This window comes from Mercurialis annua, linkage group LG5 (assembly GCF_937616625.2).
Source record: "Mercurialis annua linkage group LG5, ddMerAnnu1.2, whole genome shotgun sequence".
Taxonomy (NCBI): domain Eukaryota; kingdom Viridiplantae; phylum Streptophyta; class Magnoliopsida; order Malpighiales; family Euphorbiaceae; genus Mercurialis; species Mercurialis annua.
In genome coordinates, this window is record NC_065574.1 from 51,083,770 (window position 1) to 51,227,948 (window position 144,179).

At 30.9% G+C, this 144,179-nt stretch overlaps 16 protein-coding genes across 17 annotated transcripts in view; 5 read left to right on the top strand and 11 right to left on the bottom strand.

The window, feature by feature from the left end:
* LOC126682458 (protein TIFY 6B-like) overlaps positions 1-2,620 on the top strand; it is a 2,667-nt gene extending 47 nt beyond the window's left edge. Inside the window, exons 1-7 of the mRNA XM_050378162.2 lie at positions 1-215; positions 670-872; positions 1,020-1,192; positions 1,275-1,359; positions 1,463-1,799; positions 1,929-1,983; positions 2,204-2,620. The exon at positions 1-215 is cut by the window's left edge and continues 47 nt beyond it. Coding sequence (XP_050234119.1) covers positions 128-215; positions 670-872; positions 1,020-1,192; positions 1,275-1,359; positions 1,463-1,799; positions 1,929-1,983; positions 2,204-2,243 — 981 coding nt within the window. The 5' untranslated portion in view covers positions 1-127 and the 3' untranslated portion in view covers positions 2,244-2,620. The remainder of the gene's footprint in view (positions 216-669; positions 873-1,019; positions 1,193-1,274; positions 1,360-1,462; positions 1,800-1,928; positions 1,984-2,203) is intronic.
* Positions 2,621-12,465: 9,845 nt separating this feature from the next.
* LOC126680081 (mediator of RNA polymerase II transcription subunit 23) lies at positions 12,466-29,321 on the bottom strand. Its single transcript, XM_050375131.1, has 21 exons — positions 29,119-29,321; positions 29,001-29,044; positions 28,388-28,487; positions 27,302-28,285; positions 26,222-26,456; positions 25,684-25,901; positions 25,248-25,455; positions 24,229-24,506; positions 23,502-23,585; positions 22,003-22,097; positions 21,463-21,625; positions 21,120-21,365; positions 20,206-20,376; positions 19,824-19,937; positions 19,579-19,704; positions 17,633-17,781; positions 15,487-15,727; positions 14,605-15,370; positions 14,018-14,199; positions 13,210-13,313; positions 12,466-13,098 (listed from the first exon to the last, which is right to left on the bottom strand). Exons 1-21 carry the CDS (start codon positions 29,224-29,226, stop codon positions 12,897-12,899), a joined length of 4,818 nt encoding a protein of 1,605 aa, XP_050231088.1. The 5' UTR covers positions 29,227-29,321; the 3' UTR covers positions 12,466-12,896.
* Positions 29,322-31,779: 2,458 nt separating this feature from the next.
* On the top strand, positions 31,780-35,412 carry LOC126680730 (glucan endo-1,3-beta-glucosidase 3). The gene is made up of 4 exons (XM_050375911.2): positions 31,780-32,073; positions 33,182-34,435; positions 34,773-34,800; positions 34,941-35,412. The coding sequence occupies exons 1-4, from the start codon at positions 32,016-32,018 to the stop codon at positions 35,089-35,091; spliced, it is 1,491 nt and encodes a 496-aa protein (XP_050231868.1). The 5' UTR covers positions 31,780-32,015; the 3' UTR covers positions 35,092-35,412.
* An 82-nt stretch (positions 35,413-35,494) lies between these two features.
* LOC126680731 (F-box protein SKIP28) lies at positions 35,495-37,483 on the bottom strand. The gene is made up of 2 exons (XM_050375912.2): positions 36,929-37,483; positions 35,495-36,246 (listed from the first exon to the last, which is right to left on the bottom strand). The coding sequence occupies exons 1-2, from the start codon at positions 37,394-37,396 to the stop codon at positions 35,635-35,637; spliced, it is 1,080 nt and encodes a 359-aa protein (XP_050231869.1). The 5' UTR covers positions 37,397-37,483; the 3' UTR covers positions 35,495-35,634.
* A 974-nt stretch (positions 37,484-38,457) lies between these two features.
* LOC126680733 (dynein light chain 1, cytoplasmic) lies at positions 38,458-41,152 on the bottom strand. Its single transcript, XM_050375914.2, has 2 exons — positions 40,624-41,152; positions 38,458-38,783 (listed from the first exon to the last, which is right to left on the bottom strand). The coding sequence occupies exons 1-2, from the start codon at positions 40,855-40,857 to the stop codon at positions 38,628-38,630; spliced, it is 390 nt and encodes a 129-aa protein (XP_050231871.1). The 5' UTR covers positions 40,858-41,152; the 3' UTR covers positions 38,458-38,627.
* Positions 41,153-43,798: 2,646 nt separating this feature from the next.
* On the top strand, positions 43,799-45,925 carry LOC126680732 (uncharacterized). Its single transcript, XM_050375913.2, has 6 exons — positions 43,799-44,207; positions 44,307-44,366; positions 44,650-44,762; positions 44,922-44,990; positions 45,378-45,429; positions 45,547-45,925. The coding sequence occupies exons 1-6, from the start codon at positions 43,905-43,907 to the stop codon at positions 45,670-45,672; spliced, it is 723 nt and encodes a 240-aa protein (XP_050231870.1). The 5' UTR covers positions 43,799-43,904; the 3' UTR covers positions 45,673-45,925.
* Positions 45,926-46,274: 349 nt separating this feature from the next.
* LOC126679791 (protein PLANT CADMIUM RESISTANCE 2-like) lies at positions 46,275-48,042 on the bottom strand. Its single transcript, XM_050374772.2, has 4 exons — positions 47,605-48,042; positions 47,428-47,499; positions 46,678-46,890; positions 46,275-46,586 (listed from the first exon to the last, which is right to left on the bottom strand). Exons 1-4 carry the CDS (start codon positions 47,834-47,836, stop codon positions 46,501-46,503), a joined length of 603 nt encoding a protein of 200 aa, XP_050230729.1. The 5' UTR covers positions 47,837-48,042; the 3' UTR covers positions 46,275-46,500.
* A 6,221-nt stretch (positions 48,043-54,263) lies between these two features.
* LOC126680271 (protein PLANT CADMIUM RESISTANCE 2-like) lies at positions 54,264-55,749 on the bottom strand. The gene is made up of 4 exons (XM_050375369.2): positions 55,483-55,749; positions 55,313-55,384; positions 54,978-55,190; positions 54,264-54,614 (listed from the first exon to the last, which is right to left on the bottom strand). Exons 1-4 carry the CDS (start codon positions 55,616-55,618, stop codon positions 54,526-54,528), a joined length of 510 nt encoding a protein of 169 aa, XP_050231326.1. The 5' UTR covers positions 55,619-55,749; the 3' UTR covers positions 54,264-54,525.
* A 7,443-nt stretch (positions 55,750-63,192) lies between these two features.
* On the bottom strand, positions 63,193-64,925 carry LOC126680305 (protein PLANT CADMIUM RESISTANCE 3-like). Its single transcript, XM_050375408.2, has 4 exons — positions 64,743-64,925; positions 64,491-64,562; positions 63,770-63,979; positions 63,193-63,450 (listed from the first exon to the last, which is right to left on the bottom strand). The coding sequence occupies exons 1-4, from the start codon at positions 64,828-64,830 to the stop codon at positions 63,374-63,376; spliced, it is 447 nt and encodes a 148-aa protein (XP_050231365.1). The 5' UTR covers positions 64,831-64,925; the 3' UTR covers positions 63,193-63,373.
* A 2,991-nt stretch (positions 64,926-67,916) lies between these two features.
* On the bottom strand, positions 67,917-72,776 carry LOC126682124 (endoglucanase 8-like). Its single transcript, XM_050377701.2, has 7 exons — positions 72,515-72,776; positions 72,030-72,437; positions 71,218-71,310; positions 70,931-71,092; positions 69,745-69,856; positions 69,257-69,420; positions 67,917-68,406 (listed from the first exon to the last, which is right to left on the bottom strand). Exons 1-7 carry the CDS (start codon positions 72,728-72,730, stop codon positions 68,083-68,085), a joined length of 1,479 nt encoding a protein of 492 aa, XP_050233658.1. The 5' UTR covers positions 72,731-72,776; the 3' UTR covers positions 67,917-68,082.
* Positions 72,777-100,334: 27,558 nt separating this feature from the next.
* On the top strand, positions 100,335-101,294 carry LOC126682127 (21 kDa protein-like). The gene has a single exon (XM_050377705.2). It carries the CDS (start codon positions 100,356-100,358, stop codon positions 101,043-101,045), a length of 690 nt encoding a protein of 229 aa, XP_050233662.1. The 5' UTR covers positions 100,335-100,355; the 3' UTR covers positions 101,046-101,294.
* A 14,922-nt stretch (positions 101,295-116,216) lies between these two features.
* On the top strand, positions 116,217-119,054 carry LOC126682123 (pectinesterase). Its single transcript, XM_050377700.1, has 2 exons — positions 116,217-117,152; positions 118,118-119,054. The coding sequence occupies exons 1-2, from the start codon at positions 116,267-116,269 to the stop codon at positions 118,807-118,809; spliced, it is 1,578 nt and encodes a 525-aa protein (XP_050233657.1). The 5' UTR covers positions 116,217-116,266; the 3' UTR covers positions 118,810-119,054.
* Positions 119,055-120,336: 1,282 nt separating this feature from the next.
* On the bottom strand, positions 120,337-127,174 carry LOC126682120 (phosphoglucomutase, cytoplasmic). Of its 2 annotated transcripts, none has more exons than XM_050377696.2 (19): positions 127,049-127,174; positions 126,827-126,912; positions 126,036-126,117; positions 125,618-125,673; positions 124,958-125,071; positions 124,794-124,856; positions 124,486-124,602; positions 124,289-124,389; positions 123,346-123,405; positions 123,154-123,253; positions 122,883-123,040; positions 122,714-122,809; positions 122,281-122,344; positions 122,115-122,196; positions 121,845-122,020; positions 121,627-121,703; positions 121,153-121,285; positions 120,773-120,889; positions 120,337-120,688 (listed from the first exon to the last, which is right to left on the bottom strand). In XM_050377696.2, the coding sequence occupies exons 2-19, from the start codon at positions 126,902-126,904 to the stop codon at positions 120,617-120,619; spliced, it is 1,746 nt and encodes a 581-aa protein (XP_050233653.1). In that variant the 5' UTR covers positions 126,905-126,912; positions 127,049-127,174; the 3' UTR covers positions 120,337-120,616. The 2 variants fall into 2 exon arrangements, with proteins under 2 accessions (XP_050233653.1, XP_055961936.1); XM_056105961.1 differs by lacking the exon at positions 127,049-127,174 and adding an exon at positions 127,001-127,019.
* A 5,111-nt stretch (positions 127,175-132,285) lies between these two features.
* Positions 132,286-133,442, bottom strand: LOC126682128 (HMG-Y-related protein A-like). Its single transcript, XM_050377706.2, has 2 exons — positions 133,245-133,442; positions 132,286-133,116 (listed from the first exon to the last, which is right to left on the bottom strand). Exons 1-2 carry the CDS (start codon positions 133,356-133,358, stop codon positions 132,571-132,573), a joined length of 660 nt encoding a protein of 219 aa, XP_050233663.1. The 5' UTR covers positions 133,359-133,442; the 3' UTR covers positions 132,286-132,570.
* A 1,309-nt stretch (positions 133,443-134,751) lies between these two features.
* Positions 134,752-138,569, bottom strand: LOC126682126 (cysteine-rich receptor-like protein kinase 43). Its single transcript, XM_050377704.2, has 6 exons — positions 138,234-138,569; positions 137,973-138,112; positions 137,361-137,571; positions 136,305-136,539; positions 136,038-136,188; positions 134,752-135,397 (listed from the first exon to the last, which is right to left on the bottom strand). Exons 1-6 carry the CDS (start codon positions 138,325-138,327, stop codon positions 134,948-134,950), a joined length of 1,281 nt encoding a protein of 426 aa, XP_050233661.1. The 5' UTR covers positions 138,328-138,569; the 3' UTR covers positions 134,752-134,947.
* Positions 138,570-139,163: 594 nt separating this feature from the next.
* On the bottom strand, positions 139,164-141,749 carry LOC126682122 (protein FAR1-RELATED SEQUENCE 5-like). Its single transcript, XM_050377699.2, has 4 exons — positions 139,696-141,749; positions 139,493-139,570; positions 139,278-139,406; positions 139,164-139,202 (listed from the first exon to the last, which is right to left on the bottom strand). The coding sequence occupies exons 1-4, from the start codon at positions 141,733-141,735 to the stop codon at positions 139,164-139,166; spliced, it is 2,286 nt and encodes a 761-aa protein (XP_050233656.2). The 5' UTR covers positions 141,736-141,749.
* Between the last annotated feature and the right edge of the window lie 2,430 nt (positions 141,750-144,179).

Consider the following 144,179-nt stretch of genomic DNA (forward strand, 5'->3'; position numbering starts at 1 on the left):
AAGTTGGAAGCTTTCTTTAAGTTTAAGGTTTGGTAGAGAATTTGAGGAACTGGGTTTTGATTTAATTTGATTTTTATTTAAATTTAAGCTTTATTTTGATTAATTAAAAGCTTAGAGAAGTGAAGAAATGGAGAGAGATTTTTTGGGTTTGAATTTAAAAGAACCGTTGGCTGTTGTTAAGGAAGAGGTCAACTCTGATGGGTTTAAAGATATAGGTATTTTTTTAACTATAATTATAAGTTTTTTTTGTTTTTATATGTTTTGTTATGTTAAAGTGATTGCTTTTTGTTGGGTTTAATTTGGGTTTTTGGATATGTGATATATATGGAAATTATGTAATTATGGTTTGTTTCTAATTGTAGTAAGAATTGTGTTGTTGATTGATACTAATCAGATTGTTTAAGTTCATAATTTGCTGCTAATCAGATTGTTTTTTTATTTATTTTTTTAGTTATGTGTAATTAGTTGGTTTAATCTTCTTTAATTTTCTGTTATGATATGCTTAGCAATTTTTGATCAGAACCAGACAGAAATTTGTGTTAGCTTATGTTTTTGATATGTTGAGTTCAAACATGACTGTGGTAAGATTAAGTTTATGTTCTGTAGAAATCGGGTTTATGTACCTTATTTTCTTGAATTATATTGAAATTTTAGCTAGCAATTTCGCAGGATTTAGTAAAGGTACAGGGATGCACTGGCCTTTTTCGAATAAGGTCTCCGCTCTTCGTCATTTGATGTCGTTCAAGGTTGCTCAAGACGATAAGACGACGAAGAGGATTGTATCTGATTCTCCGGTGTCTCCTGGATTTTTGTCGATCTCAACTTCGGATGCTTTTGACTCTAGCCATAATAAGCAGTTGCCTGAACTTCAGGTATTATTTTGTGACTTTTTTTCTTAATTTGTTTTGATTTGTTTGCTATAGTTGTTTTCTGCTAGTAGGATGTTTTATCATTTCTCTTATTGGTTCTTATCATGTAGAAATCATTGATTATGCAATTATGCAAATTTTTATTTGAAGGCGTATCCGGTCTCTAATTATCCAAATTCGATAACCATGAGCCACCCGTTCTTCAAGAATCATTGTGCAACCACTGCCAATCCACAATTAACCGGAGGATTTCCTGTCGCGGCTCCACAAACGATTCTTCCGTCAGTCAGTCTTGGTTCTGCTAACAGGATAATGGATCCGAGGTAATGCATACCTTTTGCTTCCTTTGTATTTTGAGTTGTATGGCTGAACATAGGGAGAGTTTAAAATAAGATTTTCTTTTAGTGTGAAAGCCTCGAGACCTCCGGCTCAATTGACCATCTTTTACGGTGGGACAGTCAATGTATTTGACGATATATCACCTGAGAAGGTATTTTCCTCGTTCTCTTTGTGAGAATTGCTTGCAGTTATATATTTTTAACCGATGCAGCTCTTATGAACTTACAAAATTACTTTTGGGAATTTTAATCCAGGCTCAAGCTATCATGTTCTTGGCCGGAAACAGCTCGCCCATGTCTAGTAACATGGCACAGCCGAAAAATCAACTTCAGGCGCCAAGCTCAAAGCCGGTAGCAACTGACATTAGCCCTGTTAACCAACAATTAACGACACCACCTTGCTCCCGTCTCTCGAGCCCTTTATCTGTTTCTTCACATACCGGTGTTCAGTCAAGAAGTGGTTCTACTAGTACTGAAGAAACCGTGACAGTTAAATCTACTCCCGCTGCAACCACTCCTGTTAGCAAACGGGATACTCCGAATCTTACAAGCTCGATGAATTCTGTCGCTACAGCAACCATGTTGCCGTCCGGTATGACATTGCATTCTTGAAAGACAGTTTTTTGTTATAAAATCTCCAGTTGCTCGATCAGCACACAGTATGTTGTTGTGTACGATTAGGTTTTGGTTGTTATTAATTACCGTCTTTTTTGTGTGGCAGTACCCCAGGCTCGAAAGGCATCCTTGGCTCGGTTCTTGGAGAAGCGCAAAGAGAGGTAGCGTAACTTATTAAAATTAACGTAAAATAACGATTTGTGGAAATATCTTCAAACCCATTGATGCAATTATTCTTCTAAATAATGCGAATATACATCTCGATGATCGTCCTACTTCCGATTAAACCATTTAGATTTTTCTGAAAGGCTCATTATTTAATATGGTTATCATTTTAATGAAAACACACATTTGATATGAGGAATTTGTTTGTGTATATAGGGGGATGAGTGTGGCACCTTATAACCTTGGAAAGATTTAAATTTTCGGAATGGTTCATTGAAGACCCGGTGGATCGAGTACTCTTGACCGGAGACTGATTATCTCTCGGCAAAGCAAGGAGAGCAACCGAAACCATAAATTTATGTGGTAAACTAAAGATGTAAGCAAATATGTTTTAAATTTTTCCACTTAAAATAATTGTTTTCATTTCATAAAACTTAATGTGTATTTATATATATAGATGATAAATATAGAGCTGGTGTAGGATTTTCTCCGATTCTTATTCCTAATTTCCAATCAACTTTTCCGTTGATGCTTTCGGATCCTTTGCGTCCGAGATGACATTAACTGCAGTTTGTAGCTATATAAATTTGTGTTACATTATGAATATAATTGTAAGATTAAAGATTATGTTTAGCATTTACTTCATATTTTTTAAGCATTGTTGAAGCCATTAATGTTTTCTTGTCATGAAAAAGACCTAGCAATATTTTGGATAAACGAGGGGCATGTATTGGCAATTTTGTGATTTTTCTTGTTGATATTTCATTTCGAGAAATTCTAATTTTTATATGAATGAAGGGTCATCACAATTTTTAAATTTTGTGCGTCATTGGTCAATTAATTCACATTTAGCTATTTTAATCAACTAAAGATAATACTCTTTATTTTTAGGCCTAATGTCTTAAAAAAACTCCGACCTTTTAACCCCTTTTCAATCATACCCTGACGTTGAAAATTTGTCAATTTTACCCTATTTTACATTTTTTTATTTCAATTGTACCCTGAAAAATTAAATTAACGTCTTTTGCGATTGAAAATTTGTTTAAAACATTCTCCATGTCTCGCATATATTGATTGTATATTTTTAAAATTTATTTAAATTTAGTTAAATTAATTAAGAATTTAAATTAGTGTTAATTTGATTATGGTTTTTAGTTAGTTTTTAAAAATAAAGGACTTATTTTTACTTTTTTGAATAAAAAAAATTTTAATATCATGTTTAGACTTAATTAATTGAATGATTTCATCATTTAAGTAAAAAAATTAACAAAAATTAAAATATTGGGGTACAATTGAAAACGGAAAATTCAAAAGTGGGTAAAATTGACAAATTTTCAACGTCGGGATAGAATTGAAAAAAAGATTAAAACTGGGGGGTTTTTGAGTAATTAGGCCTTATTTTTAGGTCAATTAACCCCAAATTGGATCATCATTGTTCCTAAATGCGTTATTTTGTACAATTTGAGGATTAATTAATTTAAAAATAGAAATTATTGTCTTTAATTAATTAAAATGTCTAAGTGTTAGTAATCGATCATGACGAACAAGTTCAAAACCTCAATGATCCATGTTCACATTGTCAAAATATATTATGAAATCATCCTAATCAAATAGATGGGATTTGAAGATTTTCATTTTAAGAAATTTAATGGAAAAAAAAAAGAGTTATACAATGTATTTGTATATTGTTTGACTTGTTTTTTACTCTAAAATGCATTTAAATGTAGTTGTTGATATATTATTGCAAAATTGAGGTACTAATACGTCAGCAATGAAGTGTGGCGGCATTAAGAATCTTAATTTTAAGTGTCGCAGGTCATATGTTAATTTCCACAAAATTCACGTGCTTACGGTTACACAGAACGGGGATCTTCTTGGTGGATAAAGGATCATTTTCCCCCATGAACTCAGCAAAAAAATTAAAACAAATCTAAATAAGGTTTTTTGACCAAAATAATTTAGACTTTGGCATTTTTTAATCATTTAACCTTCTTGCACCTTTTGAATAGGCAATCTTTAAAATTTATGGAGTCATTAAAATTCCTGGAATGTGATATTATTGGTATCAATCACCATTTGGGTAGAATTTAAAATTAAAAAAATTTGCAGGCATAATTTTAAAATATTAAAATATTATGACAATCTATCATGTGCTGAAAATGATAGATTTTAAATTTTTCACTCCTATATGTTAAAATGAGATTTTATTTATGTGAAAACAAAAATATGACTTTATCAAAAAATTACATAAAAATAAATTTAAAAAGTGTAAAATAAAAATCTTAATTAAATAATAAATATTTATATTTATATTCTTTAATCGCGTTAACAAAGCTCTTTAATTATGCAACTCGGCAATCTGTCTTCTCTATTTTTCTAGAACGGAAACATACTTTGATATTCTACGATCGAACTTTGCCGCACATGAGCTACTCTTCTCTTAGCCTTCATCTAACAGATTCAATGACATCGCTTATTCTTTTTGTTTCAAGTATGAGTGACTAGTCGACGAGTGACTAATCAATAATAAAATTAACGAGTCACGTTACAAACCATACATCTAACATACGTAATGCAAAATTAAGCATGTATATCAAACAATTATTTTAAATCGCCACATGAACCTAAAACAAAAACATTTGAAAGGCAGTTGGCGTGAAACACTTTGCAAAGTTGTTATAAACGTGTTTGATGCTCATTGCCTCCTACTTTTAAAATGATCATATTAAGATAAACAAAATACTTTAATTGCAGTCATGGAAGATTTTTATAAAATAATTGCATACTTTCTTATAAAATGTCAGAATCACATTCTAATCACACTAATCAAGTTTCTCATTAAAATCCTGAAAGTAATTCGATTATTAAATGATAGCATTCTCTTTTTCTTTTAAAATAAAAATAATATTAGTGATATTTGAATTTTTTTAGCATGTTGTTTTAATAATTTAATTTTTGAAAAAGTATATCAAATAATTATATTTAGTCAAATCAACCATTATTAAGTAAATTTGAATTTTTTTAGCATGTTGTTTTAATAATTTAATTTTTGAAAAAGTATATCAAATAATTATATTTAGTCAAATCAACCATTATTAAGTAAATCCATATCTGCTTAAGTTTTTATCGTAATTTTAAAAATAGATAATTTCATAAAAATTCACAAACTTTACCCGTTTTATCATTTTAATCACATCGTTTAAAAAACGTTATTTTCATAGACTAACTAACAATTCTTCTCAAACTCATACACTGTTTAAAAATTCGGTGAAAATGGCTGACGTGTCACTATCTGGCATTATCATATGGCATTATCCGGTTGCTAACTCAGTAATTTTCAGCGATTGGAATTTAAAGGTTTAAGTTGTACACCAATTCATATTTTACTGCTAAATTAATACATTTAAGACTAAAGTAAAAAAAATCTCTTAAATCATCCATATTTTACTAAATTAATTTCATTGTTACCCCTAATAAAAAAACCCTAAACTGTTTATATAAAAACTAGTTCAAATTACATAGTAAACAAAAACCTATATGATCAAATTGCATAAACAAAACTATAAATCAGGATCTAAAATCAAAATTCATAACCAATCAAACTTCTATGAGTCTTTACTTGATCATCAAGCAAATGACTAAATTACGCCTTCTCAATGTGTGGTTGAAATTAATTGGCTTCAAATGTACCAACTAAAACAAGTTAATTGACTGGTGACATAAATGGGTGTAAGGTATTCAGTTGACATATTGAACTCTTCATAAGATAGAATTTATTAAACCAATTAAAAAAATTCTTTCTAGAAAAATTCTACCCGCCTTTTTTTCCAGTTTTCATCAAAATATTTATTAGCCACCATCAATGATTTTATTGATCAACAATTAACTATTTTATTCGTTTAATTTACTATTCAGTTGTTTATTTAATAAATATAAATCGCACTTTATATCTATTTGATTTTCTTTGTGAATCATTTAAATATTGCTTTTTTCTTTTTAAAGTTTATTATTATTTTTTTATGAATATATTGATCTAAAATTATCATTGATACAAAATTTATTTTATTGTAGTTTGAAACAACTAATGAATAGAGAAAAAAATATATTAATAAGCTATAGCTCAAATAGTATTAGCTTTAGGCAGCTGCTAGGTCGTGGATTCGATTTCTTTCACAAACGCTTCCTCTCCTCCAACTAGTGAAATGATTAAATAAGAAAAAAATATTTTTTCTCTCGTCGACTAGTGAAATGATTAATTAAATTTTTTTATATTTATACCAATATATTTTATGTGTAATCAATATTAAATTAGATGGATTTTTGTTAGAATAAGAAATATTTTTTCAGTTGGATTAGATTTATTATGAATAAAAATGTATTTTAGTTATAATTAATTATCTTGTTCCATTTTCATTAGTCTAGTTCGACCAGCTTATAAATTAGTTAGAGATTTTAATTTGATTATGAAATATTTAATGAGTCGGATTAAAACTATTAATTAAGTTCATTACATAAATTAGTTATTAAAGTAATAGTAAGTGTATTATTATATTAATTAACTTTTTTTTATAATTATACTAATATATTTAAAAATTATAATTTATATTAAATTAGTAAGTCTTTTTTATATGAATTTTGTTATGAGGTGGATTAAATTTATGAATTAATTATATTTTTTATTATTATATTATTGTGTTATATTTATAATCAATATTAATATATTTAAAGATTAAATCTAGGGCTGTGAAAAATAGAATCGAACTAGACCAAAATTGTAACTATAGTTCGGTCTAATGTAAATGATTTTGTTCGATTTAAAATTATATTAAAGTCTAGTGTTTGATTTTTAGTGTGGTTTGACCATTTTAAAAACTGAAAAATCACATAAAATTTAAAAAATATGTTTTTAAAAATGTAACATAGACACATATGTTTATACTTTTTTAGTCTGCATTCCTTAACTACAGTTGCTTTTTAACCTAATGTTTTGAACTATTTCGTTCGATTTAAAAAATTAACAAATTTCAATCGGTTAATTTTGGCTAAATTCAAATCAAACCAAATCGTGCTAACCGATGCACATCACCAACTATCTCACTATTTTAAGAATTCTAGTGCGGAATTAGATTTTAGTGCGATTCTAATATTTTATAAGAAAGAATACAATTATTTTATAAGATCGCCCATTTAAAGTACTAATTTTAATCATAATTTGATAATTTAAAAAGTAGGCAAGATGGGAACATCAAAACACACGTTTTTAACATATCTACAAAGCATTTCATGCCAATGGCCTTTAAAATATTAATAGTTTTTGGTTAATATGTATTAGGCTTGTTGTCTTATCTTCTTCTGCTATAGGGTCATTTTCTAAGATTTTTATTTTTAAGATAGCAACATGGCTATAAATAGTAATTATTATCAAAAATAGAAAAAGAAATTAGCAACATGGCCAATTAAATGGTACCACATCTTTTTTTCCTTTCAATAGGGTCCATTAGCATGTTTTTGATTTTGATGGTGGATAAGAAGATTGTTCCTTTTAGCCACTGTAGCTAAGCAACTTGGTCTGCCCCACTCACATGTTATATTAGCTAGCTTCCCTATGCTATCACATTCACAATTTTTCTTTTTCTTAAGAAAGTAGACCATATCCTTATTTGTATAAAAGAAAAAAAAAGTGGGTTGAATTTCTCAAAATTATTTCTTTAGGTGAGATCAATTTTAATTAAATTTTTTTAAAAAATATCAACTTTAAACGATTTTCAACATATATGTTTTAATTTTAGCTGATCATTCATTTTTTTAAATACTATTTTTTTATGATATTTGTAATTCTAATCAAATCCGTTTTTTTATTTGAAAATACTTACCTAAATTATAATATAAATTGCAAAATTGCAACATAGCAGGTTTTTTTGTTATTTTAAAGAATAAGTGATTGGCTAAAAATGATATATACTTGTCGAAAATTGGCAAAAATTGATGTTTTAGAAAGTTTTATTGCAACTGACCTCCCTTGAAGATATTTTTATAATATCAAGCCAAAAAAACTACACATATATTATATAAATCAAAGTTTTATATAAAACATTTATTTGTAATTTGTGGTGGCAGGGAACTAGATCGAAAAGAATGTATATTTAGTTGTAAGATACTAATAAATCTTTCATTGGAATTGAAATCTCATCCAAAGAAAAAGATTTGAAGTTTTTTTTTCTATCTATAAGGGCCTAATTGAGAGTTATTTAATCGTCTTTCTCCGAAAAAGGGACAGAATAGAATCAATTTGAATTGGGATAACTATTCATTGGGACCTTTTATAAAAATACTCGAGTCTTTATTAATATAACATGTTTCCAATCTTATTTTTTCATCTTTTTTCTGCTGATCATGGAAGTTATTAATTCCACAAGATGAAGAGCCACCATTGTTGCCACCATCATCAGGTGATTCAGTGGCGGTAGTGGAAGCCTTGAGTCTTGACGAACCTCGTGAAGGAAAAAAAAAAGGATAATTTCAAATTTAATCATAAGTTTTTGAAATATATGTTAATGGTCATTTCAAGAGAAAATCCAGCAATAAATATAGATTTTGAAGACGATAGAGAAAAGGCGATTTAGTAGATTTATAAAAAAATTAAAAAAATTAAAAAAATTAAAATTATGATTAGCGCATTCTGACACATATTTTATTAAAAATTATAGCACAAAAACTAAACTTTTAAATTTCAAAATAAAAAATTGATATTTTTGATTTATTAAAACTTTTATAAATGAAAGTGAAAGTAAAATACAATTATACAGCCCGCACGGGTTTGGTCTAGTGGTCTAAGTCTCAGCCATCTGGGTGCCAAAGGTCGCGGGTTCAAACCCCGGCTACGTCTTTTCTTAATATGGAGTGGTTGAGGTTGGATTGTTGGCCATTATAGCCCGGAATTACCAGGTATGTGGACTTGCGGACGTCCACATTCTGGGGTTTGACAATAATATTGAATTTTGGCTCTGTAGAGTGAGTCCTTGTTATAAATTAAAAATTATAATAAATAGTGGTAAATATCATTTCTGATATATAATAAATGTACCTGAGTGTGGAATTTATTAATAAATTTTTATGATTGTAAAGTGATTGTAAAGTAAATTTAGTTGTTTAACCAAATTAGTAAAAAAAGAATATCAAAAATAAACTTAAAAGTAGACTTAGTTTAGACGACTTTGTAACATGTTAAATGGCTACCACTAGTCCAACATGTTACATTAGCTAGCTTATCTATGCTATGACATTGACAATATTTTTTAGGATAGGGCCATCTCCAGTTCATCAATTCAACAGCTGATTTGATTGATTTGTTAAAAACATTAATTTTCTGAAAATTTTAATTAAAAATCATTTTTTTATTAATTTGACGGATCTAAATTCTGATTAGACAAGTCAAAGTCAATCAAACTCCAATTAAATCAATGTGGTCCAATTTTCAAACACAAGTTAATGTCTTCTAGAGTGCCCAATTTCGGATTAGTTGATGCAAAATTTCCCTAAAAAGTCCAAGAATTTATATGTTAAAGAAACACAAACCAAGGATTTCTGCTCTCAATAATAGAAGGGCTTTTTACATAAACATCTAATATTTGTAAAAATATTATTTTTATACGGATAAGAATTTTCAATATGAAAACTACCATCCACGCTGGATATTATTACTTTTATACGGAACAAATACATATACTACTACAAGTCAAATCTTCATAAACCAAATAATTTTCTCTCTCCTCAATTTTCTCTCTCCTTTCTCTCTCTCAACTCACTTTTTGTTCTTTACACCAATCCGCCTCCGCCGTTCTATTTCCATCGTTTCTCTTCCATTGTTCCATCTCCGTCGTTCCACCTCCATCGTTCCGTCTTCGTCTCGCTGTCATCTTTCTTTTATCGTTTTGATTTCAGATCTGAATTTTTTTGTTCTTTTTTTTTTCATTTTCAGATCTGTAATTTGTTAATTTTTCTACTGTTTTTTCACCATTAAACATGTATAAAAGAGTATCTTTAGAAAATCTAATACTCATTTCATGTTATGTAGAATAATTTTGTGATTTTATGGAATAAAATTCTGTTATTTCTGCATTTTTCTTGTGTTTCTGCATTTTTTTAATTCTGCAGAACGATTTGTTGATGATGATTGATTGCTGGATTATTGTAAAATCACAGTGTTGTTGATTTTATGTTGACTTTATGCAGATATTATGTTGATATCAACTGATTTTTTTATTTTAACATTGGCTAATAAAATAATATTGTCAGTGAAATAAACTAAAAAATTAAATTAAATTAAATTGAGACTAGATAATAATATGGTAACATCATGGAAGAAGACAAATAATGAATTTGAATTATTGTAATGATATAGTGTTGACATTGTGTTAATTTTCGGTTGATATTTTGTTGATTTTAGCATTGGTGAAAAAGAAAATAATGATGTTAAATTATTATAGTGTTACAATGTTGATCTTATGTTGATATTGCGTTAATATTTAGTTGATTTTATCATTAACGAAAAAGAACACATTATATGTGAAAATAAAATAAAAAAATTGAAATTAAATTGAAAAAATGTTAAAAAAAATAAAAAATAGTATAAAAAAAGATTGAAAAATTTAAATCAGTTAGTTTATTACATATGTTGATATCAACATAACATCAACACATTATCAACACAAGATCAACATTGTAACATTATAACAATTCAATATCATTATTGTCTTTTTAACCAATGTTAAAATCAACAAAATATTAACCGAAAATCAACACAATTTCAACATTGTAACATTACAATAATTCAATATCTTTATTTGTCTTATTTCTCAATGCTGACATATTATTATCTAGTCTCAGTTAATTTTTTTATTTTTTTAGTTTATTTCACGGACATCATTATCTTATTTGTCAATGTTAAAATCAATAAATATCAACTGATTATCAACATAAAATTAACATAAAATCAACAACACTGAAACATTATAATAATTTTATCAATCTACCATCATCAACAAATTATACTGCAGAATTAAAGAAACGCAGAAATATAACCAAACATAGTAAAACTGCAGAAATAACATATTTTCATTCCATAAAATCATAAAATTATTTTATATACATGAAAATTAGTATTACATTCTTTAAAGATAATCTTTACACATGTTTAATGGTAAAAAAATTATTGTGACTTAAAAACAGTTAATAAAACAATTTTTAGATCTGAAAATGAAAAAGAAGAAGAAAAACGGTGAATCTTTTTGTCTCAAAATCTGATCATATGCCTTTAAAAAACCTTTTAAAATCGTTAAAAACTTATGATATCTATTCTTCCTTCCGACAATAAACTCCGATTCAGATCTGAAAAAAAAAACACAAAAATAAGAGAACGGCGGCAGCACAACGAAGGCGGCAGTGGAGCGGCACTGAGACTTGATGAAGGGCGACGACTATCAGAAGAAGAAATCGTGGGGAGAAGAAGAAAAGAAACCGCTACTTTCAGAGAAACACGAAAAAAAACCCGCCAATATCAGAACTAAGAAAGAAGTTCGTAAAAAAGAGAAGAATTTAAAAATTTAGGTCAAGAAAGTAATAAAAGGCTGTATGAAAAGTAAAGAAAAATTTTGGCTCGTATAAAAGTTATTGGGCTAAAAAATCCCGTAAAACATATAAAAAGCCCATAATAGAATGCCTTCATATTAATTCATAAAGGGACTTGAATAAATATTTTAAGGGTGACATATTATGGGTACAACGATAGATATTTTATAAACTAACTTTGACACTCGCAGTTAAATTGCAACATTCGATAGTTACATTCCAACATTTTCACACATCTTACTGATCTGTTACACAACAATTGCTGTATAATTACAAGTAAAGTATCAATAAAACCCCTAAACTTGTGATTCTAATTTTATCACTAATTGATCTAAAAATAATTTCAAAGACCAGACTCCTTCAATTTTATCATTAATGAAATGGTAATAGAATTGTTATTTTTGATTGATTGAAATAGTTGAAAGTGAAAATGACACTGAACGCAAATATTTCTTTGCTCAAATAATAACTTAGAAAACTAAGTATTGTTTGGTGCAATTTTAGTGTAGAATTCGTCTCATTTTACTTCATTTCAAAATGAATTTTATCTAAAAATCATCTAAAGATAAATTTTTATTTTTGGTAAACCGAATATTAAATATAAAATTAATTTTTTTTAAAATGAAACAAATTAAATATCGTATTAGAAATATAAATACAAATTTAAGTGAAAATTTATTTGAACCAAACACATTTGTAAAGATTCAATTGAGTTCCATACAAATTGTCAAATTTCATTGGACCAAACAGACCAGCATAAGACAACTGAAACTTTTGATATTTGCCTCAGATCATTTTCACAGAATTTACTAATCCCAAAAAAACAAAAGCCATTAGAGAGCAATGAAAAGGATTCAAATTGTGTAATGTATTCATTCACTAGAATCTGTCCTGATGAAAACCACCAATAGCTTCCAAGTCCAACACAATAATTATAAAAATAAAAATTCAAATTTCTACCAGAAGAAAAAACTAATACTACTTTATATAGCTCAGGAAAAGTGGCAACCACGACCCACATCACCACTTCATATGTACAACTTTATTTACATGATACAGTTTTGAGACATATCTTATAATTTAATGCCCCAAGGCTGGCACAGTAAAATGACTTTAATTTGTTAATTGGTTAGGAGTAGTTTAATCAAGTTCTACTCTTTCTTTCACTTCTCTAATCCAGCAACGCCTAAAATTTCGAGGGTCTAGTGTACTACGGTGGAGCAAAATCTATAGTAGGAAGCTAGTTAAATAATGTAATATCTATCCTAGTTAAATTTAATGATCATGAAGGATTCTGTACCAGCTTTGGATGAGTGGCGGCGTAGATAGAAGAATTAGTATCGGGTTTCAGGTGGGAAAGAAGATGTTGTATATCAGGACGTAGACTTTCCGCTGCTCTACCGAAAAGGGCCAGGACCTCGGCTCTAGGCTTGCTATTACCCTGGACAGGCCCTCCTTGGCCTTCATAATGGACAACGTGATGGCTGAAATACGACGATTATAACATAAATAGTTGGAAGAAATTATTGCAAAGCAAGCAAAGCAAGAGTATACATGTTTTCTGATGAAAGGAATAGGAGGAAACTGAAACTTACAGGAAGTCGATAAGATCTGCTATTTCTGATGCTTCAACAGGAGTTGATGGCTGTGAATTCTTCCCAAATACGTCAACCATAGCGTTTAAAAGTAACAAGAGTGTCTGTAATGTGGTTGAGTCATAAGATAGGAAAATGAATATGCACAAATAAAATATAAAATGTAAAGGAAAAAAAACATCAGGTGAATGTTTCAAGGAATTGCATTTAACACGGATTCCATATTATTTTGTGAAATTCATTTCTAAATAAGTATAGTTGGGTATGGTTTATGTAGTAATTGGTTTAGTAACTCTATTTTTAAATTTCATAGAATTGATTATGCTTAAGTTATAGTATGAATTATTAAATGAATTCATTTGCAAATCAAATGAATTCTAGACTAGAATTGAACCAAACAGAGGGTAACTAAAAATCAGAATGATTCAGGACACACAGGACACAAATAAGCAATATGCTGTCCACGTGCTGAAATGGGATTCTACAAATTTCTTCACCTTTTACATTTCTATACCTTTTCTTCATAGTTAACCTCCAATCTTAAATTTTCGCGAAACTCGATAAGAAATAAAACAAAAAATCACATATAAGACACTTGTTTTCTAGTTAGAATAAAAATTGTCATACATTTTCAAAAAATGCATATTTTTCTTCAGTATACGAAATAATAAAAAGGACTTCTAAAATTTGTTTACCAGGACCATATCAAAATTGCCGAAGAAATTAAAACTAACAGTGTTATACATTCAAATAATACCCTATAAGCGTTTGAATAAAGTGTAGAAACTTGCGAGTAGTACTGTCATACCTTATTGAAGAGAGAGTGAGCATTGGCAAGTTTTGGTAGCAGGGGACCCATTATACGAAATGCTATCCTCAACATTGCAACTGATGTTATTGGCCTAAGATGTTTAACAATTACATGTGTCCCTTCTAGCCATTCCTGCGGAAGGTTACTGAAGAAAGAATGTAGCAGGGCAACTACATTACCTGGCAATCCAACATGTGCACAATGAATCCAATCTCCATTTCAGGAACAAATAATGTACAAATGTAAGTATGAAGTACATAAATACAAGGCACCATAAAGTGATAAAATAACACATCATAACAAAAGCTCTCTCAAAATGCTGGGATTGCATAGCAAAAAGGAACAGCTTAATTGATAGAAATGCAGGTCATTGCATGTTGGGGTTATGGTTGAACACCCCCACCCTTTCCATAAAAGACCAAAAAAGAATGTGTAATTTTTTTGAGGATGTGATGGTTTAATGGCTCCAGCATATGTAAAAATAATACAAATAACATAATCATCCGAGAAACATGATAAAATTGAATACAACAGCAGCAGTAGCAAATAAGACGACAAAAAAAGAAATGAGCATAGAACCATACCGATGGCTGTAGAGGTATTGTCCTGAGCAGCCCATGTTGGATCCAACAAAGCATAGCCAACAGCAGAGTCCAGTTCCCCAACTGATCTTTTGCCATCAGTGAGCCACCAACTCTCCTTAATAATACCTGCTGCCTCCATATAGAGTTGCAAGTGGAAATCAGAAGGAAGCTGAGCCAGCAGAAGACCACATGCTTGGATTAATAAGCAAGATAGTTGCTGGCAGGTATAACCACTTCGGGAAACAAAATTAGCAGTATTGATTCCTGAAACCGAAGGACTTGACCTACTTGCACCCAAGGAATCTGTGCTTCCTCCTGAAGGGGATGTTGGTAGAACTGATCCTTGACCAACACCACTAGAAGCTCCATGCAAACCATTGCTGGACTGTATTAGAGTTGGTTGTATGTTAACTACAATTTGAACAAGAGATGATACAATCTGAGATGCAGTTACTGGAAGTGATAGTAATTCAATTACTGCAGTTTCAAGAACCAGTTGAGTATACGTTCCAGGATCTTGAATTTGATAGAATGCTTTTTGGCCGTCGGAGATATTTGTTGGTCCAGACTGAGATGTTGCTGGAGTCTTGGTATTCGGATTGCGCAGTAAACCATCTCCAAGTGATCCATACTTGGAGTTGGTATTTAATGGTGGTAATACATTGTTCACGATGCCCAACAACAGAGTTGCAAAATACTCGGCAGGAGGGCATAAAGCAGGGTTTGATGAACTAATATGCTGTGGGAATGACTCGGAAAATGGTATCTGAAACAAAATTATAACTAAAATAAATAGAAGCAGGAATGGGAAGTAGCATTCAAAAGCAGCAGCATAAAGAAACAGAACAGAAATGGGAAGCAGCAAAGAGGGTAAACAAATACCTTGCTGAGATCTAGAACATTTAGTATCCGTACAATGAGCTTTCCAGGAAGATGGCCATAGAAATATGCAAGTATATCACGAACGAATGTGAATCTCAAGGGGTAATATGCTAGAAAAGGAGAATACATGGCCAGAATTCTATCAGCAGGATCTATGGCATCATTTTCGATGAGTCGATAAACAATGAAGGGGATGACAGGAAGCAAACGGGCTGCAATGTCATCAAAGAATACGGGATACCTGCAGAGAATAAAACAGAAAGTGTTAATTAGACCAAATATAAGACCACTGAAGAATTAAAGACCATATTTTCCTCGTTACAATGTACTCCCTCCGTCCCAATAGAATTGTCCACTTTTACAATATTTTTGTCCCAAAACTCTTGTCCATTTCTAATAAATAGCAATTTATAAATTGAATCTTCCTATATTATCCCTATTTAAAACACAATCACCAACTATTTGTTCTTAGTATTTATTTTTGTTGTTCATTAAATAGGGATATAACAAGAAAAGTTGATCTAAATTTGTAAATATCTATAACATTAATTATGTTTTCTTAAACTGTGTGAAATAGTGAAAGTGGACAACTCTATTGGACAGAGGAAGTAGCACATTGCCCACACACATACTCACACATGTATGGTTCAAAGTGTAAGACTTTCTATTTTAGGTGGCAATTTAGTCTTCTATATTCTATAATGAAGCTAAGATAAACCAGTAGCTCATACTATATTAAATCAGGACATTTTAAATATCTTCAGTGAAGCTAGGCTTTCTTGTTGGTGGCGTCAGATTTCAACATAGAGAGGAGTTTTTCAAGTTTTCAGTGGATTTGAAAAAGTTGAGGGCAGATAATTATAATAGTGTTCAATTTTGAAGGGTTTTTTAATGTCTACAAAGTCTGAGTGGCTCGCTCGACCGCTTTCACTATAAGGTGGCTCTACTATATCCATGTACGCGCTGCGCTCTCACAGTTTAAGTGACCTTAGTTTTCTATCACGTGAAAATTAAAACTACAATATGATGCTGCCATACAGTAAGATACATCAAAATGTACCCCCATAGCACAACAACAAAATAAAAATAGTCAGTAGACTCGGTACACTATTGAAAAGATCAATCTACAAGTAGCTCAAATATGTCATTAAGAAGTATTCTACTATTCTGGCATGAATTATTCAAATCATAAATGTATGTGTTTCAGGCTTTCAGCCAGTCTAAAATTTTACCTAAGATTTTCGCAACAAAATAATTTCAGTTTTTGGGGTCGTAATAATGTGTAATAAATGGTCTCCGATCAGGACAAGACAACTATAATGCAACCTAGGATTTAATATAGAAGTGATTTTCTTTTCTCCCTGAAGTATGTGGATAAGGTAGCTAGTAGACTTTATGCTGAAGCTTTCCTCAATGGCAATGCCAATATGAGGCCTTGCCAGATGAAATGAAATGATAATTTTCGCTCTCATCATTAAGATCCTTACAATCCCTTTTCACACTACTCCGAACTTGGACTAACCGGCATCTTTGAAGATAAAGCAAGATCCCCAAGATTTTGTTTCTTGTCATCCAGCTAATTAAGCCCTTTCTTCAAGTGATAACGTAAAATCAAATGTCCGTTGGCTGTAAGTCAAGTCTTTTTCATGTGAAAAAAAGAACTGAAAAAGCTCACTTAGTTATTCTTAACACAGAGCTCAATTGGCCAGTCTTCATCCTTTCGACTTTCGAGCAACGTTTCATACCAGTATGCCACCATTAATTGTTGTCAAGAAACTCAAATGCACGTAGTTATATCTCTAAGTACCTAGTTTCCCTTTATTATTCAGTAAGACTTAAGAGGAAAAACTTTAAAAAATTGTCACCAAGCTTGCTCCTGATTCACAGCTTTCAGATCCAGATAAGCTGATGCCCATGCAATTCTATGTTCATCCCATTTTAATAAGCATCGAATTTCATTAAAAGTCCTCCAGATTTCACCTCCATTAGAGCTTTAACAGAATAGCCAGAAATAAAATTTAGTTCGGTTCTGGAGTTTAATGCAGTAACAGTTAGATAGACAATCAAATTAACGAAGTTACCATCATTATTAGAGCAGAGAAACCGTGACATAATTCAAATTAGAACATGAGTTAGTAGTTTTGACCTGTCCTTCCACGAGAGGTGATTGCCAAGTGCTTTTTGCAACTCAAGACGCTTATAAATTCCAGAGAAAAGCCAATGCTCTGGAGGCCCACGATTCATACAAAATAATTTCACTCTTTGTTGAAGCTCTTGCCTATCCAGGAGACTCATCTGCAACATGCATTATGATGCCACCATATGAGTACAAGCCCAACAGTCAAAACATGGCTAAATAGGAAAATGGCTACAAAAGATAAAATCAGATGACAGATAGCATATCTAATTATATATAGATAGAAATATGAATAATGGCTTTCCAGAGACCCAATAGGAATCAATGCTAGTGACATGTTCAAATTTATGTGTCATCAAAATTTAAAAAAAATACAACAGTGGAAGAACCATAGTTATTAAATGCAAAAGGCGACCCGAGGCGACCAGTAGGGGTGTGCACCGAACCGACCAAAATTTACAAACCGATCGATTTTATGTATTTTAAAAAAACCGAACCGAACCAAAATGGGTCGGGAAAATTGGTTCAGTTTGGTCGGTAACTGATATATAACAGATATAGTGAAATATAACAGTTGACAGTAGTTAGCGTAGTGGTAACACGCAAGTCTCCTAAGAGATTAGGCCCGGGTTCAACCTTATTGGAGGAATACAGGATATTTTATTTTTCTTATTTTTCCATTTTAAAACTAATTGTTCTCAAAGAGACATGCCTAACCGATATATAAACAAATGTCCATTTACACACACAACCAATATGGGATTATCCCACTTCAACACTCCCCCCTCACGCGTAGCGTGACCGAGCAGAGCAACAACTTCCCCCTCACGCATCGCGTGTTGTATGAATGGATAAGACTGTGATACCATGTTAAATTCCATCTTAAAACCAATAGGTGTCAAGTGGAGAGGCCTAACCGATATATAAACACATGTCCATTCACACATTATCCCACTTCAACTTCTATAATAACACACACTACCACTGCACCCACTAGGAACTGATGTTTCATATGTAGCCAAGTTAATATATAAAATATTTGGTTTTTGGTTTGGTTCGGCTTTTTAAAAATCAAAACCGAACCGAACCAACGTTACAACCGAACTGAACCTACTATTTCGGATTGGTTCGGTTCGAAAATTCGTATTCGGTCGGTTCTTGTACATCCCTAGCGACCAACGTCCTAGAGCCTGAGGTGCAAGGCGCGAGGCAATGCGAAGCCTTCTGGAAAAAAGGCGACTAAAAAAAAATTATATATGTGTGTATATCTATATATTAATATATATATTAGTATGATTATAAACCCTATGTATTTTAAAAAAGTTCAAATATAATTTAAAAACTTAAATGTACCATAATCAAATTATTCAATTCTAAATAAAAAGACTATTAATCATCAATCAAGATCAATTTTCTTTCTTTTCTTTTGTTTTTCTATTTTTGTTTGTCTAGTTGTCTTGTTAAATGTGATCAAAATAGACTTAAATTAGGTTAAAATATTAGGTTCAACATATTTTTAATGAGTTTAAGATAAATAGAGTTAAATTAATTAGGTTAAAATATAAAGTGGCTGCTCGCAGCAGCTATTTTAAAGAGTTTTAGGTTATAATCAAAGGCCCACAGGAGCAAAACAGTATTTAATAAAAAAAAAAAGAGGGCCAAAAGTCACAGCGCCTTTGTGGCAACTCCCACCTCTCGGCGGGTGAGGCAGCTCAACCATCGCCTGAGTCGTCTCATGCCTCAGGCGTGCCTTTAATAGCTATGGAAAGAACAATGCATGAGAGAATCGAGAATAAATGAATTTAAAATTATAATAACCCTCATATGGCATCTCCTTTTTATCTTCCACAATAAAGCTTCTTATCTTCTTAAGAAACCAATGATCCTTGCACCCATACTCGAGGAATTAACAATATGCAAATGCAAAATTCAAGATCAAATTTAAGAAAACATACCACAATTCGCAAAGCATGAGGATCATCGTCACGGTCAGTAAGGGCAAGAAGTAAAATATCCAAAGGAAGCAGCTCATGACCCCAAACAAAAAATGCAAGGTTTGCACAAGTTTTCAGAAGAAGGTCCTGAAGAGTTGAAGGGGAAAACAACAATAACACAACAGGAAAAGATTAAATACACTTGACAAACATGCAGGCTTTAGTAAATTGAATCTGAAGGATTAACCAAGGATGGAAAGAATAACCTGTAAATTATGTCCATGCTGAAGTTCTATTTGAATGCGGTGAAGTAGAACATCCACCATGGTGTATATATTTGATGTTACTTCTTCAGGGGAGAATTCTCTCAAAACACAAGCCTGTATTCCATCACACAAAACATTAATCAATATCTAACACGAGAGTTTACGTTATTAAAGATATTACCAGAGCAATTGACATATTTTTCTATATGACAATATTCTTTCAACTGAAGAGATTTTTTTTTTTGAAGAAAAAACATCTCTCCAGAAATACAATTAACAGCGATGTCACATTAGAGGGTATAGATACAATTTATAGAGGAAATAACTATTAATATGGTTATCCTTTTTCATGAAAAAGCATATCAAAAGGTTGCGGTCATACCAGATTTCCGCTATTGATGTTTTCAGGATGTCCCTGCATCAGTATCCAAGCACCAGAGCACAGATACTGTCGGTGCTGAGGAAAGCTGTGGTTGATGTAAGTCATGACATAAGTAGGCTCAGCAGATGGAGAAAGAAGTTGCGTACATTGGTTAATAACAGTTGTCTCTGTCTGCAAAAACATAGGCGTCATACAACCTTTGTTTAGCAGTTTGATCTCCCTAATTAAATAGTTCTGCGGGACTGCATGTTTCCTAATTGCAAGAATATTGAATATAGTATTTTTCAGGTTCAAATTCGTCTCCCTTTGGGATGATTCAACAATGGCCAGCAAAATCTCAGAACTCTTACCTTTTTAGCAAATATTTCCACAACTCAGCTAACGACCTTTTAATCACGAAAAAACAATTTTACTTTTGTAGAAAAACTCACATAAAATTGTTAGAATGAAATATTCATTTGAAGTAATTGATGACAGGCACATCTTGCTTCAACCATTAAGTTGTAACAGGAACAAAAATTATTGTAGCAAGCCCTTTGAGTTCCAATTTCTTTGAATTACCATTTCATTGGACAGCAACATTGAGATTCTTTTAGTTTCTTTCATATATGAATTATAAAGTAAGTATGGCTTCTTATACTTTCCTAGTTACTAACTCCCACTTGCATCATCATTTAACCATAATTAAAACTAAAGGTTGAGGCGCTTATAGCTTATTTGATACTAATAAAGCAGAATAAATGTAGCAATTTGCAACTAGCTTGTAGAAGTGAGATCATCTATTATCTATTCGATGTCCTCAACCTGTCATTTTGTTTAAATCTTCACCACCAAGAAGCCCCAATCAGAAGCAAACAAAAGCTGTGAATCAACAAAACCATTGTGAAAGAGGGGTAAAACAGTTGAAATTAAACCTGCTGCCATTCTTGAATTGCGAGGCCCCTTTTATCTATCCTCCCAATTAAGGCATCCCGAAGAAGAGCAGGAAAGTAGCGCAACGTTTTCTCAGACCATATATGCTGGCTAGTTGCCATAATCTGCTCTAGCATAGTCTGGAGATAGAGCATGTGATCAGCATCAGCGATACCCCGGGTTTTTATGATAATGGCGAGAGTTATTATGGTAACACGATTCAATGTTTCAGTAAACTCAGTTGGACCCTGGAAACACGTTCATCCATAAAATCTTAGTTTGCCTCATTAAAGAACGAAAAAGAAAATAGAAATGATATTCAGTTAGGTGATGACAGTGTCCTACCTTCCCTTCTCTTTTCACAGAGAAAAAATCTCTCTGAGATAAAATTAGGTTCACACACAAGTTTTCTGCAAGCCTAAAAACACGATGATCTCCCCGTTTCCCTTTTAATGTAGAAACTATTTTTGTAACATCATGCATCAATGATTTGCTTTTCCCTTGGTACCTACAAATAATACACATTACACCAGCTCAGTCAGTTTGCTGTCTTCAGATACGAAAAAAAAACACAGCTACCTATTAAAGTAATCAAAATCCAGCTTAATTTTTAACAAAATTGTGACATGTGAAGCAATTAAATAGTCTGTTACTCAATCAAAACCTTCCAATGTGATGCAAAATGTGTCTATGCGTATATACGGGAGACAAACAAAGAGAAACCTAGAACACCATACCCTACAGTCAATAAGAATCCCAAATAGAAAGATTTGGATGCATGAGTTCAGAATCTCTACTGTCTTTAGGTTTCAAAAAGATATGCAAACAATCATTTCTCTGAAAGAGAAAAAATTGCTTCACCGGATAGACTCCACTAGTTGATACCTGTATAATGGAAGTAGTCGGTAGTTCACAATTTCAAACACCAAAAGAGTCACTCCAGGCTTGCTCAATAATGATGGATACCTCTGTGCCAAATGCTGCAAAGAGAATTCAAGCCATGTCACTGTTGCATTAACTAATGCATCTTCTAGTATAATATACAAGCAATAAGGAATTAAAAAGTGACCGAGCATAAACACTGGCACAATGAACATTACGGAGTGAGTTAAGGGAGTAAGCATTGACCGAGCATAAACACTGGCACAATGAACATTACGGAGTGAGTTAAGGGAGTAAGCATTTAAGTAAAATCACAAATTGTATGAAAAATAAACATTAAGGATCCATCAGGCTTAAACCATTCCCCGATAAAAATATTCAACAATTAGTATCAGTACAATAGCAGAATTGCTTGCAAAAAGCAGCCGTTTGGTAAAGTATCGCATGTGGTGAGGCATGAAGAGCAGGAGCCAGGAAGCATAAGTTTCTCTTATAGGCTTTCGAAAATGATTTTGCCTTAATATCATAGAACTGCATATAAAGAGAAAATTTACCTATCTTTGTATGTTAAGACCAATGGAATAGAAAAAATGAGCTTTATGCATTAAATCAATTACTGAAAAAGGAAAATTGAAGAATCATTAGAATTCTCATTGTCTAAGAGAGTTTCAGTATCATTGACTCCAGTCAATAAACCATAGCATAACAGGCCATTATACATTTCATTTATTTCTATTTTCAAACAAACAGCTAAAATCATCTTTTCTTCAATTCATTTTTAAGGCAATAAAGTGTGTTGAAATGGGAAATCCCACATTGGTTGTGTGTGTAAATGGACATATGTTTAAATATTAGTTGGGCACCTCCACTTAACACCAATTGGTTTTAAGATGAAATCTAACATGGTATCAGATCCTTGTCCATTCACACAATTTGAATTTGGCCCGGCCCACGTGAGTTGTGCGTGAGGGGGGATTGGTTACTCGGCCCGGGCACGCTACGCGTGAGGGGGAGTGTTGAAATGGGAAATCCCACATTGGTTGTGTGTGAAAGGACATGTGTTTAAATATTAGTTGGGCACCTCCACTTAACACCAATTGGTTTTAAGATGAAATCTAACAAAGTGTAATGCTGTGAGTCAACACTCTAAGAAATTAAAAACAATATGTAACACTCCTAGATCCCAGAAAACCTATATCTAATTGGTACAATCATTTTTTGATAGAACCCAATATATTATTTTCAATTATTTTCCCAAAGCAAGAGAGCAAGATGCATGTATTATTACAGAGATGATGTATTTTTTTTTTTCATAGACCTCTTGAAAACCCTTGCAAAAAAATTGAGAAAAAATGATAGACTTGCATAAGAAAGAAACTATAAAACCCCAACAAATTAACAGTCCTAAAACCTATATTGCATTGCATGCCTCTACGTACATATTTTCCTCGAGACAGAACAATTTATCCATCAGCAATAATTTAGAAGGTAAAGGGAAGTACACTAAAGTGTGAACGGAACAATGAGTGAGGTGCGATGAGCAGCAATCGACAGTACGTTTCAACCATTGCAATGCTAGGAATAACCTGCACCAAATTTTAGAGTCATATCAGAACCAATTGTTGAACTTGTTTTCATCCTATGATTACATTTCATGAGAGAGATTATTTTCACCAAATTTTTGTGCTTGTTTGAATCAAATTCTTTGCAAAAAAATTGCAAAGACAAAAAAAAAAAAAAAGAAAGAAAGAAAGAAAGTGAAGTTAAGCATAAAGGTATCCTCCAATAAAACTGCAAAAAACACAGAGAACAAAAATACAAAATGTAACGCCTCCCTATCAAAGTTATTACACTCAAAATAAACCCAAGCATAGAGCAATTATTCAGACTTGGTTAGCTAGACTAAGTATACTTTTCAATAGTTTCATAACTACTTTATACTAGATTACAAGAAAAGATAGGTCTTGTATGAGGTTGCTTATGAAGATTCTTAAGAAGAAGTTTCCATGCAACCAAATTTTTAAAGTAAAATTGATCAAAACAATCTTTTTCTGCTAAAAGTACGTTCCAATAAGAAAATGAAGCATTTCTGATATCTTCCACACCTTAACCTCTTTTCAGGATTCAGGAAAAACATTTTCCCTGATTAACCAAGCAATATCTTACATAAATTACATTATTTGGTCATAAAAATATTTGATAATTTGCCTTTAGATGAAAAATCAGTACCTGCCCGGCAAATAAAGAATCTTCGAGTTGGAAGACCAACTTTAGACATAAGTTCAGCGAAAGGCCAGACAATAACGACATTGGTAATGGGCTTACTTCCCTCATCACCATTAATCTCTCATTGGCCTGCATATTCGTCCCAGGTAACTCAGAAACCCCAGCAGAGGATAACCAATTCACCACTGTTTCACAGGCTGGTTGTGCCATAGTGTAGGATACAACCCAAAACATTCCAATCGATCTGTCATCCATATTCATGTAATCAATCATGCGATCACCTGATATGGAAAATTATAACAAATAAGGAAAACGTTGGACTTATCGAGTACACTAATTAAAAAAGTCTTAAGTTGATTATGGCATTTGCAAGACATATTATCAGAAAGATGGATCCAAGAATGCCATTAGCTTAAAAGTCCAATTTCAAAGGAACCAAAGAAAATATGACATTGTTGAGGTGTGGGGCTTTATTAGAAGGAGATTTATAAGCATACTGTTTTGATGTGACTCTGCATCTGATTTTTATATTATCATATATTCAGATGAAAGCATCAATCAGATTTTATGGCTAATAAGCACATCAAGGACCTTTAGTATACCACTTAGGTCAACAACAGTAATGCTTCTAGGACTCTTACCAGAACTATTGCATGCTGATCCAACAAGACCTGAAGGATCTAACACGCTAATTTATGTTGATATTTTTGTTGTAATCTTTGAGTGGAGAACAGCATATCATATCCTACTACTGACAATTTAAATAATTTTCCACCAAATCCTTAATTAAAATTATTTTTCATTGAGACAACAAACACAGCAAAAACAAAGAAGAGAACTAATAGCACAGGGTAACACATGCACAATTTGTGCATGAAAAATGACGAAATAACCTCAAATCAGTGTATATGACCATGTAAAGTAGAGAGGTGAAAGAAGAAACAAGAGTTTCTAATCGTACTTTCCAGCAAGAACTAGTTTCCAGAAATGATCTACAGCAATCATACTTGAGAGAAATATACCTTTGGTCACAGTTCTCCACCATTCATCTATCTGCTTTCCTTTCTGAAGCTGCTCATTATTCAGATATTCTCTTGTTGATATGTTCAATGACCAAATGCGCAAGTTCTGACAACTGCTTATAAAATCAAGCAAGATGCTTTGAGGATTATTAGGATCCGAACTTCGATCTTCTCTATGAAATGATATGATCTTTCTGGTTGTTTCTACCTGCCAGCATGATTATAAAGCCAAAGTTTGCTTGTGAGAAAGTTAAACCCTGTGCAGGATCCTTTTCTAAATACTTTAAGAAAATGTCAATCAAATGCTGCCAAGGAATGTGAAGCTGATAGAAATGCCGTGAACAAAAAAAGACTAAACGAAATCATATATTAAATGGAGAAGATGTGATTGTGTGTAGCTGCATTAGAAGGTGTTAAATGTTACAGCATATACAACCTTTCTAGCATCTGTAGTTAACGCGTTCATCACAAGTTCGACTCTAATGATTTGTGCAAGCAGCCAAGTCACATGATTTGTGCGAAGAATGTGCTGGTCACCTTCTGTGAGACGTGCAACTAGCTTATCCACAAAATCGACAAAATCAATACATCCACTCTTCATAAGGAAAAAGAATATGTCAGAGAAGACGAGCCACTCCTGCCAACAGTTTACTTCTGCATTTAACCAAAGAAAATGCTTTAGAGTTATAACAATCCCTGATACAAACAGTCACTGGAGAAGCTGCATCAAATAAATTATATAAACAATGTGCTTTCAACATTAGAATTAGACAATGGAGATGAACAACTTAATCAAGTTGGGTATACTGAGCCACTATGACAAGCCAATCTACTATATTTCTCGGCCTAACATCATTGAATAAGCAATAGAGTAAAACACTCAATGTAGGAAAAGGAAAATTACGAGAAGAGATTCATAAATCCTTATTTGAGTACATGTGCCATACTATAAACAAAAGGAAATAATAATTCACCTGAATTTGTTATCTTCAGTAGTTCAACAATTCTATCAATTGTTGCCTCACAAATCATGCTAGAAGTGAAAACAGCACCAGGCGTAGGCCCATGTGCAGGATTTCTATAGCTGGGAGCCACAAGGAGCACTCGCTTCCACCAGTCAGGTGATGGAGTAGTGCGAAGAGCATGCCTTATACAGCGCAAAGCTCTTTCCCAGTCCAAACTTCCCCTCTGAATAGAATTTGCAAGATCCTACACAATTAAGAGGAAAGAACTTGAGCATTACACCGTGGAAGGATTAATGCATGATAAATGCATGTCAACTTGGGTTTCTTTCACAAGTGAAACAGACTTGCATAAAGCAAACCTGAAATTTAGGCAAGACGAGTTACTAAGTTAAAAATTCCGTCTTCATTTGAAGTACTAGTGCTATTTATTTCATGAATTTAACGTCATTTCAGGAAATATCCAAGTGATCTCAAGTCGCTTTTGCAATAAAAAATCAAAAGTGGAGGAGGGCGAGAAGTGATGCAATATGTATTACTCTCCATAGGCGTAAACCAAACTTTATGTGAACCAAGCTCATCATTTGCAATAAAATCATCACAACTAATATTGTTCTTTAGCCATTCTAATAAGAGGAAACTTAAGGAAAATTTATCCTTTTCCAGGATTGTCTGGTTATATTCTATTTTGTTTCCTCAAATGAGGATGCAATGTTCAAAGGCAAATCAGGGATTTTTGGTTGACCTGATACTGAGCTGACTGCAAAACTCAGTCCTTGGTTTGTATTGCAGGCTGCACCTTGCCTGCGTGAAGCTAGAATTACTAGTGAATACTATGGTCTTTTGGGCTTGAGAACCTAGGATTCTACATAACTAAAATAAGCACTTCAATTTTGAAATTTCTGGAAATATCCAAAAACTATAGTCTAGGTTGAAAGCCAGAATAGAGCACGTAAAATCCTTAATGAATGTATTAAAATTCATTCTTCCTATGATTACAAACACAGCAAGCAACATCCATAACCCTATTTTCGGTAGAATGAAGCAACACCAGTTCAAATTGTACAATGAGTTTTAAGAATAAGTTATTACCTCTCCGTGCAATGGTTCTCCAAGGACACTTGGATATGTGATTGGTGAAAAGCGCATGTTGGCTGCTGCTTCAACTGAAATGTTAGAAGTTGTTTGAGACACAGTCCGAGGAGTACCAAATGTGGGGCAATGGAGATGTTGATCTAACATTTGCATGTGCATGGCCATCATATCTCGTCGCCGATGGATCTCCAGGGTAAGTGTAAATAAGGCTTCATCATCTGGTATGTTCTCTATAAATTGCAAACCACTCCGCAATAATTCGTAAAAGGGCACTCTACACTTATTCTCATCAACCAACAGCCAAATAACATCTAAACAACTGTGCAACCACTCAATTAGAGCTTTGCCAGGTCTCCAAGATTTCATAGCATCAGATTCATCAGGTCCATGTTGCCGTTGGTCCCAATTAACCAACCAGTTTAAGATATGCTGGAAAATCTCAGAATGGGTCACTGGCTTTAAGTTATATTCTAGACCAGTTAAAATAATCTTGCAACAAAGCTGACGTAGACTACTTATAGCATTGTCCCTTACAGATGAGTTAATTCTTGCAGTGGACGCATGTCCATTACCAGAGATATCAGATGATTTAACAGGAGACATAGTTGCAAGTGAAGAAGGTTCAAGTGCAGATTGAGCAGGAGAACCAATACCATGAACTGAAGGTAATGGGGATGTAGGATTCGAAGACTGAAAATTCGATGAATTGGGAATTGCACTAGATGAAGGAAGTATCACAGAGTGTGACAAATTCATAGAAGAAATACCTGATACCGTTTGACCAGCCTGACCAGCTGACGTTTCTGCCGAGGATACAGAAGAAAGAAGAGACGGCAAAAAAGTATCCCAATTAATATAGCCTATACTACATAAGCTCCGTAATGCAAATAAAAAGAATTCTGCACGCGGAGCATGATTGCAACACTGAATGACCAATGAAATTAGCACAGATTCTGTTACCGATCGGAGCTGATCTTGATCCTGAAGTATATAATACCACATTGTCAATATGCAATTCTAAATGAACACAATCATTTCCAAAACAAAGAAACTTAAAAAAAAAAGGTTTGACTCGATGCTAACCGGAAACTGGCTCTGCAATTGCTCAAAATCCATAAGAAATTGTTCATTTTGAGGAGGTAACTCTCGGTTAAGAGCAAGTACACGCTTTTGCGTTTTATTCCTGAGAAAACGCGTGTTCGAATTAAACTTAACAATCATCAAACAGATGAAACTAATAAGACAACACGATCATTTTATTTAGAATAATCATACAATGCCAACGGCTGTGCCACGTCATTGTTTGCAATGTTAGGATATTTAATGATAAAAAGTTAACCAATAATTAAATATTTCAATATCGCAAACACTCGTTGGCTTGGTGTAAAAATAATGTGCCACTTGGTGTAAAAATAACGTGGCACAATCGTTGCCCGGAACAAACACTCTTTTATTTAATTGAAAAAAACTGGTATTATGCCATCAGGAGAACTAAAAACAGCTACAACTTTATCTTTGATTTCACACTTTTCTCAATTGTGTCATATTTTCAGAAAACATAAAATAGAACTAATAGACTTGAAAATCAATTAAACATAAGCATACTAAAAGAACATAATTATTAATTAACAAATTTTGAATTAAGAAACGGAAACTTAAACCGTATCTAAATGAGCTAGCTAGACGACCAACTCACGGTGGTTCGCGCGCAGCATCGTCAGGTTTTTGGCGGCTACTTCTCTGCGAAAACAAATTGCAAACTTAAATAAATAGCAATAAAATTGAAATAGTGTAGAAAAATTGTAACTGCTTACTCCTAAATAGAGATTGAAGAGATCGAGAATGGCGGCACGAGACGGATGAAACTGGTAACCGCGGGAAGCAGCCGTCGTTGCAGCTACTGATCTCTGGTTTTGATCCATTTTTTTCTCCTGTCGATTTTTTTTTTCACTTCATTTTTATATTTTTGTTTGTGTTTCAGTCAGTCACTGATCACTGCAGTTTGAAGTCAAGACCGGTTTTTCCCGGCGGATTTTGTTATATTGGCGTTCGGAGAGCCGATGGGCGCATACGAACGTCATGTCGCTTCATTTCTTTTCTTTCTTGGCAAAATCCATTTTCAGGTACCTGTACTTGTATTTTTTGTCAACCTTAAAGATTAACTGTAATTTATCAAGTCCCTATATTTTTATTTTTTAGTTAATGAATCCTTATATTAACATAAATGGAAGAGATAAAAAAAATACAACCCTACTCCATCAAAAAAAAATACAACCCTATATCATTGGTTAAATTACAACTGCACGAGTTTGGTTTAGTAGTTTAAGCCTCGATCATTCGGACGTTATAGTTGCGGGTTCAAACTCCGGTTATATCATTTCTAATAATTGGAATGGTCGAGACTCGGTTGCTGTCATTATAGTTCGGAATTGCCAGACATATAGACTTGCGAGTGTCCACGTTCCGTGGTTTGATGGTAATTCTGGATTGTGTAGTGCAATATATCTCACCTTTTTTAACCCATCTTTTACCGCATGACGTGACAATCAAATAGTGAATATATTAAATTTTATTTTTTGAGATGTACACTTTTGAGTGGAAATTGGACGAATGGAATCTTACCACGTAAGGAATGTTATAGAATATGAGTTATAAAGCCTTTCCTTCTGGATTTTGCCTCGGTAAAATAAGTCCTCGTTACCAAAAAAAATAACGATTATGCAAAATTAGATATCAAAATCTCTTGGCTAATTACAAACATAAATGATCTAAGTTTCAGTATATATTTAAAGATCATGTTTTAGATATTTTTGAAATATAAGTTGATTCAGATTATTTTTTTCTATCAACAAAATTATTTTTTATTTGTCTCAGTTTGTTAGTTTTTAGTTACGGAAATAGAAATTGAACACGTTACCTTTTGAAGCACTTAGGGACGTTTTTAACCATTTAAACTATACCCACACTGACAACAAAATCATAATTAGGAAAAGAAAAAAATACTACGATACGAATAGTGAAAAATATGCAACTTGTACCCAAAAACAGACACAAAAAAAAATTTAGAAAAGAGCTGGCAAGTTAAGGCATTTTCGTAGAATCCAAACACCCCCAACAAGGAAATCTTATAATAAGCATTGCATACAATTACAGGTGAATATCAAAAAAGTATTATCCCTCGTGGGGACAACCTTATTCCTGAATAAACATATACTAATCTGATGGGAAAAAAAACAAACAGACAAACTAAAAATACTTAAATAAGTACATATCTGAAAAAGAATACGACCGTTGATTGAATCCAGCTCTAATTCCACGTCAGCTCTGTTGCTTCTCTCAGTTCCTCGTAGACTGTGGACTCACTTTAAGTTTTACTCTTGAAAAACCGAACCGTAACCCAACAGACCCATCGATTCATAGTTTGATAGATTTAATCGACAATTTAATTAATTAAATAAAAACTAAATATATTTTCACTTTCTAACTAAAAATAAAAAGTCAAACGGTTTGTATTATTTTTAATGTTTATTCAATTTGTTAAAATGAATAATATTTTTTGTATAATTGATTTTTGATATTTAAAAGCGGTTGAACCAATAGGTTTGGCACATTTCTTAAAACATTGAGCAGAAGATGCATCAACGATTACTATGTAGCCCTTAGTTGAATCTCAGCCGTGGATAATCAATTATATTTGAATTTTGATAGTAAAGCACATTTCAGGTTTAATTGCTTCTAAAAATCACGAAATTAAACATATAGTGCAAGTTTGACAAATTTTTATTTTTGACAATTTAGTACATAAATTATTATTTATTTATAATTTGGATCGCTGCATAATTTTTTATTAAAGAATGCTAATATCGACCCCGGAATATCACTGTTACGGTGTTTGCATCAATTATTTTTTGACGGAAAATAATTTGGTGTGTTAAATTATAAAAATTTAAAAATTAGCATCCGATTGCTAAACACTAAATACTCCTACTATATGTTATGTGTTATAATTATAAACACATTAAAAATTTGAGATTTTTATAAAAATTAAGGTTCTTTTTTAATTTATACTGAGTTAATGATCAACTATCTAGGTAGTATGTACACTTCATTCTATCAACGGGTCCTGTTTCGGCCATGAAATTTTATTTTTTACTAAAAAAAAATTAAAATAACACCGTTCCGCCGTGTTCGTGTCCGTATCCAAATATTCTGTTTCCTCGCATCCATGCCGGACCCCGTACTACCTAGTCAGCATTCATAACTTAAAATTAAAAGTATAAGTGTGTGCGTATATAAAGAGATTCGAATTTGTTTGTTTTATTTTTAAATCAAAGATTCGAGTTAGTAAAAACTTCAGTTTATTATAAAACAGAAAGAATAAGAAAAGGCGAAGAAACCAAAAAAAGAGAAAAAATAGAACATATTTCATTTGTGATCATAAATCACAAATGAACAAAAGCAAAGCAGTTGTGTTTAGTTACTAAATAAAAACTAAAGAAGCTTAGTTTGTGTTTCACATCCCACTGAAACCTCAAAAGCAGCAGCTCCCTCTTTTTTTACTTCTCTATCCCTACTTTCTCTGCTTCTTCCCATCTCAAGATTCTTTCTTTTTTCATTTTTTGGTGTTTTTCCAGTTTATTCTTCAACTTTTCCTTTCTTGGTGTTCATGGTTCTTCAAAACTAAAGATTTCGGTTCACAAATATTCTGTCTATGGCTGTGTTGTTCTTGCTTCTCTTATTATCAGTCTCTGCAGTTTCTGCTGATAAAGGTACACTACCCTAACCATTCTTTTCTTTTTGGTCTCTGCGAGTTCTGTATTACTGCTTGTTTATGTCAAACTATGTTCTTTGTTTTGAACTCAACTCATTACAATCTTTGCCCTTCAAACAATCTGAACTGTTCCGAACGAGCTATAGCTCAAATGGTACGAGCTTTAATCTGAACAGTTTTACTGTAAATGCTCCTCAAATGTGGTCTTTTTGTTTAAATGATCTTAGTCTGCTAACTTTGAAGTTTGAAACTAGCTTAAACATTCGATTTATTAACATGGAGTGAAGAACAGATGAATGATTACAGATAGAACTTTAGTTAATTCATGAAATGCCATTGATAGTTAATTAGAATACTAATGTAAGTTTTAACTAAATTAAGTAACTAGCTTGTTCTACTTTTATTGCATTATTAAGTAGAAAGGTACAAGAATAAGAATGGGGAGAGCATGGGTTGGAGATTCTTGATTTCTTTTTGTTAATTTACTTTGTTGCCCACTTAAGTAGAAGTTTTTACTTAAAAGTCTTTCTTTTTTGGTGAAAATTTCTGATCTTTACTCTGCCCACTTTTAATGAAGCAATGTACTGCTTCCCAGCTCATGTGACAGTCTTTTTACCAGCTTCTGCTGCATTTCCATAATGGAATATGCTTAGGAGTTGGGACCAAATGTCCCTGGCCTGTGGATGTAAGAACATATTTTTGTTGCTTGAATTGGAATCCTAGAAATGATTTGAAGGGTATTAATGACATTTGGCTGCTCAACTTGCTAGCATTGTTTCATGTTTTATTCCATTATATCATATGATACAGCCCCTTCATAAATCCTGATGATAGATCTGACTCTTAATGTGCCTTTCAAAAAAAAGAAAGATTGTCAGTATAGTTGCCTTTTCTCTTTCTGATTAGATATCTCTATAATCATAATAAAATATGCTATGTTAAAAAGCCTTGTATTTAACTTTTAATATGTTTATACTTTATACTTATCATAGAAATTGAAAGTGGATTGTTGATTTAGTTCTTCAAGTCAGTCATACTTTGGTTTACCTTGAATATGGTATCATACTTGGCTAATTCCTTGCATTATAATTATTTTCTGTTTTTAGATGCTTTCATTGGCGTTAATGTCGGTACTTCCCTCTCGGACATGCCAAGCCCGACTCAAGTGGTGGCCCTTCTGAAGGCTCAGAATATACACCATGTCAGGCTTTATGATGCAGACCGAGCGATGCTGGTTGCACTTGCCAACTCAGGCATCCGGGTAACAGTTTCTGTTCCCAATGAGCAACTACTTGGGATTGGTCAATCAAATGCCACTGCAGCCAATTGGGTTGCTCGCAATGTAATAGCCCATGTTCCTGCCACCAATATCACAGCAATAGCAGTTGGTTCTGAAGTTCTAACCACTCTCCCAAATGCTGCCCCGATCCTAGTATCTGCTGTAAAGTTCATACATTCTGCCCTTGTCGCATCTAATCTCGATAGCCAAATTAAAGTCTCTACTCCGCATTCTTCTTCCATTATCCTCGATTCTTTTCCCCCTTCGCAAGCTTTCTTTAATCGCACATGGGACCCTGTAATGGTTCCCTTGCTGAAGTTTTTACAGTCAACCGGATCATACTTTATGATAAATGTCTATCCTTATTATAGTTACATGCAGTCTAATAGCATTATTCCATTAGACTATGCACTTTTTCGACCTCTCCCTCCTAACAAGGAAGCTGTGGATGCTAATACACTTCTTCACTACACTAATGTCTTTGAAGCTCTGGTTGATGCTGCATACTTTGCGATGTCTTATTTAAACTTCACCAATGTCCCCATTGTTGTGACAGAGTCTGGCTGGCCATCCAAGGGAGACTCGAATGAGCCAGATGCGACAATAGAAAATGCAAACACTTACAATAGCAACTTAATTAGGCACGTTCTTAATAACACTGGTACTCCCAAACATCCAGGGATTTCAGTCAGTACTTATATCTATGAGCTTTATAATGAAGATACGAGACCCGGACCAGTTTCTGAGAAGAACTGGGGACTTTTTGATGCAAATGGGGTGCCGGTTTATATCTTACATTTGACAGGTGCTGGTACCGTGTTGGCAAATGACACTACGAACCAGACATTCTGTGTTGCAAAAGAAGGTTCTGACCCAAAGATGTTACAGGCTGCATTGGATTGGGCTTGCGGACCTGGAAAAGTTGATTGCACTCCTCTGTTGCAGGGTCAACCATGTTACGAGCCAGACAATGTGGTTACACATTCAACATTCGCTTTCAATGCTTATTTCCAGCGGATGGCTAAGTCTCCTGGGACCTGCGATTTCAAAGGAGTTGCTACCGTTACGACCACCGATCCAAGTAAGAATCTATGTTCCAAGTAAGGAAGTGCTATATTTAAAAAGAAAAAAAGTTTCTTTAAGCAAATTGAACAGTTCTTGCTGAACTTACATTCCTTTTTCTTTTTGCATTTTGCAATTTTAGTTCTTTAAATTTTGAATGCTAAAAAAGGGTAAAAAACACTGATAGCATGTTGACCAAATCGAATCCCAGTTTGTGAATGGCTCGTGATGATAGATGGAAAATACTACATGAAAATTTTTCGATGTTTGAAAGCTGATAAAAGTTTTTAGTGCATTTTTAGTTATTATTTGTAGGCTTTGCTCAATGAAATCCTAACTTTGTTTTACTGGTGCAGGTCATGGTTCTTGTATATTTCCCGGAAGGTATGAATCAAAGCATCTAATTGATTTAAGTTTCAACTTTTTAACAATATGATTATTTTCTAGCACTGCGTCAGACTAATTATTTCCATAAATATAGTACTAAAGTCTTTATCTTCTCGCTGCTTGTATTTTTATTGTAGTTCTGGAAGAAATGGCACCCTGACAAACACCACCTCGCTTGCTCCATCTACCAATTCAACAACTTCTGATAGCCCTCAGCTCTATAATGCTAATTCTTTCACAACCCTTGTGATATTATGTGGTTTGCTAATGAGTGCAATTGTCTTATAATCTTTAATATAATGCACAAAATTAGTTGACCATCATTCGAAAATGTAGTTTTTATCATTCTGTTGGACAACTTTGAGCATACCCGATTTTGATTCTCCTCGAATGGAGTTAAGGGCTGACAAAGTTGATTGAGCTTAGGATTAAGTAGTCTATGTCCTAACACCAGGCTTATGTCTGCATTGGTATAAACCAGCCTAATCGATTGGCTGGTTTTCTCGTTGTAAGTTGTAACTATTTCATTAGGGTGATATTGTTGTATTCTTTGAACTGAATTGTGACATTCTCATTTCATTTATGAGTATGATTGAATTGTATTTGTAAGTTTCATAGATTTTAGTAAATTAAATCTTTAACGTGGTTTTGTTTTCATTTCTGAAAACGCTTTTGAAAATCCAAATTTCAATATGTATAACATGTTCTTGGAAAAAAATGTTATTTCGGCATTTTTTATTTCCAGATTTTGTTGTTTCAGCATTTTCATTTTCATATTACATAGGAAAAGCCTTGCTCAATTTTTCAACATTTTGCAAGGAATACAGAAGATTATTCAACAGCATTATCGCCCCAAATTGAATCTCCAATTGCAATGACATGACATGCTTCGCAGACAAACCCGATACAGCCCGAAGAACTGAACAGCTGATTTGCATGTCTCTTGCAATACGGCTTGTTGCAATGATTACACTTCGGCAGATGAATCCAACAATCCGAACACAGTACGTCTGCACATGCTGTGTCCTCTTGTTCTTCAGCAACGACGCATCCTCCACATTCTTCACATCTTGTAATGCAGAAGTTACACCCTCTGCAGCCTGCAGAACCACGGTCCCTCTTTTGCCTGCATATTCCCCTTGAGCAGTCGAACACCATTTGAACCTCATCGCACTTCACACAGACATCTACGTCGATTATTCGATCTTTTTCCATGCAGGTTGATGATGGATTAATTCTGTAATGATGATAGAGAATAGGATGCGGCTTCTTTTGCGCAGGGTCCGTACGAAGACAGGAGGAAAGAGTTTGAAGGTGTTGTTTATTTAAGTTGTAGATGCCATTTATCTGCAAGCTTTTCAAGCTGTTTGGTTGTTGAGATAGTGTCTTCACAGCTATAATGATTCCTTCTGGTGTTAAGCTGGTGCAACCCGGTAGATGGAGCTGTATAAGCATGAAGGAGAAATAGAACTAAGAATCTTGTTAACTCTTAAATATAAGAAACAATTTAGGATTAATTACTAAAAACGGCTTAACCTTTAGTGAATTTACAATTTAATAATATATTTATTTTTGTAATGTCATGCATAATTTTTCAAATTTTTGCAATATCATGCAACACGACCATCACCGTTATGTTCCGTGCACACCTCGTCTCCTATGAATAAATACATCACTTTTGAATGATCAAATTGCATGAAATTGCAAAATATTGAAAGGTCATTGCATTGTAAAAAATAATTTTTTTTTTTTATCAAAAGTTGTGAAAAATAAATCAATATGATTAAATTATAATTTTCATGAATGGCCAAACATTTTATAGTAAGTAACCCAAAAAATTTAGGTCAACTTTTTTTTTTGTTTTTAAAATTCAGAATTGTCTCGTAATATAATTTTTCAGAGTTTTAGATGTATTTTCACGAGCATAACAACCTTAATTTTGAAGTAGGCTTTAGCCAAAACTGCTGTCAGAAATTGTATGAAGTTTTAAATATTTTTGAAAATTTTCAAGGGAATGAGGTAGAATTTATAGTGAAATTAATGCTAAATGAAAGTTAACCTCGGATTGTCGAAAAATTAAAATGAACCAAGTGGTAAAGAAATTTATTATGATCAATATCCATACCTTATTGATATAAGGATTTTCCTCTACAACTCTTTGAAGTCCATAATCCGTTATCTTCACACAATTCCTGATAATCAAACTTCTCAATTTCCCGTCCGCCTTGGAAGTAATTTTCATCAGAATCTCATCGGACAATCGCGAGCTTAACGGCCTCTCAATTATGATATTGAGCCATGGCAATACATCTTTGTTCACTGCATCCCTCAATGATACACAAGTTTGAGTCATGTTAAGAAGCTCTAGTACAGGAAGGTAAGCTAAGACCAGAAATAAAGCATCGTGGGGCTGTTCCGCCTCAGCTTGCATCGATTCAGTAACGGATTCATCTTCCATTAGATCTGCAATTCGGATTAGTGAGTAAAAGGTATGATTTGTAGATTTTGAAAATTGTGTTAAGTGTATGAAAAATGAAGATATATTTGATTTGAGAGTGTTGTTGGATGGTTGTGTACTTGTGTGGAGTAACATGAGCCACTCTTTTACGAATTGAGAGTCGCTTTTTGAGGATAATAGTCAAAGGATTCACATATATTCTTTATTTGCAACGCAAAAATAATGCGTCAAAAGCTTATTCGCAAGTCACATGTATATCAATAACCTGAATCCTAACCATAAGTATTCATAACCAAATCTAAATCCAGGGATTTAGGCGAGTCGAAACGCTGTCAAACTCAAGCGCAAACTCGACTTTAAAATTCGTAGGGAGCATGGGTATTTCATGCAAATAATCTTTTTCATTTTTAACATAAAAAATCTTTAATAATATTGTTTCGTTGTATCTGTGTCCAAGTGTCCTAATTTTTTGTGCCTGTGCTGCATATTGTAGCTCAAAATTAGACCAGAATTTAATGCAATTTAATTTAGGAACTCGAACTCAAACTTGGTAGACTAGTTGAGAATCAAACTTGACTCGACTCGATTTACTTTCCTGTATAATTAGTTAAAAATTTATTTTTAATTAAAAAATGAGAATATTATTGTAAATATATCTGATTATAAAGGATTTAAGAAATTAAATTAACCGAAATCTGATCAGGCTCATAAGCCTCTCAAGTAGCTCAAACTGGACTCAATTAAAATCATATAACAAATTCAACTATAATTTGAATAACTCGTAAGTTGACTCAACTCGGTTATACCCCTAGGCCCTGAATCTAGTTATGGACAAGTTATTGCATCTAAAACTGCAGGCTGGAGCTGCAAATATTTGATAGAGAAATGAGAAGCTCTTGCAGTTCCAACGAAAAAGATATCAAAAGAGTCCAAATTTGTGGAGCAAAGCTCACGGCTTGTCAATTTTGAATCACTTAACACCTTGACGTCAATTTTGATAGTCAAACGTGTAAATTGACAAAAATAACAAGTTTTGTTTTTTTATGCAAAATCACGAACTTGAATTCTTTTGTTGTTAATTACTCTATTTCGTTAATAATCCAAAACACGACAATGCAGCTACTGTTATACATCCATTTTCATATTTGACTGCAAAATTTATGTGTAACAGATGATATGTAATGCTGCAATCAATCAAAGAGAAAAAGGAAAACCATCATTTCATGCTTTAAAGTTGAGATTACATAGCAAAAAAGATGATAAAAGAATAATTAAATTACAATCTTTCATGAGAGTACAAGAGGAGATGGAGATGTGTGATATCAATAACAAGAAAGATTAGTGTAAAACTCAAATTTGCAAATCATTAATGGTCTAAAGGTTCAACAGCAGTCTTAAAGAGAAGGATGTAAACCTTGTCAATTGAAAAGTACAAGAAGCCTCCTACAGAATGAGTGACATATGAACCAAAGCTTGTTCCCACTATGCAATGCCAGGCTGGACCGTAAGCGGAGTCGAATTCCTGGAAAATTTAAGAGCAAAAGAAGTATAAGAAGAAAAGGATAAGTGGATTATTCAAATTACAAAGTTTTGCTCCCATCAAAATCAATACATGTATGCTGAAAAAACATTGCTAATGACTGTAGCACAGAAATGTTGACACGAAAAACGAAGAAACTATATATTTTATAAGAATATGTTACCAACATAATTTTTTAGAATTTCAGAAATGGTTCTGGAAATGACAAAGAAACGCCAATATATAGAAGTCGAGGAGTTCCAGTGCAATGTAGGCTGATGATAAGAAAGCCAGCAAAATAAAGAATGAATCGGCAGAAATTCACAGTATGTAACCTCTTTTGTAATCACATATCAACTAACGCTCCTCAATTGAAGATAGCTCTAAAAGAGTTTGAAAGAAAATACTGAATTTGAAGACCTTTTTTTGAAAATATGCCCCAAACTCGTGGGGAGTGGAAGAAAGGAATCCACAGAATCCATCTAGCAGATCCCAATTAACTTGGATAATGACTTAGTTGAGTAGAGTTGTACAAATTTATGTAAAATAACTGGACATAAATTTTGTCTACCATGCAAAATAAACGCTGCATAAGTCGAGCCAAAACCAAAATCCTAATGTTTAAAAAGTTGATAATCAAAAAACTTGTGAATTGTGACAAGCTTCTGCCTGTGCATATGCTTGCTATTTTCAAATTCACGGTCTCTCTCTTGTGAACCTTTGCAGTGCTCACTCAAGGTATCATGGTGCAAATGGAACGGTGCAGTCTTAGCATCAACAAATATAAAAATTCAAACCCAAGCAAAAACTAGATTTTATTTTACAAGTACGCCGAAAATGACATACAGCAGTCCTACCAGCTACTTTGACCCATACATGGTCAATCTTAGACAAGCATAGTAACTCCTTTTCCTGTCGAATTTTACAATTATGATGGTTTATGTGTTGCAATCTACAGCTTAAAGCTTAAACTTCATGAAAAACAAAGTAAATTGCTTTCACCCTAGAATGAGAGACATGATTTAAACAGAGAATAATTTAAGTCTCATTCACTCCAAGCGAAAACATTTAGTTATTCAGAGCAATATTCTTAAGATTTGACATAAAAATGAAATCAAGCAAACAAAACTATATTTTCATGAGTTGCTTAAGCTTAATCCAGTATAAAAAAATCTGAATTTAAGTGATATTCACTTAATGCATCCAACAACAATTGGATAATACCAAATTCAAACACTAATTCAGCTAGGAAGATTTACTGAAAGAGTTAAGAACAAAAGTAGCCAATGGGACCACGAGTATTTGAAATTATTGCATGTGTACTGACAAACAGAACTGCAGCATTAAATCCTATAATGGCACCAAAAGAAATTCAACACTGACACACAATTGACCCCTTTTGAACACATTTGAAAGAATTCCTTACTCTAAAACCATTCAAAATTAAATTATAAAACAGAAAAAACAGAACACAGAACATAAATACTCAAGCAGAGACATAAGAAGAGCTAAAAGAAAGAGACTTTACATAAATGCAGTTGCCTAAATCCTCAAATAAACAGTACCCGATAACACGGACATTTCATTCAATTAATATGTCTCAATTCATAAACATTTCGAACACTTGACATTTCAGACATGAATCTTTATTTTTTAACATACAAAACCTTAAAATAACACCGTTTTGTCATATCTGTCAGAGTATCCCGTTTCCCGTGTCCGTGCTACCTGGGTTCATATTAATTTAAATGTAGCAACCCAGCAAACATGATCAATCCAAGTTAAAAACTCAACAAAGCACAAGATTAAAAAAGATAAAAAAAACAAAGTAAATAATTGAGACCTTTTTAAGAGCAAGAGCAATGCGTTTACTGTCAAGTTTCCCAGGCAACATAGAATCAAGCAGATCACGAGAGCATCTAAAAGCTCGAGTTTGCAAGGGAATAGGCATATCCGAAGCTCGAACACGAACATTCAGCTTATCATACTGATTTTTCTGCTCTTTAACTTTCTTTTTCTCTATTAAACTATTCAAGAACCTACTCCTCCTCTCCAGCTCCAACTCCGCTCCCTCCATTACGGTACCCTAGCTCCTTATCCCTCTTAAACAGCCCAAATCATCCTAAAGTAAAAAAATGAGGATGAAATGGGATGATACAGTGGGGTAACTGGAAATGCACGCAATGTGTTTGATTAAATGTCTCAGAGAAATTAAAAGAGAAAAAGAAACTAAAAAGTGAAAGAAAAAAGGGCAAAGTTTATGTACAGTGTTGCAATGCTATTCAATAGCTTTATTATGAAGTGGGTGCATGTTTTTGGAGGTTTTTTAATGGAATGGGGCATCGTCGAGGTCGTTGTTGGGTTAGGTGAAGAGGGGACAATGGATTGTTTAGTTTAAACTTTAAATTGAGTCCTTTTCTTTTTGCCTTGATTAACAGGAAACTTTGCAGCCGACCAGACCAGACGAAAGCTAAACTCTTGACCCCTAAATTTTACTAGTGTTGTGTTGACTGAATCTCATGTCATTTTCTTCACTGTGGGAGATTATTATGTTATGCATAAGATGACAATAGAATTTTAAAAGCTAAATCTATTTTGGGTCCTTAAATTATAAGATTTTAGTTCATCAGTTTCCTCAACTTCTATTTGACTTTTTCAAATTCTTAAATAGAAGTTAAGTAATTTGATGAACCGAAAAAAAAAGAGTTAAAGAATCTGAAAAAATCAAATAGAAGTTGAAGGACATAATAAACCAAATGTTAATTTATAAATTAAAATTAGCTATTTTTGTTAATTTATGAATTAGATAGAAATAGCCAATGGGAATTAGAAATAGCCAATGGGACCACAAGTATTTAAAGACCCAAAACAAATTTAGCCAATTTTAATTTATGAATTAGAATTAGCTTTGGATAAATTATAAGTTGGTTAATTTGTTCCTTTACTCTTTTCACATCATTTATTTTTTCATAAAACATGGTAAGCGACTCTTTCAAGTCTTATTTGTTAGTTGTTGGTTATCGAGGTGTGCTTCGAACCCACAACCTCTTAATACATTTAGAGGTGTTTTAACCATTCAAACTAGACCCACATTTACTTTCCACATCATATTACTCAATATTTTTTTACTATTTCATCTTCAATATATATTGCTTTAATTATTTTTTTGCCAATAACCAAATTAACTAATACTTCCTCCGTCCTATTTAAGAAGGGACCTATCTCATTTTTATTTGTCCCACTTAAGAAGGCCATATCGTGTTTTCTGTGCCAATTTATATGAATTTTCCTTTTTTACCCTCTTTTCTCTTTCCATAATTAATGACTATTAGTCCATACACAAAATACAACACTATCATAAATAGGGGTAAAATAAGAAAACACTATAATAATTAATGCTTTCTTAATATATGTGAAAAAATTATTTGTCCCTTCTTAAACGGGACGGAGGGAGTATATATTATATATTGATATTTTTGTTAAGTTATGAACTTATTGATTGATTTTTTTTTTTGACAAGTTGAGAGAGCAAAATAAATTTTTGTTGATTTTAAAATCTATACATCCATTCATATTTTTCATGGAATTTTCTATTTTCCCACCAAATATGAAAAGTTGTACTAAGTATTTAGTTTGAAATGAATGTTCCAATTCATGACCATGAGTTAGTTCAAATATTACGTGAGCTGAACGGCGGTTAAAATCATGAAATTAATTTTTTCACAAACACTGAAAATCATCTAATTTAGCGATGCATTTCCAATCAAAACAAATACCGGTAAAATATCTAAAAGTTAAATCATTAGCCTAGTTGAGGATTCATACATCAACATTAAGCTCTCTTTTGGTAGACATTAGTCGATCTCAAACAAATTAATCACACGGATTGATTATTTCAATTGAATTTAAAATTTTAAAGTTAATTTGATTTCATTTTAAAAATGTGAAAGTTGGGACCTCAAAGTGAATGGAAAGCAAAAGGCCGGATCAGCATCATTTGGACAGAGAAACGCCAATTGCGGGGATACGAAAAATTTAATTTTCAAATATCTTCTCTCCTCTGCATGCCCTTCGGAAGTGGGAATCTTACAAGGACACCTGAGTTCAAATGGGGACATAAGTTTGCAATTTTATCATTATCCAAAGAGAAAAGGGTCATTTGTATCTATAAAGTTTATCTCCAGGATCAGATAAACTCTTAATATGCGGAAAGATTCAAATATACCCTCAACGTCTTGAAAAATGAACAACTAAACCTCCCAATTTTGACAATCAAACACCTAACGTCTCATTTATAAGTCAAAATGAGAGCCTGATTGTTTAATTTTTAAGACGTTGGAGCATATTTGAACTTTTCCGAACGTTAAGAGCTTCCTTGATCTCGGAGGCAAATTTTAAGAGCATAAATGACAATGTTTCTTATCCAAACAGTTTCAAGTTATGGGAATGATTCTATCTAGGTTGTTCATCTGTTTTAATCACCAAAGTGTTATAACTCAAATGGTATAAATACTGGCCAATAAATTATACTCCTTCCGTCCCACTTTAGAAGTCTCATTTGACTTTACACACAGATTAAGAAAACATTAATCATTCTTGTCTTTTCATATTTTTTCATGTTTTGCCCCTATTAATGATAGTGGAATTTTCCATAAAACTCTTTTAAGATAACTAAAATAAGGGTAAAATAGGGTATTCAATGGAAAAGTATTCTAAAAATAGTAATGAGACTTTTTAAATGGGACATCCCAAAATAGAATATGGAACTTCTTAAACGGGACGGAGAGAGTATTAGTTAGTAGATTTAATTTTTTGTACAAGCGTTCTTCATTTTTAATTATTTTAAAAAAATTCTTCAATTTTATATTTATAATTGTAACTGAATTATATATATTTAAAATATAGCTCAAATATTATTAGCGGACAACAAACTGTTAAATCGTAGGTTTAAATATTTTTACAAGCGCTTCCCAAATCTAATCATTCTTTGAAGAGTTGAAAGCAAAAACTAAGCCCAAAAATCTTGAGCTTAAAAATGGTATAAAGGCTTGAGTTGGTAGTAGTGGCCCAAAACTCAAGCTCTCAACCAAAGTCATCTTCTCCATCAATTTAGCTAAACTGTTCATGAACTGTAATTTCCATCCTCTAAAAATGTGTTCCTTACAAATCCCTTTCAATAAATCACCACAATCCTTCTTCCCTTTAAACCCCACTTCAAAACTCAATTCTGTTCAACAATCCCCACCTCAAATTTACAATCACAGCTCAAAACTAAGAGCAGTATTGTCCATTCAAGAAATTCCTCCAAATGCGGCTCGCCGGAAAAATGATTCACAGTGGAGAGGAGGGTTCAGTTTGGGAGTGGACTTGGGTTTGTCTCGTACTGGTCTTGCCATTAGTAAAGGCTTCTCCTTTAAACCTCTCACTGTAAGCAATTCGATTTTTATTTATTTTCACTCTTTTTCTGTTTTTTTATTATTTGAATATCCATTTTGAAATGTTGAAATTTTGTTTTTTGAAGTTTAGGTTTTGGAATTGCGTGGAGACAAGCTTGAGCTTAGGATTCTTGAAGTTGCTGAAGACGAGGTTAATAATTTTGGAAATTTGAGTTTAATTTAGTGTCAGCATGTTAAAAAGATTGCATATTTTTCAATTTAGTTGCATTTATCTGCAATTCAAATCTAGAAATCATGCTGAAAATTAGATGGTTCTTGCAAGAATTTTAATTTGGTCAAATTTTGTGTTTAAATTCAAGTGGCAACTATATAATTTTGAAGGAAATGAAATCATGCGAAACAGTTTGATAGTTGCTTATCATCTAATTTAATGAGAGCATGTTTTTAGTAGCTTTTAACTGAAAAGTTTGTAGGAGGTGGATGAGTTTATAATCGGACTTCCAAAATCTCGGGATGGAAAGGAAACCCCCCAATCCAATAAAGTTCGTAGTGTTGCTGGAAGATTTGCTGTTCGAGCTGCTGAAAGGTGTAACCTTCTTTTTATTTGTCGAATCTAGTACCTTTATGGTCAATTCGTTCTTAGAAATTGTAAATGTAATGATTTTGTTAATCTGTAGCTTAAGGTGCATTTCTTCATTTTCTGTACATGGATGATTGATTAATAAAATTTGATCTTCGACTTCAGGGGTTGGAGAGTATATCTACAGGATGAACATGGGACATCTACAGACGCTACTTACCGGATGATTAACATGTAATTATTACTTATAACTTATAAGCACGTTCCTTTATATTTATTGTTTACTAGTTAGTAGTTACTGTGATTTTATGGGGTTGTCAATAAAATTTAGTTTTCTTGCTGTTCTGTTCAATCGACGAATAATTAAACATTAAGATTTCTCTTCAGTTGTGTGGCCTGTGAACTAAGATATTCTGTGGAATCTGAGTAATTATCACTATCATCATCAATAGGACTACAGAATAAAAGTTTGATTCTCTTAATTTTGGTTATAAAGATGACGGTTCCTTTAAAATTCCCATATCAGGCCAATGAATGAGACTATATGTTTCTGTTGAGATCTTAATGTCACATGAACGTTTAACGTTCATTGAGTGATTAAATATGTCTATTTTCTTTCAGGGGCCTCAGCAAGGGAACTCGACAAAAGAGTATCGACGCCTATGCAGCTGTGGTACGCAGTCCAAATTATATTTCTTCTTCTTGAAGGAGTATTGTTTTATGCAATAAATTGTTATTACGAGTTCCCTTTTCTCTCTCGTATTATTTACTATCATTTTTTTGGCTGTAGATGGTACTGGAGAGATATTTTGGCGCATCTGGGGAGGGAACTGAACTCGTAGTACCAAAGCAACTTGATCTGCAAGATAAACTTCGGAAAGGTCCTTCCAAAGATATCGATTTTTATCCAGAGTAATTAATTCAATGCTGCACGTTTTAGTTTCGTATTTGAAGTAAGATTCTGAATTCAAACCAATTCTCCAACCACATGCTTCATACACTGTAATGCATTCTTCTTGTTAGCAACTGAAATCTTAGTTGAGTTACTGTCTAGCAAATATATATCAAGCCAAGGTATAAGCAGCAAAAAATGTTCTGTACAATGTAAACATTCTTGTTCATAACTTCATATAGCAACCAATCCGCTCCTTAATTGTTAACGATCACAATTTAGCATGTTTATCTAGGAGTGCAAATTGAATTGTGTCAGTTTGAAATTATAAATAAAAAAATTAGTTTTACGATTCATTTCAGTTTTTAGAAGTAAAAAAAGAATTCAGTTCACTTTAGTACAAACCAATTCAAACTGAAAAAAAAAACAGTAAAATCGACTGGTTTGGTTTGAAAAATTTAAAATTCTTAGAAATTCAGTTTGCTTTGGTTTAAAATCAACTGTTGGATATGCATTGACCCGTTCAAGTTATGAAATTTGATCATGACTAAATTTATCATAGGCAAGAAGAGTACAGCTTAAAATTAAAATATTCTGAGTCTTTTTGACATATGAGAAAGATCAAATTAACAATAATAGAGTTGAATAATTGATTATAATACTGATTAGTAATATCATTTTACAATACATTTCCTTTGAATTTTTTGTTTCCCCAAATCTTTGACTTGAACCTTATTATCTATTCCCACAATAATAAATCATACAAAATGTTACAATCACTACAAATGCAATTACAAAAATATTTACTAGTTCAACAAGCATACAAAGACCAGATCTCGACTCTTCCGAGCTCTATCGACTCATGCCTCCTTCAACAGCTGGTGGCACGGAAGCCATTTCCAAGCTACGATTCTTTTGCTCCACATTGCCATGCCATCCTAGTAGGAAAAACACGGTAATCATTGAATTTCATCACTAAAGAGAACCAAACATGTCGATAAAACCCAATTAATGTTAACAAATACGTACCTATAGTCATGTCATATCCACGGCTTTTGAGCTCACGATATTCTTGGCATAACGCACAATACTCGCAGAAGCAATGAACCAAACAATCTCCACAGGGGCTTTCCTTCAAAGAGTACTGCTGTCTCATTTTTGCGCGATAGAAGCACGAGAAGCAACAAGCACAACCCGTCACACATGCGATTATCGTGTATAGTGCTCCATTAACACCGCAGGCTGTACCATGCACATATATACCATTCTTATCATAATTCACAACATTTGATCTCAGAACATGTAATGTGGGTTGTATCAACTAAGAATAAAGAATTGCCAAACTAGCAATAACTGTCAATTACGATTGAAAGTCTTAATTTCAATACTCCTCCAAGCATTAATGAAAATCTATATTGCATGATTGCATGAATTTATCGAGTTCTATGTTTTGGCATTGTGTTTCTATTTCCGGAATGAAACTAAAACTCTGAAACTTTATATTGTCAATCACCATAATCAAAACTCTTTAATTTCAATCTCCAACATTAATGAAAATAAATATTGCATGAAAACTTATCGAGTTTTACATTTCAATATTTCATTTCCATTTCTGAAATCGCTACTAAAATTATGAAACTCTCTCTATATATAAGTTTTCTCTTGTAAATAAATTTCAGTTTTATTTATGAGCTAATCAATGAAGTCAGTTAGGTAATAAATTCAGTTACAGTTAATAACTGACAGTTTAACTAGCAGTAACAGAAATTGGTAAATTACCAGAAGAGCCCTTGTCGACAATCTCAGCAACTTGTCCAAAAGTAACACAAGGACACCAAAATGTAATACAACCTATCAAAACCCAACAGCAACAATTTCATCAGCAAAACCACACCAACAAAAGAGGCGCGTGAAGAAACGCGCCGCCGCATAGTAAATCTATATGAAAACACTTACAGTTTCTCTGATCGGAGAAGCAGTCACATAAGCCAGAAGACCATGGATCTCTCTTCTTGGATTCAAGATGGGAAGAAGAAGAAAGAGAATTATCAGTACCAGTAGTGGAGTAATACTGATTAGATGAGCTGACCGGAATCCCAGTGGTGGTGGTTTCCGGGGTAAAATAAGGCGGAGGTGGTGGTGGGCCGCCGGAGTATCTATCGTAAGAAGATGGGTCTGTGGAGTACATGATTGAGATTATAGTTGAAATCTTGGATCAGAGAACAAAAGTAAGAAATAGAGCAAGAAAGTTAATTTAAAAAGATTTGAACGAGTCAACGCGGACTGTAATGAGTTTCTTGACTCGGTTTCTTGTTCCGCTGTGGTTAAGTTAGAATGAAGAAGCAGATTAGGTGACGTGGCAGGCGTTGGAAGCTACCTTGAAGTTATCATGTATAAAAGTCATTGATACCCTTTTTCTTTTTGCATAGTGTAATTCTTCTTGGTTGGTTGAATTTTATTGCTAAACTCTTTATGAAGTTTTTATACTATCAGTTTTTATTTTATTAACCTTTAATGGATATTTTGTATCAAATATTCTATTAACTATTCATTTTGTATATTTATAGTTTTTATATGAACCGATTTATAGAATATGATATGGTTTAATTGGCATGAAGCGATGACGTTTTACGTCTAAAAGGATCACATGTGTGCAAGATAAATTGCTAAAAGACTATTTAAAATAAAATATAGGTGAAGAATCAAGTGAAATAATAGTAGACAACACAAGCACTGTAAAAATTGGTGTAACAAATTATAGATATATATTTTTATTTAAATTTAGTTTATTATATAAATGTTTAGAATATTTTTAATTGAATTAGTTGTAGTCACTTGTATTAAATTAATTATGACTTTTTTTTGATCGAAAATTAATTATGACTTTAATAATAATAATAATAATTTTTAATAATTTAATACTAAAAAAATTTGATATTCATTTTATAAGTCATTTGGAATCCGTATTTAATAGATGCGCATTAAAATAATGCATCAATTATTTAATATAAATGTTATAAATAATTAACAAGCCAGTGAGATCTAATTCAAGTGTCTAAGGTATCTATTTTAGCTTCGATTCTCAGTACAACCAAATTAAGGCTCATTTAATATAACATATATCTACCAACTAACCTAAATTAGATTTATCGCTGACAGTTTATAGATACATGCCATTTAGGTGAAATTAAAACAAGTTATCATTTTGTCTTAATATTTTTCAAATATTAATATTTCATGAATAAGGTCTATTTTAATTAATATTTTTAAAATAATCTCATTTAATTTTATTTCATAATTATTGCATTAACTATTATTATTTTAAAAATAATTTTAAATATTATCATATATGTCAACTATGTACAGTTAATTTAACATATTTTAATAACAAATGCTTATATATTATTTAAAAATCGAACCAAGTCATTAGTAACCTAAAACACACTTGGTCAGTTTTAATTTTTGAATTAAAAATCACAAATAGTTCGCTTTGATTCATAGATAAAATGTCAGCATTTGCTATAATATGTTGAGTTAGCACTAACATGGCTGGCTAAGGTAAAATTAAAATTCAATTCTAAAAATGACTATAATAAACAATAGATGCAAAATTGAGTTGCGGTATTTAAATTTATTTTTAAAAATGACAATAATTAATATATTAAATGCAAAATGGTGTAAGCGTTAAGCAGCAAACTGCTAGGTCGTGGGTTCGATTCCTCCCACAAGCGCTCCCTCCGTCCCAAATTATCAAAACAAAAAGTTAAATAAAATATTTTTAGAAACATTAATTAGAATTGATTTTACCCGTAAAATATTAATATTTTTAAGATATTAAATGTATCATTTTTAAATTTGAGCTATTTAAGTGATTTTTTATTTATACTAGGCTTAATTACTTAAAAATCACTCACCTTGAATTTTTTTTTCGTTTATACCATGACCTAGAAAAAATGGTTCTTCATTTTTAACCTAAGCTAATTAGAGTTTAATTAGAAATGAATTTTTCTCTAAATGAAGGACTATTTTAGACTTTTTTTAAAATAAAAAGAGGTTAATTTAGTGCCTCGGGGTAGAGGTGAAACATAAACACATACGTCAGAGTATAAATGAATTTTTTCCAAAGTCAGGGTATAAACGAAAAAAAAGTTCAAAGTGGGTGATTTTTAAGTAATTAAGTCTTTATACTATATATATTTAACATTTTTTTCAGGTGAATGTCCATAAAGTTTAATATAGATATATGTATCTTGAATTGTGAATAAATTATTCATAAAAATGTCCAAAATTCTTCTATATTGAGTACAAAAAGTGAAACTTCCTTGTGAAATAATGCGAGATCTCATCAATTTCTTAACATAATAAATATAACACATTTTCCTATTAAATCGGCAGTTCTATATTAGACATATTCAAATTATCTATTTTATTCTTATCGATTGTGAGGGACGAGAGGTTCTTTTTCAGTTTGTTAACGGCTCGTGTAACCAAGTGGCTCATGCTTTAGCCAAATGGAATTTATTCTTTGGTAGGGATTGCGTTTTCGACGGAAGTGTTCCTTTTCTGGTCAATGAGCTTGTAACCGATTGTTGATTCTAATAGAACGCATTCTTGATTTTCAAAAAAAAAAATTTATCTATTTTATTGTATTTATTCCATCCCACGTCACATGGTGATGCCTACCTCAAATTAAAAAAGTTGTATTATCAAGAGTGTTCAACTACAAATGATGCTATTTAAAAAAAGAAAAAACTATAAATAATGCGCATCATCTTTATAAGTGACATTATAATATTTTTATAAGTTTTAACTATAAATAAAAGGTCGTGCCTTTAAATGCCAATTTTTAAAGATTGTGATTAAAATGAAACTTCATTTAAAGGTCGTGATTTTTTATAAAATTAATCCTATTTTAAAATAGTGTTACACACTTATATTAATCTAGATTTCTTACACATACATCATCAAAACCACATGTAATAACAAGGAATTGAAAACTTAGTTTATTGACAATAACTGTATCAAGAGTTGGCTTATCGACTCTATGAACTGACTCTCGATGCACCAATTTATGTCTTTAAATACCCAAACAAATATGAAAAGTTGTTGCAAAGACGTTTTATGGAAGCTTGGCTGAAACACAATTCTTTAAAATGAACCGAAAATTATTCGCCATTTGCTAAAATGGTGGACTTTTACATTCATATTATAAAGGACTAATTGGCGTATTAGAAGAGATTAATGCTCGTACTACAACACCGGAAAATTTATGTTCTTGATGTGACTTGCTTTCAAGTTTATATTTCTCTAGCCGGTTTTGACTTAATATCTTATCAAGTTTGAAGCAAAAGATTAAAAAAAGATCCACATGGTCTTAAATCAAGCTATGCATATGTATGCCATGACCACAACCAAAGGTACACTATGTGTAAACCTAAGGTTCAGTCGAATTGTATGGTTCACATGACTACGCGCAACCGTTTATCAAATTATTAATGAGTAAAATAACAAAATTTCAGCAATAAAGGTTATACTTATACTTGTACTTACTATAGTGAATATGGACATTCCAAATAGAGCTTCTATGAAATTATTGGATATTTTGAATGGTGAATTTTTTGAAGAAACGTCAAAAGAAAATTGGACAAGTTGTTGTTACTGTCGCAGCGAATAAAGAAATGGCTACATCTCCTTCAAATACAGTTATAACACATGTTTCCAAGACCGATAACACGGCTATGTCAAACATTATATTACTACGGATGCTACATGGATCATTGTTACATATGCAATCGATCATATGATAAGTGATTCCTCTCACCTTCCATCTATTCATCTTTCAACCCATTCGCACATACTCATTGTTGATGAGGGGATGCACTTGCTACTAGCAAAGGCTCGGTACATGTGTCTAATCCCATTAATATTGATATTGTGCCAGGTCCTTCTCTTTCTTCCAGCCTTTTATCTGTTAGCTTAGTTATAAAACTTATGAACTGTATGTGATTTTTTTTGGCTTGAGACTGTATTTTTCAAAATATAATAACACAATAGAATCTTTGCTATATTAAGTGTGGAAAATTGTACTATTTTGATTTGGCTACTTCAAATATCTGCTACTTGGTCACGCAAATAATGTTGGAGAGAGTAAAAAATAAATAAGACTATAATATGGTTTCAGAGTCTTATCCACTCGTATAGTTTGAAATTTGAATTGTTCGAATTTGGACTAGCCCATGCAATGCATGAGAGGTTGCTCGGCCTAGTCACGCTACACATTTTATTTATAATTATCCTACATTAATTGTGTATATGAGTGCATATGTGTTTATATATAGGTTTAACCTTTCTACTTATTATTAATTGGTTTAAGATGAAATCTAATAAGACTAACCAATGAATTGTTTTTTTTCCTTCAAATTAGATTAAATTAAATTAAAATTTAATTTAATTTGGTCGAAATAATTAAAATATTAATTTAGATATGAATGGATAGAAAACTAAATTTAAAATTTTAATTTGATTTCTATTATTAGTTTTTAAATGATGAACTCCTAATTTTGACTTTGACAATTAATTTAACACTTAAAATATTATTTATTAAAGTGTATGAACATATTAAAATACTTGTGGATTAATTTGGAGCCTTTTAGCGAAAATTCAATTTTCAAAATTCCTTAGAAAACATGATCTTTTTGCGGGTGCAACTCCCTAGGTAGTAGGCGCGGCCTGCCCTTCGCGAGCAGCACCTTCTTGCCAACACAAGTGCAACCAAGGGTTTGAGTTTAACCTTTTGATTTCGAACTTTTCTCACGGACGGGACCATTGTACCGTTGCACTGCCCTATGGCTACATTTGAATACCCCATATAGAAGGTTGCCATATGTCAAGTGACCATTGAACAATTCAGAGTTTGTGTCAGGTCGCGGACACAGCAAAGGAGGTAGCGGTGTGCGGCTTGCCCTTTTCCTGCACAAGTTTTATCATCTTTTTAAATGACTTGAAGAAGAGTTTTCGGAGGTTATAGATATCTCTCAACCACCACATTTATGTGGTTGCAATTAATTTTTCATTTACTTTATAAATTGTGGATCAATTTTATATTGATTGTTTTTCTTTATTGTTGGCAATTATTCACTAATTAACCATTAGTGTACGTTAGTGATTAACCTTAAAAACTCATCTACTTTGTTAGTTTTAGTTTAACTATAGAAAAACTCTTTGAAATTAGTTTGGTGTAAGTTTAAGCACCCATTTTAGTGAATTACAAGATCTCAATCTTTGATTGAGTAGTGATGTAAAATCAGTTTGTAATTCGAACCACTATAAAATCCCCTTATCGACTTTTTCTAAAATCCTTTTTAATCTCTAATTTTATTAAAAAAAATACCTTATTCACCCTCTTTAAGGTGCTATTTAGAATTTTAATAAAATAATCAAAAATTTATATGCATCAAATGAAACCAAAAGAATACTATAAATTTTGATTAACCAGATCGATGTTTATATACAAAAAAGAGAAAATGCTATACGCAGAAAACACCTAAATATTTTCATTTTTTACAGTGGGAGTGAGAAGCTTGTAACATACTTTCTTTTGTTTCACTTTTACAAGACAAGATGAATTGATTGCAAAAGTACAGATTTTAATTGCAAAATTACCTATTCATACGTCTTCTCTTTCAACTTCATCATCAATATCCTTTATTCCGTCTAAATTTTTTCAAATGCTCCGCTAACATCATTGCAGCATTTCTTAGCCTCTGCTGTTGGAGATGCCATCACCGTCGATGTCTTCGCCGCTGGAGTGACAAACATATTTTTGTGTATTTCATGTGTTTAAGAGCCGTTAATTTGCAAAAGAGTAGATATATCAATTTGATTTTTTGATCTTGTAATATTTTAGGCTCTTGGGTTAATGAATTTTGAATTTTAATTAATGTGTATTTCTTGTTTTTGGTCAATGACATATTGATTTTTTAAATAATTGCTGATAGATATGAATTTTGGTATTTTTCATGCTTTGAATGTTTGACGTCCAAGGTGATGAGCATAAGATGTTTGATAAAAGTTCTAACTGACCCATTAATTTATATTTGCATATTTTGAAAAATATATAGACATCGTAAACCAATAGTAAACCTAAATAGTTTACTCTAATTTTTGTAAACTAAAAATAATCCGATAGTGAAGTTATTCTTTTTAGTAAATTAAAAGTAAACAGATTAAAACTAAATTTATGCATGTTTTATAATAGTAATAGTAAACTAATAGTAACTAAGCAATAATTTACTTTAGTTTTACAATTCAAAAACGAAACAATTGATAAATTGATTATTAAAATAAACCGATAGTAAATTAATAGGGAATTTATCTTTAGTAAATCGTTATTAAATTAATAGTAAATTAATTTTTTTAAAACAACCATGTTTTTGCAAATACAAACCGTATATTTAATTTTTACCAGTCAACCCGTATTTTTATAATAAATATAGTTAAGCGGTCTTTTTAATATTATTTTTCTATTTTATGAATATTTTTCAAAAAAGCCGTTGAATAAATAAACAACCGCGTGTATACATTTTTCAGTACTCACTCTTTTTTTCTCAACAAAATTCACTTACAATGAATAGTCTTATTAACCCATAAAAATTTAATAATAGAAGCTCTCATATGCAGGCAATTACAAACTAAAAGGACTCGAGTAATTTACATACATATAAAGAAAAGATAGTCGTGCATTATAAAATAAAATAATGGCACTCCATAAAATGAACATTTTTATTTTGAATAACATGAAATTCGAATAATTTCTCTATAGATGGATTAAACAAAAAGCCTTCAAATAATTCAACCCGGTCATATCATGTATTCAATCTATCGGGTCATGCCTGCTTGAAACACTGGTGCCGTCGGAGCTGCCATTGCCGGCCCACCATTCTGCCTCTCCATATTTCCATGCCACCCTACACATTCAAATTTTTAAAACAAAATGTCAATTATAAATTAATTTTTTTACACCATTACTATGTTTTATATACTTTAAATGTGAAAGAGGGATGCTATAATTTTTTCAATTCTAAATCGATCTCACCCTAACCATTAGCTTAAATTTAGTTGAATTAGTCGCATAAAATAATACTTACATGCCAACGATAGAGTAGTATAATTTATACTTTTACTTTTAAACTATTTATAGAGATCGTGAATTCGAATCTTAACAATCACATTCATCTATTTTCTTTATTTTGTAGCTCAACGATTGTATAATTAACAAGAAAAAATGTAGTTAATCATATAAATTTAGGAATCAAGTAATAAAAAGTTACCAATAGACATATCAAATCCACGGCTTTGAAGCTCTCGGTATTCTTGACAAAGGGCACAAGGCTCACAACAGCAATGAACCAAGCAATCATTACAAGGACTCTCTGGTAACATATATTGTTGTCTTAATTTAGACCGATACAAGCATGAATATATCCATCCGCATCCAGTAAACCACGTCAATATTCCGTGGATCGCTCCGCTTGTTGCACAACCTAAATTTCCATTACAAAAATATATTTTATAAAATTAATAATCAGTAATAGTAAATTCAACATATTCCGCAACGATTCGTCGCTGTTGTCGTCGTAAATAACTTGTGTAATAGTGTGCTTACTTGTTGTTCCTTTGTCGACAACTTCAGCAATCTGTCCGAAGGTGATACATGGGCACCAACATGTTATGCAACCTATAATTAATAAAATTAACCACACAATTAATCTAAATTACTTGAAAACATGCATTATAAGATATCAATCAATAACTTCATTCACAAGAAAGACGTACAAGTTTTACAATCGGAGCCACAGTCACAAAGGCCTGAGGACCAAGCTCCTTGATGTTGGTAGCCGGAGTTTACAGGAATTCCGGTAGCGGGTTCTGATGAATTTAGGTAGGATTTTTCTTGGTTTGACGGGTTCATGACGACGATGATGATTTGATATAATTAGATTAAAATTAATAGAAGAAAATACTGAGATTTTAAAATAAATCAAAATGAGTAGAGTTAAATATAATAGCTGAAATAAGGAGAAATTTTATAAAAGATTGATGGAAGGAAATGTAAATATGAAGTATGGTTTTATAGTGATAATTGCATTGCAAATTTCAGAATCATAATGACTTAGTCTAGACACGTAAGAGTGTAATTTAAGTACTTGATTTGATTAACTAATAATTAATCATATCTTTATACACGGAAAGAAACTTTCTAAACTAACTATAGCTATCACCACTAAATTAATTAATCCAAGATTACCAGCTTATTTGTAATTTTTTTTCTCATTCACGTCATCAAAATAGTAGCCATTTTATAAAAAATTAATAGTCTGATAACTATTTTATAATTTTTTATAGTTCGGTTACCGTCTTGTAAAAGAACTATATTATTTTATAATTTTTTATAATTTGATTACTGTTTTGTAAAAATATTATAGTTTAATCACCGTAAAAATATTTGACCCGATTTATGGACACATATTCAAGAAAATGTTTTTATATCTTTCCGGTCATTTTCTTGTAAATTTGATAACCTTAAAGGAAGCTTCACCTGGTGAACCACCTTACCTATAGTTTACAAAGCGTGTATTTGGAATAGGAATTGTTATTATAAATTCCCATTCAATCGCTTTAGTTTTTAATTTTATATATTTCTTTTATAAATATACTTTGAATGTTATATGTACCTTTGGCTTCTCAGTCAACTTCCATTTATTGGATCTGATATGATCTTTAATTTTTTAATGAAAGAATATTTTTGCCTTTAAATCTGAAAATTCGTTGCAATTCAGTCCTTAATTAAAAATGTGCAAATCAACTTTCCTAAAGGAGAAATAAATGAAATTTATCTAAAGGGTCGATTTACATGAATTTATAATCTTAAGATCCGAATTAAATTAAATTATTTTTTTCACATCTTGGGTTGATTGCAAAAAGAAAATATAAATTTCAAAATATTAAATTGCGGCATAGATTTTAAAATTTGATAAACTCAATCACTAACTATTATTTTTTGGTAAAGTAAAAAAAATAATTTATTTTTTCATGAAAAAATGCCGATGTGACTGCCTAATTAGTATATATTCTGATGTTTACATCAACAACTTTTCTCTTTCATCAATGTTCCATAGCATATTCAAATCTTGGGTTAATTGAAAAAAACATTATGACCGTTAGAATATTTTGAAATTACATCATAAATTTTAAAATTTGACAAAACTAATCGCCAATTTTTTTTTTGTTATATTGAAACAGTAACTTATTTTTTGTTGTAAAAATACTGATATGAATGTCGAATTAGTGTTGACTTTTACATCAATATTTTTTTCAACAAAAAATAAATCAGTGTTTCCGGTTTGTCAAAATATGAAAATTGGTAACTAATTTTACCAGATTTTAAAATTAAAGTTTTATATGGAAATCATACTAAAGATTATGATTTAATTTATATTTAGCTCTTATATCTTTTACTAATTTTTAATAAAATTAAAAATATGAAAGTTTCTCAATGAAACTTTAATGTACTATAAATATCTTAAGAAATGTGATTATCATAATTTTTATAATCATTAGTAATAAATTGATCTTACAATCAATTAATCGATTTTACTTCAATATTTATTAATAATGGGAAACAGTTGAAAAGATAATTAGTATTTTTCCGTCTTGTTTAAAAAGGGACATATGTTTTCTGTGCTTGGATTAAAAATAAAATAAATTCTGTTATTTTTCTATTTTATTCTTATTAATTATGGTTTTGTAAATTGTGTTTAAAGATATATCATTAATATTATAAAGAGAAAAGGGATAAAAATAAGAAGTTACACATAAAATTCCACTAAAAATATGATACGAAATGTTTAAATGTAGACATACAAAAATAAAACATATGCCTTCTTCAACATGACGAAAAGAGTAGTTAAAATTAAACCAAAAGAAAATAACAATATGGTCTTTCCATTATATTCCAGTTAATAATTTAATTCTTGCCTTCAATTTTGATGTTGGCTAACAAAGTCAATGACTTAATTAAAAAAATTAAGTTCAATTTAATTTTTATATTTATATTTAATATATTTGAAATAAAAACTATAAAATTTAATGCTTGAGGAATTTGATTTAATGTTTTAATATTTGTTAAGATTTTAAATTTTTTTAGTTTTAAAAGTAAATGAAGTAAAAAAATAAATTATAAAAATTTAAATATAAAAAATAATTAAATTTATTAAGACATTGAGTCTTATAAAAATATAATTTTTATTTATACTTGTATTACAAATAAATTTTGAAGATTAAATCAAAATTAAATTTTTATTAATTTTCTTTTGATATAGTTAACTAACGCATAAAATAAGTTAAATGACTACAATGTGAATGAAAATAAAAATAAAAAACCGTATCTTTTTCTTTTCAAACAAGAAAGGCAGAAATATAAATAATGACATTCATTGTAAGCCTAAGAATAATTTGCTCAAATTTAAATTTTCGTAAAATAAGTTGTAGATATCATCTATATTTTCACTTTTGATTATTTTACATCTTACTTTTTAGTTATGCATGTTTATTATTTTATAATTAATTTTAATTTTCCTTTTCAATTCCATACTCTATATCTTCCATGGGCAAATAAGAATATATTATATTATTACCAATTAAATAAATCTTTTAAAAATTAAAAATCAATTTTATCTGATTATAACTAGTTCAATGTGATTTTTTTTGTTCTATTTGAGAACTTTATATATAATCAGAATTCATAGACAATGATCAATTCCTTGTTAATTCAATATAATCGTCCATTTCAATTCGATTTAAATATACTTATAGCAACTAAAAATATAATCTAAAAAGTAAATAATTATTTTTTGTCAAAAAAAGTAAATAATTCTTAATTATATTTAAACTAATTTTTCATTATTTAGAAATGTATTCTTTATATGTAATATCATAATGATCATTTTAAAAATATTTAGGATATTGTGTAACATTGGGAAAGTTGTATACTTGTAAAAAAAAATACAAACATATCCTTATACTCTCATGAAAAGTATTTATACTCTTAAATTTTAACTTGGCCAAACCCTCTAAAAATATCAAATCTTTATGAACTTTGTCAGTTATGACCAAACCTTTTCAAATTGGCAAATATAATCCGTTTTAACAAATTGTGTTTCTTTTATAGCCAAATTCGAATTAAAACGATTTTCTTGCCACATAAAAGTTATGTATATAAGATTAAAAAAAATAAAATCACAATAATATACCAAATCTTTGCCTGTTGTGTCAGAATAAAAAATTTAATCGCAATTAAAAAATCGAACCGGTTCAAAAATGACAATAAAAGAAACATAATATGCAAAAATTGGTTATGTTTGTCTATTTTGAAATATTTGGTCATAACTGGCATAAATCACAAAAGTTTGGTATTTTTGGGGGTACCTTTTAACTTTATGTAACTTGACTCTTAAAATTATAAAATTGATACAAATCGGTTCTTCATAATAGACCTGTTCATGGTTTGAGTACACGGCTTGCCCGCTCAAGCTCGTCCCTCCAAAGTCGGGCTTGGACACTAATTTTATGTACCAAGTCTAGCCCGAGCCTGAAAAAAGTTTTTTATTTTGTGGACGAACTCGGGCTTTTATTTCTCTATAATTTCTCATGTAAGTCCAAAAAAGGCCGGTTTGATCCCGTATTTACAAAGTGTAAAGCCGGATTTGGATAGAAAATATGAAGTCTAGAGACCGGGCTCGGGCTGGATTTGAACTCACATTAAAATTAGTAAAGCTCATCAAATTCGCTTCGAACTTGGCCTATAAACAGATCTATTTCAAACTAACTGTGTTTATTTTGAGGAAATTACACCATATGTCTCAATATCTATAAAAGTATACGTTAGCGACTCAAAAAAAAATTATATGCAGAAATCTCTCATTTTATTTTTCATCTTTTCATTTATACCTCAAAACATTTACAAGCCAATTTTACCCCTCATCAAGAGTTAATGAATAAGGGAATAGGTGGCGGTTGGACCAAAAATGGTCTGACCAGTTGGGGAATGGTCTAACCGGTGAGGGGATGGTGGTCGGACCGGCGGTCAACGGCGGCGGTCGGCGGTCAACGGCGGCGGTCGGCGGTCAACGGCGGCGGTCGGCGGTCAACAGTGGTCAATCGGTCAACTGTTGTGGTCAAATATTAAAAGAATTAAATAAATGGCAAATTGCTCTTAGTGTGGTTTGAACCCATGACCTTCCTCCCTTTGGCTAAGAGCCTAACCACTAAGGCAAACCTTATTTGTTGTATCTGTTTACTCTTTATTATATATACAAATACTCCACAATAATTATGAAAGTGCATGTAAACTAAATCTAGACCTCTTGTAAACTTGTTGTCAACCTGAAATAAATTATATATAATTTTAAAATAACTTTTTTTCCGTAATATACTTATTATAAATTATTATTTTTAACGCTAAATATACAAATGCAGATTATATTATAATATATATTTTAAAAGATTTATAAATTTTTATCAATTTTTTTTATTTTCTTTCAATTTTTTTAAATTTAATAAAACTTTTCTTTTATAATTTGACTAGTTTTAAAGATAAATTAAATGTCAATCGAAAATCAACTAAAAATAAACTGACAATCAACCACATATCAACTAATTGTCAACCAAATATCAATAATATTTCCTTTTTCTTTTCCTTCTCCGGTACATTTCAAAACAATTATTACTATTTTTTTTTTAATATCGACTAACGTCGGTTTCTACTGTTTTTACGGTTTTGCTTGAATATGTTGAAACTCTTATTTTATAATTTTTTAAATTTTAAATATTAAACAAATGTCAACAACAGATCAACCAAAAATCAACTGCATATCAACTATAAATCAACCGAATGTCAACCAAATATTTTTATTATCTTTGACAACATTTATTTATTTAAATATTAGTTATTGTAATTTATTATCAATTACATATAAATTTGATCTTTACATGTAAAATGTCAACCGCGGTTGTGGGTTTATAAAAGTGGTCAAATTTTAAAAAAATTAAATAAAAATCATTTTGCTCTCAATGGAATTCGAACCCATTTCAAAACAATTATTACTATTTTTCCCTTCTTAATGTTGGGAAACGTTTACTTCTAATGTTTTGACGGTTTTACTTTAATCAGTTGAATCACTTATTTAAAAAAAATAAAATTTAAAAGTCAAATAAATGTCAACAATAGATAAATCAAATGTCAACTTAATATCAACTAAATGTCAACTTAAATCAATTAAATGTCAACCATAAATAAACCGAATGTCAACTAAATATTTATATTATCTTCGACGAAATTTATTTATTTAGATATTATATATTTATATATGTTATCAATTACATATAAATTTGAAATAAAATTAAATTTATCTTTACATGTATAAAGTTAACCATGGAGTCGCTCGACATTTGGTAAAACATTTAAAAAGTAGAATAAAATATCATTTTGCTTTGGTGGAATTGGAATTCAAAACTTCTTCCGTGACACAATTCAAAACTATTATTACTATTTTTAATATTACTATTTTGAAGAGTTCCCGTAAATTTGTTGAAGCCATTATTTTATAATTTTATCAAATTTTAAACATCAACTAAATGTCAACTAAAATCAACTAAATGTCAACCGTAAATAAAATATATGTCAACCGCAAATCAATTAAATGTCAGCCGTAAATCAATCTAATGTCAACCGAAGATCAACCAAATATTTCCATTATCTTTAATAAAATTTATTTATTTTAAATATTAACTAGTGAATTTTGTTATCAATTTCATATAAATTTGAAATCAAATTAAATTTAACATCTAGATGTAACATATTAAATCAAATTTATAATTATTTTTTTATTTCTTAATGCTGACAAGTGACAATTTTTACTGTTTTGAAGAGTTCGCTTAAATTTGTTAAAGTCATTATTTTATAATTTTACCAAATTTTAAAGATAAATTAAATATCAACTAAAATCAACTAAACGTCAACCGTAAATTAACTAAATGTCAACTGCAAACCAACTAAATGTCAACCGCAAATCAACCAAATATTTTCATTATCTTTATTGAAATTTATTTATTTAAATATTAATTACTGAAATTTGTTATCAATTCCATATAAATTTGAAATCAAATTAAATTTAACATCTACATGTAATATATCAAAACAAATTTAATATCTACATGTAAATGATGAACCAAATTTCAATAAAAATCAGTTGAATGTCAACCAAAATTCAATTTAATGTCATCTGAAGATCAACCAAATGTATTTTATAAGGGTGTGTATATATTTTATATATAGTGAAAGCTAAAAACATCCGGAGGTGGCCATCGGTTGCCAAGAGGGGTCGCCGGAAGTTAGATGGATGTGTCCGGAGTGTGAATGGTGACTGATCGGAGGGTCGGCGGAAGTTACCCGGAGGTGGCTATGGCCGGAGGGTCGACGGAAGGTTGTCGGAGGGTGGATGGTGGCTGCCTGGAGTAATCCAAATGTATCTGAAGGGTCGCCGAAAAACTGCCCGGAAAGTTGCCGGAAAACTGTCCGGAAAGCCGCCGGAAAACTGCCCGGAAAGCCGCCGGAAAACTGCCCGGAAAGCCGCCGGAAAACTGCCCGGAAAGTTGCTGGAAAGTCGCCGGAAAGTTGCCGGAAAACTGCCCGGAAAGTCGCCGGAAAACCGCCCGGAAAGTTGTTGGAAAGTCGCCGGAAAACTGCCCGGAAAGTTGCTGGAAAGCCGCCGGAAAACTGTCCGGAAAGCCGCCGGAAAACTGTCCGGAAAGCCGCCGGAAAACTGCCCGGAAAGTTGATGGAAATTCGCCGGAAAACTGCCCGGAAAGTTGCTGGAAAGTTGCCGGAAAACTGCCCGGAAAGTTGCCGGAAAACTGTCCGGAAAGTCGCCGGAAAACTGCCCGGAAAAGTCGCCGGAAATTGGTCGGAAATTGGTCGGCCAGCGGTGGTCGGCTAGAGATGGTTGGCCGGCGGTGGTCGGTTAGTGGGTTGGTCAAATCAAAAGGTATATTGTATATGAGGGTAATATTGTCTCTTTCTTAATAAAAATATGTCTATTTTAAAGTTTGAGGTAGTTTTGAAAACTTTTTTTTTGAGAGATATTTGCATAAAGATAAATGGTGAGGTATAAATGAATGGAAAGGCATGTTTTAGGGGATTTGTGTACTTAACCCGTTTATTTTCCATCTGAAAAAAAATTGATTTCACTGATATCATAAATTTAAAGACCGATCGTCTTGGAATTAAAGTTTAAAGACATCCATTTTCTTAATTTAAAAGTGTTTTTTTATTCAGTCACCAAAGAAGCAACCTTTATTGCTTGAGAAAATCTCAAGTTACAAGCCAAAAGAATGGCAGAACCAAAACAACATAACGAAAGTTTAAAGGTTATTTGCATCTTTCACCATAAATATACCGTTGCAAAAATTGAAAAAGACATAAGTAAATTATAAATGTTAAAAAACAAAATTTCATTTCACTCAAAATAATTATTTCCATAATCACACCCCTTAAACAAATTCAAATAATTAAATCCCACTCTTCACACCTTATAAAAAAATGACAAAACTATCAACAACAAATCTCAAAATACATATATTACAACCAGAAAAACAACAAATTAAATCTCTATCTCTGCATCCCAATTTCCACCTCAGGAGCTATTGCTGCCTTCCCATTCTGCTTCTCCAAATTTCCTTCCCATCCTACAATTAAGGAATATTAATCCCAACAAAATTAGACATTAAACTTAATTAATTAAGATCACTAATTAATATTAGAGTTAATTGCAAATTTAATCACGAACTTTAGCGTGATTTGAAATTACATCTAACATGCAACAATGCAGCTGTATATTACAATGTCCAAGTTAGTGTTCTTTTAACTCGGTGTACCAATTTGCTAAAAAATGAAAGTTAGTTATGACATTGTCAAGTTTCAAAGTTCGTGTTGTGATCACAGGTCAGGATAAGTTTGTGATTTAATTTACAATTAACTTTAATATTAATAAATTTTAGGGTTTACCTAATTTCATATTGAACCCCTTATTTTGTAGCTCACGGTATTCTTGAGCCAAGGCGCATGGATCGCAAAAACAATGGACTAAACAATCCCTAGGGCGGCTTCCTTCGATATTATATTGTCTTCTGAGTTTTGAACGATATGGAGCTGAAACGAGACATGGACCAGCTATGCATGCTAGTATTACATATAGAGCCCCACTTGTTGCTGTTGCTGTAACAAATTTAACATTTCTTACATCATTCTACTATCTAATATCATGCAACTAATCTAATAATATTGTCGAGTTCACTCGTATGAAAGTGGTATGAGATATAATCGAATTGAATCTCGTAGACGTACAGTTAGACTCGACCCTAAAAGTATCAAAATTGGCTTGATTCGATTTGAATATATGTATAAACAATAAAAATAAAATTTGAAAATTTTAACATAGCAAGTCAAATGTCACGAGTAATTGATCACAATTCGTACTGATATTGTAGAGCATAATTTGTTGTTTTGTATTTTTTTTCATAAAAAAAGTATGGTCGTAAATTATATTTTGAGTTGAATAATTAATTTAGCAACATGATCAATTATCTATAGCATCCGATTTGTTATGCTACGTTAGTAATAAATCGCCAAATTTTTTATGGTAATATATGTAAAAAAAATATAAAGTGAAGAATATGAAACTGATATTTGTTTTATATGTAATTAGTCCTAATTCTTAAATACTTACATGTTTTTCCCTTGTCAAGGATATCTGCAACTCGACCAAAAATAACACACGGGCACAAACATGACATGCAACCTGCAATAAAATCAGTAATATGATTGGTATAATTCTGTAAAAATGTATACTACTCGTTTCAAATTTGAATTTCTGCACAATAATATCCATCTATTTGCATATAAATTTATCACTTTAAATTTATATACGCTACATTTCACGTCCAATATTTTAAAAAAAAAATTTAATAAATTTACTTACAGGTTCGCAAATCGGAGGAGCAATCACAAATCCCTGTTGACCAAGGGACCAGATCAGTTTTAGAGTGATCGTGTGGCTGAGAAGACATGATTAAGCAGAATAATTAACGAGGTTAATGAAATCAGTACTCGAAAAATGATTAATGAGGTTAATAATATGTAATTAAGTTGATCCAATGAGTGCTCAAAACCCTCTGATTATATAGGAGACAACTATATTTGAAAATTGATGTACACGCAAGTTTGAAACTACGAACGTTGTCCTTCTAGATAATTGATTCAAATTAATTTTAGTTTTTATTATTCTGAAAGCCATCGTTATTGATTTTTCTCCATAATGATTATTTTATTTATTAGTTTGATTAATTAATTCATGTCCTTTGTTAGTACCTGGAGTTTTGCATTATTTTTGTATCAAATTGAAAATTATAATTTTTCTTGAAAATAATCTAATAATAAGACGCGGGGGTGATATTATATCCCGCCTTGGACATGTTTTAGCCCACGATGCCATTTGAAATTTTGTAATTTTTAAAAATGAGGTAAAATTTACAGTAAAATTAATTAGAAATAGATTAAATTCGGATTATTAAAAAGATTAAAAACAAATTAAATAATCAGATAAAATTTAGCTGCGGCTGAATTTGTTTTGGTTCAACCACTTATAAGAGGCATTGTTACTATTTGTGTCATAGGAAAAGATTGCAGCATCTAATATTGAAATTGATTTAATTAATAATTACATTTTGTCTGTTGAATTTAAATTTGTAGATAAACAATTTAAAGAAGACTTGAAAACAATGGTTCTTTTAATCAACAATACAGAAAAAGGAACGTAAGGAAACTGGTTCATATTCGCTTGGTTGGGAATAAGTTTATTTTAAAAAATTAGTACTTATTATTTTATTTGTTTACTTTTTCATTCTACTAAGTTGAGACTCTGGCTTTTTTTTTTCATTAGAAAAATGACTTTTCAAAGGAAAAAAATAAGTTATATTTCTCTAGTTAAATTGATACAAAATATAATTATATCTATAAATTTAATTAGCTTAGTTAGTTATTAAGAACATTAATTTAAAATTTAATTAACCAAAAATAAAATAGTAATTTTTTTCAAAAGTTGATAATTAAATCAAATAAAATAATTATTGATTTTCTGCATATTAATTTATTGAATAATTAAATTTCTAAAAATTTATTTCCTAAAAATTATTGAATTTTAAACAAAATGACACCTAAGGGTCCTCATTCTTTTTATTTAACATTGAAAGTCTTTGATCAAAGAATAAATTAATGCTTTGAATATTCGAATACATCTAGGAGATTAAGACAGCCAAATATAAAAGGCCTAACGGTAAAAAAAACTCAAACCTTTACGACTTGTTGCAATTATATCCAAACCTTTTAATTTTTGCAATAATATCCAAATTGCATTTTTTTGTTGCAATAATATCCAAATTGCATTTTTTATAGCAATAATAGTCAAATTGATGGCTAAAATTGTTGTTTTTAATAAAGATATTAGGCTATTATTATGTTTTGATGTATAATAATATAGTAAAAGTCCCAAAAATGGCAAAAAAACTCAAAAAAATCACATAAAAAGCGCAATTTGGATATTATTGCAACAAAATAATGCAATTTGGATATTATTGCAAAAATTAAAAGGTTTGGATATAATTGCAACAAATTGTAAAGGTTTGGATTTTTTTTACCATTAAGCCAATATAAAATAGTACAATTGAAAAGTATGTAATCACACCCAGAAAAATGTCCTTCAGTTTCAAAAATAACCAGGAATCTATTTAATAAAGGCTAATCCTCTAAAAATTCCCTCACCTTTCAACCCCCTTTCGTTTGCACCCTCACCTTTCAAAATTCCCAATTTTACCCTAATTACCACCTTTCACTTTCAATTGCACCCTCGAAATATTAAATTGACCTTTTTTCACTCAAAAAATTTCGAATCAATATTTTTTATTTTTACTCATTTTCTAAATAATACTAAATGTTAAAATTTCAACAATAAAAGCATCTTCTCTAAAAAATAATTCAAAAATTACTAAATTTCACATTCACTTTTATTCAATTTTACCGTTTTAATTCCATAAACTTAATTAAATTAGATACTATTTATAATATTTGTTGAAATATAAAGTATTAATTTGAACTTTTTGCAGTAAAATAGGTCAATTTAATATTTAAGGGTGTAATTGAAAGTGAAAGGTGGAAATTAGGGTAAAATTGGGGATTTTGAAAGATGAGGGTGCAAATGAAAGGAAATTGAAAGGTGAATGGTTTTTCAGAGGATTAGCCTTTAATAAAATATAATTGAGAGAATTTTCGACAAAAAGAAAATTGTAGAGAATTATGGGAGCATGTATAGTATAAACAATCTTGACTATTGTTAAAAAGTTAAATAATTTTAACTTTTTGGAAGTCTATACAATTTTTTTAAAAGTTGTATATTTATTTAAATTTGACAATAAGTGCTGAAAATCTATTCGATTTTAAAATTGAATTACTATTTTCCAAAATCGAATTAATATCTTTCAAAGTTGATTTAATCGAATAATTGTGGCATCTTAATTTTAACTCCTCTTCTTTCTATTTTTTTTTAAAAAGATATATATTTAGTTACCACATAGACATAATTAAATCAATTTTAAAAAATTGGATATATTTTTAACTAATTAATCAAATTAGTATAAATTTATAACTTTTATAAAATTTAGATAAAATTTTAAAATATTCAAAGGTCTAATTGTTTTAACACCAAACCTATATACAATTCTCTTTGGTTGAATCGCTTAGTGATAAGAAAAAAAATATTTTTGTTGTCCACTAGCTATTTGTGTACACGGTAAAATGATATAATTTAGGGACAATTACTATTATTCTAGATTACATTCTAACTACTTTTTTTTTCTCAAATTTTAAAAATAATTATTGTCCCTCGATTTTATGTTTTACTAGAGGGTGTTAGTTAAAGAAAATTAGAATGTGATTATTTTAAAATATGGATGTAACAATAATTCGGTTGTAAACTTTTTTCTTTTTATCTTTAAACAATTACTGATATGAAAATTCTGATATAAGTAGTTCATTACATTTTCCACTTAACAAAACCCGAAATTACAAATACAAGAAAAAATATATTAAGTTGAGCCTTGAATTAGCACAAACAACTTTCTTTCTTTTCATTAGGAACAATTGAAATCTTTAACAATAATAGGTAGGACTTACATAAGGCAGCAGGGTGACCAATTTTTGCACACCACTAAAAATCATTTTTCTTTTATCTTCATCCTCTTTTTACACTTTAAAATGGGGGCAGCCAATTAATAATGGGCTGAAAAGAATGCCAGCAGGCCCACCAAAGGTGCATTAATGTAAGTAGTGGGCTCAGACTCTTGAAAATATGGCCTGGAATCTGGAAAAGCATCTGTGACATTTGGCCCACCAACTACTGCTCCAATATGCACATTAGGGTTGGCATTTGGACTTAGAAAATATCTAGACCCAGCTTTGCACCCTATACGGGCCGGGTGGGCCTGAACTGATGGTAACGAGCTTCCCCTGTGGTGGATCCTTTGTGGGTACCTTTGTCCATATCCAACCATGTAGGACATCTCCAATGGATTATCTCCAAGTATGTAGTCCACCTAATCACAAAATACAAATATTATCTTTTTTTTATTTTTATTTCTATTCAATTTAGAATAAAACAATTAAACTTTTAGTTCAGTTAAGTTTAATTTAATTCAATTCAATTTTATTTGAATTAATTGAAAATGTAGAGTCGGATTCTTATTTCCATTAAAGTAGACATGTATTACAGAAAGTCAAAATATTGTATATTTACAACTTCAGCAGTGTCAACTTTGATTAATATAACACTTTAGGCTTAATACATAGTTTGACCCCTGAACTTGTACCCTTTTACCCATCTAACCTCTAAACTTAACGTCTCACCTATCGAACCTCTGAACTTGTTAAATAATTCAATTTAACCCCTAAACTTGATAAATACGTAAATATTGAACCCTCCGTGCCACCTGTCACTTGAAATATTCTAGAAGAAATTGTGTACGGAGGGGTTCAATGTTTACGTTTTTATCAAGTTCAGGGGTCAAATCGGATTATTTAACAAGTTCAGGGGTCAAATCGGATTATTTAACAAGTTCAGAGGTTCGATAGGTGAGACGTTAAGTTTAGAAGTTAGATGGGTAAAAGGGTACAAGTTCAGGGGTCAAACTATGTATTCAGCCTAACACTTTACTAGGCAGTCACGTGATAAACAGACATCCTTTTCATACATGTTAGAAGAAACAAATGTATAGCCGTTATTTATTTATCCTAGTGATGTACAACAAATTAAATAGATGGTCCACTAATTAAATGATAATTGCTTGATTGGTGATGGGGCCAATACTAGTTTTCATTTAATTACTATATACTATTTAAATTATCATATACTCCTACATTATTGAAAAAATAACTACAGTATTATACCTGACGTTTGGCCAATTGTTTGAGGAGGGCAGGGGAGGCAGTAATCTGGCCACATGGCACGACTTTATTGGCATGGCTAAGATAATTAGAATAAGCCAGAAGCAGGAAAGACAAGGACGTTACATGTTGCATGTTACTCCCTCCAGCCTTGAAGATCAAGCCACCTTTTGGAAACAAATATATAAAAAAAGTACTATTAGTTATTTTATCATTGATCATTAAGTACTTAAAAATAAGTGCACATTATCAAATTTATTAGCCGCAATATTTGGATTTTGTAACATTCCAAAACTTTGTTTGACAATAAACACAATAATTCCCTAAAACATACTACTTAACTGTTATATAGTTGACAAATTTAGCTTATTCACATGCTTATCTAACTAATCATATGCTTGATCATTAGTATATAGTAGTATATGTTGTGATTTAGCTGTCAAGAATTATTAGCAAGGTGTATAATTATTATTAATTTATAATGACAATACCGGGAGAATATTGAACTTGCGGATGAGAAATTCCAGGCAATAAAGAACAAATGAAAGCATCTGCGTTTTGCTTGAAAGTCTGAAAATAGTTTGCTTTTCCCATCAACACTTCCTGTCAATAAGTTAAAAAGATAACATTAATAATGTATAGTATATTATAATCATAATCATATAGTTTGTCTTTATAGGTAAGTTTCAATGCACATCACTTAGACTTGCTAAATTGTTACAAAAACCCAAAAATTCATTTTGGAGTGACGATCTTGATCAAATAACATTGTTCATATCGTCATAAACCAAAATTTATTTACGAAGTAAATATAAAAAGGAGACTACTTGCTCATCACAAAGTATGGGAAGAACCGAAGTCCCAGCCTTTTGGCACATGCACCTCAGTATTTTTCGGGACCCACTTACTATTGTCAGATCTTATATTGAAGGATGCATAGACTTTGAGGGCACTTCTTTTATTGGTTCTGAATTGAAGGGACAGCACAATAACAAAGTTCCCTAATTTAATGGCTTTTTTTTGCCATTTTCATTGCTTTAGTTTCGTAGCATTTCTCATTGAGTTTTGGAACTCAAAAAAGTTCTTCTATTAGTCTGTAATGAAAGAAACTAAAAAGGGTGCTCACATGACAACCGAATTTTAAGTAAATCATGTGCAATCATTCAAAATTATTGTCTAAATTTTGTTATGGTTTTCTAATATTTATACTAAATTTTATTCCCCATTTTGATCTAGATTGGTCAAGTCTAAACAACCCATCATGAACTCCCAAAAATGCATTATTGTTGTTCAAGTTATCCATAACTTTTTTTCTTCCTCTGATCTAGGCTTTTATGTGATTCTATCCAGTCCTTTAAACTGTTTCTATCCTTAAAGTTCTAAACTGATGGGCCCAACAACATGTGTAGGACCTACTCAATAATGCCCTACCTTTTGAGTCATGTTCTCTACTCATTCCTCACCACGTGACACACATAATTTTTCCTACTTTACAAAAATTAGCAGATAAATGAAAAACCAGTCCCCACATCAAAACAAAATACCACAAGACAGAAAGAACAATAACACTAAGATGAAGACAAAATGGTATGATAAGTAACCACACATATAATAATGCAAAAAATATGATTAATTTAAGTAAATTAAGCTGCTGATTTGGTTTTTATATTTGTTTACCTTGGAGATAAGGACGTTAATACCAGCATGCTTATTATCCCAGCCAAACTCATTGATGGTATCTCCAGCATGCAATACGACCTCGTTTTTCACTATATACTCTCTATAATGGCGCCTGCGAGAAGCTTTGTGCAGCCATGCTGCTCCCCATAGTAGCTCATCCTACAACAGTAAAGTATTTTAGAGTAAAACAGAGAATCTCCAAGAATCACTCATATGTTTCCAAGAAAATAACTTTTATACTACTATTTACTAATCTAACGGCAGGATTCTAGCGGCGGTGTTACCTGGAAACCGTTTACATCACAGTAAAAAGGGCACACTGCTGAACGTAGGCTGTTGCTGTACGCTCCCCTGTGTCTATCAGCAAAATCGAACACCTAATGAAAATTACCGTTGCACATTAACGGTCAGAATTTTTTTTATAGTAACTAACTATAAATAGCTAGCTATATTGTGCTATGTAATTTACAGTTTTAGCCTTTCATTTTTAGAAATATTTCTAAAATATTTATAATTTATCAAAGCTCATTAATTATAGTGAAATGTCCTGAAAAGAGAAAAAAATGTGGTATAATTTTTTTTATATAAATTTAATTATTTTATCTAAAAAATTAAATTTCTTAATAAACACATTATGAGATAGCAGAGTTTAAACTCCAATTAAAGTTGATCAATCAAAAATATATTATAGTCTGAAAATGCTACTATAATTAATAATTGAGCATATTATAACTCTTAATACATGCAAAATTTAGTAAACAGGTACAACATCAAACCTCAATTATGAAAAATTCTTCTTTAATTGATTAGATTCTATGTCCACACTCACTAAAATGAGCAGAACCAATCAATGATTGACACATTATTTGTCATAGCAATTAAAGAAACACAATAAATTAACGTACCAAGTAATAACGACAACAATAACGACTATGTATTAACTAACTACTCATAATCATAAATGGTACAAAATCCTTTTTTACAATGAATTTTAAACCGTTTTAGCAGTGAGATAAGAGTATCCATTTTTTTACAGTCTTACTAAAAGAAGAAGGGGTGAAAAATTTAAAAATAATCCAGTGTGAAAATGACGTACCTTAACGGCTCGATCGAGAAGTAATCTAGAGTAAGCAGGATCACGTGATCTAAACACAATGGACGCAGCAGCCAATGCAGCAGCAGTTTCACCCGCCACGTCAGATCCAGGGTGAGAGGCGTCGATCTTGTACACCGTTCGTAGCGTATCCATGTCCTCAGGTCTTTCCCAACAGTTATGATCCGAATACGCGTCGCCTACCTGAACATAAACGACGCCAGGTACTGCCGTCGCCTTTAATAAATAATCCGTCACCCATTTAACTGCTTTAACGGCGTTTTTTAGCTCCGGTCCCATGTTTCTTCCGAAATCGATTATGCTCCATGACAGTAACGTCGCCGTGAATGCCATTGGGAATCCGAACTTAATGTTATCTCCGGCGTCGTAATATCCTCCCGTTAAATCCCTCTGTTATTAGCATTAAAGTAAATTTAGCGACAAAAAAGTGAAATTAATTACAAGCTGTGGAGGTTGAGAAAACTTACACCGAAGGAGGCGCCGTCGTGCAATGCGGAGTCCTTACGCCATTTGACGCGTTGATCGGGGGGGAGTTTGCCGGAGCGTTGGCCTTCGAAGAAGAGAATGCTCTTGCGAAGAGCGTCGTGGTAGTCGTGTTTGGTGCCGCCGGAAATTGGACGGAAAAATAGGAGGAGGAGAAAAACGGCGACTCGGAAATTGGAAGTGTGGGATTTTGGCGCCATTTTTGTTTTGTGTGAAGTATTTGGGGGTGGTGATGGAGCAGAGTAAGAAAGGGTGGGAGTGCGTTGTGATTTTTATAAGGGGAAAATTTGTCATTGGATTCCAGAGAATGGACCTGTTAAACTGCACCACGTGGATGGACAATACTGGATGAATTTCGGATTCCGATGCTGAAACATTCTTGACCGGGTTAATTTGGATATTGACCAGTTTGGTGGGTTAAAACAGAGGATCCGAATACTGAATAGTTAAACAATTAGTAAAACAATTATCAAATAATAACACTCATAATAATAATAGTTATTAATGATGATAATAATAAAAATGGCCTGAGTAACGAATTTTTTATATAATTTCATACCAATTTATCATGGATTGGGATTCTCTCGAGTTTAAAATGAACTTGAGGGGTCATGTTCACGATCTACACTGTTCATTATAAAATGAACGGCCTAGATTAATTTGATTAAAATTGTACATTTTTGATCTACACCGTTCATTTTATAATGAACGGTGTAGATCATGAACATGACCCCCTCAAGTTCAAAATGAACTTGAGGGAATCTCAATCCATTTATCATGGATCGAAACTTTCTATCTATATTATGGGATAAATGTGCCGAGCGGAGGCTGAGTTATGTCAAATTCGATATCAAACTCGAGTGTGTTATATTTTGTTTTATGAAAAATAGCATTAGATAAATATATTACTCTTTTTGTCTAAAAAAGGCAATTTATGCACTAAATTAATAGTCAATTAGCCATATAAAAAATTAAATAATAATAATACAAAATCTCTATTATAAATATTTATTTATTTTATTTTAAAATAATGTGGCGTAACGATTACGTAGGATAAAGGTCGTTGTAGAAAATATACATACTATTGACATTCGGTGAGGACTTGGAATAGAATTAGAATGTTATGAAAGGGGTAATGTACGGTTCCACCGAAGTCATTAATGATTGACACGTGGAAGGATGGGGAAGTGGGACCCAATATGAGAAAAGATAGCATACTGCACGTATATATAAGCCTTTGATGGATGGATGGATGGGATTGGACAAAGATAGAAGAAGGATGATAATCATGGGTTTTTACAGGTTAGAGAGGCAATGATACTCATAAAGATTTTGAGTATTTGGGGAGAGGTGAAAGGTGGTATTGAGACTAAAATTACATGTGAATTTCTGTTTGGGTAGTTGGAAAGTTATTACTAAATTGAGGGAAAATAAAATTTTGGAAGAAATTGAAATAAGTGATGGGGAGGTGCAATTAGATTTTGTGGTCCAATCAAACTGTAAATGAAGTTAGGAATTTTTATGATTCTTATTCAATTATCCAAATATTTATCTTATATTATGTTTTTCTTCATTTTTAAATTATATATACATACAATATTCATATAACTTTATCAGACTTAAATAGAGATTTACCTCTTCAACTTGTAAATAATGGATAATTAATATATAAATTAATTTTATAAACAGATTAATTATAAATTTATATATTATGGGCAATTAGCTCTTTTTGACAATTTCCCTCCTTTACTTGTAAGCTTATTGTCCTTCAATTCGCAAGTTGCTCCTTGAAATGGTATTAATCGCCCATAATCAGCAAATTCATAACTAATTTACCTACAAAACTAATGTATGTGTTAATTGCTAATTACTTATAAATTGAGGAGAAAAATTGCTATTTAAGTTAGTTTAATTATGAAATAGAAATTTAATATATAAATATAAGAGTTATACAAAATTATCTTTTATTCCGGTATGATAACAATATTTAGATTTTTTTTGCATTCGATTAATAACACCATAAAGCACATAACGAGGCGGATCAACCGTTCCGGCTGAGGGGCGGTTGCCCTGAAAAGAAATTCAAATTATATTGATAGTGTAATTTTAAGTCCAAATAGAAATCAGATGTAGTTTATATAAAAAAAGTTAATTAAAATGAAGATTTAATGTTATAAAAATTCACCAATTGTACACGTTTTCTCAATTTAATCATATTTTTTAAAATTGTTATAAAGATATGCCAACATTTTTTAAATCAATACACGAGTGTTGATGTAACACCCATTTATTGATTAAAAATGATATTCATATCATCAAATTACACCAATGAATGAGTGCCACCTCAGCACCGTATATGGATTTTGAAAAAAACATTTGTGTATTTTTGTGAGAAATTTTAAAAATACGTGATTAAATTGAAAAAATGTGTAAAATTGGTGAATTTTTATGACATTGCCTCTAAAACAAATGATTAAATTCACATATAAGAAATAAATTTATAACATATATAGAAGTGTATTAACGGGAAAAACACTCAGGATAAAAATACTCTATTCATAATGACTTTAATCGTCAAGATGTTTTTTTTCAATCATAATCAATTACTATTTTTATGGACATAAAAAATCTTTACTTGTCTTATCGATTTTAATTATTAAAAAATATTTACTAATTTTAATCAACCATTTAAAAGTCTTTTCTAAAATAATCAACTATATAATATTATTTCTCTGAATAATCTCGAAAATTTCTATATGTATTAGATTATCTATATGACTATGTTATTAGTTTAATTTTTTATCTTTTTAATTTTATATTTAAATAATACAATTATAAATCATAATAAATGTATAAAAATCACTGAAAGCCACGTGCAACGATCTCATATATAAATTACGATAAGTATAAAATTAAAATACCACATTCAACTATCTCAAATACAAATAATAAATTTTAAATATTTATTAATTAATAAAAATATACGTGTATGTTTATCATATATATATATATATATATATATATATATATATATATATATATATATATATATATATATATATATATATATATATATATATATCTTTTATATTTAATATTATAAATTATATGTTAACGGATCACAATAGCGATCAATATATTAATTAACCATGTTTATTACATTTAAAACAGAAATAAATAAATAAAGAGTACAATTTTAAATTAATAGTAGTAAATAAATTCATAAACACACATAGCTTAAATTTTTTGAATTGCAAGACTAGATCTAAAAATATTATCTGCAACTGAACATTCTATGCTTTGTTTTTTTTTTTTATGATCATATGTATTAGTTTATTTATATTAATTATTTAATTATTAATTTTTCAATTTTATATTTAAGAAATGTAAAATATAAATTATAATAAATATAATAAGAAAAAATCACAAGTAACAATATCAAATATAAACTACAATATATAATAAATTAAAAATTAAGTTCAACGATCTTAGATATAAATCATGATAAAGACAAAAATCGTATTCCACGTGGAGCGCATGTACATAACAAATCAATCTAATATAAATGTAAACTGAAACCGAACTTGATAAAAATATAAACATTGACGTAATATTTAAAATGGATTGACCTTGAACGAGCCGGGCGGGTACCCATGAAGAAGAAAACAGAACAAATTGTGTAGAAGGGGATAAGTAGATAAGTAAAATGCAACTTATAGGTTAAGTGGTCCCTGCATATGGATAACAGTGATATCCCCAAGGTTACATTGTTGTGGATGCACTTGAATGCAATCTGCTCCTTTTTTTTCTTTCTTTGGTTGGTGTATTCTTAACTAACTTCACATACAAAGGTATAGTTGTTTGAGTATTTTATCATACTTTTTAAGTAGGACCGACCCACAAAATAAAAATATATGAAACAAATAATTTTTAAAGGTAGTTGTTATTTTTATCAGAAATAGAAATTGAAATTAAATGACAGTTATTTTTGGCAAAATAGGCTTGTATTAACTTAAAAGTCAATAACATAAACAATTATAAAATGTTTTTTAAAAGTTGATGATCTGCCATAAAACAAAATGTATACGTAACAATGTATACATTCTTGATCAGAGATCGTTCTACAATTTTTTTTTAAAAATTATTTGACTACTATAGATAGATACCATCAAAAATATCATAATAAATGCGCCAACGAATGATATAAAGGAGGTTCCAAATTAACATAATGGAATATTTGTAGGGCAATATTGTCTTTTAAAATTACTCTAAACCAATAATTATCAAGAGACTGGTTCATAACTTCTTTGAGAGCCAAACCGTATCAGCATTTGTACTATACTGAGAGACTTTAGACGGTTAGACCCATATATGAGGTGATGATATATTCCTTGAATAAGGTTCGTCATACGCGAGGAACCTCCAATTGATGCGTACATGTTAAGTTATGTGGAAAAATGAGGTTTAATATATAATTTGACCCTTAAACTTGTACCATTTTACTCGCTTAATCTTTAAATTTAACGTGTGACCTATCGAAGCTATAAAGTTGTTAAATGATCATTCTTAAACCCTCAAATGGAGATTGAATCTCAAACGTACTGACGTGACAAAAGATCTTTAGCTAGAGTGCCAACTCGTTTGCCATATTACCAAATATATAACGGTCAATACATCGTTTGACCTGAATTTATACTAATTTATCTATTTGATACCTAAACATTTTGTTTAACCTATCACACATTTAAACTTGTTAAGTTATCAATTTTAACCCCTGAACTTGAGAGTGTTAAATTTATTTTAATTTACGTTTTATTTTTATTTAGTTTAATTAACAATTAATAAAAAAATTAAATTAATTATTTTTCTCCATACTTTATATACTATTTGTTTAAATGATACAGTTTACTTATATTTATATTATCAATTCCAATGAAATTCCAATAAAAAATAGGTATACTTTATTTAATAATTATTTTCATTTAATTTAATATTTATTTTGATTTATTCTGCAACTACAATGGACAAGATGAAATCTGAATGATCAGTTTAGATACAGCTCAAATGGCCAGGAAAAGTATTATATTATATTATATTGGTAAATATAGTTTTCATATAATAGAAAAATAAATTTAAAATGAACATATAATATTTAATAAACTATAAAAAAATATTATATAGGAAAATGATAATTAAAATTAACAAAAAAATAAAATAAACTAAAATAAAATAAATATTCTATCAAATAAAAATAATTATTAAATAAGGTATAGCTATTTTTCATTAGAATTTTATTAGAACTGATAATGCGTACAAAATAAATGCAAATTAAACAAAATATATTAAAAAAAAGTAATATATAAATTATAAAAAATTATTTTATATAAACTTATTTTATTATTAATTAAATTAAATATATATTAAAAATGAAATAAAATAAAAATAAATGTAAACATTCAAGTTTAGGAATTTTAAGAAAGATAATTTAATAAGTTTAAAAGTTAAATGGGCTGAGCAAAACAATTAAGGGTTAAGTAAGTAAATTAGTACAAATTCAAATGAAGTCATTCCTTGAATTTTTTTAAGAGAGCTTTAACATTGTTCTTCCAAACCATGTCCAAAGGCTCATATGAAATTGCACTTGCATTCATTCGCAATTTAAATAGAGTAAAGGTTAACCCCAAGGCATAGATGAGTTAGTAAGGCGCTCTTCTAGTTTAAGTGAGGTCGTGGGTTCGAACCGTACTCATGTATACAGCTGTTTAAAACTTGGGGCCAAAGTTTGCCTCCCGCAAGGGACCTACACGGCTCGAGTGGGGATTAGTCTGAATATGGAAAGCTTAAAGGTGTCATCTCATAGTTGAGACCCGTTCCGAAAATCTCATGGACCCTGTACCAAAAAAAAAAGTGAAGGTTCAATTTACCCCCTGTACTTGGCATGAAAGATCAAATAAGTCCAACCTCGCAAAACCGGATCAATTCACCCCACAACTATGCAAAACCGGATCGGTTTCACCTTTTGACCAAAAAAGAAAGTGGAATAACCTAATTTTAAATATTAACCATAATTAACTCTAGTTAATCATATTTAATTACAATTTAATTAATATAAAATTGAGGACCTTTTCTATCCTTTTTCCTAATTAAACTTAATTACTCTCCTAATCCATCTTCTTCCACAATCAATCTCCGGCGATATAGCGGCAACGGCGGAGACGAGCAGATCCTTGCTCGTCAAATTGTTGCTCGTCTGAGACGAGCACAAATCTGCTCGTCTCAGACGAGCACAGATCTGCTCGTCAATGACGGAGTTGCGACGGTGGCAGAGTAGCGGCGGCGGCGGCAGAATAGGTGGCTGATTGGAGAAGAAGAAGTTGATAGTTGAAAAAAAGATAAAAAGATACCTCTGTTTTTATTTTAAATTTAATTTGATTATTAAATTATTAAAATATAATAGTTATAAAAGTAAGTTAAATATTATTTTGTGAATGATATAGATATTAAGAAATATTTTAATCTTTTAACTCTCTCAAACCACGTAAATTCATTTAAAATTGGAGAGTGTGTTCACTCTATAGGGTGAGAGTGGAGAAGGAGGTATTGATACGTTTTTGCATATTTTTAGGATGGTTCGATCTATTTTTGTAAGGTTGGGCTTACTTGATCCATCCTGTCAATGTTATGCATTGTTTCCTTACCAAGACAGTGGAGGTAAGAGAAGTCATTTTAATAAGCAAGGTTCTTACTGCAAAATGAACATTGGGGATGTGAGTTTCCTTGAGCCTTGCAATCTAGAGTTTCACATAATTTTCAGGCTAACCATTCTCATAAACATTTGTCTCAGTTTTCTTTGACTTTTATGGAATTAATTATTTCATATTCATTTTTGAGTTTTGATGAAAATTAATTTTAAACTACTGTTCTTCTATATATTTTAAAAATTTATTATTTCATCTATATATTTTAATTTTTTTTAACTAAAACTCCCTTTATAAGGGAGTAGTTTCAGTTATATAAAAAATAGTAAAAGATAAGAAAAAATAATAATTAAAAAAAGAGTAATTCCAAACTAAACTCACAAAGATAATATCAATTAACCATTAAAAATTAGGTTAATGGAACTAATTACTTCATATTCATTTTTGAGTTTTGATGAAAATTAATTTTAAACTATTGTTTTATATATTTTAACAGTTTATTATTTCATCAATATATTTTATTTTTTTAACTAAAACTCCCTTTATAAGGGAGTAGTTTCAGTTATATAGAAAATAAAAAATAAGAAAAAAGAGAGTAATTCAAAACTAAACTCACAGAGATAATATTAGTTAACATTTAAAAATTAGGTTAATGGTTTAAAAAGACCTTCATCTTTTAATCCTTTTTTGTTTGCACTCTGATTTTGTAAAATCACCAATTACACCCAAATTTATATTTTTTATTTTTAATTGCACCCTCAAACATTAAATTGATCACTTTTTACTTGAAATAAGTTTTAATCTACTTTATATTTTAACATATATTCTAATTAGTACTTAATGTTATATTTAAAACTCTTTTTTTCAAAAAAATAAAATCCATTATTTAATATAAATAAATATTATATATTATAAATATATTTTTTTGTTTTAATTATAGCAATGAAAATTATTTAAAATATATGTTAAAATATGAAGTATTGAAAAAGAGGTCAATTTAATGCTTGAGGGCGCAATTAGAACCAAAAAGTGCGGATTTTGATGTTTGACGATGCAATTAAAAATGAAAGGTGTGAATTTGAATGAAATCAGCAATTTTATAACATTAGGGTGCAAATAAAAAGTGGCTAAAAAACGGAGGTTTTTTCATATTATTAGCCAAATTAAGAGGGACAACTTTGACTTGGGCTAGGAGTAACATATCTTAACAACAAAATAGCCCATGGACAATACTAGCCCATGCTACGGACCAGAGTTCTAAACCCAGTAGATCTCATTGGGTTAATTCAGAAACTCCACCGAGGCAAGACCTGGGTCTGGCGGGGGCGGCAGTGTTAGAGGACCGACAACTGAAATTTTAAAATTTAAATTCCGGGACGAATATGATGGTTTTTGATTATTTTTTTATAAAATTTAAATTAATTATATATCTATCAAATATATTATAAAATAATTTTTTCAAAATTTCATTAGATTTAGTAAAGAACTTAATTAATTTCAATTAGTGTTAAATAGAAAATATTAATTATTTTTAAATATATATAAATTTTATAAATCATATAATCAATTAATTATTGAATTTAAAAATTGGTATGATTTTAAAATTAGGCTTTTCACCTACAAATACCAAACATATGCATTTTGTATCAATTATACCCAAACTTTAAAATATCAAATCTAAACATGTCATCTGCCATGTTAGCAATAGCTTAGTTGACAATGACATGGACTACACGGTGGCAAAAAATCAATTCGATTCGAAAATGACTACAAAAAAGCCGGAATATGCTTGGATTGACTGCTTCTGGTGAGTCACAAACGTTTCGCTGTAACTGATAGAAACACTATTTTTAGGTGAATAAGTATAATTTTATTGAAATTCAATTTATATGAACTCTTTTTTAATCATTGAATTGGAAGAATTTTTAGCGTTTATGAAAAAATAAATCTATGATTTTAACAAAATGGTATGCAACGTTTTTATGATTTGAGCTATATCTTATGGATTAATTTATATGACCCTATTATACAATTATTAAGCTATCTACAGCAGTTTATACTGTCATATACTCTATCCATCCCAAATTGATAGGTAGTTTAGGATAAACGCGGGTATTAAGAAATTTAAATTCTTAAGATAAAATGAGTTAATACATGAAAAAAATACCATATTTGGTCTCATTTAATGTAGTGTTAATTATTGTCTTTTTAAAATATTTTTAATAATTAATAAGGGTATATGAGACTATTATATAGTAAAAGTAAATATTTATTGTCTATAATTTGAGACAATTTTATTTTTTAAAATAGTATCTATCAATTTGGGATGGAGGGAGTATTATAATATTTCTTCTTCAACACTTTAATACTATTTTTAACATCAAAAATATATTTTCAACATATTTTTATCTAATAAATTATTTAAAAAAATTACATGTGACGCCCATAATTTATTTAATACTTATAAGATATATATGGATATTTATTTACAATAAGATGTGTGATAAATTTTATGATAAATAATATAAATATGTTCATATATTTACAAAATTATAAATAAATAAAAGACATTCAAATATATTTATTACAAAAAGATCCATCTTAAAATTAGAACAATCGATCATAATCATTAAATAAATTAAACAATAAAAATATAAAATTATATACATTTTTATTAATACTTTTGGATATTATTACTTTTATGTTGTCGTTGGATGTCTTATTAAATCGTTATTTACATTAATGGAAACTTATAATTCTTAAAGGATATGCTAATAAATATACCTAAAAAAATTAAAATATTTATAAAGATTAACTCCAAAACTATAACTTGAAAATCATATTTCAACGCATCTTATACTCTATATTTTTACTCTTGCGCTTTGATTTTCTACTCCAAATTTTGTTCCAGCGTGTTCTAAAAACTCCATTTTCAAACCTAAAAATTCAGTTTGTAGTTATCTTTAAAACAGTTTCTAAAAAGGGCTTTTAATGATTTCATATGATCTCTAAAAAATAAATATATTATAATTATTAATTTAGAGAAGAGAACAAAATGTTAAAATGAAAAAGTAAAAAGTTAAAATGTCAATACGGGAGTATTTTTGTTAAATAAAGCTGAAAATGAAGTATGTTTTTTTATAAACTCCATTTTTCAATGTTAAATATTAAAATTTAGACTAAATTTAACATAATTATTTGGATTATATTGACAGAAAAGATAACAAATGCTTGATATTAAAATTTATAATAAAATCAAAAAAAAAAGTAAAATAGTTTAACATTATTTTTCATCTTCAACCATACACCATATTGCACACTATTTTTCAATACTATATTTAGTGTATTATTAGAGGTGATTTTTAACACTAAATAAGTATTTTGGGTGCTTTTGAAAATTCATAACGGTCTAAAATTAGGGATGGCAATGGGGCGGGGTAGGGGTGGAGAAGCTATTGCTATTTCCGTCCCCGCTTCTCTGGGAAATTCCCATCCTCGTACCCATTTATTTAATGGTGATTAATTCGTCCCCATTCCCGTAAATTCTCCATCCCCACTGGAATCCCACATCCTCGTATATTAAAAATTACCAACAGTATATTAAAAGTTATAATATAAATTATATAAAAATAAATCGGATCCCTATGAGGACGGGAATAGGGATTCTCATAGGATGGGGACAACTAGGGGTGTAAATGAACCGAGCCGAGCCGAGCTTTAAAGTGTTCATGTTCGGTTCGTTTAGCGAACAAGGTGTTCATGTTCGGTTCATGTTCAGTCGAGCTTTGAACAGAGTGTTCATGTTCGGTTCGTTTAAATTTTATAGTGTTCATGTTCGGTTCGTGTTCAGCTCGTGTTCGTTCGTTTAGCCGCTAAATGAACAAGTTCGCGAACGAGCTCACGAACAAGCTCGATAAATACTAAACGAGCTCGTTCACGAACAAGCTCGCGAACGAACTCGATAAGTACTAAACGTGCTCGTTCGCGAGCCCGCTCGTTTAGCGGATAAACGAACGAACACGAACTTTTAAACGAACAAACACGAATATGAATTGAATAAATTAAAAACAATCTAATCGAACTCGTTCACGAATATGAGCTGAATAAATTAGAAACATAATTATACAAATTATTCTAAATATGAATTAGTCCGCGGACACCTAATCGAGTTTCTAAACGAGCTTGTTCGTGAACTATATACGAGCTCGTTCACGAACTTGTTTACGAACTCTTAATCGAGCTCGTTCATGAGTTTGTTCATGAACTATTATTCGAGCTGTTCGCGAACATAAACGAGCCGAACACCACTATGTTCATGTTCGGCTCGTTTATATTAACGAACATAAAATCAAGTTCGAGCTCGGTTCGTTTAGAATACGAACGAACATGAACCGAGCTCTTACCGAGCCGAACACCGAGCTGCTCGCGAACGGCTCAGTTCATTTACACCCCTAGGGACAACGCACTCCGTCCCATTCTCATCCCCGTATCCATAAGAGCAATCGGTAGGAATTTTTCGTCCTATTAGAGGCGGGTCCCCATGGAATCGGAAAATTCCCTTCTTATTGTCATTCCTATCTAAAGTTAAGAATTACATCATTATTTTAGATGTATACACTAAATATTATATATGTCAATTAATAAACAAATTAAAACAAATTTTTAAATTACATATCATGTATGAGTCCATACATAGACCATGCACTAAATTTCCTTTTTAACATAGACATTTCCCATCATTCACGGAATTCAATTCGCCTTCTCTCCCTCTCCTTTGTTTTTCTTTGGACAATTATGATAAATAATAAATATATATACCTAAGCCAACATAAAGCTTTTTCTTTCATCATCAAAGGAACATTACGAATTCCCTTTTGGTTTTTTGAACGATCAAATTGATTTGTTTCCCACATTGATAAGTTAATTGTAATGTACATAAGTTATAATTTTACAACAATAAAATTCATTCTATTAAAAGATTTTTAATTTAATCACTCGAAAAAGTTATATTTTTGCAGATGGTGATGAATTCTAACAAAAACTTTTAACTTCGTTAATTTTTTACTTGTTTTCAATAAGTACATTTATGTTTTAAACAACTATTCAATTTAAAGATCCGTACACCTAAAAATAGGTCTTGTTTTTTTTAAAAAACTTAATCTTTTAACAAAATTTCTAAATTTTTTATTAATTGTATACTAATTTTAATTAGTATTTTCTAATTGAAAATTAATTAGGTTTAAATAAAATTCAAAAATGTTTTACTTTTGTTGGATGAATATAATTAAAAGTTACAAATACAGAAAAAAATGGATTAATTACTTAAAAAAACTCCACCTTATAATATTTTTTCGTTTCTCCAATTTAAGCACTAAACCCTGAAATATAATTACGTAGTTTTGGTATGGAAACTAATTTATTTACATGCTTTTGTTTGAAGAATATGTTATGTTGGCCTATGAACAAACACACATCATTGTCGTTGATAGATAAGAGTCAATTGCGCCTATGAGCCCGTGAATATACAGACAGCTTCCATGTTTTCTTTCAAATCATTTGCTTAAATTTCTTCGTAGGAGCTAACTAATTAACCTAAAGAGTTTCTGGCTGTAATAATTTTTATCTTAAAAAGTCAAATGAAGCCATGTGTAGTTTGTTATGTCATTTTTTAATTTATTAGCTCATAAACAAAAAAATTAATTATTACTTAAATGTTTGATCTCAATTCTTTTGACCCCACAATTGCACCCTGAGAGTGAAAAGTGAGAACTCAGAAGCACTGTGTAAGGTTGAATATTTTGTGCAGAACAAATTAGGGAAGACAACACTAACCTTTATGAGAAAACTTGAGGAAAATTTTCAAAGTACTAACTCAATTTTTCTTCAGAATTATTTGTAATTTAATTAAGATATAATTTATTTTATTTAATTGTCAAGTATTTACGGATTCTAACTATAAAACAACATCTTTAAACCTTTTACATTTATAGTAATCCTTACTTAAGACGAGTAGATTTCTTGCGAAAGATAAAATTCTATTAAATTTTAAATGGCCGCATATATTAATACGTTCACAATGTCACTTAAGTCAAGCGTCTTACTTTTATTAAAGCATCAAGCAAGATCAAGCAAGATCAAATGCCACATATTCCACCACAACCATATTGAAGCATGAAGCATAATTATATCAGTCTATTCATTCTTCAGTTGGTTAAATAATTATATTAGCTTATTAGTTTGTTAGTTTGGTAGCTTTCCGCTAGTAAAAAATGTTAAATATACTAAGTGATGAAGTTTGTTTTCTCAACGGATGCAAACCTGCAAAATAATGTTAGGCTGTTGATTGGAGATGAGCACTCTAATGCTTAAGTCAGTATTGAGATTAAGAGAGTATTAATTGTAAATTATAATTAGTCCGTGAATAGAAATATCTCAAGTCTTTTAGTGAGCATGGAGGAATACCTTATAGAGTTCACATAGAAAAGAGATTTCTATTTAGCGTAAGGTCCAAATAAAAAAAATCCCTATTTGACATATGAGTCTAATCCTAAATAGGATTATATTTTTCGAATAGGAATATAATTTTGAATATGAATATCTCTTGTTTTTCTAGAAGATCTACATCTTCTATAATCTCCTTTTTGTCGGTATTGACTAATATTCAGACTTTAAATTTTTGAATATACGTACCCGTATCTGATTATTGAATTCTATGGGGTTGGTCTGTAATTTGTTTAGACGAATCAGTATGAATTCTTTTTTTAAGTGGATGAGCCTCGTAGGACTTGATCTTCTTTAATTTGAAGTTAGTTCTTTGACTTTATCATTTTTTGGCAAGTACCGAGGTCTCTTTCAATGGGCAAAATCCTATAAGACTCGGTTCATAATATCTATGTAGAATTGGATTTCATCACTAAGTTACAATAGGTAAGTGATCTCTACCACAAAAGCGTATATACATTAACAAAAACAAATTGTTTTTGGTAAATGAGAATAATCGTCTTCTTCTATTCTTCTATATAAAAATATTGTCTTAATAATTATTTTAATAAGCAGACACAAATATTTTCAATGAACAAACATCAATGAACAAACATAAATGATTCCTTATTTTTGTGATATTTGATAATCATTTTTATAAATCTTTGTAGCTAAATAATGCGACAATTGATTTTCTTATTACTTAATACTTTTTTTTGGTAAGTGCTTTTTGAACCCTAGTTCTTATGATCATGTTGATTTTAAAATTAGAATCAAAAATTCAAGTGAAAATTCATCATTAGTTCTTGTTTCACTGGCCTGAATGTATATAACAATAATTTTTGGTTTCGTTCTATGAGAATGTATTTTTTAACAAAGCATAACTTGTAGTTTATTGATGAACTAATCGAAGTTTGATGATGGCAGCGTACGAGTTCCACCAAAAGAGGATGAAGATATACTCTTTTGGAGAGCGTTGTAACTAATAGGAGAAGGATTACTCTGATTTTCTTATATGGTTTTAGTATAATTATCTTGTATTTGTTTTTTTTTTTATATTTGTTTCATGTTTGAGCAGTGTTTCGCGAGTTTAAAGTCATTTAAAAGCCATCATGATTGAATAAAATATAGTAACAAATTGTGCAAAGGACCGAAGAAAGTAAACACTGATAGTATAATTCCTTACTTGCGATTTTGACCATTTTTTAGTAAGTGAAGATTTTGAAATTCTCAGAGACTTATAATGGAGTTATGTTCTAATTCATAAGAAATAAACTAGACATTGTAAACTTTTCAGAGAATTAAAAATCAATTCGTTCGAAAGAGTTTGCATCAATTTATGAAGTTTTGTGCGCGAGCACATAATCAAAGACAAAATATGTATAAGGATGTGTCCAAACGCACAAACGTTTGTAGATTATTATGTGTTTTGAGCTAAAAATTATATACCGACTTGGATTTGACTCAAAACTCAAGCTGTGAGTGTTTTAACACGACCACAACTCCGAAAAACATATGGATTAAGGGGAAAACTCTATTATAAACACCATATTACTATAAAAATAAGTTAAAACGTCTGAAAAAGGTTCGACGAGTTTGGAAATTGTCAGTTTACATACTTTAGCTAGTTCATAGTCTTACTTCAGTTTTTTTCCTCCATTAACAAGATTGTCAACAAAGTCAAAGAACAGAGACGAAGACGACATCATTCGAGAGAAAGTGTTTGTTGAATCTCCTTAGCATATGAATTCTCTTACTATTCTTGTTATGGCTTTTGTTATGTGTATAAAATTCTTTCGGAGTTAACACTTGAATTATGTTTTTTCATTGATTTGATTATGGATTTCAATCACAATTGGATTCTGATTATTGTGCTTTATGCTTAAATTTAACGTAGCTAATTAAATTTATGCTTTATGTCTTCATTTGAATCGAGAGAGCTAATAAACGATAAACCTATAGTTAAGAATATATTTATCTATTATATGAGAGCGAATTGATGAATATGTATTCAATAAGTTTGCTTGATAATTTTGAAAATGTTGATTTTACTTAATGTTTATGAGTACCCATACAATGTTTTATACTGACCTCCCATAATTTTTCTATTTTGTAGAAAAGACAAATTGATTTTGAAAGAACACTTGTGAGTGTTTTATTCTTCTGAAATCTTTTGTACAAAAAAATGTAAAGTTTTTTTTTAAGAATTCATCAAACTTCATTAATCGAATATGAAACAGTTATATTTGTAATAAATTCGGAAAAATTCGAAAACTAAATTCGATGACCTGACATGGAACAAACAGCCTGCTGTCTGATCGCAAATCTACTTACGAAAATAAAAATAAATTATCTAACTGTTTCGCCAATAAAATACCGTCTTTGCTCAATTTTCACCATCACCCGCAAACTCATATATGAAATCAGAAACTACATCCGTGACATCGGATACAACCAACACATGAAAACCCTTTATAAAAAAAGGACAACAACTTTTCACATAGAAAGGACAACAAACTTTTCATATAGAAAGGATAAAACAAAATTCACAAAACAAACAAACAAAATACAATATTAAAAAAATAAAAATAAAACTACTATAGCCCAAGAACGATTTCATCTTTGTTGTTGAAAGATCTTCAATCTATCTTCGAATCTTGATTTATGAAAATTTGAATTAGATTTGCACTTCGTCGATAAATGTTAATCCATCAAGAAAAAAATGAAAAAAAAATTGGCTACTTATGATAAATATAATAAAAGAAAAGATGGCCACCGTCAACGGCAATACCTAAACTATTGACGGTAACCGAAGAAGAATTGGAAAAAGAGCTATGGACGGCTAGAGTTTTTTTATGTAAAGAATATTTTAAATTCTAAAATTTGTAGTATTAGTCTTAGTGTCTTGTATATATAACGTTAGTTTTAGATATGTAAACGTGTTTCGTTGATTTGCGATAAATCAGTATGACATTAAACGCCTGTTAAAGTAAGAGATGAGTGGTATTATGAGATACGTATTTGGAATTATAAATCATAAAATATCTTATGATCTTCCCTGAATGGTTTAGAAACCATGTGTAAGTATGTGAGAGACGATATATGTAAAGATTATAAGATTTGTTACAGTTTTGGAGTCATCACTTTTGTTTCTAAGCCGGTCTTGGCTTAAATATTTGAATCGTGACAATAAACTGAATATGTAAACCATAAACACTCAAAATGAATTTCACTTAAAGCATTAGTAGTTGCATGAGAGTTAGTCATTAGTCATTACAACATAATACACAGTTTGCAAACATAATAGCCCATAACATTATCATTTTTATAAATGTTATGTCATTCTAATTAGAATTGGGATTCTCTCAAATTTATTTTGAACTTGAGGGGGTCATGTTCACGATCTAAACTATTCATTGTAAAATGAACGGTGTAGATAAAAAAAATACAATTTTAATCAAATTAATTTACAACGTTCATTGTACAATGAACGGTGTAGATCGTGAACATAACCCCTTCAAGTTCATTCGAACTTGAGAGAATCCCAATCCAACTAATTAACATTAGCCTTTTCACAACCATCCTCCCACAATCGAATGGAGGAGGGTTAAACCGCATGAAGAAGTGAAATTTGTGGCTATTTGCATTACATCAACATGATAAAACCCAAACACAAATCGAGCATATTGATTATTATAAGTTATAATTAAAATATATTTTATAGAATTTAATTTTTATAACACCTAATGAGTTGAATTTTTTCAAAAAAAAATTCCTTTTATTTTCTAGTTCTATTAGATCGTCAAATGTGGAATCTCCAATTTAGTAAATTTTTTAATACACGGTAAAGGAGAAAGTCTCCAAAGAGAAATTCTTAGGTAGACTCAGTCCACCACGTCATCCGTAGACTAAGTCTATTATATAATGACACGTCATTAAAATGATGGCAATCTTGTAATATTACTATTCAAATGTGTAAATAAGTAATAAACGAATTTACAAGATCGCCATCATTTTAATGACGTGTCATTATAGCCTTAGTCTACGGATGACGTGGTGGACTGAGTCTACCTAAGAATCTCTCGTCCCGAAAACAATAAATAATTAATGTTAAATTTCTAATTTAGTTGGTCATTTTCCTTTTTTACAATCTCAAAATCAAATTAATTTTATAATTGTTTATATGTTTTTTTATATATAATGTACACTTAAGTACTTTAAGGACAGTCTATAAGATTTTATTGAGTATATAACATATAATTTTTTTCTTCGTAACTATCAAGTTATGATTCTTTATATAATTAGTGACCAATTGATTTTTTTTTCTAAATCCAAAAAGTTACAGAAAACCTCTGAATTTTTAAAATATTTTGAAAATTAAAAAAATATATATAAATAATAATTCGGTTAGTTCAACCTATTTAATAATTTATCTTAAAACTGAATCAAATTGAATAATTGAAACTTTCAAAATTTTTAACTACGAGTTAAATTAATTAAAATCCAAATTAATTTTAAATTACTATTTAATTTGGTCGGTTATTTTGGTTATAATATGCACCAATAGTTGACACTAGGGTTGTAACCGAGCCGAGTCGAGCCGAAACACTGGCAAGCTCGAGCTCGAGCTCGACTATAAATTTTGAAACTCGATACTCGACTCGAATTCGGTCGAGCTTTATTTTCAAAACTCGAGCTCGAGCTCGATAAGATACTATGATATTCGAGTTCGACTCAGCTCGACTTGATCATTTCTATAAAAAAATCGAAAATTATATTCTATCATAATTAATCTTTTCTAATTGACCAAATAGCATTCCAGAAAACCATCCATTACAAAACTTATAAAGTACTATAGTTCAAAAAAGAAATCCACCATGATATTTGTGCTAATCATTTCTCTCTCTAACATTTGTGCTCTCACCTTTCTTTAGAAAAAAACTTTTATTTTTCTCATATTTTTGAAGGTGAGAGAAGATGATCTTTCTGAATAGCCGGAAAATCATCTTCTCTCAGCCCAAACTACTAATTATTATAGATCTACTCTCTATTTCAATAAAATTTTGTTAAAATTTTAATTTCGAGCTGGGTCTTTAATAAATTTTAAGATTTTTGCTATCTATTTTGTTTTGATTTTTAGATCTATCAAGTATTTTTAGTATTTGATCATTCTTCAAAGTCATGTCTTTGTAGATCTAAAAATAGAGAGATTTGTGACTTTTAATTTTATAGATCTAGATAAAGATGATTGATTGTTTGGTAAAAATACTACATTTCAACGGTTTGAGCGGATTTTTCGGCTCATCGGAAGAAAAAGATCAAAATCTCCGTCCGACAGTTTATCCTTGTCAAGTTTGCGGAATCCATATTTAATTTTTTTTTAATCTTTACTTGTATCACGTTTGTTGTCTTTTATTTGTTACTTCAACCTTGAAAGATGGAAAAAAAAATTATTGTTATATCATTTTCATCCTGGTAATATTATCTTCATTAATAGATTTATCTAGAAAAAATCAAATAAGAAAAAATATTCTCAAATTAGCATTACAACTATTAATAGAACATTTAGCATTACAACAATAATTACTATCATGTCTAATATTGGCTCCACAAGAATAATTCTTTGAAAAAATTAGCCAAGTCCAACTCCCATATCCCCACTGCAAATTGAAATTTAAGTATCTTCACAAGAGCCAATTTTTTAACAACACACATATGTAAATATAATAAAATTATTATTTGAACTATACAACAATAAAACTTTAATAGTCACACTGTCAAGTATATAAAATAGCAGTCCTATTGGGATATAATAGCAATCCTGTTAAAATATGAGCATACATTATTTATTTCATGGAATATTGAGATGCCATCATAAAAAAAATTATAAAGATGCATGTTGGATCTTTTTTTGTTTTTTATTATTAAAAAAAGAATTTTTTAGCATTTGCGTGAAATTAAGCTCATGGCCTTAATAGAATGTTGTCCAATAATTATATCATTTGAATTATAATTTATTGATAAGAAATATGCTGGATTTTTGTTATGCAAGTAGAGCACTAATAATACAAATTAATATATGAAATATATGGTTGCAGAGAAGTGTGTGCATCACTCTCTCGATCATCATCAAATCTAACCGTAATTAAATCTGTCTAACTTTCTTAACTATTACAATAGTTAATATAAATAAAAATTAAATAATAACTAAATTAAAATGATTGTTTGATTAACTTCAAGGTGCAAGTGAGTTGGTAAGATGCTCTCTTAATTTAAATGAGTTCACGAATTCGAACTGTACTCATGTATGTAGCCGTTTAAAATTTGAATTCATATTATAATTGCTAAAGGTGTTAAATTTACCAGTTAATTTGCAATTAATTTTGAATAGATTAACATAAAAATGCAATCATAAAAAAATATAAAGATGCATGTTGGATTTTTTTGTTTTTTATTATTAGAGAAGGAATACGGATTCGAACTGTAATCATGTATGTAGTCGTTTAATATTTGAATTTATATTATAATTTCTAAAGGTGTTAAATTTACCATTTAATCTGCAATTAATTTTTAATAGATTAACATAAAGATGCAATCATAAAAAAATATAAAGATGCATGTTGGATTTTTTTGTTTTTCATTATTAGAGAAGGAATTTTTTAGCGTTTGGTGAAATTAAACTCATGATTTTAGTAGAATGTTATTCGATAATTATATTATTTGAATTATAATTTATTGGTAAGATGCATGTTGGATTTTTAATATGCAAGTAGAGCACTAATAATGCGAATTAACATATAAAATATATGGTTGCAGAGAAGTGTGTGCATCGGTCTCGATCACCATCGAATCTAACCGTAATTAAATTTATCTAACTTTCTTAACTATTATTGTAGTCAATATAAATAAAAATTAAATAATAACTAAATTAAAATAATTGTTTGATTAACTCCAAAATGCAGGTGAGTTGGTATGAGTTTCATTCTTGATTTAAATGAGTTCACGGATTCAAACCGTATTCATGTATGTAGCCGTTTAAAATTTGGGGTTAGAGTTTTACCTCTCGCAAGAGACTTGCCCGACTCGAGTTAGAATTAGTCTGAATGTAAAATGTTTAAAATGTCATCTTATAATTGGAACTCATTCAGAACATCTCATGGTAATACCAAAAATAAAATATTTGATTTGACTGATTATTTCATTTAACTAAATAATTAAATTTTTAATTCCAAAGTAAGGAAATAAGAGAGAGCTGAGATGTCTGCTCTGAACCCTAAAACTGCCGCAAATCCTCCGTTTGCACCAGTTCAGGCGGCCAGAACCACCCAGGATCACAGTTTATCATCAGGTACCACCCTTTATTTCGAGAATTACCCGGATCAATGGTTTTATTCGGATTTACAAAGGGCTTTTGCAAAGTATCTTATTCGAGGAAGGGTCACTATTGCTCGGAAGATGAATCGATCAAACAAACGTTTTGGATTTCTCCACCTGGATCCAGAACAGGATGTTAGAGACTCTTTATACAGATTGAACAATGTTTATATTGGTTCAATGAGGATTAGAGCCTATGTCTCTAAGTTTCCAAGCCCTAAACCTAAATCCATGCAACGTCCAAGAACTGTTGATGCCCCAATCAGAGTTCGCGCCTTTTCACCTTCCTTGAGAGATTCACGATCTTATGCCCAGGTGGTTAACAAAACACCGATTGTTTTTGAACCATCCTCGAACTCACCTCGTCCTTGTTCATCAATTGTTTCTGTCAAGGATATACAGGACCTCCTAAACATATCTTCATTCCTTCAGAATCATGGAATAATTTATGAATCCTTCTCTTTGCTTGGTGGTAATTATGTCCTGCTTAATTTCTACAACGAGGAAGATAATCTTCAATTCGGTAAGGTTTTTCATACCTTGACAGGTTTTTTCTCAACCCTCAATCCTTGGGATGGATCGTTTAACTCGGGTGAGAGGTTTGCTTGGATTAATATATCGGGAGTCCCATTAATTGCTTGGGAAGATCGGTTTTTTAAATTCATAGGTGACAAGGTGGGGAATGTGATTTCTCTTCATCCTTTGTTATCTTGCAAAGACCGTATGGATTGCGGATCAGTTCTTATCTCGACAAGCTTGGGTCTTATTGATTGTGATTATGCAATTACAATCAAGGGTCAGATTTTTAATATCCATGTGAGGGAATCGGATCTGCCTGTGGTCTGGAACAATTCCTTTGATGACGAATCCTCAGATTCAGAAGCTGAATCAAGCGACCTTCAAAAGGAGCAGAATCCTTATATTTCTGCTGAAAGAGATTTATTAAAAGCTAGGAATGCTTTGACCTCTCACAGTCCCGAAACATTGCAGGTTATTGCTTCGAACCAGAAATCCTCACACTCAAGTGAAAAAAGAATTTCTTTAACCAGTTCAGACGTCAACTCAGTTAATTCGCAAGCTACCTTTCCTAACCCAGATTCATACTTCATCACGCAACGCAAGAAATTCAAGAAAATAACTCCAACAGGAAAACTGAACTCATGCTCCCATTGTTCGAATTCAGCAGAATCAGACACCATGATTAATGACTTCAATTCGAAGCTCCCTCAGCCCCAATCAGTTGAAGACTCAGAAGCAAAAAAGACATGGGACATTGGCATGCAATTGGGATTATTTTCAGCAGAGAATCAAGATGAGATTCTTAGGCTTTTAACACAGGCCTTAGACAAGGAGGTACCTACAATCTGATTTTCTCAGATTTTACAAGGTTTTTTATCTTTAATGATTAGTCATTTTAATTGTGTTGCGTGGAATTGTCGAGGTGGGCTTACTTTTTCAAGAAAGCAGCGTGTTATCCGATCTCTGATATCTAAGAATCGGCTTAATATTATTGGTTTGATTGAAACAAAGAAAGAATCTCTTGATGAGTTTTTAATTAGTCGTCTTTGGCCTACAAATGATTATGGGTTTTGTTTTTCTCCTTCTTCTGGAGCATCGGGAGGTCTCGCTTGCATTTGGGATTCATCATTAGTGACTCCAACTAACATTATTACTCAACCAAGATGGATTTGTATAGACTTTGAGCTGTCTTCAATCCAATTCCGGTTTATTTTGGTTTATGGATATTCTAATCAGGTGGACAGATCACAGCTTTGGTTTGATATTCAACAGGAATTGCAGTCAGAGAGGAATTGTTTCCTGATGGGAGACTTTAATGAGATTCTTCATCCGGATGAGAGATGGAATTTTACTGGGTATACTTCAGGTATGCGTGAGTTCATGGAGTTCATTCAAAGTTCTAATTTGACAGAGGTTGATCTAAATGGTCGCTACTTCACCTGGCATAATAGTACATCTAGATCGAAGATTGATAGATGCTTTGTAACTCCCTCCATTTACTCTACTTGGCCACATTTAATTTTGAAAGCTCTTCCAAGAAGTTACTCGGACCATGTTCCGCTTATGTTTAATTCGGATGTTGCCTTAGATTGGGGACCAAAACCTTTTAAATCAATAAATGCTTGGTGGACTGATCCTTCATTTTACAACTTGATTCAAGGTTCTTGGGCTGCCATAAAATCGAACTATCCAGGGGCAGATTTGGTTACTAAGTTACGAGAGCTCCGTATCATAATCAAGGCATGGAATAAGAATTGTTTTGGTAATTTAAATACCAAATTTGAAACTGTTCAGGCAGAGATCAATGATTTAGAGGCTGAGATGGATCTTGGAGAAATTTCAGATTTAAACAAGACTAGATGGGCAGCTTTACACGCAGATTACTCTATGATTTCGAAGCAAATTGAGTCTCTTTGGCATCAGAAGTCGAGACTGAATTGGAATTTACATGGCGACAAGAACACAAAGTTTTTTCACACTATTGCTTCGGTGCACTCTCGCAGCAATTTGATTACTGAAATTATGGTGGATAACCAAGTTTTTTCCTCTCCAGATGACATCAGACAGAACATCCATAATTTCTACAAGAATTTGTACAGGAAGAAGAATTCAGCAGCTTTCTCTCTTGATAGGTTGCGGATCAAATCTCTTTCTCAAGAACAGGCAGCTGACTTGGTTAGAATGTTCTCTGAAGAAGAAATTTGTGCGGCTTTATCTGATTGTGACGATAATAAAGCTCCGGGTCCAGATGGGTTTAACTTCTTCTTTTACAAAAGAGCTTGGAGTATTATTAAGAATGACTTCTTAGAGTTGTTTTCGACTTTTTTCAGCTCGGGTTTCTTCCCTCCGGGTTTGAACACAGCGTTTCTTGTCCTTATTCCGAAGTTGAAAGGTGCCTCTGATATCAAAGATTTTCGGCCTATCAGTCTAATTAACGGGGTCTTCAAGCTTATATCTAAGGTATTGGCTAATAGATTATCTATTTTTCTTCCTTTAATTATCTCAGAGAACCAATTCGGTTTTATTAAAGGAAGAAACATTCATGATTGTCACATGATTGCTTCAGAATTGATTCACTTAACCAACAGAAGAAAGGATCAAGTCTTTTTAATCAAGCTTGACTTCAAAAAAGCTTTTGATTCTATTTCATGGGATTTCATTTTGAAAATGTTATCTAAGATGAATTTTGATAAAGTTTGGATTAAGTGGATTTCTTCTTTTTTCGACTCAGCCCAGTTATCAGTTTTAATTAATGGCAGTCCTTCTAAGAACTTCAATATGGGCAGAGGTGTTAGACAAGGTGACCCGATATCTCCGATGCTATTTGTATTAGCAGTTGAAGGATTGAAGGCAATTATTTCAAATGCAATAAACTTGGGCTTGATTGATGGTGTTCATGTTGATGGGTATCCTGAACCGATCTCTATACTGCAATTTGCTGATGATACTTTATTATTTATTCCTAATGATCTTGGCATGATTAGGAATTTATTACGCATTCTTCGATGCTTCGAGTTGGTTTCAGGATTGGAAATCAACTTTCAGAAGTCGGCAATCATTGGGCTTAACGTTGACGAAGCTTCTACTTCTGCGGCATCAGAAATTCTTAACTGTAAGATTGACTCTCTGCCTTTTGTTTATTTGGGACTTCCTCTTTCAGCTAAGTCCGTAAGAGCCAAGCTTTGGGACCCTATAATTGACAATTTTTCGACACAATTAGCGACTTGGAAAGGTAATCTACTTTCTCCTGCAGGCAGGCTAACTCTGATAAAGTCTGTTCTTAGTAGCCTTCCTGTTTTCTATTTGTGCTCTTTCTCGATTCCTCAGTCGGTGATTAATACTCTTGAACGTTATATGAGAAGATTTTTGTGGAGTGGCTCGGGCAATCATATGGGTTTCAGCAAGGTCTCTTGGGTCGATATATGCTCACCGATGGCTAATGGTGGTTTAAATATCACACCTATGCGTATTAAGAACCAATCTCTTCTTTTAAAGTGGATTTGGAAGTTATCGACTCAAAGTAATTGTTCTCTCTGGTCCTCGGTTATTTCATGTAGTTCTAATATTTCAGATTGGCGTGACCTCGACTCGGTAAATACGACCAAGCTATCTCACCTTTGGCGTGGAGTTCATTCATCTTGCGTTAAAAATGTTCAAATTTGGAATGTATTTAAACAGGGACTGTCAGCTCATCTAGGTAATGGTGAAAACATAATATTCTGGACGGATAAATGGCTTGGGGATCAATCTTTATCTTCTTGTTACCCAAGGCTTTTTAGTCTTGCAACAAACAAAAGGGCCACGGTCTTGGAGCTCTTTAATGATAATCTCAGCTGTTACAAGATTACCTGGAATAGGCGTCTTCGTGTGGGGGATCAACAGCTTCTGGATACTCTCTTAGCTCAGCTACAAAACTGCTTACCAAGACCTGATGATACCGATTATTTCTGCTGGAATAAAAAGAACTGCTACACTCCAGCTTGCTTCAGAGTTCTTTATTCTGCTGCTAATGTCAGTTCACATCAGCCAGCTCCTTCTCTTCGTCAAGCAACAGTCCATCGCACAACTCCATCTGCTCTCCAACATGCTTCATCTACTGTTCAGACTGATAATATTCACAGAGCTGCTGGTTTAGGTCGATACAATGCAGCTTTATTTTCGTTCTTTTGGAAATTCAAGCTCCCTCCTCGCATTCTCTTCTTCCTTTGGCTGCTTGCCAGAAACAGAATATCGTCCAATGTCGTTCTTGCTCATAGAGGTATAATTTCTCCTGAGAATTTGGCTTGCTCGTTCTGTTCTTATGATGAGGACAGCCTCCATATAGTTATCCATTGTCGTTTTGCTTGGCAAGTGTGGAACAAGTTGCTTCGTATGTGTAATATCGCTTCGGTGATGCCGGTTTCATTGATTGATTTCTTCTATTTCTGGGATGATTTAGCTGCTAAGAAATTCAGAAATATTTGGCAAACAATATGGTTCTATGTTGTGTGGGAATTATGGAAGACTAGAAACAAGAGAATCTTTAAGAATGAGTTCTTAGATGTTGAGTCGGTGGTGTTTTCTTCGATTTGCAAAGCGGTGGAATACTACAAAGACAACAATCAAGCTTTTGTTTACACCGGAAATGATGTGTATAGGAATTTATTTTTCTTTTGTAAATTCAATTGAATTTTCGCCTTTCTTAGGCATTTGCCAATCACGACTTTGTGATTGAGCTAATAAACCCATCATTTATCTAAAAAAAAAAAAATAATTAAATTTTATTAAAAATAATTATCACAAAGAAAAAAAATAATTTTGATATTAATTATTTTTATATAATTAGTGACCATTTGATTTTTTTTTTAAATCCAAAAAGTTACAGAAAACCTTTAAATTATTAAAATATTTTTAAAATTCAAAAAGTATATGTAAATAACAATGCGGTTAGTTCAACCTATTGAAATAATTCAAATAATTTATCTTAAAACTGAATCAAATTGAATAATTGAAATTTTCAAAAATTTTAACTACGAGTTAAATTAATTAAATCTAAATTAATTTTAAATTGTTATTTAATTTGGTCGGTTAATTTGGTTATAATATGCACTAATATTTGACATGCAACTATCCAAGTAGAGCAATTGATTATGTATGTAGGCAACTGCCGCATTCTCAAAAGTTAGTGAAAATGGAACCGACCGTGCTATGGTAATGCTAGCTTCTCCTTTACTACACTGCATGCGCAATTTCTCCACTCAAATTTACATAACATTAAGATATTGCCTCCACATTTACCTACCCATGTTTTTTTATTTTTTATAAACATTCATAAGATTATAGTAAGAGATTTTTAAATGTGTTTTCTTAAAAAAACGTTAGTCAGAATGATCTATTTTAAAATATTTATTATTTACTTGATGCTACCAAAAAGAAAAAATAATTTAAAGCATAATCTATATTTTAGGATGAATAAAAATGTCATTTTTAATTGCATGATTGTCTCTATGGTACTATGATAAAAATGGTGTCCTATGATAAAGCCAAGTTTATAATAAACTTTTTAAATGTTCAGAACACCCACAAAAAGAAAAAATATAAAAGAGAAAAAAGGTTGTAGATTTAAAATTTGGAAAATAAAAAGAGGAATATATAGGTGGTGATGGCCAACAAAAGATTGCAAATGGCCCATCATGTCGGAGTTTAATTTGCAAAACTCCATCCAAACTAATTTATGCTATTCTAGTCTTCGTAAGCAACCCACTTTATATATTTTAAAATTGTTTGAAGACCTTTTCTTAAAAAAAAAAAATTATTTGAAGACCTCTTTGTGTTATAAACAATTAATTTATGTAATTAAACAATTTAATTACTTAAATAAAATGAATAATTACTTTGAGATGAAAAAGGTATTATTTTTTTTATATATATAATTAGGGTTGGGGGAGTGAGGTTCGAACACGAGACCCCTTACCCAGATGCCTGTGGCTATTACTACTACGCTACAAGAGCACTGGTAAAAAAAGATATTATATAAATAAAATAATGTACGAAATTAATATTTATACAATTACTAAAATTGAAATGATATTTTTATATATAAAAATTTTTATGTGATATTTTTAAATTTATAATAAAATTATGAAAATACTTTATTTTATAATTTTAAATTCAAATAATTCACTCACTTTGTAAGAAAAATAAAAAAATTAACAAATGTATATTATCAGAATGTAGGTGTTTCTATATTCAAATGGTATTCTTTCTATTTCATTTTTGTTATCTAAATAATTGTGTTCGAATTTTAGTGGCAAATTCTTTAAAAAATTTATTGTCATTTTTTTTAATCAGAGATAATCTTATTCTAAGTTAGTTGTTATAATCTATTCTATGTTAAATCCGCCTAAACAGGGCGGCGCTGCGGCTCGAAACAAATACCTAAAATATGCATTTGAACGACCTGGCCAACTGGGCCAGACCTCACTGGCATTGTCATCTTTTATTTAAACTAATGGAATAGAAAAACTATTTATTTCCGCATTAAATTTTAACTCACCCATATAAAGTTATTTTTATTATTTAAATATACGTTTAATCTATTTTTATACGTATATTTTAACTAAAAACTACGTTTAGGAAAAAAAATACAGACCAATGAAGTATAGTGGCAATCATTGTAATTATATAAAATATAGATAGACATAAAAGTAATTCACTCAACAATCCACCATAGCCCCCCAATCCCAATATAAATACGCTGAAACCAAACAAGAAAATGCTCAATATCAATCCCAAACAACACACTTTCCTTCATTTCACACACTCCCAAACAAAAACCATAACCGTCAAAATGAAAACAGAATCCCAACGGCCAACTCTCCTCCTCTTCGCCGCCGCACTCCTCCTCCTCACAGCCACCGCCGACGATCCCACCGCTCAATCCAACTCCACCAACTACATCCGTACAAACTGCGGCACCACATTATATCCCGACATCTGCTTCTCATCACTCTCACGTTACGCGAGCGCTATCCAGCAAAATCCAAGAAGACTCGCTCACGTAGCCATCGGCGTCAGTCTCTCAAGAGCTCGCCACGTGGCGGCGTACGTGTCAAACCTCTCACGCGAAGCAGACTACAGCTCCGATCATCGAGCGGCTGCCGCTCTCCATGACTGTTATTCAAATTTTGGAGACGCAGTCGATGAGATTCGCGGCTCTCTCAAGCAGATGCGGCAGCTTGGAGCCGCTGGCTCGTCGGCGGAGGCGTTCCGGTTTCTGATGAGTAATGTTCAGACGTGGATGAGCGCTGCTTTGACTGACGAGGACACGTGTACGGATGGTTTTGAGGATGTGGCGGATGGAGAGGTGAAATCGGAGGTGTGTGAGCGTGCTGCGGTGGCGAAGAAGTTTGTTAGTAATGCGCTTGCGCTGGTTAATAGCTATGTTGCTCAAGGAATGGTTTAGTGATATGAAATTTGGTTAGTTTTTTTTTAACATTTTGTGTGAGTGGAATGGAATATACAGTAGGCACTGTTGAGTGAGCTTTGCTGTCTGACTTGTGTATATGTTTTATTTTTTTCTTGAAATTGTGAGTAGGTTTTAAAGGTGTGGTGTTTGCCTGTTTGATTTCTTACTTCTCGGCTGATTGAATTGGGAGGGAAAGTTTTTGTCAAAATAATTTTGTTAAATTTATTTAAAATGCTAATTTGTATTTGATTTGTTTGTAGTGTCAAAATATTTATCAATTTTATGGAATAGTTTGACGTTGCTTGAAAATTTACTAAAATTAATAGAATTTTGAAGTGTATATCAGTAATAAAATATTTTTATTATAATTACTAAAATATCCTATTAAAGAAAATCACTATCTTAATTTTTTTTTTGGTGAAAGAAACTGTATGTAGGAAGAAATAAATTCACGATTTTGATAAAAAAATTGAGTAGCGTTTCTACCATTCGAAAAATGGACCATTGGTATCAGGATTTGCTGTTTGTCTCACTTTGTTTAGGGTATTGTACATGTATTTAAAATAGTCATTCATGTTATAATTATAACAAAAATCTATTTTTCTGTACCACCCTCCACCGCCACTATTGCCAGTGCCACTTCAACCACCGCCACCTTCTCCATGGCCGGACTCCATGGCTGGAGAAGTCTGGCCATGGGTGGCGGCAGTCGGTAGTACATGGCAGTATTTTTTAAAGGTGGTTGTAGCCGGAGAAGTGGAAGTAAAAGTAGTCGGAGTATGTCAAATTCGAGGTGGCGGGAGTTAATTTTTTATTTAATTAATTAAATTTATATTATTTATTTAATAATATTTGAGGGTACTTCCCATCGATGGTTGGTTTTCTCGAAATCAGACATCATTTGATTTCCTCGAAATAAGGATTTTAAATTATTAAAATATATTATCTATAATTTATTTAAATTAATTATGGTTTTAAATTATGGAGAAGAATAATTTTTTTGTTCTAATTATGACATCAAGGACTATTTAAAATATATGTTAAAATATAAGGTATCACTTTGAATTTATTTCGAATGAAAATTTTAGGTGGAATTGAAAGTAAAAGATGTGAATTTTGGTATAATCGGCGATTTTACAATGTGAAGTGTAAACCAAAAAAGAGTTAAAATATGGGAGTTTTTTTTTCATACTATTAGTCTATTAAAATCATAAAATGTAGAATTAATAGATTTATAAATTGCACTATTGGAAAGAGACATGGCCATGGGCCGGTTTAGTCCATGAACCGGCCCAGTCAAATTCGAACCTGTCAAATTTGATCCCGGGAAAAAATCGGTTCGGAACCGGTATAAGGTCGGTTCCGGGCCGGTTCAACATTTTTTGGAACTGGATCCGTTGGTTCCGGTTCCGAACCGCCGGATCCAGGTCCAAACCGTAAAAATTTGAATATTTTTAAATTTAAATATATCTAATATATGTTTAAGTATAATAAAGACCATTTATTTAACATTATAGACATTAAATATAATAAAAATCTATTATTTAAGCCTATGAATAATAGAACTCTAAAATTTACGGATATCATATTTATACATCTTATGTTTACACTTGAATTTTATCTATTATTTTTATATCTTTTTCATGTGGGATTATACTCTTGGTAAAAAATATGATGAAGTATTTCATATTGGTTAGAAATTATAAGTTATCACTTGATTATACTTATATATTTAAGCATTAAGGCTAAAGAAAGTAATCCAATACTTTTGAATTTATTTCAAATGACATAAAAACTAGTATATAAAATTTAAATAAAATTTTAATTTATTTAATTTTTGGAGCCGGTCGGAACCGTGAATCGGAACCGAAATCGGTCAGCTCTGAATCAGCGGTTTCAGACTTCTTAAACGGTTCTGGGCCGGTTCATATTTTTATTGAATCGTGAACCGTCGGGTTCGAAACGGAACCAACGGTTCTTGAACCATGGCTAGGTCTAGTTGGGAATGGATGTAAATATATTTGAAATATCTAAATTATAACACAATGCATCAATTGATGAATTTCAATTTTTTTTCCTAGAAAGTGGGGAAATAAATGATTAATTTTGAAGGATTAGGGATCGTCATAATCTATGAATTTTTATGACATTTTTTACACCAAATAGTAAATTTCTATAAAATTTATAGACTCTGCAAAATTCATAAATTTTTTGTTTTTAAAATTCCTCAATATAAATAGTGCATAAGAGTTTTTAGAATTTATATAAATTTTTAAAATTTATAATCTTTGGATTCAAAAAAAATTCATATATGACCACATCTTTTAAAATCTTCAATTTTAGCTAATTTTTTAATTTTCACTTCAATTATAGCCAATTGTTCAAATTCAAGCGAGAACAAATTCAAATAAATCACTCATATTATTCCTTTTTTAAAATTCATTATGATGAAAATACAAATTGAAAATATGAAGTAATACAAACATTAACAACATATTTAAACGTTTTTTCACTTAAGTTTGGATAAATGGTTACAATTGAAAGTGAAAATTGAAATTGAAAACAGGTTAAAATTGAAGATTTTAAAAGATGTGACTGTAAACGAAAAAATATTAAAAAGATAGGGTATTTTTGAGTAGTTAACCCTATATTATGATAAACGACGATATGGGTAATCTATGACTATAATTGCAATTTGTACCAGTATATTCCATATTATGCAATCACATTTTGTTTCATGATTATGTTTCTTTAATTTAGCTTTATTTCAAATTAATTAGTTAGACATAATCAATGCCTCTATTTATGAATGAGAACGGCTTTTTCTTGGACAAACTTTAGCATGCAATGATGATTAATTATGCTAAATCTTGTTTAGATTGTATATTATGGGCAGTTTCCTAATTTTTCGCTACATGGTCAAACCAATACATATTGTTTACAATTAAGCCAATTCCTTGAGAATTTAATTAAGTTTTCTAATGAATATTAAAGAAATTTTTAGATAGATTCAGTTCATCACATTATTTATGGATTAAACCTATCATATTATGACACGTTATTAAAATATGACACTATTGTAATATTACTATTTAAAAGTGTAAGAAAATAATAAATAAAATTATAATAGTGCCGCTTTTTTAATAACGTGTCATAATATGATAGGCTAGTTCACTTATGACGTGGTAGACTGTGTCTACTTAAAAATCTCTCTGAATACTATTGATCTAGTGTGCGAAAAATTCTCAGGTAGACTCAGTCTACCACGTCATCCGTAATGACACGTCATTAAAATAGTAACACTATCGTAATTTTGTGTATTATGTTATAATTACACATTTGAATAGTAATATTAGAATAGTACCACTATTTTAACGACGTGTCATAATGTAATAGGTTTAGTCTACATATGACGTGCTGCACTGAGTCTAACTAAAAAATTCTATGTGTGTGATTTTTCACAGTTCCTTTTAAAATTTCTTTATTCCTTTAAGCAAATGATCAATCTTAGAATATGTATCTATAATCTTTAGTTTCCACAGACATAAAATTATTATTTTTTTGTTGGATAAATTTTATTATATTTCTTGTTTTGGAAAATAACATAAAACTAGTTACCAACGAGTAATATAAATAGTATAAATGTTAAATATGATTCTATTGTGTGTTTAATTTCTAACACAAGCACTTTTCCTCCACTCAATTGTAAAAAAAAAAGGTTAAACTAGTTAACAACAAATATATAATTTCTAGCAAGCGAATAGTTAGATTACAAGTTAGTAAAGGGATAATTTGCTATGGAAAATGATATTTAATCTACCATTTTGTACTTTTTTTATTGTCACTCCTTATGTGGCAGCATTTAATTCGTCCAATTACCCTCCAAAAATATATATCTCAAAAACAATTTTTAATGCATCCACTAGTTTGTTGCCACGTCAGGTGAGTTAAAAAGGTGGGTTAAAAAAGAGGGTTATATAGCACTACTCATTTGCCATTTAGAGAATATAAACAATGTTAACCTAATAAACACACAATTATTGATAAGGTTAGCTGACAAATACACTCACTAAATTAATCAGGTTTTATTAAGAAAAAACACAAAAATATAAAATATTTAAGTGTGAACATAAAGACAAACTACACGTCGTTAGAATGAAAAGGAGGAAATGAGATTTCCAAGAATATTATGAAGTTTCAAGTTTTTGGAATTAGGGATGAAGACATGAGATGAAGATTAGCCCGTGAAACAAACAGATTACGATGACAAAATCCAAAGTATTCTATTTTGTTTAGACTTTGAATTTGGTTTTGCATGGCTAGTAAGAACACAAGCAGACACATGCATTAATTCATTGCCTTATAATACAATTTTATAGGGTTCACGAGATTCAGAATTCTTTTCTGAAAAATTTTAGGTAGAACTGATCTATCATGTATCCTTTCGTATAAGGGTCCACACATATGGTCGCTTGCCTAGTCAGAAAATTTAATCCAAAATTGATGCTGCAGTCTCATCTCAATATAAATTTGGTACTATTGCGGCGGTTGCTTATTCATCTTCCGGAGCAATCAAAGGCCAGTTTTATCTATTTTCCATAGTATATGGGATCTAGGAATATTGGAATTTTTAACTGTTCGAGAGGCTATGGTATTCTATAGTCTTGCAAACGGACGCTCTTCAGGTATTTCAGTCTATTAATTCTCACTCTGTGCAAATTGGTCAGGTTTGGGATATCTGTCAGGATATTTGGCGTCTTCAATATTGTTTTTAAGATTGTCAGTTTAAGCATATCAATCGTCGGTTCAATCAAGAGGCCCATAGGCTGGCGCAATCGGTCAAACATCTATATATCTCTAGTTTTTCTCTTTAAGTTTTTCTTTTTCATCGTATTGTAATAATACTTTTGGTCTCATTGTATTAATATATCTATCTTGGTTTAAAAAAAAGAACCTTAAAATATAAAACCTTAATTAATGATTTTTCGTATCAACACGGAGCTTAATTTGAAGGAATAAAGAAATTTTAAGGTTGACGGAATAAAGAAATTTGCAAAGTGTTTCTTTCACTGCCATTTCTTTTTTCTATTTGTAAAATTATAATTTCACATTTATTAATCATTCTTTATGAACTCTTGGCCAACATAATATTTGTTTGAGTTATGCAGACATTTTAATTTTGAAGCTTGTCTTCAATTTGTTTGACATTTTCGTTAGGGTTTGTTTTGTGTTCTTATTAGCCAGGTTAGCTAGGGAATGAACGAAGATTTTTAGATCTTGAACTTTTCTCTTCGTAATTTACTCTTCTTCTTCATCATATACTTACTTGAGTGGAGAGTGAGTGTTTAAAAACCTCCTTTCGACGTTCTTTCTGACAGTGTTTTTTATTTTTAATCCGGGTATTTTAATAAACCACTATCCTGTTTTCAGTGTCTATCAATATTGATAGAGAAAAGGATATAAAACGTATTTCATTTGAAATAAAATATCAAAATTGTATATATACTTGTGTATGTGTAGATTTATTATGTTATTTTCTGAATGTATATCAGTAAATGATTAGTTGTATTATGAAAGTATTATTTTTAATTTAAAGTCAATGACAAAATTTTACTGTTATTTTAATAATAATTTAGAAAACAAATGTAATTGAATACCAAATATAAAAACATATCAATTTTTATTTATATAATATATATATTTTTATTAAAATTATTTTAAAATGGTACATTAATCATTTTTTAGGAGTATCTTAATTTTGGTATCACTCACTCATTGTGAGGAGTTATTATCTTTGTAGTGTAAATAATTTCACTTCATTTATTGAAGTTTAATATATGATAAAAAAGGGGTAATATTATAAAAAAAATATAAACTATACATGTTTTCTCAATTTATTCACGAATTTTAAAATGTCTCAATTGTATGCGTGAACTTTCATTTTTTCTCAATTTGATACACGGGGTCGTAATATGATGATGTGCCTGTCAAAAATGATGTCCACCTCAACTAAATTACACCAATGATTGAGTGTCGCGTCATCATATGCATCAAATTGAGAAAAAAAATAAAAATTCATGCATACAATTGAGACGTTTTAAAGCTCGTGATTAAACTGAAAAAACATATATAATTTATAAATTTATTTAACATTATGCCTAAAAAAATATGCCAATTATATATAAAATTTAAAAGTTATTACTTTCATAAACTGCTTTCAAAAAGTTCGATTTTTGTAATTATTTTTAAAATAAACCCATATTTTGTAAAAATATATAGCTATACTATATTTTTATTTTTCCAAATTTTTGTAAATAATTTTTAAAATTAATTCTGTGTGTTAGGGTTAAGATAGAAAAGGAAATGGATTATTTTTCTTGCTGGACCTTTGTTTTTCGGCCCATTGTTATGCTCTCATAATTCAGTACGCTTAAAATTTCAAGGCCCCCATTTCAAAATCGAACCAGCAGTTCCATGTATTTAAGGGTTATTTACAAAAAATAAAATAAATAAACTTTTGTATGGTTTAATTATTTAAAAATATTCCAAATGAAAAGACTCCAGTTTAAACAAATAGTAGTTTCATCACTTTTTTTATACGTGATTCAAAATTGGAAAAACTTGAATTTATTTTATGAAATCAAAGCCATTTTTGTAGATTTGGACCAGAAATAATAATTCTCACCGTTTAAAAGATTTGAAACAAAAATCAATGAGAGATCCTCGTTAGGACGAAAGGAAGGACTAAATAATTTTTTTCAGGTCTGATGTTACTCGCCATTAAAATAATTCGAGAACTTCAAATTGATTGCTTAGAAAATATTATTTGCCAACTCAAAAAATCTGCAGTTTATTAAGAAAATAGAAAAGAAAAAGAGAAAACACACATAATAAAATCGTGATTTAATGACGTGGTTTTTTTTTTGTCAGAAGATGATTTCATCTAAGATTAGAAAACGACTACAAAAATTTAGGAGCTAGCCACTAACGGGTTTAAAAGTAAATGCCAATCAGCTGACCAGGATGCTGAGCTGGAGAAAAAGCTGCAATAGAATATAACATATAATAAAAATGTTCTAACGTGTTAGAAACTTTTTAATCCTTAATATTTTTTGATCTTTTGTTAAGGTCCCAAATATTAACAAGTCTAACTTTCTCTGCTAGTTCAATTCTAGAATTTTAAATATGTGAGCAGGATCTTCCAGTTAAGTGGGTTAAGAAATTCTATAAATATTAAGAAAGCTCTAACACCATATTAATAGTTGATTAGAACTTATCTATTTTTTTACAATAATAAAAAAAAAGAACTTACCTTGTACAAAATTAATTGAGTTGTGCTATGAAGCAGAGGCGGAACTAGGGAGGGTCAGCCGACCCTCCTTGCCGGAAATAAAAAATTAAAAAATAATTAATTTTTTGGAATTCTTTAAAAGGGACGGTTATAACGCCCCTAGAAACCGCCCCTACATGTGGCGGTGTTTTCCTTGTAGAGGAGGTTAAAACCGCCCCTAGAACTACAAATTATGCACCGTATTTACAGCCCTTTGATTTTTCTAAATAGTCAAACGTAAAAATTTCGACCCTCCTAAGTTGGAGTCGCGCCACTGCTATGAAGTATTAATCTCTATTTATAAATCACCAATTTTATTTTTTTTTAATTATGTAATGGGAAATTTTTCAATAGAAAACTAAATTTATTTGATATACTTTTGAAAGGTTAAAATAAAAACTCAAATACTAAACTAACAATATTCATAAAAATTTACACAGCATTGATATATTTTTTATTATAATTTATTTGTGCGAATATATAACTTAACTCCAACTTAAGAATTAGTTTCCCTTTATAGGAAACAAAAGCCATTTAAACGTCAATTTAATTGCCATAATTTTAATGAGGTGTTTTATTATGAGTGGCTTAATCTACGGATGACGTGATAGACTCAGTCTACTTAATAATTTCTCTTGCATCCAAATTCTTAGTTGATGACATCAGAACAATTAAAAACCTCAAATGACTTAGTTTTGAAACCTAACAATTCCTGTCACTGAAACTAAAGGAAACGTATTTGTGGGTGATCATTGACACTTCTTGTACGATAATTTAGGTTTGTTTGTAATCACAAATCAACACCAATCGGGTTTTAGCAAACCCCATTCTACATATGATCACCAAATTAGGGTTCCTAATTGTTTGACCTAATAATTTCAGTTCCTTCAGTCTATTGTCAAAATGGTCACTAGTCTAGTCATGAATAATTGTGTTTGATTGTAGCAAACTTTTGTTTATCAATAATGATTTTTTGAAAGTTTGGTTGATTATATAAATTAAATATATGTTGTTTCTAAAACAACTAAATCAAATACTAATGCGTCATTCATTTTAGAAATATGTACCATTCCACAATAATAATAATAATAATAATAATAATAATAATAATATTTTTTTTTATCAATAGGGGAGGGGAAGATGTCCGTGGGAGAAATCAAACCTACGACCTAGTAGAATGCTGCTTAGCGCTTATATTATTTGAGGTACAGCTCATCAGTAAAAATATAATGTTTATAAACATGTATGATACAGAAAATGATAATTGACAAACCGAGCATAAATATCTATCGGCAATACAATCACCTCAATCGTATTAAGATGAAAGCAATTCATGAAAATTAGTTTTGCAGTACGTGTTATGCACATGGCTTGTAGTGTGACTCGTCAATTTATATAATAATTAAATTCATTATAGTTATGTCAATGTTTTTTATTTATAATCAATATTAAATTAGTTAGAGATTTTTATTGGAAAGAAATATAATTACTTCAATTTATTAATTTTTAAAATTGATTGACGTCAATAACATTTACTTTTAAATTACTATAATTATACCAATGCATTTTATGTGTAATATTAAATTAGTTAGAGTTTTTGTTGGATTATAATATATTTTGTGAATTGGATTGAATTTATTATACTAATAAAATATATATATATATTAATGTGTTTTATTTATAGTTCAATTGAATTTGTTGGAATTTTGATCGGATTATAGAATATTTTATGAGTTGATTAATTAATTATATTAAATATCCAAAATTATGATGAAATTAAAAAATATAATTTGAAAATGAAACTTTAATTGAATAATTTCATATTTTAATTAATTATATTAAAAAATATATATAGAGGAGATTTTAATCATATAACATTATTATATATTTAACCTTCTTTGATATAGAATGACAAATGCAGAACTTTCTGAACTTAAATAAATAGCTTAATACATGATTTAACCCCTGAACTTGTACTCTTTCATTCATCTAATGCCTAAACTTAATGTCTCACCTATCAAATCTCTAAATTTGTTAAATAATCCGATTTGACCTCTGAACTTGATAAATATGTAAATACTGAACTCTCCGTGTTCACCTGTCACTTGAAACATTCTAGAAGAAATTGTGTACGGAGTAGTTCAATATTTATGTATTTATCAAGTTCAGAAATCAAATTAGATTATTTAATAAATTCAGAGGTTTAATAGATAAGACGTTAAGTTTAGGAGTTAGATGGATAAAAAGGTACAAGTTCAATGGTCATGTATTCAACCTAAATAAATAATACACATAAGATATGCGCTATCCTCTCATTAGTAATTACAAGTGGGGGTGAGTAAGAACCGAACCAAACTGAAAAATCGAACCGAACCGAACTTAGTTGTTTGGTTCGGTTTTTCGGTGAAAACGGTTTGGTTCGGTTTCTACATTAGGTAAAGTGTGGTGCTCGGTGTTCGGTTTGGTTTGGATATTTTGAAAATCGAACCGACCGAAAAACCGAATTAACCGAACTTTAATATATTTTATATTTTTTAAAAATAATATACATATATACTTATATTTATATATTTTTTGTCTTTAAATCTTTATTATTGTTGATATATGAGTTAATAATTGTTATTTAAACATATATGGAAGTTTATTAGACTCTAATTATTTAATATTTCAATTAATTTTAATATAAAAAATTTTAAAAAAATAAAAAGTAGTGAAATTCGGTTTTAACCGAATCGAACCATACCGAACCAAAATTTTTGGTTTGGTTCGGTTCGGTTTTTTCACCTCCAAACTAAAAGTTTGGTTCGGTTCGGTTCGATTTGAGAATTTACCAAACCGAAAACCGAAAAAACCAAAAAAACCGAAAAAAATTCTAACCGAATCGAACCAAACCGACCTATGCTCACCCTTAATTACAAGCTATGTATGAGTTGTTAAGGTTATAAGGACTGCGACTTGACATACGTGTCAATGCTCATAGAAATTATTAAGGAAAAATAATTGTCTAATTTACCCGACTTCAAATTTAAATCCAAATGTACTATATATAATTATTTAAATGCATGAAAAATATAAAAGCAGTATATAATTTGAAACATTTTTAAATTTATTTTGAAACATAAAATATAAAAAATAATATAATAAGTTTAACAATTAAATTAAAATACCAAATATATTAAAATCTTCTCTATAAAATATTAGAGACAAAAGACAATAATATAAAAATTAAGCCACGCGGCTTATAAAAAGTGAATAATTAATTAACACATAATCGACTCACTACCAACCATAATCTAGACCACAACTTTATGGTATCTTGTACACCTAAACTAAAGAAAGGCTAAATCTTATCAAATCAAGGCCGGAATTTCACGAGCAATATTTGAAAATTTCATCCAAATTCTACACTCCATACACATAGATATATGATAGTGTTTATCTAATTTCCTAACAAAATTTCATCTACTTCCAATTAATGTAATGTTAGGTAATACATGTGATTTTGGGTATTAAAACATATATTTGTCAGTTCAAGATTTTTTTTTTCAATTATTTTGGAAAAAAAGTCTCCATTCCCATAAAAAAAATATTAAAATTAAGTCTTAATGTTTTTTGAAACAAGAGAATTTAATTATCAAAGAAAATGTTGTTACAATTATGAAATTAAAATTAAGAGCATAAATGTCAAATTAGCATGCATGGTCACGCTCTTTAGTAAACATGTTAATAAATACTAATAAATAAAAACAAAAATCATGCGATTCATACTACACTCTATTACACGGCAAAGATAATCCACGAAAAGATTCACTATATGACAATCTTAAAAGTGACACTTCAGGAAATTATTAAAAACAAAAACTAACTACCTTTATAATGTTTAGTATTTAATTTTAATTAAAATATTTATTACTATTTGTATAAAAAAATTGTATACGGGTATGCTTTTTTTTATTTTTTCAAAAGAATGTGTATTTAAATGGCTCATATAATCGATGTTAAGTCCATTATATTTCTCCTTTAGAGGAGTAATTTATTATGTACATGTAATGGTTATTTTATCCTTTATATATTGGTATTTTTTATAATAAAAAAACACTCCTCCCTTTTTTTAGTTGTCCATTTAGAGGCAAAATTGTACAAATTAAGATAGTGCTATTTTTGTTTTAAATTATTATGAGAAATACTAAAATAGTCCCATTAATTAATAAATGCTTTTTAAAGTAAAACATATAGTCATTTATTAGGTATGGTAAATTTGAAAAATAAAGATTAAAATCACTTTGAATCTCTAAATGGACAAGTATTTATAGACAAATAAAATTGGCTAAATGAACTACTAAAAAAACGGAGGGAATAAATGATTCGCAATTAGTGGTTAACTAGATATTGGGGGTATTTGAAATCAGAGATGCTAAAATGAGAAAATATGTTAACAGGGTTAAGTTTTTCTTGAACAAAATTGAGGAAGCGGGAGGAAAATGGAAAATGGTCAAATCTCTAGATCCGAAAATGATGAAACTTATATCCTTGCTAAAACAACGGCATTAGGAGAAAGTTTACCAAAGGTGCAATTTATAGTACAACCCACTTATACTGTGATACACTCGTAAATATTTTTTTACTTTTTTTACATAAAAAAAATATTTTCTAAAAATTAAATATTTTTCAAAAAAAATAAAAAATTATTGAGAAAAAATAATTTTTTTTTTATTTTAAGTATATTTTTTAAAATTTAAAACTAAATTTTTAATAATTATATATTTATTATTTATCATTAAAATATTTTGTTAAATTTTGATTTCTATTCCCAAAAGTTCATTCTCATGGTAAAAAGAGGGAATGGGTGATTCCATTAAAAGGGTAATCACATTTCCATTCCCTAGTGTAATTTGACAAAAAAAACACAAACAATGGGAATCATTCCCATTTTCATTCTCATTCTCCCCTTTTTTTAGCGAACCAAATGAGATTTTTTTTAGAAATATTCCAATTTAATGTATCTGCTTTCAACTTGAACATTCTATATTATATAAAAAAATTACATATTAATCAAATTACAAATTTTAACATAACCTAAAAATAAAATATGAATTTTAAAACTTAATAAGTCAGCCATCAACTTTTTTCGAACCATTTAAACTTGAAAATATGATAATGTGGGTGTCAGGATATATATTGTTATGATACCTAAAACCTATGTAGCACGGAAACGGAAACGGGAAACGGAAACGATACGAAACGGACACGGCGAAACGAAATTTTTCCAAAATGAATGACACGAAACGTGGGGGAAACGTGCAAATAACAAAAATATAGGGATATATTTATAAAAATATTATCTAAATATTTATGATAATTAACAAAATAATTCATTTTAATATACTAATATTTAAAATTTTATAAATATATAAAAAAATATAATATAATTCAACACAAATAAGTATATTTGATGTACTGTGGGCAATGCGAATGTAAAATTTATGGATAACTAGTTAGATTTTTTTATTTGTGGGTAATAATTTTAATTTTTTTACAAATTTTTAATTTTTATTATTTACGGAAACGGCCCGAAACGTTTCGTACGGGTGTCCAAAAGTTTCCAGTTTCCGAAACGTTTCCGAAACGGGAAACGCAACTTTATCGAAGTTTCCGTGCTTCTTAGCCTAAAACTATACGTTTTTCCGAGCTAGTAACTAGTATTGTCAAATTTCATAATTCATTAATCGCAAAATACAATAAAGTTTATGTTCTTTACAATTAACCCTAAAATGTATTTCAACATTAAAATTTTATAGCAAATTTTATTAATTATATGATCATATATACAGTATAGGTCGAATCTGAATTAATTTAATCAATATATATATTGATAAACTTAAAACGTAGGGATGGAGATTAAAGTAGTTCCAAAAGGAAAATGGGTAAATTGTCTTTTATAGCTGACCAGAATTTTCAAAGTCATGAATATTCTTGTACAAATATACACTATACAATAAGTCACTGTTTCTTCCTATATTTTCTAATTATGTTATTTTCATGACTTTTTCTGAATAATTAGTAAGTAAACGATAGATATACGAAAATGCCTCGAATATCATATGCATGCCGTAATGGAGTCGTTCCATTCGAAATATATAGAACTTAAATCCTTAACACAATATTATTATCTAAAAATGCATAATTGATTTTAATATATCATATACCAAAGACTTAATGGTGAAAAAAATTAAACATTTACGACTTGTTACAATTTAAACCAAACCTTTGAATTTTTATAAGAATAGCCAAATTGCATTTTTTAATTATATAATAGCCAGATTTATTGTTTTCAATTAAGATATTATGCTATTATTTTTTTTTATATATAATATATATACTAAAAGTCACAAAAAGTAGCAAAAATATTCAAAAATATTCACATAAAAAATCAGTTTGGCTATTATTGCAACAAAAAAATGCAATTTAGCTATTATTGTAAAAATTAAAAGGTTTGGTTTAACGATAACTATTTGCAACCCAAATTATTAGATCAACGATAACTATACAAGAGGTTGTTTGGTCGTTAAAAAAGAAAGGAGAAATCGAAATAAAAATTAGATGATTGTCATTATTTGTGTTTGTGTCAAAATGTACTAGGCAATAAAAATATGATTGCCCCATTAATGGAGATCCCCCTCCCCCCCAACCCCAAAACCCAATCCATGGGAATGGACTTTTCATTCCCATGTGAATCAAAATGTAATAAAATATCTTAATAATAAAAAAATTATATTCAAATATCTATTTTAAAAAATAAAAAAGTTTATTTAAAATAATAAAAAATAATTTTTTTAATTAAAAATATTTTGTTAAGAATATAAAAAATATCTATTTTTTAAAATAAAAAATTAAAAAAAATTAATAAAAATATCTTCTCATTCGATCCCCAAATCAAACGGCCCCTAAGATGGTTGTGAAGAATATAAAATATCAAGTTTCAATGGATTAGATTAAAATATTTAAAGATATTGATTATATATATATATATATATTAAAACGAAAAAAAATAAATTATCTAGATCTAATAATTTAGATGAAGAAAGGGTTAACGTGGCCCTCAAATTAATTTGTACTTTCTTGATTCAACTAAGTTTTCAAACTTGTATTTCGAATCAGGCTAGTCATTTTTTATTTTATTAGTCAGTAAAATCCCTAAATTTGTGTTTTGGGGTCAAATAACACGCATTTTAAGTGGTTATTTAACCTAAGTTAAAAGAGTTTTGAGGATTTAGTTTATCCGAAAAAATTTGAGCCTTAATAAGTCAAAACAGATTTTTTTGATTTCGAGACACAAATTTGAGAGTCGCGTTGACCCTTTATTCATTTAAATTTTATTGGCATAATAATTTTATCTATCATAATAATATATATTCAAATTGAAAGAAATATTTTTAGAAAGTAGTTTCGACTGTCCATTTGTTAATTTTATAAATTTTAAAAATTATATCCAATTGGTAAATAAAAGGATTTGAAAGTCTTATTAATTACATAATTTTTTTAAATCCTTTAATTTATTTTTCTGATAAATTAAATGTTAAAAATAAGAAAGAATTTCCCATTTATCCAAGGCCTTGTATACTTGATTAATTAATTAGGTAAACTCACGACAAGTCAAGAACTCAAAAAGATTCTTTGTTAATATTTACGTAACCATCATGCAATGTGAATGATTTAATTATATGCATGCCCCGCCCAATACGTGTTTGAATTAAACCCTAATAATAGATTTTCTGTACCAAACCTAACTTAAATTGTGGCCTATATATACCATCCTCCTTCACCAATTCGTTCATCAATTCAATTTCAACACCATACACAAAAAAATATTTTCTTTAATTCCCTCTCTATGGATAAGATATTTCTACCAATTTTTTGTGCTCATTTACTATTTTATTTAGGGTTTATCCATGCTTCTAAACTAATAACTTCATGTAACCAAACCCCTTACCCGGAAATATGCAACTATTACATCAACACAAACCTCGTACAAACCCTAGATCAATCGGCAACAACGTTCTCCTTTCGTGATCAATCCGTTCTTGTAACTTTAAATCAAGCAATCAAATCGCATCAAACGATCAAGAATTTAAATTTGAGATCACTTGATGAGAAATCAAAGTTAGCATGGAATGATTGTATCGAATTACACGAAAATACAATCGAACATCTCAACCGTTCATTGAGCTCTACCAATTCAATCGACTCTCAAACATGGCTAAGTGCAGCCATAGCTAATCAACAAACTTGCCAAAATGGGTTTATTGATTTAAATTTAAATTTAAATTTAGACTCGATGCCGTACATGCTAAGTAACCTCTCAAAACTACTCAGCAACTCACTAGCTACTAATAAATTTTCTCAGCAATATTCTACTTCTACCAAACAAATTACCGGCCGTCGATTATTGCTCGCCCCTGGTGGATATCCGTCATGGGTATCCGCCGCTGATCGGAAACTTATCGGGGCTGCTCCGAAAGAAGATATTATTGTAGCACAAGATGGTTCTGGTGATTATACGACCATAAATGAAGCTGTGGCTGCAGCTGTTGGTCGAAGAAAAGGGACTGGGAGATTTGTGATATATGTGAAAAAAGGTGTTTATAAGGAAAATGTTGAGATCAAGAGATCTATGAAGAATTTAATGTTTGTAGGAGATGGAATTGATGCTACTGTTGTTACTGGTAGCAAGAATAATCAAGATGGTTCCACAACTTTTGGGTCTGCAACTTTTGGTAAGTTAATTTACATACGCGAAGGTTTTTAAATTATATTTTTGTGTTTTAATGAAATAGAAAACGTATTTCTTCATTGTCACCAAATTTATGATTTTGTGCACCTTTTTAGATACATGCATGTTGCAATGTGCATTCATTTTGAATCGAATCGAATTAAAACTTTATTTTATTTTAAGATCAAACCAAAGTTATATCATAACATGATGGCTACTAGAAAGGTGATAAAAACAACTCAGTCCACTACGTTAGACTTAGCTCCTATAGGCAATTGACCACAAACTATCACATATCGTAATTGTACTAAGTAAGGTCTCAATCGAGATCCATTAAAATCTCGCAAGCAATTTTTTTTATGATTATTCAGTTTGAATGTGAATTAGTATGGTATCGAATATCGAATTATTAAAAAATAAAAAACAATTAGCACCTAATTTCTTCTTTCATGCGCATCAAGCTACCGTATTTTTCGAGTGGTTTGAGTTTCAATCCGGACAGGATTGATTGATTGAAAAATTACAAAAAATAGCCATTTCTTACAAAATCTTTTTAAAAATATTGATTTTCAACTATTTTATATTTTGCTTTTAATTATAGCCATATATCTAATTTAATGTCATATTCATTTTAAAAAGTTAAAGCTTTTTGATATTTTTTAATTCTAACCAAATGTAACATTTTCTCAATTAAAAAATATTTTTTAATATTAGAATAATAACTCACAAAACTAAAAGATTTGGTCTAAATAAGAAATATCAAAAACATCCAGCCTTTTTACATCTAAAAGTAATTACCTAAAATTAAAATATATTTATTAAAAATTAATTTTGAATATTTTGACCGCATTAGTTGATGATTCTATTTAGGTGATTAAGGCTAAAAAATAAATATGCCATAGTTGATGATTCTGTTTGTATTTATCTTTATAATATGATGTATAATAAAATCTGTTCATGACCGTGAAGCTGTCTCCGGGCCGGGTTTCATAGCAAAGTACATGACATTCGAAAACACAGCCGGACCGGAGAAACATCAAGCCGTAGCACTCCGTTCCGGTTCCGACTTCTCAGTATTCTACAGCTGCAGCTTCAAAGGATACCAAGACACCTTATACATACACTCTCAGAGACAATTCTACCGCAACTGCGACATTTACGGAACTGTCGACTTCGTATTCGGCGACGCCGTTGCCGTACTACAAAACTGTAATATTTACGTTAGAAAACCGATGAGTGGCCAAAAAAACACGGTAACAGCACAAGGAAGAAAAGACCCTAATGAGAACACAGGCATAGTTATTCATAATTCAAATGTGGTGGCAGCTTCTGATTTGATGCGAGTTTCGGGTTCTTTCGAGACGTATTTGGGTCGGCCGTGGCATGAATATTCAAGAACTTTGTTCGTGAAGTGTAGTTTAGATGGAGTTATTAATCCTGCCGGTTGGTTACCCTGGAGTGGCGATTTTGCCTTGAGTACTCTTTATTATGGCGAGTATATGAATATTGGGAGCGGTTCGAGTACCGGAAGGAGAGTTAATTGGCCTGGATATCATGTTATAACACAGGCTACGGATGTCGGAAAATTCACCGTCGGGAACTTTTTGAACGGAAATTCGTGGATTCCGGTGACCGGCGTGCCTTTTGATTCTGGTCTATGAGTGAGTTTTTGGCTAGAGGGAGGTACGTTTGCGTATCTGTGACATGATGAGATGAAATTGTGGTATAGTCTGGGGTAATGACTTGATTAGTTGTGCAATATTGTATAGTTAAAATTATGTTCCATGTAGAACTTGTAACATGGGTTTTGTGGTTCAATTTCGTCCCTTCAAGATAAATAATTAAGTGTAATTGGTTTTGAAAATGAAACAGAATTGTCCAGTTTAATTTACTGGGAGTGATAGATCGATATATAAATATGTGAACACATTACTTTACAACCCTCAAATTTGTCATAATTTACATTTTAATTTTTCTTATTTGAAAATCAAACGATTTGATCTTTCACTTATGATTATGTTAACAATTCAGAGATCTCCGTCTATATTTTGTGTTAGTCAATCAAATCAAAAGACTTAAGAGTAAATTAATTTCAAATTTAAGGGACGAGATTGAAGATAATGTCGTTTTTTTTAAATTATTTTTTTTAGTCCTTCGACTCAATTGACTAAAACAAAAAAATGAACCGAAAAATTAACCGGTTGACGGAAATAAAATTGAGAAACCAAATTATTCTATTTTCAAATGAGAGAGACCAATTATGATATGTATGAAGGGTTTCAAAATAATTTGCTCTAAATATATTTATATATGCACTGTATCACAATAGAAAGCATGAAATACTAAGATTCCATATTAATTGATTTATAATCTTTTTACACAAATTTTTAATATCAGCTAGTAATTACAGGCCTCATTAGCTGCTCCGGCACCTGTTTCTCATTTTTTCGTATGCTGCTCTCCGATCAAGGAGCGATAGAAACCCAAAGATATTATGATTTTACAAGATTAGATTTAATCGTATAAAAAGCTATAAATAATAAGAAATACACTTCAAACAAACATCAATAAATTGACCAGACATCATTATTGAAATGCTCTGAATTTGTAGATATAAATATAGTGATCGAATGATCAAGAAAAAATAATAATAATAATAATAAATGATGTATGATGCAACAAACAGTCAACAAAAATAATGCATACATCCACAAAATTTTACCAGCTAGCTAGAGATAGATTAGATGGGTTCTTTTAGAGCAGATTCATTATGTATTATGAATTGATACAGATGCATTTACAGTTGTGGACAATTGAGTATGATATGGACATGAAACTAAAAGAAGGGAGACATAATCATAGAGGTAAAGATATGTCTGGTCTTTCACTATGCTAACAATCCTAGGCCGCCCGTCCTATAACAAGTTGATCAAAATACATTCAAGTAAAAACTAGCTGAAGCACCTAATGAGAATTATTTAATGGTTTAATTGGTAATTTATTTTCTTAATTTATTAATTTACTCATGCTTAGTTTAAGATTTATCCACAAATCTGCATGACATATGTTAGCAAATGGATGCTTTTCATAACGATAACTATATTTTCTGCTTTTCTATACGTATTATAAGACTAAGAATTCGTAATAAAAAAGAACTAGAAATTTGAATCTATACTCAATTGAAAGAATTTTAGGCTCAACAAAGCAATCGCCAAAAGCGATATTTATATTATTAATTTCCACAACAAAAATTTATATATCCGATAGTTTTTTATGGCACATTGTATTCTCATGCCTTTGGTAAAAGGCTGCAGAAACGCAGGACATGTTGATCAAGGATGAACAATCCAAAAATCTCTCTTTTTTTAATATTTAAAGGTTTCATTTTACAACACGAAAATTATTTAAGGCCATACTTGAGATATGCTAGAGAATATTCCATCTCAGCTTCGGTGTAGTTGTGTAAATTTATGTAATAACAGTTGGTGCAGATCGGCCTGTGAATTCCTGCATCTTGGAAAGTTTCAATGCAACCTCAACCTGCGATAATCATCATGAACAAATATCAGCAAAATTATAATATTGATGTCATAATATTTTTTACCACAAGTTTCTATATCTTACAAGAGGAGCAAGTGCTTCTTGAGAATCTCTCCCAGTTTTTGAAGAATCCTTTTCATACTGCTCGATGTAGAGACGGATGGTTGCGCCTTCTGAGCCAGTTCCTGACAGACGGAAAATCTGCATCCAAGTCCAGATAGTCACAATATCATTCCAACAAGATTTCTTCAAAAGTACCACCAATGCTACTTTACCTATAGTTTCTAATGTAAGATTTACTTTTGGAATTGGGAAATGCCAAAACAAAAACGGCAAAAGAATATTTTTACACAAATAGGTTATAATATAGAGTTTCGGCGTTTAAGCATTTCTAAATACAAAAAAGAAACACCGATATTATGCTTGCTGAAGAATAATATCCAACAATTTCAGAGTTAGCTTACCAGTCGAGAGCCATCCTCGAAGAAATACCGAATGCCTTGGTGACTTGAGATGGAACCATCAACAGGATCTTTGTACTCGAATTCGTCACCATTAACAACCTTCGACACATTTGCGCTTACCCCCTTCACAATCCTGTTAAAAAGCAAAGAACAATTATTAAATAACTATGACATATTGTATATATGCAAATAATTGACCATAGCGACAGCAATTAAATCAGGAGTTGCGGAAAACCTTCACCCAATTCAAAGGCATAATATTCCCATATTTAGAATCCAAAATAACATAAAAAAATAAATTAAAAATATTCGGTTTATTTGGTAAAAATTGTTAACCAAATTTTAAAAACTCTTAACTGTAACCAAACCAAAAACAATTATTAATCAAATCGAACTGGACGAAATATATCGGCGAATTTTTGCTCTCCTATGCATGATGCAGAAATAGGTCTCAATGTAGCACATAAGACTTACTCGTTTACTTCACCAATGGAAGATTGCATCTTAACCAAGTGTGCCATCAGTTCCTTTGCCGCACTTGCATCAACATTCTAAAGAAAAACTTAGTCAGTTAGATGGTAATTTATTATTCAAAGCTTCTATATAGATATAACTGGAACATCCAAGATTTTACAGCTACCACGGTAAAAAGGATCAAACGTAGCAAAAGAAAAGAATAAAACAAATCAGACCTCATAATCATATCGGGTATAGTAATGTCGTCCATATGTAGCCCAATGGTTGCGAACTATATCTTCTACAGTCACAAGCTTTCCTCCATTGAGATTTTCCTTATTCTTATAAGCTATAATAGATAGCCAGGCTAGAACTGCCCAAATTCCATCTTTCTCACGTATATGGTCTGAGCCTGTTCACAAATGCATTACTACAGAGTTTTAGAATTTGCAATAGTTTCAGAAATAAAAGTTTACCATATAAGAATAGAAACAGAATGCACTAACCAGTTCCAAAGCTTTCTTCCCCACAAACTGAACACATTCCTGCATCCATCAAATTTCCAAAAAACTTCCAGCCAGTTGGAACCTGCCATTGAATGGTGAAATATTCAAATTACATGCTTAGAAGCTTAGAAACCAACAGCAGAGGAGGGAAATCGCAAAAAAATACCTCAAAAAATTTCAAATTCAAATTCTTGGCCACAACATCAAGAGCGGCAGATGTTGGCATGCTCCTAGAAGAGAGAGAGAGAACATCATTTAAAACAATTAAGTCTAAAATCCAGTAGGGAAATTAATAACCTAATCAAATAACAAAGACAGGCTAATTCAAAAATAATGAACATCATTTAAGTCAGACATGCAGACACCGGCAAGACAACTAATATTAATCAAAACGATAACACAATTCAAAAGAGTTTATTTCCAGAAACAAGCTTAATTAAATGGATATGCATGATATAGAGACTGTAATGGAAAATTTTCTTCTTTTAGCTTGACATATAAGCCTTAGCCGTTTAACCCTAAAGTAAAAATTGTTGGTTTACTCAATAACAGAAAACTTTACGAAGAGAAAATTAGCAAGGGATCATTAGAAAATTTACCTGGCAACCCCCTTCAGACCAGCAGAGAAATATGGTATGGCTTCAACTGCATTGGCAGTAATGATTGCAACAGAATCTGATGGAGTAACAAAAAACCTGGCCAAAGAATAGATGTAAGGTTCAGGTGAGAAGGAAAACATATTCTAAAGTAACAGTAAGAGGGTGCTACCTTTTACCGAGGATCATGTTACGGTCTGCATCACCATCTAAAGCGGCACCAAACTCTGGTGGTTCAACATTAGTGCTTGATTTACCCAATCCCATGCGAGCAACCAACTCTTTTGCATAAGTCAGATTGGGATCTGGATGGCCTCCTCCAAAGTCCTCCTGTTAGAATCAGTTGAACAGCAGCGATGAGACACAAAAAAAAAAGACCTTTAAAGTCTTAAGACAAAATGGAAATCTTCAAGAATAAAAAGTCATCATAGACTTTGTATGACCTTGGGCACGCAGTTCAATAGAGAGCTCTCTTGTGCACCAAGCTCTTCCACAAAAATACGTTTGGCATAAGCACCACCAACTCCATGTAATGCATCAATACTTCAACATTCAAGATCAAGAACAATTATCAAATGAATGCCAACAGCAGATGATACAATCAAAATATGTTTAAGAAGATGCTTTCACCCTACCAGAATGTGAATTTTGGAGAAGAAAGCAGCTTACGGATAGACTCAAAGTCAAATATAGACCTGGGAAATATTTAACAAAGATAGTTCATAAAAATATAGCCTGCAGATTGCTAAACTTTAAACAAAGATAAGGTACTCTTAAATAGGCCATCAATAACACAGATAGCAGTATATAATCCTTCACTCAACAGCTTGCAGAAGAAAAAGAAAAATTTCAAGAAAGATAACAATCTTTTACATCTGAATTACAAATGACATGATTCTTAAAATTTACAAGAAAACGTTGCAGAATTGCAATTTGTGGCACAGTGCAAAAGTCTTAATCATATTGTTAACGCTCACTCAAAAGTCAAAACTAATAAAACTAAGCCGTAATGCTTAGCTCTCTTGCATTTTTCTTGAAATAGACGTGCGAATAGCTTTGTCTGTACTTAAGGTCTCACGTAAAACCATTGAGCAAAATGAACATTATCCTCATAAGCATGCATAACGTAGTCAAAAATACATGATTGAATACCTTAAAACTTAACTTCAGGAAGCAATAATGGAGATGCAGTTCAATAAATTTTTCAGAATGCGATTTTCAGGGAAAACGCAAACATAAATGTAGCCAGTTCTTCACAATCATCAAACATCAATGTCAATAATAGTCAAATTCACATGCGATTATAAACTACCTAAAGTCATCCAAAAAAACTTTGGAAAGAGGAGAAATATGAAAATATCCAAAGCCTACAGCTAAGAAAACATTGTGTATGCTAGCCTGACCAGGAGTCGTGAAGGTGCTACACCAAACTCATAACCAAAATCAAATGTGCAGTTGGTTGCTTGTGTGCGTGAGAAAGAGTAACTAGCAACTTTCAAGTTTCAACATATTCAAAAAATCATCCACATATAAATACATATGGCAAAAACAACACAAAATTAATTTCAAACAGCTTACTTCATTAATTTCACACAATCATCTGCCGAATCAAAAACATCAACATCAAATTGTCCCTCAGGCCCACTAAAGTTAGTTACACCAATTGTGCTGATATCCACCTACAATAAAATAAAAAATTGTCAAACACGGGATGTTTTATATGAGAACAATATTTCGGAAAGTTCTTTAAGAAAACTGTAAGATGCAACTAATACATCAGGCAGATCCGCAATTAAATACTGCTTTATTGTTGTTGTGTTCTCATAAATCTTATTTGTGATCCCCTCCGGAGCAGGTCCACCATTTTCCATGTTATATTTGATTCCAAAATCCTGCAACCAAAGATAAAGAAAACAGAGGAAAAGAAAGTTTATATTTCAAATATCAAACTACAAAAACTATGAGTCTTATTAATAATAAAAGAAATCAAATTAATTGAATAGCGTCCTTCCCATTCTAAGGAATAGGGAGTCACGGCTGTGACGTAAACTCTTTGGAAAAACAATAAACAATTAATATGTACCTCATGAGGGCCACCTGGATTATGACTTGCAGTCAAAATAAATGATCCGGTTGCTTTAGACCCCTGCCATTCAAGTTTGAGATTACATATAGCTATGCTGCTTGTTGGTACAGATAATATTGTTGAAGAAGTAAACACCCGCTTGTTAAAGCAAAACAACTTACATCTGCGCCAACTCTTTCACGAATAACAGCTGATACAGCAGGAGTTGAAAGTAAACCATTCTGACCAACCCAAACACGCCTTACTCCATTTGCAGCTGACATCTTAATAATAATCTGCCAATTTAACAGAGAAAAATTGAAGGCGTGTATAAAAATGGGGCATCTTGTACAAGAGTTATCGATTGAATTAAAACTTTGACATATAAATGATCAGACCAAGATACACGAAAGGAGAAGAAAGAAGAAAGGATTTTATATTATGGAGCAATTAAAAAGGAGCCAAAAAAATTTGGGGTCATAAACAAACTCGACCCAACCAGGAACAGAAACACTGAACTCACTACCAAACATGTCTCGAGACTTTAGAACACAACTAGCAGTCATAAAAGTTTTATTACAGGCTACACCAAAAAACGTACAGGGTAAAAAGCTATACCAAAATTCATAAACTAAACCTTTTTTTTTTGGAAATTACACTCATTGAGAGACAATCATACTAAATTTGTTGCATGGTCACACAACATTCATGACAATCTAACAAATTTTTAATTTCACACACACAACCCAAAAGATACACATACTAATAAAGTAAAATGACAACATGCAAGATGACAAGTAATAGCAATTATGCCTTTAGACAATTGAGGTTGGAAGTGATACCTGAATGGCATCCTTTGAGAAATAACGGCCATCACCAGAAACAACAAGAGTAGCACCTGCTTATCATAGAAAAGCAAAACACAACATTTGTAAATATCTATTCTAACCTCTCATCCCAGTTCAGTCAAAAAATAGTAGATTAAATTCTTCACATGCCCCAAAAACCAATGGAACTTAGTCAAATACCTATGGCGTAATGCAAAAATGTTATACAGGAAGGTAAAAAATGGCTGGTCAAGTAACATGAGTTGAAAAGGGTTCAGAGTTCCCGTCATAATTACATCACTATTAAGTTTTATCATATCAAATGACAAGCACGGATATCTTCGTCACAGTTAAATTCAAAAAAAATTGTTTTCTTCCAATACAATTCCGAATAATATTACAAGCAAGCCGTAGCATAAATGACCAAATCTACCTCTAACTTTTTCTGCAGTAAGGGCATCAAATGTTGACTGAACAAAGTTGTGGAGGTAATTAGGCTGAGTGAACACTTTCACCTGAAAATAGAAACCAGTCGCCAAATTGAAAAAAAAAACACAATTACACCAAATGTACTGTAACAAAATAACCTTATCAAATTTAAGTCCACGATCTTACTTCAATCTGCTTTACTCAAACAGAGGGTAATTTAAAATTTACTCAACTCATCAGTGTGATTTAAACTGACATTACAACCATTTGAAGATATAGAATCATATGAAATTTATCCAGTCTCCTAAAGTTAATAAGCAATCGGTATATCTATCCTACTTCTCATCTTCAACAATATCAAAATTATAAATAAGATGATAATAAGGAAACATTAATATAATATCTTAATCATTAAGTTGTTATTATTTGTCTCAACATGATATCTTATTTAAGCATAAAATGTCAACATATAATGATATCAAATTGAGCTCTGTGTTAATGTATCCATCAAATAGTTACAAATCAAACCAGTAAAACATCTAATCGAAGACAAAATTAATACAAAACAAATCAACAGGAGAAGCATATGAATCAACAATATACCTCACTGATCCAAACTATAATCAATAAATTCAACTAAAGTAACAAAACAACATCAAAAACAATCAAATTAAAGCATATAAAAGACGGATCAAAGCACCGATCTACACTCAACAAAAAACACATTAGCATTTGCATCACTGATCAATACTTAACGGATCCAATTCAAAAATCATTTCGATCAAACAAACGAACCTTCTTGCGAAGGCCAGAAGTTCCAGGTTTCTGTCCATCATACGGCTTAGTTTCAACTTGCGACACCTCGAACACCATTTTTTTCTCTGCTTACAATCAAAATCAAACGAGCGTTAGCTAAATATACGAAACAGAGAAGAATCAGAATCAGAATGATGAAGAGTTCATAGATACGTGTGCTTCAATGGATGAAAAGCGAGAGAGAGTGAGATGGAAGCTTACGAAATGAATAAAACGATGCTGTTTTGATTCGGAAATGAGAATAAATGGAGGATTATGCGAATGGATTTTAAAGGCTCGTGTTAGTGTAAGAACGGTTGGGCAATCAGCATCGCGGATCTGGATCGGTAGTGTGGGGAGTAGAGCGTTTCCCTCGGTTTTTCCTTTTTCTTTTATTTTTTCTTTTTGGACATTTTCTAAGATAATTGTGCAATTATTGCTTATAAAATAAAAATAAAAACTTAATTACAAATAGGAATCAGTTTAAAGAAATATTGTTTTATTTATTTTGATCAAATATATTTAACTTAGCTGATTTGTTATCTAAATTTTATTTTCTATTAAAAAGGAATCATTGATTAAAGTAGACAAATTTATAAACTAATTAAATTTTAAATTAACCGATCATCATATAAATTTAAAAAACAAATTATGTTTAAACTTAATATTTTCCGCCTCACTAAGTTGTTTACTTTTTATTTTACCTCAACACTCTGGTCTATTTTAATCATAATAATTTTTAAAAATTATTTTTATATATTTTTTATTTAAAATCTACTACTGGTATTTATTGTTATTTATTTAAATACTATACGAAAAATGAAATTTAGTTAACGTTTTTTGGCACTTTCATAACAGAACATCCATGTGGTATCGATCATAATGGGTCATCCAACGAAGATAGATCGAGAGATCATATTAAATAAGAGTATAGTAGAAGAAAAAAAGTAAAAATTGTAAAATTTATAATATTAATTGTATTTTCTTAAACTGTGAGATTAATGAAAAATGAGACAATTCTATTAAAACATAGATAGTATATATATTTTTATATACAATAATTGAATTAATTTTAAATAAATTTATACTCGTTTTAATTCATAGTAATATGCAGAGGCGGACCTAAAAAAAAGTATATGATGGACAATTGTTTACCTTACAATTTTGAATCCTTTTAAAATATGGCTTATCCCCTTAAAAACCCCCCACCTTTTATCCCCAATTCGTTTGCACCCTCACGTTGTAAAACCACCAAATATACCCAAATTACGACCTTTCACTTTCAATTGCACCCTCAAGCCTCAAATTGACCTATTTTCACTTGAAAAATGTTCAAATTAATACTTTAAATTTTAACATGTATTCTAAATAGGTCTTAATATTATATTTAAAACGAAAATAAAACTATTTTTTTGAACATTTTTCAAGTGAAAAGAGGTCAATTTGATGCTTGAGGGTGCAATTGAAAGTGAAAGGTCGTAATTTGGGTATATTTGGTGGTTTTACAATGTGAGGGTGCAAACGAATTGGGGCTAAAAGGTGGGGGGTTTTTAAGGGGATAACCCTTAAAATATTGATATTGAATTGATCAGTATAGTTCTACACTTTCCACTTTAAAATTTTACTATATTTTGTCCAGCTTATATATTTTCAAAGCCACCTCCAAAAAAAATTGAATCGGCCACTAATTATATGGGATTGTGCATGATTTGAAAAAGAAAAATAATTCTTCAGTATTTAATCATGTTCGATCGAACAATCTCTGTCTGAAATTCAATGGCTCATAGTCATAGATATTGAAAAATTAGATTGAAGCAACACTTGTTACATATTTGGAACATTTCTATATAGCTCAACTTGTTGCTCAATTATAGTATAAAATCTTTTGTTGGATCCAGCATAATAATTGGATTTTGAAAATTACGTTTTCTTTCTTTTTCAATTACAGTGGTATTGGTACCATAAAAGCATAGGAGGATGAAAAGGTACAGTTTTGATTGCATTTGTTAGTACTAATGGATCGAACTTCCTTATGTTTATAAGCTATTTAAAACTTGTAGCTTGATGGTTCATATTCATATTTTCAAATCGAGAATATACAATTTAGGGGTGCACTGTGCCTCGATCTTTTGGGCTATGCTGCATGCCTAGGACATAAGAGAGTAAATAGGAATTCTGCAAGAAATTTACGCTCAGCGAACACCTCAGCATTATAGTCCCGAACCTTTGCAGCACAAATGCTTCATTAGCACCCAAGTTTGCAACTTGGCCCGCCCATGGGGTTAACATGCTTGTAGGGATTAGGAAAAGCTGTCTGTTAAATCATATTATTAGTGTTCTGCGTATTCTTTTAGCCATCATACTCATCCCAACGATGCATATTTCATCGACTGGTGTGAAGAAACCGCTTTTGTTCACTCATTATATCGTGCAATCTAAGAAAATTCAATGAATATTTTGATCACGGTTACGAGAAAAGGAGATTGACATGAGGTTGTTACATGTTAAGTTTGTGCCTACTAATGCCTCTATAGGGCTTGGTGTACATATCCAACAAGTCTATAAAAAAATCGATCATCGTCCAGGGTAAGAGGGGCTAGAGGAATGTCTCTTAACAAGTTCACGCCTTCTAATACTCATTATATGATATGTCGTAGGCGTACACCACAACTTAAGAGCGTCGCTGATGAGACATGTTGTACCCCTAATTAATTGTATATTCTGAAATTGAACATCTGGTATGAATAAAACAACAAGAAAATTAGAAAACTCGTCCAATTAATCTGTAATATTAAATTTAATCAATCATAACAATGTCACATTAAAGTTAACTCATTCAATTGTGATTGGAAACACGCTAAATCATCCATAAACACCAATTTGTTGTAAGAAATTATCATGTCGCATTAAATAATTAAAATTAAAACGCTAAATTACCATGTCGTGTTAAATAATAGTTATGTCCAATTTTTTGTGATTATATCCAAAGTTTTGATGAATTTCATTTTTTAAATTCAAACAGTTACGTATTTTGTCAATTGCGATCAAATTTTTTATTAAATTCATTTCCAATTTTGCAAGAAGGCCTATAATTGGGCCCAAAGCCAACAAAAGCCCAATGTATGAAGAAAAAGCTCGTGATAATAGTCAAAGTATGTAAACCATTCAAACACGGTCAAAATCAAAAGACGTAGGTAAATGGTTTTTTCAAGGTCGAAGATCAAAATAGTTGAAAGTTATACGACGTGGGAAAGTGAACTCTTTAAAGTAACTGAAAAAGTATGTGAACAACAAATAAATCTTCTTGGACAAACTGCTTGAGGTTAATAGTAAAAATCAAATACCAACTGCTTGAGGTTACTCCAAACTAAACTGTTAATACACTATCAAGTATAAAAGCAGTAAAATAGTAACAAAATTAACCACAGTTAAATTTTCAATTATACTAGCTCAACGTTTACTAACTTTATGTTCTTCATTCTTACTTGTAAACACATTTATTAATTTGAATGCAATTTTTTTTAGCATTTTGGTATAATAATTGAAGTACTTATCTTAAAGTTCAACAAATCCATAAGTCGCTTGTTTAAAGTCAAGTCCGCATGTTGAAAAGTGGGATTCACTTTCTGACACTCCCACAATTCAATCATTTATTGTTCAGTTTTTACTAAAAAGATCAACACTTTTATACTAATTCATTTTAGAAGTTAGAGAAGATTTTAAAAATTTAATCGTATTTAACAAAGGACGCAAATTTTGAATTTTAAAAAAGAAATTTGAAATTTTGAACATAGTCGCAAATATATTTGTTAAATTAAATATAATTAATGAATAATTCGCAATTAATGAAAAGCATTAAGATTTAAATTAAAGGCTTAATTCCTTAAAAAAACCCTCACCTTGCATTTTTTTTTCATTTATACCCTGACCTTGTAAAAACACCATTTGTACCCAATTTTGAGTTTTTATGTTTCATCTCTACCCAAAAGTATTAAATTGTACTCTTTTCATTTGAAAAAAAGTTTAAAATAATCCTTCATTTTTAACTTATATACTAATTAGATATTAATGTTATTAATAGTACAAAAATATCATCTTCGAAAAAAAATTAAAAATAATAATAATTTTTTTAAAAAAAAAATGTTTCCGATTTTTTTTTTAATTTTTTTAAAAAATATTTCTGACAAAAAATTAAAATTAAAATAATAATTTTTTTTATTTTATAAAATTAAAAAAATTAATTAATTATTTGGATGTATTTGATTATTTTTTAAGTTTAAGGATTTATTTGCATTTTTTAAAATAAAAAAAAGTATGTTTTAAACTCTTTTCCAAATGAAAAAAAGTACAATTTAATACTTTTGGGTAGGGATGAAACATAAAAACCCAAAATTAGGTACAAATGGTGTTTTTACAAGGTCAGGGTATAAACGAAAAAAAAGTGCAAGGTGGGGTTTTTTTAAGGAATTAAGCCTAAATTAAATTGTAGTTTTAGTGCAATAGGCGAAATAGAACAACAAAACCAATAAGAATCAAAGGGTCAATGAATAAAAATCCTGGCAAACTGCAAAGCAGTTGCACAAATGTTGGAAAAGGACTCCCATGTCCGAACCCGAAGTCTTGGTCTCTTATGACCTCTGCCACTAGTAAGAACTAATGGACCAAAAACAGGGAGTACAAATTTTTCAAATATTTGTCAAACCCCGCCTTAACCCGCCTAAATTTCCAAATAATAGAAACACATTTATTTGGCTCAACTACTAATTATTACTCATTTAAATTATTCACTGAATTTTTTTAATTTTAAAGAACGTAACATGCTTAGCAATTGGCATATGCTACACAATGATACCTGTAACGCTTTTATGTACATTTAAATAAAAATAGAAAAAGCCTAATCTATTGGCACTTTCACATTTTTATTTTTTACAAAACCCACCTTTAAGCTAATCTGAAACAATGACAATTGTATTAAATAACAAAAATGATACCCACTTTCGGTTTGTAGAGTAATATAGAAGTAACATGTCATATAAAGCAAAAAGATTATAAAAATAAAAGATAAGAGTTAATAACATTTTATTTATTTATTAAAATTCATTTTCGAGTAAAGAATCAATCTGGTTTTTGATCTTGCAGCTCGAAACAAATAACTTATTTCCAACAATATTGATCAAATTATGCTAATATTCATCATTTTTACATCAATTAAGAATAAAAATTGAAAAATATATACAAATCTGAAAATTAAAATCATTTAATTTATTTTTAATTAAATTAAAAAATATTATCCTTAATTGAACTAAAAATTGAATGAATGAAGCTAGATGTTCAACCACAAATCAATAAATGCAAGAAACTAATAAACCCTTTGTTCAATATATTATTTTCAAATATCCAAATGAATTATGAAAGAGATTAGGGTACTATTTCTATGAAAAAAGTTACTAAACAAAGGATAAATAAGAAACGACGCCGTTGATAAGATTTACATTAAAGTTACAATTACACAAATAAAACCTATTTTCCTTCATCTCAACATTACACAACAACAAAAGCTAACACAAAACAAAATAGAAAAAGACAGCTGATTAAAAAAAGCTAAATAAACATCAATTAGTAGAAAATTAAACTAAACTAACACTAAACTACCACACCTACATTTTTAAAATTAAAAAAAAAAGAATAAAAATAAAATTAAAATAACACTTTCTTTTTCTTTAACATCTTCTTTATCTCGTCCCTCAACCGGCCACCGGCGCCACCGCAGGCTTCACCTTCGCCGGTCTACCTCTTCCTCTCTTCACACCTGACACCTGCTTCGTCGGAGAAGAAGCCGGAGCCGGAACTGAAACCACAGCTGGAGCTGGAGCTGGAGCTGAACCTTCAGCTACAGGTGTCGACTTAGGAGGACGTCCACGTGGCCGACCACTACTAGCCGGAGCAGAAGCCGGTTTAGGAGAAGTAGGTTCAGGAGCAAAGGGATCTTTAGCTTTAGGAGGACGGCCACGTGGTCTAGGAGAAGAAGGAACCGCTCCGGTTTGAACCGAATCCTTCGGCTTCGGAGGACGGCCGCGACCGCGCTTCGGCGGCGCGTTAGGGTCAGGTTTCATGTAATTATTCTTCACAAGAACAAGCTCGCCGGTCTGTTTCATTCTGTTGAGGTGGTGAGAGAGGAGAGTGACGTGTGCCGGCGGCAGATCAGGATAAGTTGTCTCTATTTGCTGCGAGATCGCTGACTTGTTTGACCCGTTCTTATCGCTTAATGTCTCAATCGCCGCTAAAATCATCTAGACAACACAAAACAAACAATTCGGACAGTCAGTACATAAGTACAGTTAAAATACAACTACATTGCTCAAAAACGGTGACGTTTTGCACCGTTTTTAAGCTAGTGAATTAAGAATAACTAAACTACCTCAGGATACGGAGGAATAGTGGAGGACTGCTGCGGCTGGGGTGGTTGTGGTGGCGGCGGCTCTAGAGGAACTGAAAAGAGAGGATTATCGGTGGGGGTTTGAATTGTGGCCATCGGAGTTGGATTGAATTTTCTCGGGAAAATTTGGGTGAGAAAATGAAGGAAAATTTAACTGTTTGGTTATGGAGAGAGACCGATGTAGGAAAGGGGGATTTAAAAAGGAGAAGAGTTCAAGGAATTTAGAAATGATCTAACGGTCAGGGGATAGTTATTTTGGGTGAGGATCTAACGGTGCTTGTTTCATTTTAACTTTATCACGCAGATTGGTGACATGGCTGTAAACTCTTGAATTTTTGCTAGATTTATGTAATTTTGAATTTACGATTTTGTCCTCTGCTCACTACTTTTTCTCCAGTAGATATTTAACTATTTTTAAGGTATGAATTCACGACTCGTGTATACATACGTGTCATATTTACATGGGTGTATTAAAGCTTAGAGAGTAAAGTAGCGAATAGTAGGAGGACACGAAATAAAGTTCACGTGAGATTGAGCTGATGTGATTATATGATGAATCGAACGGCTGGATCAACAGCCAAGTATTGAAAGCGAAATGAGCATTGAGGCGTATATTAGCAAGGTATATGTTAGCTTCTACCTAGGACCTAGGAAGAGAGGAACTCTGCTGTCTGGTCCGCCTGGCAGTTGAACTATTGCACAGGTAAAGCTACAGATGAGAAGAATGATAATAGGGAGACTGAGACTGACCTAAAAGAGTCAACATTCTTTCGGATGATTTGGTGTCCTAAAACGATTCACTTAGCATTAAAAAAAAATTGAGATTAAATGTATATACGATTTGAAATATGTTTGTGTTCGGGTTGATAATAGTGGCATAATCGGAATTATTTCAGTCCGAGCAAGATAATATATAAATTACTTCTGATTTTCCGGCAGCTCAGAGTTAACCTCTTTCTACTATAATGTCACTACAAACTCTATTCATTTAAAAAAAAAAGGATTTAAGGATAGTTCGAGTAAGAAACTATTCAAAATTGTGAATGGTTTCGTTACTGGTTGATAGTAAATTCATTCAATCGATTTATATTACAATTTAAAATATATTGTATCGTGTTGCAACAACGTGATATAGATAAATATAATGAATATGTCGTGTTAGTATTAGTCATACTTGATCCATTTATAAATATTTTAAATATGTTGTGTTGGTATCATACATTCATATCATTAAAATAAATGAATTAAACGTTTTGTGTTAGTATAATTCATATCCAAGTCTTTTGTAATCAATGAGTTAAATGGATCGTATTATAATAATTTATAATCGACCACCAAATTAAATATATTATATGGATTGACACACATAACCCGTTTAATTGATTATTTAACGGAGTGCGTTCCAATCGAACGCGATTCATTTTGACACCCTAAAAATCAGGGACTATTATGCATACAATACAAACATCCACAAGTAGAATCATGCGCATTAAGGAAAAATTTCAGACTGCAAATCCAATATGCAAAATACCCTAGAGAAGCAATTTTCCACTCTCTGCATTATCTAGCGCTATCCCGTGGTTTAGTGACTAATTTTTCTCAAAATTTACATGCTAAAATACTAATCTTTATTTACACCTATACTTCACAAAGAATATCCATAAAATCGCAATGAAGCTCGGTTTTTAACTTTCCATTGGACGCTTGCCGTGAGGATCTAATCTCGGGTCACTGCAAGTTAATGTCGATGCTGTAGCAGTAGTCGATGCTGTAGCAGATGTGGCAGATGTGCCAGATGTACCAGATGCTGAAGCAGTATTAGTAGTAGTGCTCAAATAATATGTGCGCGAATCTGAATCACCGGATGTTTTGGCGGATGAGGACATTCCTGGCGGCCTACGTGATCTTCTATATCGGGAACCGGGTATACCGGGTCTAGTTGGTTCTTCTAGATTGCCAGGTCTCTTTGACAACAAAATGACTACTCGTCGCATAATCGGACGTAACTGTGGGTCGCCTTGTGTGCATAGAAGGCCTATGTGAACACACATCTTTACTTGGTCCGGGACTGCCGACGATACTAATGATGGATCTATTAATTCCATACTCCTATCTTTTTTGTGGAGCTTATATGCCTGTACAACAATAATGTGTAATTCATTAGATACGGTTAGATGTACATAAAAGCATTTCAACGGAAACTTATTAAGTCTTTGTTTCTGCGTTTCAACGCTTCTGAAATTCCATACTATTAAATTTTTAACCTATTTTTATAAATAATTATTGTTTTGCCATTTTTCGTTTCAGCGCTTCCGTTAACATTCATTCCACACCCTCATTTGATTTTGACACTATTTCTCAAATAGGAAGTCAACTTTAATATAACTATCATTTAAATCAATTCTTGACCAAGGGCTCTTCCACAACAATGACACCACACATTTTATAAATTCTAATACCTTACTAGATGTAATCGCCTTTTTACAATGCGACTATCAATTGTTCGTGTCATCTTTTTGATTTATCTTCAAAAGATCTAACCTTCTTGATTACTTAGCTTTGACTTTTACATTTTGAAATTTATCGTTTGACTTCAATGATAGAAAAGATACCTAATTTAATAAGCAAGAAGAGCCCAACATAAATGAAAATCAACAAGACCAAGAACAGAAACTTGATTGGTCCATCCAAGAAGATTTGCATACCGACTGCACTAAATTAAGATCTATAAACAAACAATGACATAAGTGGAAACACAGAAAATCGTAGTCTTACCCAATCGAGAAGATTTTGAGCTTCTAGTGATTGATTGAACTGTGAATTCCTCTGACCAGTTATTAGCTCCAACACCAAGACCCCGAAGCTGAAAACGTCCGCCTTCACTGATAAATGGCCGTGCATGACATACTCCGGAGCCATATACCCGCTGTTGACAATTACAAGCACATCCATTAGTGACCAGCTCCGGACTAAGAACTCGGTTTATACTATAATACACTTGAGAAAATAAAGCTAAAGTTACAATATGATGGTTGAACATACTTTGTACCAGCAACACGAGTGTTGACATGTGTTTGATCTTCAGGGAAGAGGCGAGCCATACCAAAATCAGCAATCTTAGGAATCCACTTATCGTCGAGTAAAATATTGCTGGCCTTTATATCACGGTGGATGATGCAATTGTGTGAGTCCTCGTGAAGGTAAAGCAGCCCCCGTGCAATGCCGGTTATAATATCGTATCGCCGCTTCCAATCCAGTTGCTCTCTTTTATTGGTTTCTGGATCAAATCAACACTATTACCATACTGTTCCGATACTTAGAAAATTCAAATGCTAAATATCGAAAATAAAATTAACGATAACTAAGAGGAAGTTCTATCATTCCTATGTTTTCAATATATCACATGGCAGTTAGAGATCGAGAATACATTAAAAAGTATATATTTCATATCTCTTGATGAAATCTACAGCAAACTCCAGTTTCTTTTTTTATTTAACTAACTGAGTTCATGTCATTAGGAATGGTTGTTAAATAGTTTCATTTTTTTATACATGGCAAACAAAAACGAATTATGTTATTTTAATTCAGTCTGGTCAACCAAAACATATTAATATAAAAGAAAATGCCTATCATTTGGAATTTGCAAATGGCATTATACCTTAAAGACAAAATATCCTAAATTTGGTCAAGCAAACAAACAGATGAACGAAATAAAACTGTAGTTCTTCAATAAAACGAAATTCAGCAGACTTAATGCTGGGAAGAATTAGAATATTACAAGATAATTATTGAGAGGAGCTTAAGAAACCATTAACTATATGCAACTATCAATGAAGTTGTCAGCAGTCCCGATTTGAGAACAAACAGAAAATGTCCAACTTCTTTAGATAGAGTCAAAACTTGAAAGGTTGGCAAAGTATGATCTTGAATTTGTGAGCAACTAAGTTTCAGACTTGGAATTTTAACAATAAATGTTTATGCCATCTGATTGAACTGCATTCAAATAGATAATCCCACAGGCAAATAACGTCTAACAAGATCAAATGAAAAGGCTCGACTACTTTTTTTTTTTGATAATTAAAAGTTGCAAGTACTTACTGAAGAGAAACTTGTCAAGGCTCTCATGAGTAACATATTCGTAAACTAATAGCTTCTCCGCTCCATGAGCGCAATATCCTAACAAATTTACAACATTCCGGTGCTGGACACGCGCTAAGAGCTTAGCCTCATTCATAAACTCTTTCTTTCCTTGATTTGAACTGTGTGACAATTTCTTCACAGCAATGTCTCTCCCATCAGCTAATTTCCCCTATTCAAATCATTCCACAAGTCATACATATTATTCCTCCTTTAATTATTAATAATCTAAACAATCTAAGCCCATTTCAAGATTCTAAAAACTTGCACAACTTATTATTTACTAAAATCTTTTCAAATTTACATCCCATTTGTTTTTCTTATTCCAATTATGATCACCAAAATTTTAGGTAGCCCGGACTCTTCATTCAACCAACGTTTCCCGTTTCGTAAACGTGTCGGATACTTGGCGTTTCTCCGTGTCCGTGCTACCTAAAATGTTTAAGACACCAAAACAAAATGGAAAACACCCAGAAAACCCAAAACAAGTTCAATTCTACCTACCAAATTTTCAAAGCAATCAAAATTTAGGATCCACCAATAAACTAAATCACCCAAGATTAAGATGATTACCTTATAAACAGGTCCAAACCCACCTTCACCAAGCTTATGAGTTGGATGAAAATCCTTAGTAGCAGATACTAAAGTATCAAATGCAAACAATTTCTGTTCTTGTGCAGCAATTCTATCCAAATCCTCTTCAATTTGGCCCTCTGCTTAAACCACAACATAAAAAAAACAATCAAGAACATTAAAAACCATAAATTTGATTAATTAAACAGCCAAAACAGAATCTTTCTTCAAAGAAAAGAACTGGGTTATGTTCATTCATACCTTTGCTTGAACTAAAAAAGGGTTTCATCAAATTCTGAAAGAAATTCTTCGACTTTGTCATGATCTTTTTAAGAGTTGTTAAAACTACTCCCATGGGAGAGTAAAAAAGAAATTTTAAAAAAAAAGAATCAGATAAGCTGTGTAAGAAGATTTGAGATTGTGGATGAGCAGTAAGATTTGAGTACTTTATTTATTTTGATGGACATTACATTATTGTATTTGATTTGTATTTGTACTTTGAGAAATAAATGAGAACAGGTAAACCAAACTCTGCAAGGAAAAATAAACGCCTTGACCTGTCTGACTGGCGAAAAAACGCGCCTGATGATCTTAGTTTTATTCATTTTCTGAAATTAAAAAGTCAGAACCAATTCTGAAGTCCACCGATATATTATATCAATTCAATTTATTTGGATAATTGCAGCTTTATTTTTTTTAAGAACAAAAATTTCCTACAAACACTATAGCAGGAGACTCCTGCAACAGTGTCCGGAAAAAGTGACACGTTATTATATAATGGCTTTCTATAATGGCTAATTAACCTTTTAATTCAGATACTCAACTGGTTATTTAACCATACTTTTACACCAACATAATAAGGCTGCCTTCATTTAACCATTTAGTCTATTTAGTTAACCATAAATTATATAATTCTATAACTTTTTTTTTTTTGAGAGATTAATGGAACAGCAGCTTTTAATAATTAGATTTTGTATACATAAAATTAATTACATTCATAACATAAAACCATTAAATGAATACGTAATTAGAAAGAAAAAAATTATATTTAAGTGATAGGATAATTTTACACTTGCATGTAACTCAATAAAAACTAAACATAAAATAAAGAAAAAAACATTAAAACCTTATGTTTAATGTTTTAATATAAAATAGATAAAAAAAAGCAAACTAAAATTATTTTTTCAAAATTCATTCGATATTTTTCTTCTTAGAATCTGCAATTGCATCCTGTAAAAATAAACAATTATAAATATATTAAAAAATTGAAATAAAAAAATTTTAATTTTTTAAATGATCAATTACCTGAAGAAGTTGAGTATATGAGAATTGATTTTGACTAGAAAATATGTAAGAACAATCATTTTGTGATGGACTTTCTAATATCTCTTGAGTAGTAATAACATCTTCAGATAAATATTTTCCACTCGATTCCTTCAAATAAATAATAAAAGATAAATATATCAAAATAATAAATATGTAATATATATCTTAAAATAATATAACAAATGCACATATACCTTATTAGTATTTTCAAATTCCTGTAATTCGGCATTCAAATCTTCTTGTTCTGAATTGATGCATGTGACATTTTGATCCTAAAATAATATTACAGTAAATAAGAAATTTTAAAATATAACATAGATAATAATTTAACATAAAAACACAACTTTAAAACATTAAATTCATATAAAATAACTTATGTGTTATATCTAAAAATCACCTGTGATTTAGATCGACGTTTGATATTTTTTCTTTTTTCTAAAGCACCTTTTATCCTTTTACTTGGACGTCCAACAGTCGCTTTTTTTTTAACTTCGCATATAACAGGAGAAGATGTTTTGTCAACTTTTAAGTTGGACAAACTAGATGGATTATTACTTATCTTCATTTCTTGCAAATCTTTCAATAATTTCTTGAAATCTTCACATGTATGCTCATACATATTCTCACTTTCTGATGCAAGTGCCAATATTTCTCGAAAGTTATGACTCAAAGATGAATACCTTTTTCCAATTGACTCTTGCGGACTACTTCCAACCGCAATGATATAATTGTCCTCAATCATTCCAATTTTTGCATCTCTTGTCCATCTCTTTAAGATGTATTGTGGCGGAATCTGTTTGATATTCTTCTTATCAAGAATTTTCAAAGTATGTGCGCATAAGATTTCCACAAACGTAAATTTCATGCAACTACACTTAACTGATTGTGTTAATGCGTCTAATGTGACCAAATGTTCTTGATCTTTTCTACCACACTGGACTTTATAACTGGTAACATGTTCAGACTTGTCAACTTTGTGCATAACACAATCTAAAATCTTCATATATTCATCTTGAAACATCTTATATACCGCTGGAGTGTATACCTTTGAAGCATGTCTTAACATCTCCACATCAGCTTGTAAAACAGGAACTCTTTCTCTCATTCTGAACTCTATTAACAACTCATCATACCGCTTATCTGACAACAACCTGTTATAATTGTCAAAGAAATGAGTAAAGTTATTCTTTGCATCCAAATATTTTTTTAGGACGTTATTCATTGACTCACTTCGCTGGGTGCTCATCATATCAGCTGTAAACATATGCCACCCATAAACCATAGCCCATTTTCTCCTTACTTCAAAAATTCCATTGCACCATGTATTATCAGTAAGCATATACTTATTAAGCATATCATCCCAAGCTTGAAGCCATTTATCTTCCTCTTCATAACCATATACACAAGAGCTAAAATCATATGCAAATTGTTTTGATGAATGAAAAACATGACTTAAATTTTTAGCAGCGTTTTGATAAATATGCCACACACATAATCGATGATGAGTTTCAGAAAATACTTCTTCAATTGCTTTGGCCATAGCGGGGCACTGATCTGTCAATATCGTTCTAGGCTGCTTACCAGACATTGCACTGAGAAAAGTCTCAAACAACCATTTAAACGATGATATTGTTTCATCATATAGTAACGCTGCACCAAAAATAATACTTTTTTTATGTTGATTAACGCCAATAAATGGAGCAAACGGCCTAGCATACTCATTTGTTCTATAAGTTGTATCAAAACATACGACATCTCCAAAATGTTGATAGTCGATAATTGATCTCCCATCTGCCCAAAACACATTTAATATGGAATTATCAGCATCATCAAATTGCACCAAATAAAAACAAGAAGGATCTTGTAATTGCATTTTATGAAAATACTCCATAATAGCATGACCATCTCCTCTAATCATCTCTGTTCTACGCTTGGCGGATATATAATTTCTAAAATCATTATCTAAAAATCCATTAAATTCGCGGCCTCCACTTTGTGAAGTTAGTAAATTAATAGTGGACCTGACAGATAATCCAGCCTTTGCAGCATCATCAGCAATAGCTTTATGGGCTGATGTAATTTGTCTTTGTGATCTTAACATGTGTTTCATCGGTGTAGGAGTAAGTTCGTGACTATGCTCTGCCTTAAAAGAAATAACTTCAAACATACTGTTCGGTTTAAGCTGACATGTCAGTTGTGCCAAACAATTGACTCTGGAAATTGGATGCTCAAATTTTACTTGTTCGGATCTTTTGTCAACACCTTTTTGACCTTGTTTTGAACAACAAAAAGTTCTTCTCTTTATATGTCCATCCACACGCCGCACATATTGTTTTCTAACACTAAATCCAAGTTTGTGAGCATAACTTTTATAAAATGTATAGACACTTTCTTCACTGTCAAATTTCATACCAATACATGGCTCTTCGATATCCATTTAATCTGATAAAGAAATATATTTATTATATCAAAATTAATCATTAACTAATTAAATATTTAAGACTCGTAAAAATGCAATCTAACTTTTTATGTAATATTTTTGAATGAACAATGATATTTAGTAAAACTGGAATTATATAGCAGTGCACAACAATATAATTTTTATAGAATATAATTTAATAACAAAAAATCTAAATTTACATTCAACTTAGAGATAACTATATAACAATAAGTAGAATTACATGTAAAGTTACAAAAATAATTCCTTTTAAAAATTTGTACAACTATAAACAGTTAAATTTTATGATAGTGATTACGAATAACTATCAAATTAAATAAATAATAAATGGATAGAATACATAATAACAGCAATAATAGTATTTGTTAGGAATGCATATAAATATTAATTTTTATTTTAATCATGAATAAATTAAGCTAAGTTACTTTATTATTTCAAGTTTCTTTTGTAAAAAGTTTATGTTGACTTAAACTATTTATGATTCGAATTATTTAGCTTATGATTTTATTTTAATAAAATTAAATCTTTACCTGTGTTTGCTTTAAAAATAATTTTTATAATTTTACTGTATGAAACAAACATTAATAATGAAAAGAAAAGGGACAATCCTTAAAAAATTCACCATAAGCATATAATTCATTATTTATAAATTTTAATTGATATGAAATTCAAACATAAGATTATCTTAATTTATATTAAAAATAAATAACTAAAAAAATATAATTACCTGTTTTTCGATGCTTGATCACTTTCAGTTTGATGACTGTTTACTTGATAAGTTGCTTCAAAAATTTATGAGAACACCAATAATCTGCATTACATAGTATAATTAAGTACTTTTTTTTGATAAAAGAACTACATAAAATAGGCAATATATTACCTGAATGTTTTTTTGATATCTAACAATGAAAATAATTGCTCTATATATAGATGATTTAGGTTATAGTGTTTTAATAGTTATCAAAATCCTTAACCTAATTAGAATTAGAATTTATATTAACTACTGTAAACAATGACGCTGCTTCTTCTAGAATTGTAAAGAAGTTTTGGCTCTAAATAAGAATTGTTACGTTAAGAAAATTGTGTTAAAGTTTGGTTAATTAACTAGTTAAATACCTAAACTTAACTGATTAAATATATCTGAATTAAAAGGTTAATTAGCCATTATAGAAAGCCATTATATAATAACGTGTCACTTTTTCCGGACACTGTTGCAGGAGTCTCCTGCTATAGTGTTTGTAGGAAATTTTTGTTCTTTTTTTAATCAGAAAGGGAGAGCGTTTTGGAGAGAATTTAAATCTACAACTTAACACTTTACTGTCTAGTGCTTATATTATTTAAGTTATAATTCATCAGTAACTTTATTTTTTTAACAAATTTATTTCAACATAAATTGTACATACGTCAAATTCCACATTTAGTAAATAACATAATCAATTGATCTTTGTTGTTTTCTTTATCTCTCAAAGGAGATTCGGCTCATTCACAAAGCATAAACGGATCCATTATTTGGCGCCGTCTGTGGTAATTTTGTTTCCAAATAAAAAAATTAGTTATAGGATCCCAAGATGACGGAAAATAAGAAAAATCTACCAAACCCCACAAACAAAGGAAATGTCTGCTGAACCAGGATGTTCGTAAAACATCCAATGACAATCCCTTCACCCCGACGATCCCGCCACCAATGGAAAGGTCATCGCTTATCCACTTCTAAGGATTTGGAACGCCTGAACCTAGCCAAGGAGGAAACTCTGACCCAACCCTGCATGAAGTGATCAATCAAAATATCGATGGTACATTGAAGTAGTTCTGATCGGACATAGCTATGGTAATCAAGGAAGCCACCAACACGCTGAGATCCTGACACAAGTAAGAAGAACAAAAGGAAACCAAGAAGAAAAGGTGAGAGAGGGAGGAACCGCCGATGATGAAGGCACAAGACAACATGACAAGACAAAAATGCAAGTGGACACGGAAGAAATGATGAAACGGCCAACCACCCGAACAAAAAAAAGGAACCAACGTAAACCCCACCAGTAGGGGTGAGCATGGTTCGGTTCGGTTCGGTTTGGTTTAGTAAACTCCAAAACCAAACCATATTTTAAGGGAAAATATAAAAACCAAACCACGCCAAAGATTTATATAAAATTTCGGTTCGGTTAACCAAACTTTATCATCGGTTTCGGTTCGGTTTGGCTCGGTTTGGTTAATATAGATTTAGATAAAAATTATATATAATTATACGTAATAATTTTTACTTATATGTGTGTATTAGTTTATATGTTTTATTTTCATATATGTATCTACACACACATATTATATTTATATATAAATATTTCAATAAATAATTTTTATATTTATTTATACATATATAAATATTAATAAAAATAATATTATTCTAAATTTCGGTTTTTCGGTCGGTT

Bases quoted from the DNA above. Each gene is read 5' to 3' on its own strand.
- LOC126682126 (XM_050377704.2), bottom strand. From the start codon at position 138,327: ATGGGAGTAGTTTTAACAACTCTTAAAAAGATCATGACAAAGTCGAAG. The intron at 138,113-138,233 runs GTATGAATGAAC...TGGTTTAAGCAG, and splicing joins CTTTTTTAGTTCAAGCAAAG to AGGGCCAAATTGAAGAGGAT. The intron at 135,398-136,037 runs GTAAGACTACGA...ATTGTTGTACAG, and splicing joins CTCAAAATCTTCTCGATTGG to GCATATAAGCTCCACAAAAA.
- LOC126680731 (XM_050375912.2), bottom strand. From the start codon at position 37,396: ATGTTACTCCACACAAGTACACAACCATCCAACAACACTCTCAAATCA. The intron at 36,247-36,928 runs GTATGGATATTG...ATGCTTATACAG, and splicing joins AAAATCCTTATATCAATAAG to CTCCATCTACCGGGTTGCAC.
- LOC126682124 (XM_050377701.2), bottom strand. From the start codon at position 72,730: ATGGCGCCAAAATCCCACACTTCCAATTTCCGAGTCGCCGTTTTTCTC. The intron at 69,857-70,930 runs GTAAACAAATAT...ACTTATTGACAG, and splicing joins TTAACGTCCTTATCTCCAAG to GAAGTGTTGATGGGAAAAGC. The intron at 68,407-69,256 runs GTATAATACTGT...TTTTGTGATTAG, and splicing joins AACAATTGGCCAAACGTCAG to GTGGACTACATACTTGGAGA.
- LOC126680271 (XM_050375369.2), bottom strand. From the start codon at position 55,618: ATGAACCCGTCAAACCAAGAAAAATCCTACCTAAATTCATCAGAACCC. The intron at 55,385-55,482 runs GTACGTCTTTCT...TATTAATTATAG, and splicing joins TGGCTCCGATTGTAAAACTT to GTTGCATAACATGTTGGTGC. The intron at 55,191-55,312 runs GTAAGCACACTA...ATGGAAATTTAG, and splicing joins TGTCGACAAAGGAACAACAA to GTTGTGCAACAAGCGGAGCG.
- LOC126682123 (XM_050377700.1), top strand. From the start codon at position 116,267: ATGGATAAGATATTTCTACCAATTTTTTGTGCTCATTTACTATTTTAT. The intron at 117,153-118,117 runs GTAAGTTAATTT...ATGACCGTGAAG, and splicing joins TTTTGGGTCTGCAACTTTTG to CTGTCTCCGGGCCGGGTTTC.
- LOC126680732 (XM_050375913.2), top strand. From the start codon at position 43,905: ATGAACTGTAATTTCCATCCTCTAAAAATGTGTTCCTTACAAATCCCT. The intron at 44,208-44,306 runs GTAAGCAATTCG...TTTGAAGTTTAG, and splicing joins TCTCCTTTAAACCTCTCACT to GTTTTGGAATTGCGTGGAGA. The intron at 44,763-44,921 runs GTGTAACCTTCT...CTTCGACTTCAG, and splicing joins GCTGTTCGAGCTGCTGAAAG to GGGTTGGAGAGTATATCTAC.
- LOC126679791 (XM_050374772.2), bottom strand. From the start codon at position 47,836: ATGTACTCCACAGACCCATCTTCTTACGATAGATACTCCGGCGGCCCA. The intron at 46,891-47,427 runs GTAATTTACCAA...TGCATGGTACAG, and splicing joins TGTCGACAAGGGCTCTTCTG to CCTGCGGTGTTAATGGAGCA. The intron at 46,587-46,677 runs GTACGTATTTGT...TTTTCCTACTAG, and splicing joins TGGATATGACATGACTATAG to GATGGCATGGCAATGTGGAG.
- LOC126680081 (XM_050375131.1), bottom strand. From the start codon at position 29,226: ATGGATCAAAACCAGAGATCAGTAGCTGCAACGACGGCTGCTTCCCGC. The intron at 28,286-28,387 runs GTTAGCATCGAG...TATATACTTCAG, and splicing joins AATTGCAGAGCCAGTTTCCG to GATCAAGATCAGCTCCGATC. The intron at 13,314-14,017 runs GTATGACAGTAC...ACCACATTACAG, and splicing joins CTCACTCTCTCTTCAATAAG to ACACTCTTGTTACTTTTAAA.
- LOC126682127 (XM_050377705.2), top strand. From the start codon at position 100,356: ATGCTCAATATCAATCCCAAACAACACACTTTCCTTCATTTCACACAC.
- LOC126682122 (XM_050377699.2), bottom strand. From the start codon at position 141,735: ATGGATATCGAAGAGCCATGTATTGGTATGAAATTTGACAGTGAAGAA. The intron at 139,407-139,492 runs GTATATGTGCAT...ATTTATTTGAAG, and splicing joins AATTTGAAAATACTAATAAG to GAATCGAGTGGAAAATATTT. The intron at 139,203-139,277 runs GTAATTGATCAT...TTATTTTTACAG, and splicing joins CATATACTCAACTTCTTCAG to GATGCAATTGCAGATTCTAA.
- LOC126682128 (XM_050377706.2), bottom strand. From the start codon at position 133,358: ATGGCCACAATTCAAACCCCCACCGATAATCCTCTCTTTTCAGTTCCT. The intron at 133,117-133,244 runs GTAGTTTAGTTA...TGTGTTGTCTAG, and splicing joins CTATTCCTCCGTATCCTGAG to ATGATTTTAGCGGCGATTGA.
- LOC126680730 (XM_050375911.2), top strand. From the start codon at position 32,016: ATGGCTGTGTTGTTCTTGCTTCTCTTATTATCAGTCTCTGCAGTTTCT. The intron at 32,074-33,181 runs GTACACTACCCT...TTCTGTTTTTAG, and splicing joins TGCAGTTTCTGCTGATAAAG to ATGCTTTCATTGGCGTTAAT. The intron at 34,801-34,940 runs GTATGAATCAAA...TTTTTATTGTAG, and splicing joins TCTTGTATATTTCCCGGAAG to TTCTGGAAGAAATGGCACCC.
- LOC126680733 (XM_050375914.2), bottom strand. From the start codon at position 40,857: ATGGAGGGAGCGGAGTTGGAGCTGGAGAGGAGGAGTAGGTTCTTGAAT. The intron at 38,784-40,623 runs GTCTCAATTATT...TAAATTTTCCAG, and splicing joins TTGCTCTTGCTCTTAAAAAG to GAATTCGACTCCGCTTACGG.
- LOC126682120 (XM_050377696.2), bottom strand. From the start codon at position 126,904: ATGGTGTTCGAGGTGTCGCAAGTTGAAACTAAGCCGTATGATGGACAG. The intron at 122,345-122,713 runs GTAAATTTTCTA...TCTCTCTTCTAG, and splicing joins GGTCTGAAGGGGGTTGCCAG to GAGCATGCCAACATCTGCCG. The intron at 121,286-121,626 runs GTAAGTCTTATG...GCTTTTTAACAG, and splicing joins TCCATTGGTGAAGTAAACGA to GATTGTGAAGGGGGTAAGCG.
- LOC126680305 (XM_050375408.2), bottom strand. From the start codon at position 64,830: ATGTCTTCTCAGCCACACGATCACTCTAAAACTGATCTGGTCCCTTGG. The intron at 63,980-64,490 runs GTAAGTATTTAA...AATTTGTTACAG, and splicing joins CCTTGACAAGGGAAAAACAT to CAACAGCAACAAGTGGGGCT. The intron at 63,451-63,769 runs GTAAACCCTAAA...CCTTAATTGTAG, and splicing joins GGGGTTCAATATGAAATTAG to GATGGGAAGGAAATTTGGAG.